Genomic DNA, 122,963 nt, shown 5'->3' on the forward strand with positions numbered 1-122,963 from the left:
CTCTGCGACCCCGGTTGAAATCAGCGCGAGTGCACTGCACAAGAACTCGACCCACCGCTAGTTCGAGAGACGCTTGTCGTTGGCGCCCCTCGCTGCTCCGTCTCGCACGGCGCATGCGCACGTTGCCCAGACAGCAACACATCCCCAGAGCTCACACGACAGCACAGTCAAGCCCGCACTGCGCTCGTCATTCTGCTGCACGACGCTTCACCTTGTCGCTGTCCTTCCAGTTACGCCTGCCGTTCGCGTCACCATCAATTGCAGCAGCCGCTTCGCATCCCGCAATGCGTCCGCGGCTGCACTCCCAGCCTCGTCCACCAGAGGTTCCCCACATCTCTGACGCTACCTCGCCGACGACCAGGACCGTGCCGTTTAGTCAACCCCTGCCACTTGACCACTGACTGCCCACGGATTCTTCCTGACTACGGGCAAATTGTACATACCTGTACATAGTGCATAGTGTATTTTCGCACATTGTCATTTACAATCGTCACTTTACCGCGCTTCACGATAGGGGGGGAGCCCTGTAGCGCCACCATCATCATCTTCGTCAGCGCCACGATCATCATGGGTAGATGGGCCAACGGGGCACGAAGGACACGCAGCACTCAGCACCCGGTCTCAGAAGGGTCCCCTCGTTCTATGCGCCTCGTTCCGACCATGGCACAGCCAACTCAACCAGAAAAAATTCCCCGCATTTCCCCGAGGGGAGGAATGTGAAAGTGCGAATGCAGGAGTTGAATTTGCGCGGTTCGGTAATGTTCGCGAAAGATAGATCACACACACACACACAACTACAAAGAAAGAAAGATGCATTTATTCACAGACACCTATTTGTGCTGTCGTTGTACTTGATTGCTAGGGCGGATCAGCTTTGAAATTTCGTGTCAGTACTCCTTTAAGCGGGTGCATTAGCCCTTCTCACGCCCGATTCCTGGCCAATCCCCCACGTGGGTATGTGTCATGTCAGCGGCCAGGCAGCGCGCGCCCATCTCCCCCCGTTGCCAAGGAAGACGAGGAGATTCCTGGCCAAGCTCCCACTTGGGTATGTGCCATCTCCCCCTTTGCCAAGGAAGACGAGGAGCGCGCGCACCCGCAGCTGTTGCTATGTGGACGGACGGCGGTCAACGGAATTCAGGGTCGCTTATAAAGTGCATTCGCACTTAATAAACGTGGGCTTGGCCACACCGCCTCATCGGCCGCCTACAAAACAATAATGTATTGCAGCATCATGTGAACGGGTAGACATTTGAAGCGAATGAAGAGTGCTTTAGTATGAGCACAGTACTGTTCGCCCGCAACTATGCGAATCGCTTTCTTTTGCAGGCCTACAATTGTATTTATGTTAGTGTGTGAGGCTGTACCCCAAACAAGATGACAATATGTAATATGAGATAGAAATAATGAATCGTATATCTGCTTTTTTCGAACTTCATTTTCTCTCTCTCTACAAGTGATCATTACTGCTGCTTCTGACTTCAGTTGGCTATCATTTTTCCTAGAGCCCAATCGCTGTCACCGGTCGCTAAAGGGCCATTAATTAGCAAGTTCCTATCTCCGGTGGTTCCCTATCCAATGTTGTCCGATACACGCCATTCAATGAGCCTTTATAGCCGTTCTTTCTTTCTAACAGCTCTGTTAGCAGATAAAAGATGAGCAGAAGGAGATTTATTTCCTTTTCCTTTTTTTTAAGAAGACAATATTTGTATTGTGGTGTCTGTAATGGGCAGCAACTGCCGGGCACGGCCCCACAAGCCTTTTATGGCTTTGGCTGGCCCGAATATGTATTCAGTTCTTTGAAATAAAGATTATTATGATTATTAATTGCTCTAAATGCCACCTGCCCCGCTTAGCAGTAGGAAATTAACGCCGACGTCGGACTGTTTTCTACTTCTAGCACTGCTAATGATTTCGTATAAAAGCTAAAGCGCCGTTGAAACTTAGGGTAGATGAAAAGCGTAGCAGACCAACCTATTTATTCACAATGCAAATTTTTTTTCCTCACTCCGTGAAAATAGGGCTGCGTGCGAGCGTGGGTGCGTGCGTAACATTTGATGGATCCAATAAAAGATGGCGGGCACGTAGGCTCTCCTGCCCGCCAAAGGGATTGGCCGCTTGCCAGTAAACTACCTGCCCGCCTGCCTGCCTGCCTGCCTGCCACGCAGAACATTCTGGTGAGTACGCAATATTTTGAGACGATGTGCGGGCCCGTCACTGTTCGGCGAAGGGAGTGGATCACAGGGCGGACCACAGCGGTGGCTCGGAAGAGCCATGCGTTAGAGCACAGCCCTTACGCGCGCGCTCCTGTGGTTTCGCGTAGGTTCTCAGAATCGGCCTCGTTGTAACCGAGAGAACGGACGCCACCGAAGATAGAGCGAGCAGGAAAGCGGAGGACGAAAGTATGGCGAAAGTGGGAGGGGAGGGCGAAATTTCCAGACCGCGCTAGACATGCTCCAGGGCAGCAACGCCTTACAAGATAACGACAGAGTATACCGCATGCCGTCGTGCATTTGTTCTGGTCACGATCACTTCCTAAGACACAGCAGCTATGCGCCGTCGCCGACAAGACTACACTTCGCGCTGTGCTCAAATTTCCCATCAGCGACTACCGTAATCGACTGCCATATTTTTGTTTCCTCAAGAAAGCAACTGTGGTGTATAAAATTGCAGTGATATGAGCCAAGAATTAAATAAAATGAAATCATCAAAATGAAGGAACCTAAATTAATTGATGATTGATTGTAGGGTTTTAACGCGCTGACGCAACGCAGGCGATGAGGCGCGCCGTAGTGGAGGGCTCCGGATTAATTTTGACCACCTGGGGATCTTTAACGTGCGCCGAAATCTCGTACACACGGGCGTTTTTGCTTTTCGCCTCCATCAGAAAAGCGGCCGCCGCGGCCGGGAATCGAACCCGCGACCTCGTGCTCAGCAGCGCAGCGCCTTAGCCACTGAGCCACCGCGGCGGGTGAACCTAAATTATTATAGCTAAACTTGCGGACATAAAGAGTAATGCTTTCACATTCATACAAATAGGCCGCCTTAAAGGAGCCATGAAGAGAAAACGAAAGTTTGTTTTATTCGAAAGATTAGGTGTTTCATAGTACCCCAAGCGCTTTCCCGGAAGCAAATGATGCTTTATTCACTGAGAAATAAGGCAATTTAAGCCAAAATTTTAAATCTCCCGCCAAAATTGCACATTCCGTGACGTGAACAATGGCGTCATACGAGCCGGTCCATGAAACACATACTTAGTATGTCGACTCCATATAGCACCCACACGCGGTAGTCGACCGAGACGGCGGCCATTTTAAAAATACTAGTAAAACCTAGTGCACCAGCAGCCCTAGTCATGGAATCGCCTGATCCGGAGAACAAAACTCTCGCCGAGGAGCTCGGGCTTGCATTTAACAACCTCACACCACTTGAACGCTCAATGCTTCTAAGTGCACAAGCGGCAAGAGTTGTGGGATACGCGGTGGACGGGAAAGCGACCATTCCGCGATAGCCACAACAGACGAACGCCCTGCCGTCGGCACCGCTGCCTCGTCAGCCCCGTCGCGACGGACGAGTACAGACTGGTACGTATGTGCGGTATTTTTATTACGGTTAATAATAGTTCAATTTCAGTGGCAGTATCGCTTATCCCAGTTGGCCGGTGTCGTGTATGGAAAGCCGTTCGCGCGAGCTCTCTGCTCCGACCAGAAAGATACAAGAGTCAATGCGCGCTGTGTACGGCATTTTCTCCCCCAAGGTCAGAGCGCTTTGACGGCGATTTGACGAAGTCGGCGACGAGCGCTAGCATGTCCCAGGAGTGAGCTAACGTAAGGGTCCCTGCCGTAATCACTTCGTCGGAAATTAAGCGAGCACACTCGTACTTCCTTTAGCTCCCTTTCTCCTCCGTTTGCAAAGTTCACAAAACGTAGCCACTTGCTTCGCCGCGGTTCGTCGTTTGGCAGCACATGAAAGGAGATCTCTCCACCGGCGGGGATGTCGCACTCCCTCGACGATTTTCCCGTACTACATGGGCATTTCAAAATGCAGCAACGAAATTTCATTGTAAAGTACTCGAACAAACTGAAGTTTTCAGTGGTTGTAAACTAGAAACGAGCTCGTAACGACAGCAGCAAGCCAACACCATTCGAAACCTATGCGACGACTGGCACTATTTCGTCGCTTCTTGCTGTTCCTTACTCTCCTCGTTTCTATTTTTACCTTTGCTGGTTGGCGATATGACGGCCAACCTCCTGTCAAGGGATTAAGATACCAAGCAAGGTCGCGGCTGCACGTGCTGGAACGGTTCGTTGGCCCCTAAGAACCTCGAACCCGAAAATTCGTCTGCGCGACGGCGAGATGTCGAGCTCGGCCGGCGGTAGTTTCGTACGCATTGGCGCACACGCTTGCGTGTTCATTCGGAATTCAACCGTTTACTCCACCGTTCTTTGTCATAAAAAGAATGCGCAGTATGTTTCACGGGCATATAGCTCCCTATGCAAACTGTAAGCCCTGCGTACAATGCGTTTGCTTTTGCCGGCCTCCGCCAATCGCAGAGCATACTCGAGTGACATCATAGGTTCTGTTGCGGAAAATGAGCTGGTGGGTCGCATGGTCATTTCCTTTTTTCCTAATTATGTAGCTTATTTGAGCGAAGTTTGCGTTATAAGTGGTGTCGTTATGGTTCTAACGAGGCAACCTTTCGAATGAACCAAACTTGTGTTTTCTCTTCATGGCTCCTTTAAGTGTCCCAACGAACCTTTTCTTTCGCTTCAGTTATTGTTGTAAACGTTGACCTACCTGTCACGATTTGTCTAGCATTCGTGAACGTGGGAGGGTCGTAGTACCCTCTACCCGAGTGACGACCCGCAGCGTGCTGGAGGTGACGGTGATTGACCGCGAGAGGCTGTGCTCGTCGGTGTTTATTCGCCAGCCGTGCACAATGTTTCCCACCGAGCCTGGAAGGGCCACCGAACTGGGGGAGGGGGCGCTACATACTCTTCACACTACCATAGAAAACGATTTTCAGTAGCTTGTACAGTTAAAGGAGCTATTGAACACTTTAGATAAACTCGCTGCGGTGGCTCGGTGGCTAAGGCGTTGAGCTGCTGAGCCTAAGGACGCATGTTCTATTCCCGGCCACGGCGGCCGCTTTCCTGGTGGACGCGAAAAGCGAAAACGTCCGTGGGTACGAGATTTCGGCGCACGTTAAAGATCCCCAGGTGGTCAAAATTAATCTGGAGCCCTCCACTATGGCGCGCCTCATTGCCTGCGTTGCGTCGGCGAGTTAAACCCAACAATAAATAAATAAATAAATGCATAAATAACAAAAAAACAATCAATGAATCAACACTTTCTATAAACGCTGTCACTCTTCTGGGCATCTGGGAGCACTGCGAAAACTATAGCTATTTCCAGCACGGATAAACAGTGCGTGATTGGCTCGTCGCTGCGGATGCAGCTTCCGTTTCTGCTTCGCTTTTGTGGCTTTCTTTTTAAAGTGGCTATCAAATGCGTTCTATTCTGCAACTTAAGGAAGGCCGGCAAACAGCCGTAATGACGTCCTTCAGCGGTCGAAGAACGCGAAGACCAGGAAGGTGAGAAAAATATTTAAAGAAAATTTCTAATTAAGTTATCTGATGAGGGGAGAGCAGCAAATTTTGGCTGAGGCACTTTGCGACCCCGTAATCTAAGTACAGGATGTGTTGTTTCACTACTTTCTGCAAGCACTCAAGATTTAGAAAAAAGTTGAAAAAAGTGTTCCAGGGTCGCTTTAGTTTGGCCAAAACAAAATATTTGCACAAAGAAACATTCATTATGACTGTTTTTATGCCGCCTCGATAAGGAAACAAAAAACGAGCACGAAAAAATTATCAGAAAAAAACACGCCTGCTTTTTTCCTAAGAACCCGTTTGTACCCGTTTGAACCGGTTCGAACCGGAACAGAATGGTGCTTTGTAACCAAACCCGAATCGAACCCGAAAGGCTTGAACCCGAACCCGAACCGAACCCGAAAAAAGTCCGGTTCGACACCCTGCTTATAACTATGCATTTCCGAATTTGGACCCACAACTAGCCTTTCGCTGTGGGTCCAAGCACTGTTTGCAAATATTGTGTACTTATCCTTGAAATAAACCAATGATTGACTGATTGTTTCATTGATTGATTGATTGATTGATTGATTGATTGATTGATTGATTGATTGATTGATTGATTGATTGATTGATTGATTGATTGATTGATTGATTGATTGATCAATTTGCAAGTTGAGCTGCTCAAACGTCAAGAGAAGTTCACAACTTCGATATGCGTAACAATAGTTAAGGTTAACGAAGTTCATCAGGCAAGCTGCCTTTAACGCAGCCTCTTCTTCACGAAATACCCCGTTTTTTTTTCAAGCAATGCCTTCTCTGTTCTTAGCCTCCGAGTATACGGTGATTGAGTGGAAAATCACATCACATCACATAAAACAACACAGATCATATTGCTGAATTCCACATTTCAAAGCTGAACGCCTCTCGCGGTCTTCGTGGAAAAAGCCGCTCTAAGGGTGTGGCCGTAGGGAGGCAACAATTGCTTGGTTTCGAAATGCGTTTTGCGGCTTTATTGAAAAGAGCTATAATCGATCCAGCTTGCGTTCTGTTTTCATGTGTATAGGCGGCTGAGCAAGGCTCTCTTTTGAACAAAAGTTGGAGGTAACACTTTTCGGGCCGCCAGATGTGTTTTTCAGGCGCTCCTCCCCCCGACGTGCATGGAAACATGCTTTCCGTGTTGCCAGGAAACCGCGCGGCGCGCAAATACACGAAGTCACAGTTCCAGTCCTTGCGCATCAACGATTGTGTGCACGCCTGTTCTGTGGATTTAGGAGCCCCATTGGGTTTATAAGTATATTGTGTTCGAGTTTGTTAAAATGAGATGAGTCGTCACGTTCACATATCCACACATGGCGTCGCTCTCCATGAACCAGGGAGCCTGCACTCTAAGGGTGAGTTTTTCTCATTCTGGTCACAAGAAACGATCTCCCCTGCCAATCTCTGACGAATGCAACAATTTTGGTAGAGGGAATGACCACGGCTCTGCGCGAATTCCCGTGGCTGACGCTTTCACTGCATGCCCAGAATTAAAAGTGGTTGAGTAAAATTGTTTTCCGCGTTTGCACTGAAAAGTTTTAAAAACTTCGCACCAATCCACCCTGTGAATGTGGTTGTAAAGCTAAGCTGTAACCGGCGCTCACAAGGATTACCCACGCGACGTAACTTAAATTCACTCACGTCGGTCTGCAATAAAATAGTGAAACCAGAGAGAAGTGAAATGCACTTTACTACACCCTCTATTACTTCAAATAGATATTCTTGGTAAGGTTAAATTAAGGCATCATGCATGAACGCTGGTTGATTGAGTTGTATTGGCGTAGCACATGAGTGGAAACTTTTTTCTTTAAAATTAAAGGAAGCTCAAACCCGGTGCTAGACGATCTCGCTTCTCTGTTTCTGCCGTCGCGGAAGGTGGCGACAAGATCGTCGGCAGAGACAGATGAGGAGGAGGAGAAAGAGGAGGAGGAGGAGAAGAAGGAGGAGAAGGAAATACTTCTATTCAGATTTCTCAACGGCCCAGAGTACGACCCAGGGGAGATGTTCCTTCTTCACTGTAGTCCATATTCAGTCCGCGCTGCCTGTGCTCTGTCCACCAGCTCAAGCTCGGTAGACAGAGAAGGGTTGGACAGTAGCATCTCCCATTGCTCTTGTTCGGCAGTTGACGGAAAGAGAGGTTGGTGCTCAGGGATAAAGTCACACATCCCGATTATGTGATGGAGTGTTCCTATATCTGAGCAAAATTTACATTCTGCTTCGTAGCGATTCGGGTGCATTAAGTGAAGACGCGTCGGTTGTGGGAACGAGCCGTATTGTATGAGCCGTAGGGTAGTTCGTTGTTTTTGTATGGAAAGGTCAGGTTAAGGCGAAGGTAGGGTCTGTCTCAAAAGGCGCTATTGCTGGGTTATTTCCCTGAACGAGACAAGCGGGTGACTGTATTCGTGCAGCTCCATAGCACGGGGGGGGGGTAAAAGTGTAGGCTTGGTGGGCGTATTCGTTGCCTTCCATGGAAGCGTGAGCGGGTGTCCAGATGAGCTGAATCCCCGCACGGAGCACCTTGAGTATTCATGGTGATGGTGAGCAGCGGCACCGCGAACCCCGAGCCCTCAAACATAAGCAAGAACCAACCGTGGCGATGTGTTGTATGGTGAAGGGTAGAAACCACGAACGGTGGCCGTCAGATCCCAGGTCAAGCTACGGCGGATGGGCTCCCTGTCTGTTTACCAGGCAGGGAGCTCCGGGACCTCATCAGCTATCAGGGTACGGCTGACGAAGAAAGTACCCCCGCCTCCCTGGTTTTATACTATGCTATATGGCATTTTCAACCCCCCCCCCCAAACGTGATCGGTCCCTGAGAAGGGGCCGCACCGAAGTGCGGCCCCCTTCTATTTGCTTTATTGCCATCCTTGACATTTCTTGATTCAGATCATTACTCTCGATTTCTTGTCATGGAGTCCCTCAATCCAACCCACCCTTTTGCATCTCAATCAGTCTTCTTGATCGCCAAGTATCTTGAAGCCATAATAGGAAAATCGTATAAGTGCAAAAAACAAAGGTCTGGTGAACTCCTAATCGAAATAAATGACAAGCAGCAGTCTGCAAAGCTTCTAGATCAGACTAGACTGGCTGATCTCGACATCAGGGTCACACCCCATCGGAGCCTCAACAGCTCGCAGGGTGTGATATCCGAGACAGATCTCCTGAACGAAACGAATGCGGATCTCCTTGCCGGCTTGAAGGATCAGGGCGTCACTGCCGTCAGACGCATCACTATCCGCAGAGACGACAAGAAGATTCCCACCAAGCACATTATCTTGACTTTTGACGGCGCAGTTCTCCCACAACACATAAATGCAGGTTTTATGCGTTGCTCCATCCGTCCGTACATCCCGAACCCGCGGCGCTCTTTTAAAGGGGTCCTGAAATACCTTCCGCCGATGCATGAATGTACATGTAACAAAATAAGACAATGTATTAGCAATCTCCTCCCGCAAGAATTTTGTTAAAGCGATGAGTATTAGCTGAGAAATCGTAAATCAAAAACCGCGCATTATCGTCGCGCCGCGTTTCCTCCTCTTTTCAACTGTTGACGGCGCGCGAGCACTCCCTCCCATGATGCTGCGCTAGTCAGCGGTGACGTACTTCCGCATTACGCTCCTCCGACTGCCGTCTGCTACGGGCAAGTTTTGTTGACACCATGAATTCCGCACTCCGCTCAAGGATGGATAAGCGAACGAAAAATCTGGCCGCATGTGTGCGGTGGCCTGGCCTTGCCCTTTCGCGGTGTGCGTTGCTGCAGTGCAGCACGTGACTTTTAATCGGCGGCGAACTTGCAGCCGCTGGAAAGGATTTTGCGCTCGGTCCCTTTCATGCAGCGCGCACTGTTTATCCAAAAAGCGCCGTATCAGATGTGGCCCCGCTGATGCCGGGTCTTATGTTGCGGTGGTGGTAATTCCTGCCGGCGCCATGTGAAAAAGACATTTTAAACCGATACAGAACCCGTGCACAAAACGCTTCAATCATGTGACCAGTTCAGCTTGGGGCGACGCGTGGTGGAGAGCGGCAACGTTGGCAAAACATGCTCCGGCGCGGCTCCGAGCTTTCTAGCGCTGGAGCGAGCGCCTTTCTTTGACAATCTCAAAGATTGGTTGCCTTGGCAACAAGGCACAAACCGCCCCAGAAGTCAGTTACGGTTGCGTGATCCCGGTTCAGCTCGGGGCCCCACCTCGCGACATGTGGGCACTGCAGGCGTACCACTCACTCTCATTAGGAAGTGTGAGATGCGTTTGGCATTACAGGATGCGATGGTGTGTGTGTTGTGGACACCTTTGTTTCGCGATGAAATGTGACGTTGTGCTTCTGCGGGTGGATAGTGCTTCCCATGGTCTGGATTATCTTTCTCGAGCGACGTACGACTCAACCTCGCATGGGGTATGTGCAGTGTGCGTGGCTAAAAGCCATCTCGGCTTGCGCGCAAGAGTTAATTCATAGAGGTTAAGTGACTTGCTGTTCGTCCCCGCAAACCGCGCGCGAGGTGAGGGCCGAATTTACGACGGGCAGGAGGAGGCAGCCCATCGTCTTTCAATCGCGGTTCAAACTTGCAACGCATGTTGTGGCGTTGTGTTCGTTCGAAACGCATCTCTGGATTGTTTTGAAGTGGAAAAAAATGTATCCGTCAAACCCGGGCATTCGGCTGAGGGCGTTCTCTGCGATTGCACGAAAGAAGTGCCACGGGGCTTCAACGCTTTCTTTATGGAACGTACTCCGGTAAGAGAATATCCATGTCGTGTTATGGCCGTGTTGCATTCAATACGAACGGTTAAGCGTTTGTTTACACTTGTTTCGTTTGTCGTAAAATGTCCAAGCACTCCGACACTCCCCTGGCAGATCAGCCGGCGAGTCGACGCTGAGCAGACGACTCATCTCTTTGCCGGAAGTGCGTGAAAACGCCGCCCAATAGCAGGATATCTAGCTCATGACGGACATCTGGGAGCCGATGATGTAGACATGTGAAGATGGCGGCGTCCAAAAACACGAAGGAAAGGGTGAGAAAAATTCCCCCGCATTTCCCCGAGGGGGAGAATGTGAAAGTGCGAATGCACGGTTGTCGGCACGCTTCCGGCGCTTGCGCTCGGCCCCCGCAGCCCACCGCCTCGCCGCCTTCTCTTCCATCTCGTCCATCGGGTTTGTAGTATGACGTGTACACCACGCAGTTATCAAGCCGCTATAACGCCGCTGAGTCGCCAACGCACGCCGCTGACGACGTAGTTCGAATGCGTTAAAGATATAAGGCGCGTCACTAACACTGATATCAGCGTCGCGTCCGTGGCTTGGTCGGTAGAGCGTCGCGCTGCGGCCGCAAAGTCCTCGGATCGAAACCTGGCGCCGGATGCTGTTTCTTTTTTAAATATAAAGGAGCACTGCGGACGCCGCCGCCGCCGCCGCCGGCGGTGGATGGTTTGGGGTCGCTTATAAAGTGCATTCGCACTTAAAAAGCGACAAACTTTGCAACAAAGGTGTGAGCTTTCCGGTGCGCGTAAAAGAGTAATACTTGACCCAGATGACCTTGACGACCCAATCTAACGATCGCGCTACTTCATTTAGTGTGCTCAAAATGCATTTCAGGGCCCCTTTATATGCCAGCGGTTCGGGCGTGGTACAAACTCTTGCCGTGGCCGAACGACGTGTGCGAAATGCGCGGCACATGATCATCCAAGCGACAATTGTCCATCCGATACCCTGACTTTTGTGAACTGCGGCGGGCCGCATGTAGCGTACTCCCGCAAGTGTGAAAAGTTCCAACTGTAGAAAAAGATGATCAACATCAAGGTAACTGAGAACATCATCTTCGCGGAGGCGCGAAAGAGGTTCGCCTCTTTCCCCCTGGGGAGGTACGCTGACGCGGCTCGCCGGGGGGCAGAGCGGCGTCTGGTGTCCACAGGGACCCAGTTCAGCGAGTCTGACCTGGTCCCGAACCCGCCCCCCGCTGGGTTGCCTCACGCAGCCCAACCCGGCAGCACGCCGCTTGCTGAGGCAGCAGCGGTTGTGGTGCAAACCACTTCTGTTGGGACCGGTGCCGCTCCCGCCTCCGCCTCCCGGTCCTGCAGTGCGTTGGAGGGTACCGAGGTGATGGACACCACGGGCCCCGCACCGGCTCCCACCGCCATCGCACCACCCGTGCCACCTCTGGCGCCCCCTACGGTGGCGACTCAAACAAAGGGCTCCCGAAAGACGGCCAAGTCCGGGGGGCCCGGTTCGACGAGCACCTCCCGGACATCTGAGGACGAGATGGACGTCGTGCCGTTCTTGCCTGCAACGCACCGCAATTAGCGGCCTCCGACGCCCAAGCCAGCAGCAGAAAGGCCCAAAAAGCCAAATCCTAGAGTAACAGCCCCGAAAGACACATGAACACACATATATATATACACAGACTTCAGTAGCTTCTAAATATCCATAATGGGAAGAGAAAATATTACTCAATGGAATGGTAGAGGCCTCATTAAAAATCTTGATGATGTCCATGAGATATTGCATTCGAACCAGCCAAGTGTGATGTGTCTTCAGGAGACGCATTTGAATCCCAATCGCACAAATTTCTTAAATAGGTACATGGTATTCAGAAAGGATAGGGTTGGCTGCACACACTCTTCCGGCGGTGTAGCCATAATAGCCCAGAAATCCCTAGCATGCCACCCCATCGCTCTCAACACCGTCCTTGAGGCTGTAGCAATACGTACAATAATTTTTAATAGGTTGATAACGGTATGCTCCATCTACATCTCTCCTGATCTTGCACTTCTGAGCTCTAACTTTAAGGCGCTCGTCGACCAGCTGCTTGAACCATACATCCTAACAGGCTACTTCAATGCACACAATTCTCTTTGGGGCTCGTCTCGCACGGATGCCCGAGGTCGCCTGATAGAGAAGTTCTTAACATCCTCTGGAGCATGCCTTTTCAACAAGAAACAGCCTATATACCATAACATAGGACACAATACATACTCCAATCTTGACTTGGCTATTGGTTCTGCAATTCTCATTCCATGTCTTGAGTGGGGCGTGGGCACTGACCCATATGGTTGTGACCACTTCCCCACTTTCCTAACATATATGGGCAAATGCCCATGCAGTCCATCTTCCCATAACAGGTTTAAAGAATCAAAAGCAAATTGGAGTATCTTCACAGAAACATCTAAACTACACCACACAACCATAGAACACCTACACGTAGAGGAAGCATCCCAACTCATCACGGCGCACATCCTCGACACTGCCGAAAAGTCCATTCCCCACGCCTCCAGCGCTCCGCGCAACCAAAGGAGGCCGTGGTGGAATGAGGACTGTAGGCGGGCGTGAGAGGCCCAGAACAAGGCGTGGGTGTCCTTCGCCGGTACCCCACGTCAGATAACGTCATTTCTTTTAAACGAGCAAAGGCTTTTGGGAAGCGAGTGCGTTGTGAGGCGAAAAGGGAGAGTTGGCGCACCTTCCTCACTTCCATCAACTCGTACACTGACACGCGAAAAGTATGGACACGAATACGTAAACTAAAAGGACAACAGACACACAGCCTGCCCCTGGTTAGTACAACAGGGGACACACTGGAAGATCAGGCTAACACACACGCACAACACTTCCAACATGTGTCCAGTTTGGCGAACTACACCAACACTTTCATAAAACACAAAACATCTTGTGAGAAGAAGTCCTTGCAAGACAGTAATAAGTCGACCTCATCTTATAACACCCCCTTCTCACTGCATGAGCTGAAAATCGCACGTAGTACTTGTAAACCTTCAGCTCCAGGCGCAGACAACATTACATACACTATGATTCAACACTTGCACACAGACACACTTGAAATCCTCCTTCACCTCTACAACAAAATATTTCTTTCGGGGCACCTCCCAGGGTGATGGAGGAAGGCCATCGTAGGGGCCTTTCTGAAAGAGGGGAAGGACCCTTCCTCTCCCGCAAGTTATCGTCCCATCGCCCTCACAAGCTGCCTGTGTAAGCTCTTCGAGATGATGATCAATAGGAGACTCATGTACTTCGTAGAGTACAATGGTCTTCTCGACAGCTGCCAGGCTGGTTTCAGGGCTGGGAGATCCACCAACGATCAATTGGTTGCGTTGGAATCGTATGTAAAAGATGCCTTTATCCATAATCAGTTTTGCATAACAGTCTTCTTTGATATGAAAAGGCCTATGACACTGCCTGGTGGTACGGCATCTTGTGTCACCTCAAGTCGTTGGGTGTTTCCGGCAACATGCTGAACACGCTTGGTAGCTACATGTCGGAAAGGACGTTTCGAGTGAGGGTTGGCAGTGCCTTTTCGAATGTATACGGGCAGGAAAATGGCGTCCCTCAAGGCGGTGTCTTGAGCTGTACACTCTTTATCGTTAAGATGAACTTTCTTCGGAAGGCATTGCCACCAACCATTTTCTGTTCTGTTTATGTAGATGAGATTCAAATATCTTTTAAGTCCTGTAACTTTTCAATTTGTGAATGCCAAGTCAAGCTTGGGGGGAACAAACTTGCTCGCTGGGCGGACGCAAACGGTTTTAAACTGAACCTTGTAAAAGTACTTGTGTTGTGTTCTCCCAGAAGCGCGGGATTAAGGCAGACCCTGAGATCACCCTTCATCACGCTTCTGTTCCTGTAAAAAAGGAGCACAGGTTTTTAGGTGTCATATTTGATAAAAAAACTGACGTTCATTCCACACATCAAACAACTTAAACATAAATGTCTGAAAACACTAAACATTCTCAAAGTCCTCTCCCACCAATCCTATGGTGCAGACAAAGAACTCCTTCTCCGTGTCTTTACCGCCTTAGTCGGGTCTCGGGTAGACTACGGTAGTATCAAAAACAGCACTAAAAATTCTTGACCCAGTGCTCCACTTAAGCCTGCGCCTTGCGTGTGGTGCGTTCCGCACTAGCCCGGCCGAGAGTCCGTACGCTGAAAGCAACAAATGGTGCCTGGAACATCAACGAATGTACATTGATTTATTATACGCTCTTAAGGTCTCATCATTGAATAACCATCCTTTTAAACCTGTCCTCAATGATACATCTACAACCCCGCTATTCCCAAATCGTCCATCTGTGTGTTTTCCCTACTCTATAAGGGTGAGAGAGGAAGCTTCAGGTATTTCCGTTGGTTTTTTAGATGTATGCACATCATCATCATTTTCTGACGTTATACCACCATGGCAACTGGACCCTGTTTGTTGTGATGTTTCTTTTATGAAAATAGATAAAAACAGGGTTCCGAGAGCTGCGATTCTGCAGCATTTCTTGCCGCTTCAGGATAAATATAAATGTGCCGAATTCTATAGCGATGCCTCAAAAACTTCAAATACGGTGTCATGCGCCGCTCATGGTCCCAACTTTAATTCTTGCAGCACCATGAATGTACACACCACTATCTTCTCAGCAGAAGCATAAGGCATTTTACTCATCGTTCAGTACATTCTTAAAAAACAAATTCCCAAGTCTGTCATCTTTACAGACTCTTTGAGCGTTGTGCGTGCATTGTCTTCACACAGACCCAGTAAAAACCACATTGGCAATCTTGTCTTTAATGCCATAATGTCTATATATGCTAAGAATTTTCAACTAATCCTGTGCTGGGTTCCAGGCCATGTTGGAATCGACGGAAATGAGACCGCGGATCAAATGGCCGCCGTGCTGCACTTTCGAACACAGTGGACATAACAACAATACCCTACACTGACCTCAAGCCACTCATAAGACAACACCTTCGCAAGACATGGCAAGCCGACTGGAGCACACAGACAGACAACAAGTTACACATAATAAAACCACATTTAGGACAATACACTAGTAACTCACACAACAGATTCATCGAAGTTGCTCTAGCTAGATTACGGATAGGCCACACACACGCCACACACTCCCATCTGCTCACTGGATCTCCAAGACCCCTGTGTAGCAGGTGTGGGGAGGGCCTATCCGTACTTCACGTCCTCATTACATGCAAAGCACTCCACACAACAAGACGTAAGCACTTCCCTCAAATCTAGAGACAACACATTCCACTACACCCAGCACTCTTTCTGGCGGATGATCCCGTGATTCCTGTACAACGCACTTTTAAGTTTCTTAGTGACATCAAGTTTTTACACCTCATTTCCTATCACACGTAGTCTTTTTTTAAAACCTTATTTCATGCCATGCACCATCACAACCGGGCTTTTACACCAGCCATCCTCATTGTCGTTTACTGATTTTACTTTTGTTTTGTTAAACGATTTTAGAGTTTACCTTTACATCCTTCATACCTAACCACTGTTTTGGCGCTCGTTGCCCTCGATGGCCTTGCGCTATTAAACGCCAACATCATCATCATCATCATCATCATCATCAGATGAGCTGAATGGAACCATTTGGGGAGTGGTTTTTTCGCACACCCAGCGCAGGTTGAACACCAAACCCGACTGGTAATTCCGGTAGGCTTGTTGGGAATCGGTGACTACCTTAAGAACCTCTGGTTGAGTGAGAGCCAAAGCGATGGCCGCCTCTTCTGCTGCCGTCATGTCTTTGGTGTTGAGTGGGGCACAAGCTAGGAGGATGGTTCTGGAGGTATCCACGATGATGGCGTATTGCTGCCCTCGATGTTTGGAGGGGTCTGTGTAGATAACTGCATGATCCCCACCGAGGGTGGTGTTGAGCGCTTGAGCCTGTGCTTATCGGCGACCCTCGTCGTGTGAGGGGTTCATATTTCTAAGCAAAGGGAGGATTTTATTTCTTGTCGCCAAAAGTCCAGGACATTATAAGCTGCCTAGCAAATCTCGTGAAGGGAAGCGGCGACCCGGCGAAGTTCTGCTTATTCGGAGCTTCTGGATAGAAAGATGGCCTTCTATCAGCACTTCCACCGTGTTGTAATGCCCCGTGCTAAGCAGCCTCTCTGTAGACGAACTCATGGGAAGAACAATGGCTTGCTCAACCGCCTTTATAATCATTATATAAAGCATCTTTATGTCCTCCTTGCCGAGAAGAAGACGACAGGGGGTTGACGTAAGTGATTCTCGAGAGGACAAAAGACAAAAGCTTGAACTGATCGAAAGGTATCGGATTCCTTTGAGGCCTCGCTACTTGGTAGCAGCTTGCCTGATGATGTGTATGATTTTATTGATGCTGTGTTTGAGGCGCTGCAAGCGTACGTCACTCTTGGTGTTGGCCTGAAGATGTAGTCCGAGGGTCTACATGCTGGGGTTTGGAGTGATAGCCTGGCCATCAAGCAGTATTTTAACGTGTTCCTTGAGGTCTCGTTTGGCGTGAGGGCGGACGACAAGGAACTGAGATGTTTTACGTGAACACTGGAGGCCACAGGCTTAGCACATCGGCGTACTGGAAGTGAGCTGCCATGGGTTGGTGTGAGCGTCCTTTATTCGCTATTGCGTGTCATTCAGCGAGAATGCAGACGTTAACCCCGTAGATGTGCTTGGTGAGTGCACAACTTGTCTTCCCAGTCTCGGCGTGGGCTCGTAGCTAAATCGGTAAGACAACGTTCTCTGGCTTTGTTACTCTATTAGATCCAGGTTCGATTCCTGGCGGAGCCAGTAAATTCTTTTATTTGTTCGCGGGAGACCTGTTTGTCTGCCTGGCCCCTTTCGGCAATAGCCACATCGCGTTTACTCCTTTACATCCTCCTTCGGTTTCAAATACTACGAAGCGCGCATCTTGTGCTTCAGTGATCTGTCTACTAACTCAGGTTGTTGTTTTCACATGTTGTGTGCTCAATCCGCATAAAACAGCACTGTGGTCGCTAAAATCCGCGACGTCGACAAGTTCCCGCTGGTTGTTAGGGTTAGTTCCAAAGTGTGGCTGCCACGAATGGGCGCAAGCACCACTCGACGCAAAGCGAAGAGCTCTATATTCATTTTCTGATTCAAACCACCTGTCGCTGTACTGAGGTTGCTCCAATCTAAGTGCGGCAAATTGAAGATTCCACCCATTATCGCAGCATCCGTCATCGCAGCATCGATCATGATCGCAAGATGCACCAACAACTTCACCGACGATTCTGGAGGACGACAAAAAGTGCATGCTTAAGCACCTTGTGCTTGAGAAGTTTGATCTGGCACCGAACAGCCTCACAGTCGTTCGTATCAATATTATCAATTTTGATTCTCCAGGACAAAACGCTACTAACAACTAAAATGAACACACTCCTCCATGGCTGTTTATATCTCTCCGATAGCATGTGAACTTGTCGGGAAACGCTTCAGCCACAACTCTGTTCCCATGATGACAGTTGGATTCACCATTTGTACAAACACCTGAAAGTCATCTACTTTCATTTTAATGCTCCTGCAATTGATTACAAAAAAGGATAGATTGACGCGATTAGTCCCACGCTGTCACTTTTGCTGTGCAACTTAGTTCACATCTTCGTAGTATACGTACTTGGTGTCGTTAAACCACACCACATCGGGTTTCAAAGAACATCGGTCGGCGTCCTGTTTCCGCGACTGTGGAAAGCCCCATCGAAATTTGTTTTTTCGTTTCACGCTTCTCGAGTAGGCTTCAGACAGGCTAATCTTCGCCCCTTTTAGCTTCTTTGGTTTTATTAAAACACACTGCTTTTCTCCAAATCGTGAGAATTTCGCTATCAAGCGGCTGTTCTTTCCAACTTAGAACTTTCCTAATCTGCGAGCTTGTTCACGTGTTGCAGAATCAACGCCAAGTTCAAACTTGCAGATATCAGACTGAAGTTTCTCAGACTGAACGCTTGATTTTTGAGCATGCGCATCATTCACACCATAAAATATGAAGTTACAGCGTCTTCTGCAGTTTTCTAGTTCATAAACCATTCACGAAGCGTCCATACAATGCATGCATAAGTTTCATTATCTTTTTACAGCAAAGCTGTATACCTCTACCCACCAACGGTTTTATCTCCGTGGGCAAAAACACCTCAGTGCCAAGGCATAAGACTCCAAGCGCATACGTCACGATAATCCGGCATTCATATCTAATAACAGCGCATCAGACGAGACAGACAGCCGAATAACCAGAGGCAGCGCACGTCCTGTGGCTATTCTCTCGTCTGCCTCGTCTGTTAAACTGTTATTAGACACGAAAACCTAGCAACTCGCCCAACTTGCACCTGTCCTACGTAATTAGGCATACAGTTTAAGGACACCACAAAACAAGCACCTAAACCGCATTATGGATGATAAGGCCCCAGTGAACAATAGAACCTCCCCCCCCCTACTGTTCCTAGTAAAGATGCATGAAAATTATCTTTGAAGTTTAGGTAGGACTAGTGTCGGTAAATAGAGCAGTTCTTGCCCAAGACGCCGAGTGCAATGCATGCGACAGGCTAGGCAGGACCCCCATTTTCTCCAAAGCACTTGAGTGTAGTGTCAGTAGATAAGGTATTAGAGTACCGCTAGTTTCGCTTGACAAGGTTGCAGAGTATCGGCACTCTTTTTTCCTATTCCGTGCCGTCGCGTGGTCAATGGTCAGTTCGCATCACGTGAAATTTGTTTGCACTGCGATGATTCATGGGCATGCAAGTTTGTTATTTATGCGTTTTCTGTCGGCCATCCCAGCTATGCGGCTGCGCGCTACTGGCGCCGTTCCAAAAGAGGATCAAAGATAACGCACTTCGCGGAATTTCAGCTGCAGAAGCGCGTCCGAAGATGCGGTGTTGCTCGGTCCACGGAAGTGTTGTTTATAAATGACTTTGTTCAAGTTATCAGTGAGGTCCCAGAAGCGGCAATCTGGCAGCACTGATAATTCAACAAAATGGCCGCTTCGCTCACTTTCCTTCATCAGTGACGGTACTCTGTCACTCTGTCACTGTCTCAGTGACGGTATCTAGTGACACTAAGTACCGCCATTGTTGAACACAAGTCAGCAAAAGCGGCCATTTAGGCGCTAATCAGTGTGGCGAGATTGCCGCATCTACGGCCTCGCCATTAACTTCGGCCGGGGCGTTTGTTAACAACCCTACCGGTGATGCAGCAAAACGGGATCTTTGGACACACGTCTGCTGCTGAAATCCTGTTACGCGCGTTATTTTTGATTCGCATTCGGTACGACGTCAGTCACACGCAGCCGCAGAGCCAACAGGACAAGCTGGGCCTACCAGAGTTGACCGACTAAATCGCGGCACCAATGAACTTTCGCAGTGTAAGCAAATGTGACGTAATGCGAACTGACCAATGATCATGACGGCGGCACGGAGCAATAAGAGAAAAGAGTTCCGATACTCTGTACCCTTATCTAGTGACACTTGCCTAGCCCTAACGACAAGCCCGCCGAGACAAAAAACATTTCACACGCTCCTGCATCACCATTTGTAGTGGCTCACAACAGCTTCGCTGGGCATTCACTTTCGTAGGGCGGTATGGCGACCAATGTTTTTAAAACTCAGAAACAGCCTCTTGTAGTTGCTCAAGAACTGCAATTTTTGCTTCAAGCGACGAGATGAGATAAATAAAATTACCAATGGCTTGTGAGCTGGTATGCTGACGGTGTGCTTGCTTAACGGCAGCAAGCTTTTACATCAATGCACTCTGTCCTGCAAAATCTGCTGAAGCATTTCATCTAATTCGGGCGTGGGTTCAATTCTACATCCGCGGCCAAAAAAAAAAGGGATAGGTAAAATGAAATCCTCCGCCGATGGAGACGGAAACAGCGACAATCCTGCAACCAGTGCTCGGGTTTCGAATGTCTTGTCAGACCGTCAAAGAAAGCTCGGGGTGGAACCAGCATAACGAAGACAGAAAAGGTGGTAGGGAAGTCAAAGCTACCATCCTGCAAAAGCGGTAACAATGGCGTGAGCGACATTGCTTCCACAACGCCGGTTCCACACCCCGCTGGGGAACTGGTTGCGCTCGGCTTTTAAAGCAAACGCTTTCTTATTCGGGCCGTGGCCTGTCAAAAAACTAACGCATTTCCCTATGGACCGGTTGGTCAACCAAAAGGTCCTCATAAGATCTCTGGACGCACTGCGCGTGCACGACAGGACCAAACACAGACGCTATTGTGCCCAGTGCTGCGGTACGTACGAACCCTTCGTGCCGGACCGTACGTGCAGTGGAACTTTGGTTTAGCCAGCGTGGTCTTGTTGGGGCGTGCCATGTCTTTATCGTCTGGTGTTTTTCTTTTTGTGTGATCCGTCCTATAGCGCTAGTATAATGCACTGAGCACCCCTTAACCAAGCGAGCCAACTTTTCGTCCTGACCCTGTCATTACTTTTCTGCCAACAACACCCCGGCGCAGCTTGGCGGAGCCCTGTGGCCCGGAGGGACGCTGCCGCGGGGGGGCGCCTGTCCGGCTGGTGGGCGCAGCTGCAGGACGCAGTGACCACGTACCGGCTGCTGTTCGATGAGTCCGGCCTGCCGGGCCTGCGCTTCGTTCTGGGCTTCCACGCGGCCGTGCGCAGGCTCGCCTGGCTCGCCGTATACGCCGTACTCTTCGTGCTCACCATGCGGGACACTCACAAGCTGCTCACCGAGTACTACGCCTACGACGACCGCGTCAACCAGGAGATACTCGAGGCAGGTTCTTCGCCCACGCCCCACTCTGTGTTGACCCTTCTTAACTATATGCCGCTCAACTAGCACGCCAACTTTCGAACGTCTGGGTTTTAGCTCTACTTTTAGATGCGAACCATCTCTTGTTCTCGGCTCCGTCGTCCGTCATCCGTCGTCCGTCCGTCCGCACCTCTCCCCCTACACTATAAAAAAATATTTAGCGGCACTCGGTTTCGACCCCACGACTCTCTGAGGTACGTGGCGCTCTTCCCACTGCGCTACAAAACAGAGACAGGAGCAAGTGCTACGAACGCACCTTATGTCCTTGACTCAATCAAACTACGCCGAGAAGCTACTGATACAACGAAGGCATGCGAAACTGAACGTCGACGGAAACGACGAGCTGAAAACTTCAGAGGAGGATGTTGAATTTCCCGTGGGAAAGCTGTGGTGGGAAGCGCCACGCGCCTTGCAGCTCAACCAGAGAAGAGGACGAAGAGGGCGGGCAGCGGGGTAGGAGCGTGAGCATGCAATAAAAAAGGCGAGAACCAGGAGGTGGTCGACCAGGTAACGCCAGTGTCGGTCTCTTCGCTGTCTCTACATTTCTCTACATTTATCTGTCTTTACATGGAGGTTCACACTACGTTCCCATTCGTGCTCCAATAAATGAAACAACATAACGGCAACACAATGAAACCAACACGGAACCCGTATGATGCTTCGCATCCTCCTCATGGTTTCGCACGGGAAAATGATGTGATTTTTTTTTATTCCGCCGGTAGGAATCCTTTGTCACAATATTTTAGGAGAGCATGTTAAGAACCCTCTTCCTAGTTTCTATTTCAAGTTATTTGCGAATGAGTCAGAAAATAGCTTGAAACAAATGAGCTTGGTTATTTGCCTGCTAGAACGCATACACACCTGTAGAAATGTATATGCACTTGCTAGAACGTACACCTGCAAAAATATAAAAATATAACTTCAAGGTCGCGATGCAGAGAATCATGATTCATGACGTGGTACGCCCAAGGAATGACATGGAAACGCGGTTAGATGCAAGAAGCTTCGTTATGTTTAGGCGCCGTATTACGACCACTTAAATGAGCCGCGGCCGTAACAGTAGGCTACACTCTAAGCTGGGTAACCGTTAATAGAGGCGCACATTTTCGAATTTTTGTAACCTATAATTTATAAGGTACAAAAGTAACATATATCTTAGTAACCTTTATATACGTATACACCTAAGGGTTAGTTAGTTGTAGGTAACTGTGCAGCGTTCAGCATGTGTACCTTTATATAAGTGACATCTACCGTTGTCCAAGGCCGCACACCTGGAAGGTGTCATGTTGCATGCCACGCGCGCTTTCGCCGGCGCCGCTGTGGCGCGGCCCCGAAGGCGCCTTTCCTGCGTGGAAAATAAACATTGCGTTAGTAGAAGACGATATGTGCGACCATCCTCTCCATTGCGCCGCCTAAACTCGGAAAGCCTCGGGTGTCTTTTGTTCGTCCCTTGAATAAACTGCTGTGACTAAATAGGTTACATTTATAATTCGTAAAATTGCGGTGGAAGAAAGCTTGAAAATGTTCTCTTAATATACATGCATTGCATTACCTGTTTGCTAATCGTTACCCAGGTTGTCACTCAAAAATCTTCGCGAGTATTGGCAACGCTTAAGTCTTATGAACAGGCATAACTAAATTTGGTGTTTGCATCAGCTTTGTGCCGTTGAAGAAACGAGCATAAAAAATGCATGATAGTTCTTTTAGTAAATTGTGGGCATAAATTTGAGCTTTACTTAAATAACGTTAAGCTTTAGTGAAACCAAGCTTTAGTGGACACATGCACTTGATAGCATACTTCAAAAAGACGCGAAAGTTGTGATAACATAGCCTTAAGCCAAAACTTCTTGTGTGACAACTTAGGTCATGATTACCAAAAAGAATTGCAGTACATGCACACATGTTAGCACATTAAACAGGAACACATTTCCAGAAGTTTGGCATTAGTAGTTTTGAACATTCACATTTATATTATGAAACACCTGTGGTTTATTTATTAAAAAGCAAAGCTGCGAACCACCCCAATGATATTATCGTCCCTTAAGGAGTAGTAGACGTTTCTATATTGCTTTAGATTCCCAGGTAAACTTCGGTTTATTCATATATCCTTATTAAACCTTTTTAATAAATATTGCATGAAGCGCTTCCAAAACAGGACAAATATACAGATTCTTTACCCCATTATTTACACGGATGTATGCAAAGAATTCCGAATTGTTTGGATACTGCCATTGAACAATTTTAGACGAATTCGAATTTGAGCTAAATTTATGACATGGTTCTCGGATGTGCACTTTCCCAGAACAGCATTATTGGCATGGTTCCGCACAGAAAAAACGCAGAATGTGGGAAGGAAAAAACATTTATTACAAAATTACTGTTTCATACAAAGCAGTGTTTATGGCTATATTCGTCACATTCTCCGTGTCACTCAGAGTCTGCAATAATACACTGGGAATTCATTCGTCTTTACGAATACATCTTTACATTTCCCCCTTAGGATCCTCTTTGCAATTCCACCTGAGTTGTGATTCCACCTCCAAGTTATCATTTTTATGCATCACCAACAAGCTTTTAGGCCGATTGCAAGTTGTCTTTTCGACAAACGTTCAGTGGGATCTAAAATTTCCTGCACTAAAAAAGGTACTTGAAAAAATTCAAAGAGATCAGCTTCGCAATTTACGTAGTACACAAGCAGGCACAAAACCAGGCCACGCTGAAGATTTACCGAGGTCATCTGAATAACTTGTTCCCTGCTGCCGTAGATGGAGGTGTATAAGTGAGGAGCTGTCACTTGGATTTCCCCACCTTGAAGAGCCATCTCCAGAAAATTTCCAAAAAAGAACAAACTCCAGTGCAACCGTAAGCCCCTCGCACGAAACCAACAAAGCACACGCATGTGAAGTACAAAAAATATATTGCGCAGAAATGGAGACGCAGACTAGAGAATGAAAGGAAAGGCCACACCAGAGATAGAGCAGTTTATGGCCTTTTAGATAATTTCACATCACTTCAGTAATCGTTACACAGAATATAAGTGTTTAATGGGGAAAAAATTACACCATCTTCCCGTGGGGAGCCATGAAAAGAATGCGAAGCCTCATAGGGCTTCCGTGTAGGTTCCATTGTGTTGCCGTTATGATGCTTCATTTATCGGAGCACGAATGGGAACGTAGTGTGAACCCCCATGTAGAGACAGAGAAATGTAGAGAAATAGAGAAATGTAGAGACAGCGAAGAGACCGACACCGGCGTTACCTATTCGAACACCTCCTGGTTCCCGCCTTTCTTTATTGCGTGCTCATGCTCCTACCCTGCTGCCCGCCCTCTTCGTCCTCTTCTCTGATTGAGCTGCAAGGCGCGTGGCTCTTACCGCCACAGCTTTCCCACGGGAAATGCAACATCCTCCTCTAAAGTTTTCAGTCCGTCGTTTCCGTTGACGTTCAGTTTCGCGTGCCTTCGTTGTATCAGTAGCTTCTTGACGTAGTTTGAATGAGTCAAGGACATAAGGCGCGTTCGTAGCACTTGGTCGTGTCTCGGTTTTGTAGCGCAGTGGGAAGAGCGCCATGTACCTCCCGTTTCGGCCAGACAATCGTGGGATCGAAACCGGGCGCAGCTCACTATTCCTTTTTTTATAGTGTAGGGGGAGAGGTGCGGACGGACGGACGATGGACGACGGAACCGAGAGCAAGAGATGCTTCGCATCTAAAATTCAATTATTGAAGCGCAGCTACCTGACAATTACTCGGGCCAAGAACTCGTAAAGTGCGCTCGATGCAGCCAGCGTAAACAAAACGCCCAACACATGAAGAAAGCGCGCAAACATCGCAGAAGACAGGTCATAAGCGCCGTTATCTGTTTAATGTGCGGGATTGCCCGATCGCCTGCTCTAATCCGACGCAACGAACGCAAGCCCGTGATTTCATTCAATTGTCGTCGCGGACAATAGAAAACACCCAGCTAACCAACCAGTGAGGTAACAAAAATCCCTTTCGAATGCAGCAATTTCAAATTGAAAAGATGGCGGCGAAAAGATGCATCCACTGCACACACGGAAACCGTTAAGGGAATATACTCACCGAGTTCGCTTTCACTGGCGCCGGGTCATTGGTCCAACATGCGAACTTAATGCTGGTCGTAGAAAAACGGGCGTGTCACTGCCAATTACAAGCGGGCTCGCCGCAGCCTCCGCGACTCACGCCGAAAAACAAGTCGTGTAACAGCAATCCTCGCTTCATGGTAGCGGTATCCCATTGGTAAAAAGGCTCGACTGGCGCGAAAACGCGGCCACCGGGCCTGCGGGCGCCGCCATTTCTTCATATCCAGTCATGCAACAGAGAAATCACAGGTCGCCTGGCGAGATGGCGCGACAAGCATCTCTTATAGGTTACAGGGCGTTTTATAGGTTACAAGGTAAAGGTTAGATGTCAGGTTTTGTTGAAGTAACTTATAAATCGGGGACGTAAGCCTTATACCGCTTTTAACTTCACGCCTATAACCCTTGAAATGGATTTGAATAAAGAAAATATGAAATTCTCCATTGTAACCTTTATGCTATACGTTACTTCCGTTTAGAAGTTACATTTTGGGTTACCAGGATTAGAGTGTAAATTGTTTGATGGCGAACACCCTAACCCTATCAGCCGTATGAGTACGATTAGGCTAATCATCAATCAGCTTTTACACCGAAGCTGTCCATGGCTAGGATCCAGCAGATAGTCTCAAGTAACAGAGCGATGTAGACAAGAATCGCCAGCGAGCGTAGCGTCATGTTGCGGAGCACACTCACATCCCCGGGATCGTCAAACTGCGCGCCACAACCCCGGCGCATGGAAAAAATCATACAAAATTAGAAAAATGTAGTGTAATTACAATTATACCGAAACAAAAATATGACAATTAGCCGCTAAAATGACTCTAACAGTACGCTGGGCTTTATAAAGTTTTCATAATACATGGTTCACAGCGAAGTTGTAAATATTGTGGAATTCTCGTCCGCTGTCAATACATACGGGATTCTACGGGAGGGCAACCGACAGCCCCATGTTTGTCCACTGGAACAAAGCTCATTCGCCATAGGCTCATTCAATTATTTAACCAGAAACTATGCTCAATCGCACAGTACAAACAAACGTGTTTTGCTTCGTCCACCCCTTGGACACAGTCAAAGCTCACGTTGAGGATCGGCACCGCCGCTTTGCTGGTCATCCTTCTTCACATAGTGGAAGGGCAATACATTTTTGGGGAACTGGTCCCCCAGGCGGTAATATTACTCACAATGTTTTCCTGAATACAGATAACTTTTCTCAAACAGGCCCGATCAGCTGTTGCGGAAGGAAGGTTTTTATGTTCGGATCACTGCCACAGTACTTAGATCGCTGCGAAAGGCGCTATTAGGTTTAGTGTCACCACCTTTGAGAGGAACTGGGTCAATGATATATATATATATATATATATATATATATAACTTTATTTGTCATCTTTGCTTAGCGTAACCACCCGAGAGGGAGGTTCCAGGTGTACGCTTCGTCAGACGGCGGCCAGGAGTCCATGTCCCCTGGCGGCGCCTTCTGCCAGCTAGATGACCGCAGCTTGTACTTCGGGAATTCAGCTGAGCAGTGCGGATTCCCACTGCTCGGAATTACTGATGCGGAATTCGGGGTTGGCGGACTGGGGTTTGAGATCGCAGGCCCAAACCATGTGGGGAAGTGAAGCAGCTGATAGTCCACACCATTTCCATGCGTCCTGGTGCCTTTCTGGGTACTATCGATGACATAGGGCGGGGTGGGGAAAAGTGAATGTCTGCAGCCTACGCCACCCTACTGATAGTCCTCTTGTGAGGGATCTGTGAGCTGCCGGAAGACTACTCAGCCTGTAGTGATGTGTCATTTCCTGATATGTCCAGAGCCTATCCCTTCCCCCCGTGTCAGACGGCACCTCTTCGGCCTCGGGGTCAACCTGGTGGCAGAATCCTCGGGCTGCACCGTGTGCCATCTCGTCCCCCTGAAGGGACAAGTGCGCTGGTGTCTCAACCAGACAGACTTGCCTTGCTGTTGTCTCAGAGCGGGTCCGTAGTATATGCGCCGCTTCCGTCGAAACCCTCTCGCTTACGTAACTGCGCACGGCGGTTTTAGAATGCGATATCATTATGCTGAACCGTTACCGTGATGGCGACTGCGATGGACACTTCTCCCGTATCTGGGCGGGACGTGTTGACTGAGCACGAGGATACCGCATTACCCTGGTGGTCAACCACCACTGCCGTTACCACGCTCCGGCCAGGGTAGCTCGCCGTGTCTACGTAGCAGACCTCGGGGTTACAGTGGTACTGCTGGTGTAGTGCCATCGCCCTTGCTTGTCTGCGCTCCTGGTGGTGTGATGGATGCATGTTGCGGGGGATTGGTGCCACACTGATGTGCTCCCGGATTTCCCGATGTAAGGTGGTCTTGTGTCCGTGTTGATGGGCGTAAGGAATGCGCAGGGATTCTAGGATGGTTCTGTCGGTGATGGTACCTGCTAAGCGATTATATTGGGCCGTACGTTGGGCTTCAACGAGCTCGTCTAAGGTGTTATGAATGCCCATTTCTAGCAACCGGTCTGTGGCGGCGCTGATGGGGACACCGACTGCTGCCTTGCTGGCTTTTCGAATAATTCGATTAATTTGTTTTCTATTTCTGCTCACCTGAGCTTGAGATATGGGGCTACGTACGTAATTTTATTGGTGTTAAAGTCTGCACAAGGCGGAGGAGGTCGGGCTCCTTGAGTCCATGCTGTTTGTATGCGATCCTTGTTATTAATCTACTAATATAAGAAGCTGTATTGTACAATGCTTGAATGGTTGGTGTGTTGGTGCCTTTCTCGTGGATCCGCAGACCCAGAGTGCGAATGCAGTCAGTTTTGGGGATGGCGTTTCCTTAAAGTAATACTTTAATGTCTGGAGCAGATGATGGTCGTCTGCCTGGCCTTGTGGGGTTGTACAGAAGGATCTGTGACTTCTGCGGGGAACAGGCCAAACCTCTATCATGTACGTATGTATGTACAACATCGGCGGCTGCTTGCAGACGTTCCTGTATCTCCGCATCACTACCACCTACTGTCCACACCGTAAGGTCATCGGCGTACAAGCTATGGCGAATGTTGGGGATCTGCGCGAGCAAAAGAGGCAGCCCAAGCATGGCCACATTGAAAAGTAAGGGGGAGAGCACGGAGCTTTGTGGTGTCCCCCTGCTGCCCAGGCTTATGGAGTCCGATTTGAGACCAGGGGTGTTGAGTTGAATGGTACGTTGCGAAAGGAAGTCCTCAATGTAGGTATACGTCTTGGCCTCAACGTTGAGGTCGTAGAGATTACAAAGTATGGCCGCATGGCTCACGCAATCAAAAGCCTTCGTAAGATCCAACCCCATGATGACCCGCGCGTCGCGGGGAGATGCCTCAGGGTTGTCAATTATCTCATGTTGCAGCTGAAGCATCACATCCTGAGTAGATAAGGCAGGCCTAAATCCTACCATGGTGTGAGGAAAGAACTGTTGTTCTTCCATGTGCTTGTGCAGTCGACTGAGAACTACATGCTCAAGTAGATTACCAAGGCGTGATGTTAGTAAGACGGGCCTGAGATTTTCCATTTTCAGCCCCTTCCCATCTGCGGGATGAAGGTGACCAAGGCATGTTTCCATGCAGAAGGGAGCTTACCTCTATCCCACACCCTGTTCATGTAGTCGGTCAGAGCGGCTATGGATGAGTCGTCGAGGTTTGCGGTGACCTTATTAGTGAAGCCATCGGACCAGGGTGCGTATCGTGTGTCTAGTTTAGTGATGGCCGCACACACCTCAGCTCTACAGTTTGGTTCCCAGAGTCGTGGAGGTTCTTCGGAACTTTAGGGCATGTACAGATGCTGTAGTTTTTCTAGCAGTGTTTGCGAATCAGCTTTTTGGGAATGCAGCAAGGTTAACATATTGTTGCCTTGAACGATGCGCTTTCCTTCGAGATTTAGCAGGCTGCGGATCGTGTGCCACGTGCGTCGTGTGCTCATTTGTCTCTCCATGAGGTCCCACATGGCATTCCAGTGCTGATTGCTTAAATAGGCGGCATGCTTTTCTGTATCCTTGTTTAGTCGAGCCAGCCTTCACCGCAGGGGGCGGTTGTGTCTGTTTCTGTGAAGGCAGTTCTGTATGCTTTCCTTCGCCTCCCACATATGAACCAGGCGCGAGTCTACTTGCTCGCGATTTGCTCCTCCAGAAACGGTTTTAGTGGCCATGTCGATGTGCTCATGTACGATTTTCACCCACTCCTCGACATCTTCGATATTAGGGCAGTCTTGCGTTTGTCGGATTTTCCGGAAGAGGTGCCAGTCAATTACTGTGTGCTTTCACCCCACTGATTTGGTCGGTCCGGCTACGAGGAGTGTTTCCACGATGGCTAGGTCGATAAGCGTGTTTTTCTATTGTGCTCTGTTCACGTTCTTTACTATACTCAGATCCGGTGTGGTATTGCGCTGGACGCGGTTGCCCTGTCTGGTTGGGTGCGCCGGATCCGTTAAGATGCTCAAATTCAGCTGTTGCAGGGTATCAAAGACCTGCTGACTCTTTCTTGTGGGTTGGGGGTATCTCCAAGCTGGGTGGGGCGCACCAAAGTCCCCAACGATAACCAAAGAATGGCCATGAGACACCTGGTGAGCCATCTGGAGCCAGAACCCGACATTACGGTATAGTCTTGGTGCGCTGTATACATTGAGGACATACAACTTTTGCTTCTTGGCGGTAGCGGGCAGGATTTCAACAAAAAAACATATTCCGGCCCCTGGCATTCAAGCTATATTTGCTTTTCTGGAATATTTCAATGCACGAGGCTAGTGACCCCTCTTGGCGAGGGTCCACCGGAATCTTTCGCAACGTAGTGGTCACCCGTGTATCCCGAGAGTTTGGCTGGGATCTCTGTCTCTTGTAACGCTGTGATAGCTGGTGTAGTCTGGTGGTTTTGCTGTATGTGGTTGATATGCTGTTGTAGGAGCCCTCGTTTGGACATGTATCCTCTATAGTTCCACTGCCAGGTGCAGTAAGAGCGGCTATCCTTGTGGTTGCCCGGTTCTTGAGCCATGGTGATCAGAGGCTGCTTGAACGGCCGTCAGAGACAGCGGAGATAGCACATTCAAGGAAGTTCACGGCAGAGGGCAGCTTGAGTCCGCTGAAACAATAATTGTTTCTTCGGGTACAAGTTCATACTCGAGCGACGTTGTGGCAGTCGAGAACCCAAACGGTTTTTACGGTGCAGCTGGGAGTAACGAAGAAGTTGCAACTGAGCGAGTCGATTGCGTCCTACCACCAGCCCAGGTACTCGATGTCGAGCAACGGCAAGCGAAGCTCGTAGAATTTCCGGTGTCGCGTGAGGCTGAGCCGTCATTTGAAACCGTAGAGCATGGATCTAATGTATCCTTGATAGGCGGAAAAGAGAACGAGAATACATTTCGGTGTTTGCTAACTGAGGGTTTTATTGAAAAGTCGAGGGATGGTGAGAGAGGAAAAACTTTTGGGCGTACTTGCGGCTCGTGTTTCAGAGCAGGTACGCGAAGGGGTAAAGTCTTAAGCTCGCACCGCGCCAAGGGAACGCCGCTTCCAAGAAGGGGTGCGCACCTCTCGTCTAAGCGCTAGAAAATCTCACTCGTTTCTTCGTGCGTTCCAGCTTTGTCGTAAGGAATGGCCGGTGTCCTTTCACGCGGTCGCAGCATCCTTAAGAGAACGGGTGCACCTAAGGGGAGATTCAAAAAGGGGATAGCTCAGGGCACGGAGAAAAAAGTATTTGAGGAGGGGAATCCACTGGGCTGGGACAGCGGGCGGTGCATTAAAGGGGTCCAGAAATGCATTCAGCCGATGCATGGATGTACATGTAACCAAATAAAGCAATTTATTAGCAATCTCCTCCTGCAAGAATTTTGTTAAAGCGATGAGTATTAGCTGAGAAATCGTAAATAAAAACCACAATTTATCGTCTCGCCGCATTTCCTCCTGCTTTCGACTTTATCTTCGCTGTTGACCGCACGTGAGCCTTCCCTCCCATGATGCCGCGCTCCTCAGCGGTGACGTACTTCCGCTATTGCGCTTCTAAGACTGCCGTCTGCTACGGCCAAGCTCGTTTGGCTTTTTCATCTTTGTTGACACAATGGATCCCGCACACCGCTCAAAGCTGGAAAAGCGAACGAAAGACCTGGCCGCATGTGTACGGCCTGGCTTTGCCCTTTCGCGCTGTATACATTGCTGCAGTTGCTATTGGCGGCACATGACTGTTTATCGGCGGCGAACTCGCTGCCGCACGGGGAGCATCGTGCGCTCGTTCCCTTTGATGCAATGCGCACTGTTTATCCAAAAACCGCCCTCTCAGATGTGGGGCCGGGTCTTATTTTGCGGCAGTGGTAATTCCTACCGGCGGCATGTGAAAAAGACATTTTAAACCGATACAGAACCCGTGCACAAAACGCGCCGAATCGGGTCGCTTTATCAGTGGAGATGAACGGGAGGGCGCAGAGCAAACCAGCTCCGCACTCCAGCAGCGTGCACCCGTGTTCTGACAAGCTGCACCCATATATCCCATATCTTGTAAACGGTTTTAGAGAGTTTTCGAATAACGTACGCAGCCGTACGCAAGCAGTTAGCGAGCACAATTTTTTGCATCGTTCTCATTGCACGTGCGCCGTACGTTAAGACGCTTCTGCGTTTAGTGGACGGAAGAATAGCGGACGCTATTTCAGCTAAATAGCGTGCGTCCGTGAGGCCGCTTGCGTTTCCAACATGGCGGCAAGTAGCGCGACAACCACCCACGGTTTCGCTCTTCTGTGGACAGTAATTTGCTTCCGATGAACCAAGTTCTTTGTCCTTGTGTTTTTAAATACATCGAGTGCTTACTACGTTGCCATCATGCAGCTCTGTACTGTAGTAATATCGCTGACTGTCCGAACGAAGCTTGCAGCTAAGCAAAGCCAGCGACCGAAGCTGTGTGTGTGTGTTGTGGACACATTCCTTTCGCGATGAAATGCGATGTTGTGCTTCTGCGGGTGGATAGTGCTTCCCATGGTCTGGATTATCTTTTTCGAGTGACGTACGACTGAACCTCGCATGGGGTATTTGCAGTGTGCGTGGCTAAAAGCTTTCTCGGCTTGCACGCCAGAGTTAAGCGACTTGCTGTTCATCCCCGCAAACCGCGCGTGAGGTGAGTGCCGAATATACGACGGGCAGGAGGACGCAACCGATCGTCAATCGCGGTTCAGACTTGCAACGCATGTTGTGCCGTTATGTTGGTTCGAAATGCATCTCTGGGTTTTGAAGTTGAATAAAAGGTATTCGTCAAACCAGGCCATTCGGCTCAGGGCGTTCTCTGCGATGGCACGAAAGAAGTGCCACTGAGCTTCAACGCTTCCTTTATGGAACGTACTCAGGTAACAGAATATCCATGTCGTGTTATGGCCATGTTGCATTCAATACAAACGGTTAAGCATTTGTTTAAACTTGTTTGAATAGTCGTAAAATGTCGAAGAACACCGGCATTCCGCTGGAAGATCAGTCGGCGAGCCGACGCTGAGCAGATGACACATCTCTTTGCCGGAAGTGCGTGAAAAATCCGCCCAATAGCAGGATGTCTATCTCATGACGCACACCTGGCAATCGATGACGTAGACATGTGAAGATGGCGGCGTCCAAAACACGCAGGGAAAGATGCGAAAAGGGCGACAAACTTTGCAACAAAAGTGTGAGCTTTCCGCTGCACGCAAAGAGTAATACTTGGAACAGCTGACGTTGACGACCCAATCAAATGATTGCGCTAGTTCATTTACTGTGCTCAAAATGTCTTTCAGGGCACCTTTAACGTGACTGTCTGACGAGGAAAAATGCAGCTTGCGGAGCAGCACAACACATGGTGCGTCGATCGCGTTGCGATAGTTTACATGTGCTCCTACGGACTCGACGCACAAAATTCGTAATATCATCGAATATATTGTAAAAATTTTCAGATTTTATTCTTTAAAATAAATAAACCAAAGTTCTGGTGATCTTAGCCGCAGTTATTAATAAATACTACCCTAGTTACATGCCGCACCGCGCTTGAAATGAAGTACTAGAAAGAATCCCCGAGCAGATGACACCTGCCGACGCCGCCTTCTCTACAGGACTGGTTCACTCTCCCCGCTCTCGCCTTTCGCAGGCTTCTCAGATTTGCGCGCGCTTTTCGTGTTACCCAAAGGCAAGTGTTTTCCATCCGTGCTTCCTGAGGATGGGGCGGCAATTAGTCGTGCCGAACTGGAACAGTGGCTACGCATCCTGCAAAGAAAAGGTAATTACCTTTAAAGTTCCCAGTGATCCCGTACGGTTGGAAGTGTGGGCTCGTGCTATTCCCACAAAAGATCGGCAGCTCACATCTCGTGGCTATGTTTGCGTAAAGCACTTCTCGAAGAGCGACATAAAGAGGCGGCGGTATTACGGCGAGCTTGGTGGCGAAGTCCTTCTAGACAAACCTAAACGGCCTGTCCGGTTACCAGACGCCGTGCCATGAATATTTCCTAGCTGTGCCAGCTAGGTACTTGTCTTCTGTTCACAAAAAGAGGAAGCCGGCATAACCGGCAGCCGGCTATGCACTGACTCATCTTGAATTGAACCGACGAGCCTTTTCGGAAACCGCGCCACGCGCGTTTTATCTTGGCGCCTCGCGAAAGAGGGCGCCTCGGTGCCATGCCCGGCGCCGTGACTTTATCGAGCTGCCGGAGCAAGCCCTCTTGCTCCTCCTCAATAATTCTTGCTCCGTAGCACGGAGAAAGAATGTGTCGCTCAGGGCAATGCCTGCAGCTCAATTTGCAGCTCTCAGCGCGAGAAGTGGCCTGCAGACGCCAGACATTTGTCGATTGCTTTGTTTCTGAAGCAGGTTCCGCACGTTACGATTACATTTCTTTTTGTGTGGGACATTTTCATTGACGCGAAATGTCAGGATTTCAGATTCGTGTGCTTCGTTACAATACTGTTGGTGTAGTTAGTAACTGGTGAGGTTAATGTATCACGTATTTTGTCGCAACTAAAAACCTGGTGACGCTTCAGTGTGCAATTGTTTTCGCACTTGCGGGCGATGCGTTTGTGTTTTTTTTATGTCGCTTCCTTGACCAAGACTTAGATATTCCTGGGGAACAACTCATCGTCCAGTTGCCGGCCCGGTTAAGCTCCAGCACAGTGTCGTTTGGCCCAAGCCTGGGGTCGAGCGTCTGTCGAGCACATCTTTCCAAGACCATCCCTCGGGACAATGGGGTTGCTGCCCGTTGTCTATCGGGATCACGGACACACCACGGGAGAGCTGTTACGATTCAGCGCGCCGCTACTCTGTTCGCGAGTGCTGCAAGTTTAGTGCAGTGCTATTCTCAAATCCCGCACGACGTAGATCCTAGCAGGCGGACAACGGACTACCCGTGAACAAATGAAAACCGCAGAACTAACTAATCCTCTTAGACACCAGGAAATGCAATATAAAACATAATTAGAATAGTTCATGAAAAGTGTTCACCCGGACTTGGCACAATGGGCGTTTGGTGTTGCGATGCGATTCAGAGCGGTGCGGTACGTGACGGGGCACCGACAGCTGCGTCCCGCGTGCCCGATCGTCGCCGAGGTCAACCCATCGTAGTTCTTGCAGGTACGGTGGTACTGGACACTTGGCCACGACCATGTGCCAAGCGACAGCAGGCGGCAGCAGGCAACTGGCAGCTACCGGTGGACGACGCTCTGCAAACAGCGGGTCGTGCGGGAGCACGGCCGGCCGTAGCTATGCTCGCCCGCCACGAGTTATGATTCTGGAGGACCGGACGTTGGCCGCAGGAAGGCAAGGCGTCAGGTAGACCTCTCCAGAGCTCGGGTACCGGAAACCCGATGAGCTCTCTGCCTCCCGCCTGGACACGGCTCTCCTGGAACATCCCTCTCCAACTCCACCAAACGTTCTCCTCCCTTCCTAGTCTGGCCTCCCCACACTTCACTTGTGTGCACTTCGTGTTGGCCCTCGCAATCCCCTCGTGTCACCGCTGCTTATTCTTTATCGGCAAGGGTGGATTAGGCCCTTCCTGCTTTTGTTCCCGCGCTTGCGTCAGTGTCGTCGCCAAAACGAGCGCGTCACCTCACTGCCGTCGTAGTTCACCTCTTACCACGTCGTAAACAAGTTAAGGTTTGCCTTCGGCTTCCTGTCGCCAACACAAAGGCAGCAACTTTTGCTGGCCGCTCGACCACCACACAAGACGGCCATAAATGTTCGCCCAATAAACGTTTCTTTCTCTCTCTCTCTCTCTCTTCCCGAATGCAACATCATGTACATTTCTGCTTACCATAGCGAATGGGACGCACTGCTTCCATTCGAGGCATTCGCCTACATTTGTTCCAATCACAGTACCAGCGGCTATTTCCCGTTTCATCTCTGTGTCTGGCACCCCACTTTGCCCGTGGTTATTCTTCTGGCTGATACACCTTCCACGCCGAAAGCGTACGCTCATACCGCCATCACGTGGGCTGCGCCAGCCCGCCTTGTTGCGCACGCGCGTGTGTGCAATTTTCACACTACCCAAGCAGCGCGTCACGATGATAAGCACCGCACGATGTCTTTTCCGCCAGGCTCTCTTTTACTCCCGTGAAGGCCTGTTTTCCGTGTCACCTTTTCCACAAAGTAATGCCCGGTTGCACCGGCGCTCACCAGCTGGTTCGCCCAGTGACGGATGTCACATACGAAGTTTCTTCTCGTCGGCAGCTCTCCCCGTCCCATATGTCTCCCCCGTCGAATGTGGTCCACGCATTTCATCTCAAGGCCTACCAGACGCCTATCGCTAGCAACCCTGGGCCAGCACCGGGACGGTGCTTTCGCAGCTCGGGATGATGTTATAGGACCCTAGAGTACAGATCGGCAAACGACGGGGAATTTCGTACAATTTTGGGGGCTGATAGATGGTGGGATTGGAGAGAAAAAGAGGGCGCTTTTCGGTCGGCTTGAAGACAGTCTGCTCGCTATCGCTGCGGTGCTCTCTGCGTTGGTTACACCCTGTCAATAGTGTAAATTCGTCCTTTGTTCATCCTGACAATATTTACTAAACGTCCATACCATTAGGAGATACGGAAAAATCTGACGCCGCCAGTTGTTTTATGCGTACTCTGTGGTCGAAAGAGATTTATGAGTAAAAATTTATTTTTGGTGTTTACCGGTTGGTGCACGAAAGATTCATGCTCCAGGTCCACTGTTTCTATCGACGTTACATCAGCCCATATTTTAAAGTAAAGATGATCAGTTCGAACAGATAAAGTGCTGTTGTGGTAATATGTATTTATTAATCCTAATTACACTCCGTGCCTTGACCTTTGCCTTCGCCGGAGGGGGAGATTGGGGAAGGGAGTAGGAGGAAGAGCGTCCCGACTAAACGTGGTCCTGTACGGCGGCTTCTCGGAAATATACGAGGAGAGAGTCGAGGGCCATCTTCCTCTCTTCTGTAGACCCTTCGGGATGGGTCCACTCCAGCAGCGTTTGTGGCCTGACTTGAGGAGGAATGAGCGCATGTGCGCGGTTTCTCTGGCCCTTCAAGGCAGGGCATCTCCATAGAAGATGGTCAAGGTCAGCGACTTGTGGGCTTTCAGGTCATTCGCAGAGTTTGCAGGTAAAAACTGCGCGCCACCTCAAAGGGTTTATCGGCAACGAAGTATTTAACAGGGCGTTGTTTTTAGATCTGGGTACTACCCAATTTTTTCAACTTGCTTTATAACAGGCTGGTATCAAGAGTTGCGTGCTGGGGATATTATTTAACCTTTACTCAGACTTTATAACAATAGTGCCATTTTATGCTATTTTATGTAACTGCAAGCCCATTCTATACATATATCGCAAGAAGCTTTTGTTCTATCTGTGGCTATGGTTGTCGGTTTATGTCGGCAACCTACTGGCTTTTCTTTTTACCTAAACATATTTGTACATTTCAATCCCCCGAAGAGGTGCCACATTTAGTGTGTCCCTTGTGTCGTTTTGGTATTGCAAATTTACCCTGCATTTTTCTCCACGCAGCAAAAGCAAGTGCAGTTTCCAGCCGTCACCGTCTGCAACATGAATCCCTGGAGAAAATCCCAGCTCTGCGCTGAAGACAGCTTTCAAGGAAAACAACAAAAAGCGCTGCTCGCCAAACTCTGCACAATGTCGAACAGGAACGTCACCGTAAGGATAAACGTGTGTACACTTACTTCAGTCACGCTTTCCTAAAAAGTTCGAATGCGAATTGATTGTATACATGCGAATTGATTCTATTCCTCGTTACCGTTTCATGCACCGCGCATACTTCCAAGTGGTCTGTGACTTACGTTCGCAAAGGTGAAATATTGATGCGCGGAAGAAAAATTGGCCGCGTATCTGCAACTTTCTTTTTCAAATGTCGACAAAAGACGATAGTCTATGCCGACATTTGCCGAGTAAATGCCTCCCTTTGCTTTCACGCTCACCTCTCGTGCTGGTCCTCTTCCGTCGCGCTTCTCCCAAGGTAAACACTCTAAAATGTTTGCTCAGAACTATTTAAATTTACCGCGTTCCACTGCTACAGGCCAGATTCCTCGATGCCAGCGCTGCAGTACGGTGAAGACGCGCATGAATCGAAGCGCCCCATTTCAACGTTGATAGAACCGCGTTGCCATAGTACACGTGCGTTCCAAGCAGAACGCAGAACGGGGAGCCTACCTAGTGGACGTTTTCGTAACTGTTGGCGCTTCATTTTTTAAAATGCCACTATAATGTACAGAATTCGTGTTTCTGCAGTGTATGTAGTATCTCTTCACGCGAAAATCAAGCATCTGTGAAGTTTTTTTTTATAAAGGAACACTGTAAATATCCCTTGCGTATTAATTTTTGTCCTTATATTTCGTAGCCTCGTTTTTGTTCAACAATGTTGACAAGTATGTACATACTAACCGGACTTAGACGTTTAGATTTGGCTGTGAGTACATACCACTAATGCGCAGATTCTCTTTCGCTATGGCCGGGTGGCTGAATCGCGTCACAGACAGACAAACAGACATAAAGACAGACCAATATTTCTTCGTTTAGGTAGCCCGGGAAAGACTATCGTATTTAACATATGCAGGCTCAGTGATAGGCTATGGCGTCAGCTTGTGCATGCACGGCAAGCGCCCTCACGCATCGACAATCAACACGCCTGACGAGCCGCACCAGGCTCCCACTCTAAATGGTTGCGCCACACGGAGTCGCCGCGGAGTGCAGTAGGACACCCAGTTGTTCCCTAAAACCGAGAAATAGCGAGGAAGCTATTAAAACACGAGTGTAGCGGACCGGTTCCGATAACATTTGTCATTTTAAAATTGCGGGACCAAGCATAGCTACTAGAATGGGATAACTGCTGTTTTATGCATAAAGGTAGAACTTACCAAAAATATATCATTAGTAGGTAATTCTAAAGGGGTTGAGACACCGCATTTTAACCCTGTAAAAAGCCTGCTGTTGACTTGCAGCGTATGTAAGGGCACTCAACACGAACTGCTGCCAACAAAACACAAATTAGCCTGAATAGGGGTTTTTTTCGCTCAAATACGTATTCCCAACCGCTCATGGTAGACGACTTACTCCCACGTTCGGCAGATGCTGGCGGAAAAAGTACCAGCTTACTCGGGTGGCCAAGAACCGTTGTAAAGGCGCATTTGCCACGATTGTACCTCCCCAAGACGCAGTATCTAGCATTGAATATCACCTTAGGAGCACCGACAAGTGCGCAAGTTGGTATGAAGACATAGTGACTAAAAGCGCACGAAAACGCAGGACAAAGAGAGGAATTACACAGGACGAGCGCTAAATAACCACTGAGTTTATTGAAACAAAAAGAGGAAAATCTCGACACAGCACACGCTTCCGACGTATAGGTAGTAGAGCACGTCGAACAAGGTAGAAGAAACCACGATTGTTGCCAACGTTTCAGCAAAGAGACTTGCCTTTGTCGGGTCAACCCCTCGCCTAGCTGGCACGCTTTATATAGGGGTAGGTCCTCAGGTGAGAGGAGAGAAGGAAGTTGAATTTAAAAATCGGATTCGTTTGGAAGTATGTAGGGGTAAATATTAAGGGGCAAAGAAGGTTGTATAGTTAGTTTCAGCCGCGAAGTCGGTAAGAGGGAAGTAGCTGGGGGTCGATATTCCCTGAAATTCCTGGAGAGAAAGGATGAGAATGTGTTTGTTGCCCCGCCGCATGGCCTACCGAAAGGTTCTCAAAAGCCGGAAGCAGAACAGGCGGTGAGAGGGGTCCTTATCAGAAGCTATCTGCGAGCCCGAGGTCAAAAGAAAAGGTAGAGAAGGGGGAGAATAACCAGGCCCAGGAAAAAAGAAAAAAAAGAGAGAAAGGTAGGAAAACCCAAACACACACACACACACACACACAAAAGAAAAAACAATAACCGCACAACTGAAATGGCACGTGTCGCCAACAGCAACATTCCTGGAACAGGTCTTTCCTGAAACTCAAAAACGAAAAGATAAAGTTAGAGGGAAGTACGCGGCACAGACAAAGAGGAGCAAAAAAGACAGAAAAAAATAAAAATAAAATGGAATTCCAGAGAAAAGGATGGAGGGATGCCGGCGCGTACTAATCTCAAAGCGAAGAAACGAAAACAAACGGAATTCGGTGACCACATAAAGAGCAGAGGGAGGGGTCATATTCTTTGGATAAGGTACTAGCACGACAGTGCCTAATGCTATCTTCCCTGTGAATATTGCAAGGATTTGAAATTGCCCCTAGACGCATTATTTCCAGTAGGTTTCACGGAGTTGAATTTGTGAAATAAATAGGATTCTTGGTATTCTCTGTCCCTAGGAGACTTAAAGTTTGACTGAAGTATATACAACTTATGGTCATCAAAATTGTGGCCTGGTTGGTTGAAATGCCGCGCTGCAGCTATCGAGGATTTGCTAAGAGTATCTGCCCGGTGACCGTTGAGACGTAGGCTCATAGGTTGACTCGTTTCGCCTATATACTGTTTATCGCACATTGAGCGTTCCAACATATACACAATGTCAGATGAAGTGCACGTAAAACTTGAATTAATCTTGTGAACATGATTACCAACAGTGCTTTTTACAATGCAGTATGTCCGCAGGTGCCTGCAAGTCTTGCACCTGGGCGGGAGCAGCTGGCTATGACTGGTTGCTTTGAAGGCCCTGTTTTAGCGTGCACTAAAATATCTTTTAGATTCCTATTTCTCCGGTAGGTAACCCTCGGTGCTCCCGGGAACGTCTTTTTAAGTCGGTCGTTACTGGCTAAAATGGCGTAGTATTTCCGCAGGATAATTATGCGTTCGGGAGGGCGTTTGAAAATTTACTTATTAGGGCCGGTGGCCTGGCGCTTTAGTTTCGTGGCTGTTTGTTGAGCACGTCAGCCTTTTTGAGATTAGATTCCCGTTGGTACGCCTGATCGAGCAAGTTTTGGGGTGGTTACTTTTCATAAGGGTGGACTTCAGTTCGTCTAGATGCTTTACGTAGTCCCTGTCATCACTGCATACTCTTCTAATTCTGGTGGCTTGTCCTACAAAGATCCCTTGTTTCCAGTGCCTTGATTGATGGCTTTTATAATCTAGATACTGCTGCCTGTCTCTTGGTTTTCTAAAAAGCGTGGTTTTAAGTTTACCGTTGTCTAGAATGACTGTAGTATCCAGCAAGTTCACTTGTTTTTCAGAATGCTGGCAGGAGAATTTATTAGTCGGATGCGAAGAATTGAGATGAGATATAAAAGTTTCTAGAGTCGCGCGACCATGTTCCCAAATCATGAAGATGTCGTCTATGTAGCCGAGGTAAACCTGAGGTTTATGCGGAAAAGGTAGAAAAGGGGGAGACTGACTAGGTCCAGGAAAAAAGAAAAAAAAGAAAAAAGGTAGGAAAAACCAAACACACACACACACACACACACACACACACACATAAAAAGAAAAAAACAATAACCGCACAACTGAAATGACACGTGTTGCCAACAGCAACATTCCTGGAACAGGTCTTTCCTGAAACTAAAAAACGAAAAGATAAAGTTAGAGGGAAGTACGGGGCACAAGACAAAGAGGAGCAGAAAAGACAGAAAAAATAAAAATAAAATGGAATTCCAGAGAAAAGGATGGAGGGATGCCGGCGCGTACTTATCTCGAAGCGAAGAAATGAAAACAAACGGAATTCGGTGACCACATAAAGAGCATAAAGGGTGGCTTCAAGTTGCCCCATGGGAAATATTGGCATAGGTCGGCGCGAATGGAGTACCCATGCTGGTTCCAAGAACTTGCAAGAAGTAAGACGAGTCATTAAAAGTAATTGAGAGTTAAAACTAGTTTTAACAAAGTTATGTACACTTCTGGCGCATGCTCGGGCGGGTTCTGGGATAAAGCTTTTGAAATAGCTTCAATTCCTTCGACGAAAGGGATGTTTATATACAATGCGGCAACGTCAAGAGTAACAAGGAGGGTTCCACTGGGTAGGCGCCCACCCTTATTTATCTCTTCTATTATGCGGAGGAAGTGGGGGGTGTCCTGAACGAATGAAGGAAGAAGAGCCGGAATGTCCGATAGGTAATGATACAGAAACAGAGATAATGCTTCGGTGGGGTATTGTTATTCGAAACTATGGGTCTGCAAGGAATGTCGGCAGTAAACAATAATTCTACGGGGACTTTGTGGGCTTTTCGAAGGAGGTAAAAACGTCCTGCCTGTTTATTATTCAGTTTCATGAAGTTTAAGTCAGTGGTCGTTATTAATTCTCCAGATCGCAGATCTTTGAGGCTCTGAAGGATTGTATGGCTGTACTCCTGGCTTGGACAGTTATCTAAGGGCTTGTAGTGGCAAGGGTTATTGAGCTCCCTATAAGCTTCATCTTTGTATTTTCCCATAGGTAAAACAACTGCGCTACCACCTTTGTCGGCTGACTTTATGACTATGTCGGTTCTGGCTGATAGGCTATTCAGGGTAACTTCTTCCGACGGAGTCAAGTTGTTGCGCTTGTTTAAATGCTTAGTTGTTGTCAATATTTCTCTTCATACTGATTTTAAGTACAGATCTAATTCTGGGGATTGTCCTACATCTGCAGTCCGTGTGCTAGGAGGGTGAAGGGTGCACTCGTTAATGTCAGGTTGGTCCTGTTTTTCTAAAAAAACTCGTTCACTCTCACTCTACCAGAAATTTCACTGAGATCTCTTTATAACTCGTATTCATTCACACGGTTATTTTGGGACAGAGAGTTTGACCTTGTTCTAGGATACCTTTTCCGTCGGCCGTTAGTGTTTTGGAAATGTCACTAACGTTGCTGGGGCAGGTACCGGGGGAGCTCGCTTCGTCTATAGAATTATTTGTTGGGGGAGGAGGTTGTACTAATGCAATCTCTGCATCGAGGGGGGACGTTTCATGACCTAATACTCCATAGTCCCGGTTATTGAGAGACTGATGTTCTACAGTGCAAGCTGTTTTTCGCGAGAAAAGCTGGTCACGTGGAAACTTAACCGCTTGCTTATTGCTAAGATCATTATATTGTGATTTATACAAATATTAAGATCTCGTTTCTCCTGCGCAGTCAGCGGGAGAGCTTCAATCTGGTCATTGAAGAGGATTAGTTGGCTGGTACAATGGTCTCTTAAGAATTTCTAGGAGGGAAAGCGGAGCATTATTCAGAATACCTTGAAACCTGCCAGCTAGTTCAGGAGGGAGCACACCAAGTAAACAACTAACTTTTAGGCGGAGGCGTTTGGGGATCTTTTTTCTGTGGAAATACGAGTACGTTTTGAGATGAAATCTGTAGTTGGTTTGTTTGCCGGCTAGTTTTCGAGCTTTACGAAAAGAGCGGGATTTATGGGTTGGAGCATCTGGTCTACTCGGTGGTAGGCAATTGTGTTTGTTTCGAGCCGACCTCCGGGGTGACACTTCTTTGCTTGGAGTCTGTTGTCTAGGAGGGCTGCAAGGGGTGAGATCCACATCGATGCCTGTTTGGGTGCTTGTTTGCATTCTAGTGCGTGTTGGGGTCTGCGTGAACACTTAGCATGATGTCTTTGGCGGGTCTTCTTGTTGTTCGCTTGCGTGCTGTACAGCTGGTGTTGCGGCCACGTCCACGGTTTATGTGCTGGCGCCACATGTGCTACTCTTAAATGGACATGACATTTCGCTACTGTTGGGAATGCTGGGTTGGTTCTGTTGTTCGGTGCTGGCCGCAGACGGGAGGCTGATGCGTGTAGTGGGGGGCGTAACCTTAATTGAGTTCCTCAGCCTGTACTTGATATTTTCGCGAATCAGTCGGACGCCTCGAAAGTTAGGGTGTAAAACGTCCTTGGCCAGGTGTCCTAGTGGGTCGTGGTGAATGTTAGCGCGGTGAATAACGTCAACGTTTTCTTTTTATTGTACAAGGTCCACAAAGAAGTCGTTAAGCTTAGCTGACCTTTGAGAGTGAGCTATAAGTCTGTGCGTCTGGCGCATGTCTGACGTGTGTTTGTTTCGTCTCGTGGATGTATCACGCCCTCTACTAACCCTATATATATGTATATATATATATATATGTATATATATATATATATGTATGTATATATATATATATATATATATATATATATATATATATATATATATATATATATATATATATATATATATATATATATATATATATATATATATATATAGTCCGAATGGCGCTGGCTACCACCCCCAAGCACAGGAAACAAACATACCTAACATAAATACCCCAGAAAGTGAATGGGAAAATCGCCCCGCCGGTAGCGTAGTGGTTATCGCACCAGACCGGTATTCTGGAGGTCGTGGGTTCGGATCCCACCTGGCGGGCATTTTTTCTTCACTTTCTTTCTTTCTTTCCAAATTCTTAATCTGTTTCAATGATCTACCACATCCTCCCCTTTGCTTTCCGAGGTTTTCTCGACTGCCAACCCTTATTTCTGTGTTATTTTCAACGAGCCCCTCATTTCCTATTCGGATTCGCTACATGCATAGCGAGGGCCTCTGTTCTGGCAGTCTTGTTGCCAAAGGGAGCTTAAGAGGGTTCAAAGCTGGTCGACCACTCTGGACATGTCGTAGACACTCGAGTCACGACCCGGGGGTTAAAAAGAAGGTCCCCTTCACCCCGATTAGTCTGAATGGCGCTGGCTACCACCCCCAAGCACAGGAAACAAACATACCTAACATAAATACCCCAGAAAGTGAATGGGAAAATCGCCCCGCCGGTAGCGTAGTGGTTATCGCACCAGACCGGTATTCTGGAGGTCGTGGGTTCGGATCCCACCTGGCGGGCATTTTTTCTTCACTTTCTTTCTTTCTTTCCAAATTCTTAATCTGTTTCAATGATCTACCACATCCTCCCCTTTGCTTTCCGAGGTTTTCTCGACTGCCAACCCTTATTTCTATATATATATATATATATATATATATATATATATATATATATATATATATATATATATATATATATATATATATATATATATATATATATATATATATATATATATATATATATATATATATATATATATATATAAATCTAGAGAAAGATAAAGTCACAAAGCGCGCAGAAATAGTGTAAGTAAAGAGTCGGATACACCGCAAGAACAATAACAATGTTTACTTACGTAGCGGCAACGGGACTTGCCTTCATCAGAGTAAAGTTACATGATTTTGCTGTCGCAAACATTTTGAACACGTTTCTTATATAGGTTTGCATAAAACTGTGAGAAGGAGCGGAAAATGTTTCGGAAATGGAGAGTGTGCATACAGTCAGGCTACGCCTGTGTTACAACATCAACAAACAAACAAACAAACAAAAAAGGGGGGGGGGAGCGAGAGAGAGAAAAAGGGGTCGTGTTAACAATGCAGCGTTCAAGGTTGCACCATGACGGGTCAACGTATGTCGCGCGGGCTGCAAGTTCAGACAATGGGGGAAACTGGACAACCGCGGTTTGAAAAGAAAGGGAAGAGTATACAGTAAGGTATTCAGTGGCTGGGGAGACTGGTTCGGGGGGAAGCGAAGATGGGTGTGCCCCCCGCTGATGAAGAGAATAGATAGGGGGTACAAAAGAGCATTTCACAGAAGCTAGCAATTGAACAGGAAATAGGTAGGGTCACAAAAGGTTAAACATGAATAGATCACAAAGAATTAAACATTCTTAAGTGGTGGTGGGAACGAGGTCTCCTTCCCCAGGACAAATGGCATTGTTGAGCCGCATTAGGCTAATAAAGCTGCTGTATTAGGAGAGTTTCTGCGAATTCTGATGGCAAACTCGAGGGTAGGTATAATGAACATAGTACAAAAATGAACAAAGTTATAACTATGTTCATTATTCCTACCCTCGAGTTTGCCATCAGAATTCGCAGAAACTCTCCTAATACAGCAGCTTTATTAGCCTGATGCGGCTCAACAATGCCATTTGTCCTGGGGAAGGAGACCTCGTTCCCACCACCACTTAAGAATGTTTAATTCTTTGTGATCTATTCATGTTTAACCTTTTGTGACCCTACCTATTTCCTGTTCAATTGCTAGCTTCTGTGAAATGCTCTTTTGTACCCCCTATCTATTCTCTTCATCAGCGGGGGGCACACCCATCTTCGCTTCCCCCCGAACCAGTCTCCCCAGCCACTGAATACCTTACTGTATACTCTACCCTTTCTTTTCAAACCGCGGTTGTCCAGTTTCCCCCATTGTCTGAACTTGCAGCCCGCGCGGCATACGTTGACCCGTCATGGGGCAACCTTGAACGCTGCATTGTTAACACGACCCCTTTTTCTCTCTCTCGCTCCCCCCCCCCCTTTTTTTTTTGTTTGTTGATGTTTTAACACAGGCGTAGCCTGACTGTATGCACACTCTCCATTTCCGAAACATTTTCCGCTCCTTCTCACAGTTTTATGCAAACCTATATAAGAAATGTGTTCGATATGTGTGCGACAGCAAAATCATGTAACTTTACTCTGATGAAGGCAAGTCCCGTTGCCGCTACGTAAGTAAACATTGTTTGTTATTGTTCTTGCTGTGTATCCGACTCTTTACTTATACTATATATATATATATATATATATATATATATATATCGAATAAGAAAATGGGAAATGAGGGGCTCCGTGAAATAAGACAGAAAATAAGGGTTGGCAGTCAAGAAAACCTCGGAAAGCAAAGGGGAGGTTGCGGTGGGTCATAGAAAGACTTGAAGAATTTTTTTTAGTCGATAAGAAAGTGGTGAAAAAATGCCCGCGGGGTGGGATACGAACCCATGATCTCCAGAATACCGGTCTGGTGCGATAACCACTACGCTACCGGCGGGGCTGTTTCCCCAGCACTTTCTCGGGTATTTATGTTAAGGTATCTTTGTTTCCTGCGCTTGGGAGTGGTAGCTAGCGCCACTCGGACTACTCGGGGTGAAGGGGACCTTCTTTTTAACCCCCGGGCCGTGACTCGAGTGTCTACGACATGTTGAGAGTGGTCGACCAGCGTTGAACCCTCTTAAGCTCCCTTTGGCACCAAGACTGCCAGAACACAGGCCCTCGCTAAGCATGTAGCGAATCAGAAAATGGAAAATGAGGGGCTCCGTGAAATAAGAGAGAAAATAAGGGTTGGCAGTCAAGAAAACCTCGGAAAGCAAAGAGGAGGTAGGGATGGGTCATAGAAAGAGATGAAGAATTTTTTTTTAGTCGAAAAGAAAGGGGTGAAAAAATTCCCGCCGGGTGGGATCCCACCCGGCGGGCATTTTTTCACCACTTTCTTTTCGACTAAAAAAAATTCTTCATCTCTTTCTATGACCCATCCCAACCTCCCCTTTGCTTTCCGAGGTTTTCTTGACCGCCAACCCTTATATAGATATATATATATATATATATATATATATATATATATATATATATATATATATATATATATATATATATATATATACATATATATATATATATAAGAGAAGAAAAACTTCGAACAAGGTAAAAGCACGATTGTGGCCTACCTTTCAGCAAAGAGAACTTGCTTTCCTCAGGGCAATCTCTCGCCTGGCAGGCACGGTTTATATACGGGTAGGACCCCAGGTGAAAGGAGAGGGAAAGATGGAAGGGAAATTGAGCAAGCTGATTGGTTTGGGAGTGTGTCGGGGGAGAGATTGAGGGGCCAAGAAGGTTGTCTAGTTTAAGCCGCGAAGTAGGTCACACGGAAGTCAGCTGGTGGTTGATATTCGTGGAATTTTTGAGAGAAAGGATGAGAGGGTGTTTATTGACCCGCCGCGGGGTATAGGGAAAAGATCTCAGAACCGCGGGAGGCAGACCAGGCGGTGAGGGTGGGGTCCTTATCAGAAACTATCGGCAAGCCTCAGGTCAAAAGAAAAGATAGAGAAGGGGGGAAACTAACTAGGTCAAGGAAAAAAGAAAAAAATGGAGAAAAAAAAAACAGGGAGGGAAACCACATAAACCCACACACACAAAAGAAAAAGCAATGACCCGGCAACTGAAATGGCACGTGTCACCCACGGCAACATTCCTGGAACAGGCCTGTCCTGAAACTCAAAAACGAAAAGATAAAGTTAGAGTGACGTACGGGGCACAAGACCACGCGGAGTAAAAAAAAGAGAAATTAAATAAATAAAATTGAATTCATTCCAAAAGCAATGGTTGGAGGGATGAGGGCGAGTATTAAGCTAGACGCTAAAGAATGAAAAAAAAAAGAAATTAGGTGACCAGGTACAGAGCAGAGTGAACGATCATAATCTTTGGATGAGGTATATGCACGAAAATGCCTAATGCTGTATTCCCGGTGAATATCGCAAGGATTCCAAGTTGCCCTTAGACGCATTAATTCCAGCAGGTTCCATGGAGTTGAATTTGTGAATTAAGTAGGATTTTCGGTATTTCCGGTCCCTAGGAGACTTAAAATTTGACTGAAGTATATATAACTTAAGGTCATCAAAATTGTGGCCTGGTTGGTTGAAATGCTGCGCTACAGCTATGGAGGATTTGCTAAGAGTATCTGCCCGGTGACCATTAAGCCATAGGCTCATAGGTTGGCTCGTTTCGCCTATATACTGTTTGTGGCACATTGAGCATTCCGCCATATACACAATGTTGGATGAAGTGCACGTAAAACTTGAATTAATCTTGTGGACATAATTACTGGCTGTGCTTTTTACAACGCAGTCTGTTTGCAGGTGCGTACAAGTCTTGCATCTGGGGCGGGAGCAGCTGGCTATGACTGGTTGCTTTGAAGGCCCTGTTTTAGCATGCACTAAAATATCTTTTAGATTCCTGTTTTTCCGGTAGGTAACCCTTGGTGCTTCCGGGAAAATCTTTTTAAGTCGGTCGTTACTGGCTAAAATGGGGAGTACTTCCGCAGTATATTGTTTACGTTTGGGAGGGCGTTTGAAAATTTAGTTATTAGGGCAGGTGGCCTGGCGCTTTCGTTTTGCCGGTGTTTGTTTGGAATGTCATCCCTTCTGAGATTAGACACACGTTGGTACGCGTGATCGAGCGAGCTTTTGGGGTGGTTCCTGTTCATAAGGGTGGCCTTGAGTTCGTCTAGGTGCTCTACGTAGTCACTGTCATCACTGCATACTCTTCTAAGCCTGGTGGCTTGTCCTACAAAGATCCCTTGTTTGCAGGGTCTGGGGTGATGGCTTTTATAATCTAGGTACTGCTGCCTGTCTGTGGGCTTCCTAAAAAGCGTGGTTTTAAGTTTACCGTTGTCTAGAATGACGGTAGTATCTAGGAAGTTCACTTCTTTTTCAGAATACTGGCAGGAGAATTTAATAGTCGGATGCGAAGAATTGAGATGGGATATAAACGTTTCTAGAGTCGCGCGACCGTGTTCCCAAATCATGAAGATGTCGTCTATGTAGCGGAGGTAAACCTGAGGTTTATGCGGAAAAGAGCTTAATAGGGTAGCTTCAAGTTGCCCCATGAAAATGTTGGCATAGGTCGGTGCGAATGGAGTACCCATGCTAGTTCAATTCAATTTTATTTATTTAATTTCTCTTTTTTTTTTACTCCGCGTGGTCTTGTGCCCTGTACGTCACTCTAACTTTATCTTTTCGTTTTGGAGTTTCAGGACAGGCCTGTTCCAGGAATGTTGCCGTGGGTGACACGTGCCATTTCAGTTGCCGGGTCATTGCTTTCTCTTTTGTGTGTGGGTTTATGTGGTTTCCCTCCCTGTTTTTTTTCTCCATTTTTTTCTTTTTTCCTTGACCTAGTTAGTTTCCCCCCGTCTCGATCTTTTCTTTTGACCTGAGGCTTGCAGATAGTTTCTGATAAGGACCCCACCCTCACCGCCTGGTCTGCTTCCCGCGGTTCTGAGATCCTTTCCCTATACCCCACGGCGGGTCAATAAACACCCTCTCATCTTTTCTCTCCAAAAATTTTACGAATATCAATCACCAGCTGACTTCTGTGTGACCTACTTCGCGGCCTAAACAAGACAACCTTCTTGGCCCCTCAATCTCTCCCCCGACACACCCCCAAACAAATCAGCTTGCTCAATTTCCCTTCCATTTTTCCCTCTCCTTTCACCTGGGGTCCTACCCCTATATAAACCGTGCCTGCCAGGCGAGAGATTGCCCTGAGGAAAGCAAGTTCTCTTTGCTGAAACGTAGGCCACAATCGTGCTTTTATCTTTTTCGAAGTTTTTCTTCTCTTGTGTTCTCTACCATCTTCAAAGATCTACTACTCCCTGGATTTCGTGTACGAAGATGACAGAGCAAGGTAAGCCCCCTCTCCTCTCCCTGGCACACATAGCTCTCATCGGTGATAGCCACTTTAAGTACATTCACGACCACTTCCCTTCCGGACAACATTCACCATACATCAGCTTTCAAAGCGGCGCCACAACCCATGACATCAGAAAACTGATTGACGCCGCCCCACGCAACATCACTCACTTTGTTCTGCACTTTGGCACTAACGACTTAAAGAACAACACCGCTCAAAGCACCATGGAGGCCATGAAAACTCTTGTTCACGATGTTCATACCAACAGGCCCAAAGCAAAGATAACCCTGACAACAGTACTTCCCAGGATCGACAACAAACACAAGCCAGACATACCCCAGACACACAGACTTCTAGCTCACTCACAAAGGTCAGCTAAGCTTAACGACTTCCTCATGTACCTTGGACACAACACAGGAAACGTTGACATCCTCCACCACGCAAAAATTCACCACGACCCCCTAGGACACCTGGCCAAGGACGGACTACACCCTAAATTTCGAGGCATCCGACTGATTTCCGAAAACATCAAGCACAGGCTGAGGAAAACATCAAGCAGAGGCTGAGGAGAACAACAGAACCAACCTCACACCCCCAACGGTAGCGAAATGCTATGTCCACCTAAGAACAGCACATGTGACGCCAGCACACAAACCGTGGACGTGGCCGCAACACCAGCTGTACAGCACGTGAGCGAACAACAACCCGACCCACCAAAGACAACACCCTCATGGTTCACGCAGACCCCAACACGCAGTATAACGCAAACAGGCACCCAAACAGGCATCGATGTGGACCTCACCCCTAGCAGCCCCCCTAACTGACTCCAAGCAAAAAAGTGTCACCCCGGAGGTCTGCTCGGAACAAACACAAATGACTACCACCGAGTAGGCCGTATGCTACAACCCCTAAATCCCGCTCTTTCCTCAAAGCTCGAAAACTAGCCGGCAAACAAACCAACTACAGAGTTCATCTAAAAACGTACTCCTCGTATCTTCAAAGCAAAAAGATCCCCAAAGGCCTCCGCCTAAACGTTTTATGTGCCCTTGGTGAGCTCCCTCCTGAATTAGCTGCCAGGTGGCAAGATATTCTGAATAATGCTTCTCTTTCCCTCCTAGAAATTCTTAGAGAGCACTGTACTAGCCAACTCAGCCTCTTCAACGACAAGATTGAAGCTCTTGCACTAACCGAGCAGGAGAAACTCGATCTCAATATTTTCATAAATCGTAAGGAAAATGACCTTAGCAATAAGCAAGCGGTTAAGTTTCAGCGTGACCAACTTCCCTCGCAAAATGCAGCATGTACTGTAGGAGATCAGCCTCTCAATAGCCGCGACTATGAAGTACTAGGTCATGTAATGTTCCCCCTCGATACAGAGATTGCTTTAATTGAACCTCCTCCCCCAGCGAATAATCCTATAGAAAAAACGAGCTCTCTCGCTACCTGCCCCAGCAACGTTATTGACATTTCCAAAACACTAACGGCCGACGAAAAAGGTATCCTAGAACGAGGTCTACCTTTCAGTCCCACAAATAACAGTTTGAATGAATACGAGTTACAGAAAGATCTCACTGAATTTTCTCGGAGAATGAGACTAAGCGAGTTTTTTCGGAGAAGCAGGACCAACCTTACATTAACGAACGCACCCTCCACCTTCCTAGCACTTGGACTCCAGATGTAGATCAATCTCCAGAATTGGATCTGTACTTAAAATCAGTATCAAGAGAAATATTGGCAACAACTAAGCGATCAAACAAGCGCAAGAACCTAACTCCGTCGGAAGAAGTTACCCTGAATTGCCTATCAGCCAGAACCGACATAGTCATAAAGCCAGCCGACAAAGGTGGCAGTGTAGTTGTTTTACCTATGGGAAAATACAAAGATGAAGCTTATAGGCAGCTCAATAACCCTTGCCACTACAAGCCCTTAGATAACGATCCGAGCCAGGAATACAGCCTAAAAATCCTTCAGAGCCTCACAGGTCTACGATCCAGAGAATTAATAACGACTACTGATTTAAATTTCATGAAACCGAATAATAAGCATGCAGGACGTTTTTACCTCCTCCCAAAAGTCCATAAAGTCCCCGTAGAAGTATTGTTCACTGCCGACATTCCTTGCAGACCCATAGTTTCGAATAACAATACCCCAAACCGAAGCACTATCTCTATTTCTGAATCATCACATATCCGACATTCCGGCTCTTCTTCCTTCATTCGTTCAGGACACCCCCCACTTCCTCCGCATAATAGAAGAGATAAATAAGGGCGGGCGCCTACCCAGTGGAACCCTCCTTGTTACTCTTGTCGTTGCTGCATTGTATACAAACATTCCGTTCGCCGAAGGTATTGAAGCGATTTCAAAATCTCTATCAGTGAACCCGCACCAATAGGCACCAGAAGTGTACATAACTTTGTCAAAACTAGTTCTAACTCTCAATTATTTTGTATTTGACTCTTCTTACTTTTTACTAGTTTTTGGAACAAGGCATGGGTACTCCATTCGCACCGACGTATGCCAACATTTTCATGGGGCAACTTGAAACTACCCTATTAAGCTCTTTTCCGCATAAACCTCAGGTTTACCTCCGCTACATAGACGACATCTTCATGATTTGGGAACACGGTCACGCGACTCTAGAAACGTTTATATCCCATCTCAATTCTTCGCATCCGACTATTAAATTCTCCTGCCAGTATCCTGAAAAAGAAGTGAACTTCCTAGATACTACCGTCATTCTAGACAACGGTAAACTTAAAACCACGCTTTTTAGGAAGCCAACAGACAGGCAGCAGTACCTAGATTATAAAAGCCATCACCCCAGACACTACAAACAAGGGATCTTTGTAGGACAAACCACCAGGCTTAGAAGAGTATGCAGTGATGACAGTGACTACGTAGAGCACCTAGACGAACTCAAGGCCACCCTTATGAACAGGAACCACCCCAAAAGCTCGCTCGATCACGCGTAGCAACGTGTGTCTAATCTCAAAAGGGATGACGTTCTCAACAAACAGCGGCAAAACGAAAGCGCCAGGCCACCTGCCCTAATAACTAAATTTTCAAACGCCCTCCCAAACGTAAACAATATACTGCGGAAGTACTAGAGCACTGCACGGGCCCGGGCCGGCCCGAAAGCCCGGGCCCGACCCGGCCCGCGGGCCGGGCCGGGTCGGGCCGCCCGAAGTCGGTTATTGGCGGGCCCGGGCCGGGCCCGGGCTCAGTGCCGCGGGCCCGGGCTGGGCTCGGGCTCAGTGCCGCAGGCCCGGGCCGGGCTCGGGCTCAACGCCACGGGCCCGGGCCGGGCTCGGGCTTGAATTCATAGGCCAGGCCCTTAATAGTTCCGACGTGAAGTGTAGAAAAGAGCATAAAATTGAATATTCTGAGTTTACTTTTACGCGCTTCTTGCTGTTAGTTGTACACATTGTTTTAAAAACGTGTTTTGCTAGGGCTGATAGTCACTATACTGTAACTTTAATGACATTTCATGTACTGCATCAAGATTTTATATTTAGGTGTATAACATATCAAAGATACGGTTACAAGGAATGCCCTAGAGGGGAAGGAATTAATTAAGCCACCCTGGAGCTGTGCACCTATGTCTATGTACGTGGGTTTTAGATGTCGAACCAATCTAAATGCGGCTGCTGTGGCTGGAAATCAAACTCGCGTGCTAGAGAAGCGCCACCGCTTAACACCTACTCCAGGGAAAATATTTCAACGCACGCACATACTCGTGGATTCAAATGGCGAGCAAGAAATTTCATTAATACCAACTTGTGACCGAAACAACCACATGAAGCTGCCAAGAGTCTGGTCATCAAAGGTGATGGTGCCTCTCGTGTAAGAATACGAGCTATTATTACGCCCCGGTGGCGTGAACTGCAGACGGTGTGAGCTAAACCACGTGTACTTTTAAACCCCTTTTTTGCGTTACAATTCAGGGCGTACTTGTACAGACTAGATGCTCCGTCTGATTTCCGGCTACGAAGACACTCGACCAAATATAATAAACTAATTTTCTTCAACGTCTAAGACCAGGCCTGATCACACACATGCGGGCCCTCCGTAGGCTCAAAAAAAAAAAAAAGACCGTGCCCGGGCTGGGTGTGGGCTTTAGACGACGGGCCCGGGCCGGGCCTGGGCTTGAGACGACGGGCCCGGGCCGGGCCCGGGCTAGGCTCACTTATAAATTCCCGGGCCCGGGCCGGGCTCGGGCTTGATTTTACGGGCCCGGGTCGGGCTCGGACTTCACAAAGCGGGCTCGGGCCGGGCTCGGGCCTTAAAATCAGGCCCGTGCAGTGCTCTAGGAAGTACTACCCCATTTTAGCCAGTAACGACCGACTTAAAAAGACTTTCCCGGAAGCACCAAAAGTTACCTACCGGAGAAACAGGAATCTAAAAGATATTTTAGTGCATGCTAAAACAGGGCCTTCAAAGCAACCAGTCATAGTTAGCTGCTCCCGCCCCAGATGCAAGACTTGTAGGCACCTGCAAACAGACTGCGTTGTAAAAAGCACAGCCAGTAATTATGTCCACAAGAATAATTCAAGTTTTACGTGCACTTCATCCAACATTGTGTATATGTTGGTATGCTCAATGTGCCACAAACAGTATATAGGCGAAACGAGCCAACCTATGAGCCTACGGCTTAATGGTTACCGGGCAGATACTCTTAGCAAATCCTCCATAGCTGTAGCGCAGCATTTCAAGCAACCAGGCCACAATTTTGATGACCTTAAGTTATATATACTTCAGTCAAATTTTAAGTCTCCTAGGGACAGGAAATACCGAGAATCCTACTTAATTCACAAATTCAACTCCATGGAACCTGCTGGAATTAATGCGTCTAAGGGCAACTTGGAATCCTTGTGATATTCACCGGGAATACAGCATTAGGCATTTTCGTGCATATACCTCATCCAAAGATTATGACCGTTCACTCTGCTCTGTACCTGGTCACCTAATTTCTTTTTGTTTCATTCCTTAGCGTCTAGCTTAATACTCGCCCTCACCCCTCCAACCATTGCTTTTGGAATTCAATTTTATTTATTTAATTTCTCTTTTTTTTACTCCGCGTGGTTTTGTGCCCCGTACGTCACTCTAACTTTATCTTTTCGTTTTTGAGTTTCAGGACAGGCCTGTTCCAGGAATGTTGCCGTGGGTGACACGTGCCATTTCAGTTGCCGGGTCATTGCTTTTTCTTTTGTGTGTGGGTTTATGTGGTTTCCCTCCCTGTTTTTTTCTCCATTTTTTTCTTTTTTCCTTGACCTAGTTAGTTTCCCCCCGTCTCTATCTTTTTTTTTGACCTGAGGCTTGCAGATAGTTTCTGATAAGGACCCCACCCTCACCGCCTGGTCTGCCTCCGGCGGTTCTGAGATCTTTTCCCTATACCCCGCGGCGGGTCAATAAACACCCTCTCATCCTTTGTCTCCGAAAATTCCACGAATATCAACCACCAGCTGACTTCCGGGTGACCTACTTCGCGGCTTAAACTAGATAACCTTCTTGGCCCCTCAATCTCTCCCCCGACACACTCCCAAACCAATCAGCTTGCTTAATTTCCCTTCCATCTTTCCCTCTCCTTTCACCTGGGTCCTACCCCTATATAAACCGTGCCTGCCAGGCGAGAGATTGCCCTGAGGAAAGCAAGTTCTCTTTGCTGAAACGTAGGCCACAATCGTGCTTTTACCTTGTTCGAAGTTTTTCTTGTGTTCTCTACCATATATATATATATATATATATATATATATATATATATATATATATATATATATATATATATATATATATATATATATATATATATATATATATATATATATATATATAGCGAATCACAATAGGAAATGAGGGGCTCGTTGAAAATAAGACAGAAATAAGAATAAGAAATAAGACAGAAATAAGAAATAAGAGGACATAGGAAAGCAAAGGGGAGGATGTAGCAGCTCAAGATAAAGAATTTGGAAAATCAGAAAGTGGAGAAACAATGCCCGCCAGGTGGGATCCGTACCCACGACCTCCAGAATATCGGTCTGGTGCGATAACCACTACGCTACCGGCGGGGCTACTTTAGCCTCCACTTTCTGGGGTATTTATGTTCAGGTGTTTTTGTTTCCTGCGCTTGGGGGTGCTAGCCAGCGCCACTCGGACTACTCGGGGTGAAGGGGACCTTCTTTTTAACCCCCGGGCCGTGACTCGAGCGTCTACGACATGTCGAGAGTGGTCGACCAGCGTTGAACCCTCTCAAGCTACCATTGGCACCAAGACTGCCAGAACAGAGGCCCACGCTAAGCATATAGCGAATCAGAAAATGGGAAATGAGGGGCTATACTTATTTCACCTATCCCTCATTTCCCATTTTCTGATTCGCCATATGCTTAGCAAGACCCTCTGTTCTGGCAGTTTTTGTGCCAGAAAATGGGAAATGAGGGGCTATACTTATTTCACCTAGCCCCTCAATTCCCATTTTCTGATTCGCCATATGCTTAGCAAGACCCTCTGTTCTGGCAGTCTTTGTGCCAGAAAATGGGAAATGAGGGGCTATACTTATTTCACCTAGCCCCTCAATTCCCATTTTCTGATTCGCCATATGCTTAGCAAGACCCTCTGTTCTGGCAGTCTTTGTGCCAGAAAATGGGAAATGAGGGGCTATACTTATTTCACCTAGCCCCTCAATTCCCATTTTCTGATTCGCCATATGCTTAGCAAGACCCTCTGTTCTGGCAGTCTTGGTGCCAAAGGTAGCTTAAGAGGGTTCAACGCTGGTCGACCACTCTCGACATGTCGTAGACACTCGAGTCACGCCCCGGGGGTTAAAAAGAAGGTCCCCTTCACCCCGAGTTGTCCAAGTGGTGCTGGCTACCACCCCCAAGTGCAGGGAACCAAAAATACCTTAACATAAATACCCGACAAAGTGGTGGGGAAGCAGCCCCGCCGGTAGCGTAGTAGTTATCGTACCAGCCGGTATTCTGGAGGTCGTGGGTTCGGATCCCACCCCGCGGGCATTTTTCCACCACTTTCTTTCTGACTCATAAAATTCTTCATCTGTTTCTATGACCCACCACAACCTCCCCTTTGCTTTCCGAGGTATTCTTGACTGCCAACCCTTATTTGCTATATATATATATATATATATATATATATATATATATATATATATATATATATATATATATATATATATATATATATATATATATATATATATATATATATATATATATATTGAGAGAGGAAAGCAGGCAAGGAGGCCTAATGCCGGGCGGTGTTTATTCCAGCGGTCGTTACTCAGCATCCAGCCAAACCAACGAACTCCGATGATGATTACGATCGCGTGAGCCCAGCGATACGATGATGACACCAAACGATGCGTGGGCGAGACGATACTGATGATAGTGTGTTTGGACACAATAGTGAGAATGACCACGCAAGCAATCAATGTGAAGACAGCGCTCACACTAGTTTCCCCGGCGGCTGAAGCTGCCATCCTGGCCGTCAAAGGGAGGATGATCTGCGCCGAAAGGGCTTTAGGGGCGAAACATGAACAGTTTCGATGCCACGCACCGTCGGTCAGCGACTCCACAAGTGGGAGCAACGACGTAGTTGACTGGAGATGTTCTCTGTAGTACGGTGTACGGACCAATGAAGCGCGGCATAAACTTTTCACAGAGTCATGGCGCACGGAGCGGCGTCGAAAGCAGTACCTCATCCCCAGGGTTGAATATAACTTCCCGGCGGTCTGCGTCATAGCGCGACTTGCGGTCATTTTGGCAGGACTCGGTGTTCAATCGTGCGAGGTTTCGGCACTGCGCTAGTCGAGAAACAAATTGGTCGGTGATGTTGGTTGTGGTATCCACGGGACAGGAAAAGAAAGATGCGCCTAGAATGGACGGTGGGTGGCGGCCACAGACGAGAAATAACGGTGAAGATCCGGTGGTGCTTTGAAAGGCGGTATTATAGGCGTATGTTACAAAGGAAAGTATGAAGTTCCAGTTCCTGTGGTCGGGGTTGATATAGAGAGACATCATACCCGAAAGTGTACGGTGGAACCGTTCTGTTAGCCCATTTGTCTGTGGATGATAGCTCGACGTGGTTTTGTGGGCAGTACCAGCAGCTTGGAGAACTTCCTCAAGGACTGCTGACTGAAAGATTCGGCCACGATCACTTAAAAGAGTACGAGGTGGTCCATGCCGTAAGAAGAGGGCTTGCAGAAAGAAATTTGCGACCTCACAAGCGCAACCGGTACGTAGAGGGGCAGTTTCTGCATACCGCGTCAAGTGATCGACAGCGGTCACAATCCATCGATGACCAGTCGAAGTGAAAAGCAATCCTCCATACAAATCGATGCCCACAACTTCGAATGGGGCAGAAGGACATGGCAGCGGTTGTAGCATACCGGCAGGGGCTGAGGTCGAGCGTTTACGACGCTGGCACGAAGGGCAGGACGCAACATATTTAGCGACACTTGAGGAAAGGCCTGGCCAAAAGAATCTGCTTTTGATGCGGTCGTAGGTCTTGTAGAAAGCAAGATGGCCAGCTGTGGCGTCATCAATTTCCAAGATGTTGGCTTGAAGACAGCGAGGGACGACTGGAACCCATCTGTATCCGGTAGGGTGGTAATTGTGGCGGTAAAGGGCTCCACCAATGGAAAGCCGAAATTCACTTAGTTGGCGGCGCGTTCGGCTGTTAGGTGGGGATGCTGAACCGTCGAGAAGATCCAGTAATCGTCTGCAGTACGGGTCGGCTCGTTGGAGAGAAACAAGGTTTTGTAGGATATCTTGACCACTGGTTTGCAAAGGGGCCATGGGCAACGCGAGCGGAGTTGTTGAAGGCGATGAGTTACTTTGAGACGATGGCTGTGGGCAGTGGGTGGTCGGCTGTGGGCAACGGGAAAGAGCGTCGGTATCACTGTGCTTGCTCCCCGACTTGTAAGTCACAGTGAAGTCATATTCCTGTAGACGGAGTACCCAGCGGCCAAGGCGCCCCGAGAGGTTCTTGAGGGTGGATAACCAACACAGGGCGTGGTGGTCTGTTACCACTGAGAAATGCCGGCCATACAAGTAAGGACGAAATTTTTGCATTGCCCGAACAACGGTGAGGCACTCTTTTTCAGTTATGGTGTAGCTCTTCTCAGCGGGAGTCAAAGTGCAGCTTGCATAGGCAACTACTCGCTCCGACGAGGAATCCGTACGCTGAAGAAGGACAGCACCAAGACCGTGACCACTTGCATCGGTGTGAAGAATAGTGGGTGCCGACTCATCGAAGTGGCAGAGGACTGCTCCAGAAGTTAAAGCTTGTTTCAGGGTTTGGAACGCTTTTTCAGTCTTGGGTCCAGACGAATGGGGTTCGGGGTGTGAGTAATTTGTGAAGGGGTGAGGCTATTGCTGCAAATTTTCGGATGAAGTGACGGAAATAGGAAGCCAATCCCAGAAAACTTCGTAGCTCTTTCTGGCGAAGAGGCCGGGATAAATTGAGGACCGCATTGATGTTGTCTAGATCCGGGCGTATACCTTCCTTGCTTACAACGTGGCCCAAGACTTTGATTGAGGTACTGGCAAAGCGACATTTCTTGGTGTTCAGCTGTAAACCAGCATTGCCAAGACAGGTGAGGACTTCATCCACACGTTGAAGGTGCTCAGCGAAAGTGGACGAAAAAATGACGATATCATCTAGGTAGCATAGGCAAGTCTTCCACTACAAGCCGCGAAGTACAGTATCGATCATACGCTGAAGGTGGCCGGAGCGTTGCAAAGTCCAAAGGGCATCAAGTTAAATTCGTAGAGGCCGTCTGGTGTGGCGAAGGCTGTTTTTTCTTTATCGGCTTCGGCCATGGGAATCTGCCAATATCCTGACCGAAGATCGAGACTCGAGAAGTATTCTGCACCGTGTAACGTGTCCAGAGCGCCGTCAATTCGGGGCATAGGATAGACGTCTTTCCGGGTTATTTTGTTACGCGCTCGGTAGTCCACGCAAAAGCGCACTGAGCCATCTTTCTTCCGGACCAGGACAACCGGTGAAGACCAGGAACTGCCCGAAGGGCGAACAATGTCCCGCTGAAGCATGTCGTCCACATTTTCTTGAATGATTTTGTCGTCTGCGGATGAAACGCGATAGGGACGACGGCGGACGATACAAGAACCATCGGTTTCTATGCGATGAGTCGCTGCTGATGTTCGTCCAAGAGTGAGGGAATGGCTGTCAAACAACGCCTTGTGCTTGGTAAGGAGGGCGAGTAGTGATTTTTGATTTTCCTAGCTTAATTTAGTGCTGATGGTGGATGTAAGGCTCGAAGACGTAATCGCTTGCCCGCAGGCATGCCGGAGTGATGCTATAGGGCAAAGCGCAAGACGGCCAACTTCCTCGTTTAGAATAGAAGCAACCTTAGTGCCTTTAGGAAGCAGAATCGGCTCAAAGGCAATGGTTAGTGCGGCGATGAAAGCTGATCCCTGTGAAAAGCGAACGACACAAGGTGGTATTATAACTCATTTGCAAGCGAAGTTCCCAGCTGGTATAGCAAACGAATCTCCATCGGCAATACTGTCACACGTTACGGAAAACACCGTATCTTGGCCGGGACACAAGACACAATCTTCGGCAGAGACCAACCGTGGTACGGAACGATCAGATACACAATCCATTCCTGTCTCAGTGAGGTGAATCGCAGGCTCGCGGCAGGAAATTACTGCAGACGACGCTGTTAAAAAGTCCCAGCCCAAAATAATTTCATGAGAGCACAGAGTCAGCACCGCAAACTGAATGTAATGTACGAGCCCGTCTATGGTAACCCGCACTGTACAATATCCAGAAGGGCGAATCGCATCACCGTTTGCCCCACACAAGGATGGCCCGGCGTAAGGAGTTCTCACCTTCCTCAGACGTGAACATAACTGTGCACTAATAACTGACACACTAGCCCCCGTATCAACAAGTGCCTCAATACACAAACCTTCCACTTCCACCAATAATAGGTTCCATGGACGTTCAGGAGGAGTTGTGGCGTCTTCGAGCAATGCATTTTCCCCAAAAAAAACTGCAGGTGCTAGTTTTCCGAAGGGTCGTTATTGGGAAGTGAGGCAGGACGAAGAGGGGACAGCGAGCGACGGTAGGGCGAAGGCGATCTGCGTCGGGTTGGCGTATTACGCTGAGAAAACTCAGAAGAATCGCGAGGCGGGGAAGAACGGCGATTAGGAGGGACGTATGTGCTTCTACAAGTACCATAAGCAAAGCGGGCGTTATCCCGCTCGTACCCTCGGCGTTCATCCTGCTGGCGTCTTCGGCAAAAGCGGGAAATGTGGCCCCGAATTCCACAGTAGTAGCAAACCGGGCGCTTCCGAGGGAAAAGCTGGCGGTCGGGGCGCACGTGCGCGTAATACGCCTGGGCACCCCGAGAGGGGGCAATGGCCGTCAAATGTCCGGGAGCCGTCGAAAGCGGAGGCGATTCCACGAACAAGGGGTGTTTTGAAGCGGCCTCTGCGTATGTCGTCATGTAAGGGGCAGGAGGAGTCGAATTTGCCGGTGGGTACGCTGTCATGGATGCCAGGTCCTCCTTGATTAAATCCCGCAGCGGAGATGGGCTATGGTGGCAGTGATCACGCTGGAGACACGGTGAGGTACGGGTGCCTAGCTCCTCACGAATGATTGCGCGTATCAGAGTGCGCAGATCTGTGTTCCCATCCAGAGGAGCTGGCTCAGGCTGAAGGCGAAGTGACTGCAACTGATCGAGGCGTTGGCAGGTCTCCCGCACATCGCTGACTGTCAGGGGATTCTGGATAGCGAGGGCGTTAAAGGCAAATGAAGCAATGCCATTCAAGATGTGCCGCACCTTATCGGCCTCTGGCATGCTTTCGTCCACCCGGCGGCAGAGGGAGAGGACGTCCTCGATGTAAGCCGCATATGTTTCGTCGGGACGTTGGACGCGAGAACCCAGATCTTTCTTGGCGCCATCGGCGCGAGCTGACGGGGTGCCGAATGCTTTGCGTAGATGCTGAGTAAAATCGGTCCAGTTCTCGAAGGTTGCCTCGTTGTTGAAGTACCATGTCTTTGCGACCAGGTCTAGGTGGAATGGAACATCGCGCAGTTTAAAAGCACCATCCCACCGGTTAAATTGGCTGACGCGATTATACTGGTCGAGCCAATCTTCGACATCTTCACCCCGAAGACCAGCGAAGGAGGGAGGGTCGCGCTGGTGGCCTGTGATCACCCATGCCGAGGGCGGTGGAGCGCTGTGTTCCGACGCGCTTTCTCGTTGCATCGTTGGCTCGTGGAGCGGGAGACGTCGACCCGAACGGAGCTCCAGGGGTGTAGCTGGGAGCGGCAGAGGACGGGGCCGACAAGCAACTCCACCACTTGAGAGAGGAAAGCAGGCAAGCAGGCCTAATGCAGGTCGGTGTTTATTCCGGCGGTCGTTACTCAGCAGCCAGCCAAACCAACGAACTCCGATGATGATTAGGATCGCGTGAGCCCAGCGATACGATACTGATGATAGTGTGTTTGGACACAATAGGGAGAATGACCACTCAAGCAATCAATGTGAAGACAGCGCTCACAATATAGCAAATAATGGTTGGTAGTTAAAATATATATGTATATATATATATATATATATATATATATATATATATATATATATATATATATATATATATATATATATATATATATATATATATAAATATATATATATACATATATATAGAAATGCCGGCAGTCTACAACGCCAAAGAAGGCATAGTGGAATGGTTAGAATATTTTTTACCGTTAGTGACGTTATATTATTATTTATTATTATTAATTACGTGAGAAAGAAAGAAAGAAAAACACGCGCCCAGAGTGGGGACCGAACCCACGCCTTTCGATTAGATCTCGACTGCCTTACCAATTCGGCTATCTGGGCGACTGTGTTCCGCTTCACTTTCTGGGGTATTTATATATACTACAACTGTATCTGACGCTTGAGGGTGGTAGCCAGCGCCACTCAGAGTACATGGGGAGAACGGGACCTTCTTTCAACCCCCGGGGCGTGACGCGAACGTCTACAGCCTGTCATAAGCGGGTAACTGGCGGGAAACCCTCTTATGCTACCTTGGAATCAAGGCTGCCAGAACCGAGGCCCTCGCTAAGCTTTCGCATGATAATAGGGTTTGTAAATAAGGGGCTCGTTAGAAAATACAGGAAGAAATGCCGGCAGTCTACAACGCCAAAGAAGGCATAGGGGAATGGTTAGAATATTTTTTACCGTTAGTGACGTTACATTATTATTTATTATTATTAATTACGTGAGAAAGAAAGAAAGAAAAACACGCGCCCAGAGTGGGGACCGAACCCACGCCTTTCGATTAGATCTCGAATGCCTTACCAATTCGGCTATCTGGGCGACTGTGTTCCGCTTCACTATGGCTGTAGTTTTGACGTAGTGTTCGGCGGCAAGAACTTGAGCTCTATGTTCTTGAGCGGCACGTCCGTGTGGTGTGCCGAGCAATTTTCGACGAGGAGGCACGCCTTGCGCTCCTGTTCCGCAAGCTGCGTGTCCCAATCCTTGAGCCATTTATCGAAGACGTCGCGCGTCATCCACGACTTCCTGTTCCAGGCGTACGTAACAGGAATGACGCAGCGGTTGCGGATGCAGTGCGGCGTCTTAGTTAAACTTGCCGATGACAAGGGGCCGCAGTTTCGTGCTGCCGTCCATGTTGGCGCCCAAGAGGACTGTTATGCGGGCTTTGTTCTGTTTGCCGCCATGGCACTTCTCCCCTCGGGTGTCGAGCGTTTGTCGTGGGAGCATCTGCCAGAACAAAACTCTCTCGTCTGCGTTGAATATTTCCTTTGGGTCGTATTTTGCGAGAACGCCCGGCCATTCTTCGTCCAGCCACTTCTTAATGCTATCGTCGTTGGCGTCCTCGCTTTCGCCAGAAACCGTCTTGCCGACGATCTGGTAGCGAGCTTTAAACCGTTGCAGCCATCCACTGCTTGCGGCGAAGCCTTCGGCTTGGTGGATGAACGCGAAATCCTTCGCTTTCTGTTGGAGCATAGGCCCCGACACCGGAATGTTTCTGGCTCTGGCGTCCAGGAACCACCTGTGGAGCGATCTTTCGACGTCTTGGAAAGCTGGTTTCCGAACACGGCGTGCATCGCAGTGCTGGGTTTGTCCCGCTTTCGCCTTGATGTCACCTTTCGTCTTGAGCAGCGTGCTCAACGTACTCCGCGGTATATTGTACGCTGCGGCAACGCTGGACTTCTGCTCTCCTTTTTCGACGCGGCGGATGATTTCCAGCTTGGTCGCAAACGTCAGTGACGTTCGTTTCTTCACGTTTGCCGCCATCACCACGCCGTACGCGGCTGACACAGCGCCTTGCAAACACAGTCACGTAACTGCGCGAACAGTGTCCGCTAGTTTAAACCACGCACGACGCTGAAGAGGTCGTTAAGGCGTTGAGGCTTGAGCTTATCGACTGAAACAAGACAAGACGATGACTGAAGCTGATGGACAACGACTGAACCAACTGGTGAACCGGCTGAGCCTGAATGGCGCTACCGGCGCCTCAAGCATGCGTTTGAGTCGCAAACGCCTGCTGCGCCACCGCTATTCTCCCCTGCGTTGCGGGAAAGCCTGCCGCCTGTCTCCGGAGCGCGCGCTTTAGGCCGGCGCTGAGTTCGATATATCCATTTCTTAACCGACCGAGTTCGATACAGAAAATTAAAAATGCATGTAATTCTTTTAAAAAACTGACAATGGTTCGATATAAGCAATAATTCGATATACCCGTGTTCGATATAACGAGGTTCGACTGTAGTTTGAAGCTGTGCTGGCAGCGCGCTGTGTGGTGGTCATTTGTGGGCATACCTTACACCGTGGTTTGTTACAGGGCATGCAACCAGTAGTCTGTGGTCGGCTGATGCTGGATTTAGTGAGAACGTCACCCAAATTTTTGCTGCGTCTACAAACAACACGTGGCGGCTCGGGGAATATTCTCTTTAGGCGTTCACTTTGAGCGAGGATATTGTGATGTTTCCTTCGTATGGATGCAACTTTCGGAGAAGAGGCCGAATGGGTCAAAACGAGGTTTGTTTGTTGATTGGGTTTTGGAGCTTTTTTTCTGAGAATGTCGGTGCGGTTCAACTGGTTAGCTCATGTAATCGCGTCATCGATCATCTGCTCTGGGTATTTTTGATTCAAGAACGCGGTTTTAAGTTCTCTGCAGTTAGAATCGAAATCCGCCTGGCTTGTGCAGATTCGCCTAAAACGGTGAGATTGGCTATAAGGTATTGCAGTCTGCAGGCACTGCAAGACTGTAGTTACGTTAATTGTATTTACGTTAACCGGAACTTTTTATTGTAGTATTTTATATTGTAGTTACGTTAACCGGAACTTTTTAACATATATTTGAAAAGACAAGAGCATAGCGGATTTAGGGTTGGTTGCAAAGATTTCCAGAAAGAACGAGCAGCGAAGTGGGATGTTTGGTTTCCGTAATTGGTGTTAACAATAAGCAACAGAACATTTTGGCTAAAGGCAAACCTGGAGGTGTTGAAATTAAGTAGAAACCGTAAATCTACAAAACCAATCGGTAATTGAACATTCAGTAACTTGAAAAACAGCAGTTATAAATTATACTGAAACAGTTTCGCTCTAGATAAGACATTCTGTTGATGCGGCAGAACCGGTGCACTCCAATGAAAAGTTCGAGAAGAGATAATATGTATAGCTTGATTTTGGTAGATGGCAGGTGATATTGGCAGGTGTTGCCCAATGCGGCAATTTCATAACTAATGTTACTGGGCATGAAAGCAAAATAAACGTACAGGAGTGCATTGAATGAAAAAAAAGGTCGTCCTCTTTTAACCCCATGCGGGAATTTCATACGTAATGTTACTGGGCATGAAAGCAAAATAAACGTAAAGGAGTGCGTTAAATGAAAAAAAAAGGTCGTGCTCTTTTAATCAAGCGAATACTGAATGCACATTTTTGGTTTAAGTAGGAAGCGAATTTAATGTTAGTATCGCGTATTGTTTCTCATGTTTTCTGCAATGAAAGGATCCTTCGCCTTTTCCCCTGCTACTTCTTGCTTGTTAAGCCACTTGTCCCTGACAACCGGGCGGTTGTAGTGAGCAATGATTACAGGTATTGTTGTGGCTTTGCCGCAAGCCGACACACAGCGGAAATACCGCTGAACATGAATTTTGGACAATCGAGCAGAAGAGGCAAGTTTCATTTCATTGTTCGAGTTGGATTTCTATTGCCAGTGACCGGGACGGCTTGAATTGAGAAACGACAGCCTCTGAACACTTCTTTGTATTAAAGAAGCCGCGAGAACACCCCATAATACTTTTCTGCACCCCGGAGCCGCAACTGCACAGGTAAAAAGAAAAAGATCGCGCTCGGTTCGCAGAAACTATGGACTTGCCCTCTGAAGGTGTTAGAAAGGAAATGTACGGTAATCAAATCCTGGTTGCAGCGTAGTTCGGAATATTGACACTGTTGAGAAATACGGGTTGAAATTTACGATAATTTTTTTACATGAGTGCCGTGACTTGCGTTGAAAAGTTGAATCCGCCATTTCTTGGTTCTTTTGTTCTTTGTGCTACCACATCGCTGAAGCTCACTGCCGAGGACATCGCTCTCTCCGACCGGCTCAAGGAGTGGATCTCCAAAGAGCAGAGGAGAAACTTGAGTCGCGCCGAGAAGATCGGCCACCAACTTGAGGACATGATCCAGGAGTGCCGCGTCCACGAAGGGGACTGCCTCAAGAGCCAGTAAGTAGATCTACATCAGCAGCATCATCACAGTCTGAGGCACAGATGATAAGATTATGAGGCACAGGCACCGTTCTCATTCATTTCCGAGCTCACCATTCTTGTGTTATTCGAACCAATTCTGTGGTAACCAAATTTTCTAACCCCGTCTCAAAAAGCCTTCCTCGCCTTCAGTCGCTTACGACGCCGTCCTTCGACAGCCATTCTGTCACAAGGCGCCCTAGCAGTCAGCAACCACCATTGCGTGTCTGAAACCACGGCCACTTAAACCAGAACAGCACTACTCTTTTGCGGAGCATCCACCCTAGCTGGGCTACATATACCACCGATATCGCGATCGGCTTCAGCCTGATCGAGTATCGAAGTCACACCACCGTCACATAGAGTTACGGAGCCGGCCAGAGCCAGCACCTCGATTGGGGGAAGGACACTACAACGACAGTGCGAAGTTTCCTCCGAAGCTTGAGTGAATCCGGTGAAGTGACTAATGTCATGTGACTTTAGTCATGTCATGTGACTAATGTGACTTTAGTCATGTGACTAAAGGAGGTTTCTCTTAAGCTGATAAGAATTTTACTTGCAATACTTACATGGCTTAACGAGTACCTCTCCCAACATGACATAAGGAACGCCAGAGAGAAAAATAACAGTAACTAGAGATCTTGTCAAGAACACGAGGCAAGCCCTGTGTCCGAACCTTTGGAATAGCTCATGCAGTCGTTATTTGAAAGGACATTAAAGCGTAAAAGCAAGTTTGCCTGAATAAAAGCGTTTGTGATAAACACCCCCCCCCCAGGTTTTTTTTTTTTTTTCAGATATTCAGCGGCGACAGGGATTTGCCACAGTGCCAATAACTAGACAAGGGGGCTTGAAGAAGGAACAAACATATATTATTAAGAAAACACAATAAGGTAACAGAGGTAACAGAGCCTTCGTTATGGTCCAGCTACATGGTTGTAGTAGTCAATAATGGCAAAGTGCGTATATGTTTAGATCCGTCAGATTTGAAGAAAGCCATTCTCAGTAGAGATGGGCAAAACGGCTCACTTCAGTGGCGGCTCAGAACGCCTCAGTTCACTGAAGTGAACCGGTTCATTTGAACGGTTCAGCGGTTCATTTAGGTTTGTAACCGGTGTTAAGCATGCATAATCTAAATTATTACTCAATTGTTATTGAGTCATTTATTTTGTAACAACATCCGCTGTATTTGTGCTGAAAAGAACTGGCCTCACCATCATTACAAAAGTTTTTATGTGTCAGTGGTATTTCAGAATCACTCTCGGTCGATATATAAAGAAGAAAATGCAACTTTTTGCCAACTTTATAACCTCACAAATATGATCTCTACTAGTGAGCTGTGACGCCAGAAAAAATGATTCTGGAAAACATGATACAAGAAACTAATTTTAATATTGTGGTGGTGAACAACCCTTTGTTCAGTTTATTCGAAGCGAGACGGGTCCGCTTTTTGGCAGCGATAATAGATGACGCGAAAGTTGCACACAAGACCCAGCTGGGTCGGCCCATACGCCACTAATAACTCTTCCGGAACGTGCCGACACGACTCCTTCAGAGCCATGCTCAGCACGATTCTCTAATCGAGCGAGCAGCCGCTGAACGTCGGTTCTTAAGAGAGCCGCTCTGCCAAAGAACCACCGGGAGCCGAGACTCGCCGCGGAACTGAGCGGTTGAGAAGATGCGGCTCGTTCCTGACTCGGACAACAGCTGCACGCACAAATGTAACTGTAGTGATTCTAGTGAATTATATGGTCACAGGAGTTTATTTTCCTATTACTTTGAAAATACAGACGCCGTTTGTTCACTGCTGCCATTGCGGCCTCCCGATCTGTCATTCACCGCCGCCGCCACCGCGGTTCCCAAATGGCGCCTCAGAAGATCCGCTTCGCGACGAGTGGCTCTCGAAAAGAGCGGGAGCCGTTCTTCGGTTCTTCGGTTCAGTAACTGAGCGGAAAGAGCCGGAAGGGCCGATGAACGGGTCAAAACTGCATCCGGTTCTCCTGGCTCGAATTGTCTGCTCCCACGACGGCGCGCTGGAGGAATTTGAGAAATTAGCCCCAGATGGCCTGGCAGTGCAGTTGCTTTCCCGGGCCGATAATAGATGGCGCAGAGAGACGGCTCATTTTAGAGTTCCTGTATATACTCCCTACGGGAGCAAGAGTTGCGCATAGGTCCGCCATCTTGACCACCGAGCATCCAAAGCAGCGTGGGAAAGCCAACCGTCGGGCTTGAAGGAGTCGTGCGCACCGCGCGAGGGGAGCGTGAGCGCGCCCCGACGTAGCTGCTTTTTTTTTTTTTTTTGTAACGCGCGCTTTGCTTTATTATTAGGGGTGTTTTCCTATAACGCATATCCGAATATCGTGAAGATATGGGTGTGCAAAATGTTCCGAAATATCCCTCCAGGTCTTAACAAACATATATGTGTTACTATAAATTTAACGAAGACGTGACTCGTTTTGCTCAATAAACCTCCATACTGGTTAGATGCCTGGTATAAAATCAGCACGCGCGTATATACACACTGGGTTATTTGGAACTCAACCTACAGTTTTTGCAGTCTATAGTGCATGTCGGTAAACTTTCATGCCTTGACAACGTAAAGTGATGTGACAAAACGCGTTCGAGCGTTCGACCTACAGTTTTTGCAGTCTGTAGTGCATGTCGGCAAACTTTCATGCCTTGACAACGTAAAGTGATGTGACAAAACGCGTTCGAGCGTTCTACAAGGTTGCAAAAACTGTTTTACCTGACATATCATTACCGGGAATCGTGATGCCTTCTGCAAAAGCCGACAGCCCTGAAGGCCTAGAATTTGTTTTGGTCTTCCATTTTCGCTGTTGTCGGTTATTAGCAGCTGACTGTTCCTTTTGTTCGAATGGTTACAGGAGAAGCTGACGCCTAGCTCTTCGCGCTGACTCACATGACCGCTACTGAAGTTGTGCAAAAAAGATACTCTTCATGTACTAGCGTGTTGCGGCTTGTCGCCCTCGCGCTACGAACTACGAATGCGACATGGCAGCGGCGCAAAATATACGAAAGACGCCGACAGCAGAGGGCAGCAGCGGCGTTGCAGCCGCATCGCAGGCTTCTCTCCGGTGCGTGGATGCTTTTGGGCACGTGACGGCGATCAGCGAATAGGGTCGTGAGCGGCGAATGGAAATCAAAGGCGCAACTCTTGCTCCCGTAGGGAGCATATACAGGAACTCTAGCTCATTTGACCCGGGTCTTCGGTTCTTCGGCTCAGTAACTGAGCCATCAACTGAGCCACCGGCCTGCCGAACGCGCCTCTCCGCCGGTGACGGCGCTAGTTTACCCTTTCCGCCGCAGCGTTAGTCGTGGCGCTAATCATCGGGGAAAGAAGAGCGGCGGCTGCTGGCCACGGTCGCGGTGTCCATGCGGTGCGAGTTGTTTGTGAGCACACTGACGGCCGAAGTGAGCATCTTCATAATTTATAATAATATGCGGTGATACGTGAGGCAGAAACTCACAATACAGGCGTCGCAGACTAACCAGTATTTCCGAGGTAGGCACAGCGGTGCATTTGTTTTCCTTTTAGCGCGCCGCATGCGACGTTATCATGTGGCGCTTTGGTAACGTCATGCGCAATAGGCAGATTTATTCTAAGGAATTTCCCAAAACTTTCAGGAATAATATTTAGCGTGGCAAGCTACTGTGAGCAATCGCATTTCTGTTTATTACGTACCAGCCTATAACTTCCGCGTGCGCGAAAATCACATAAATGCGTCATGATGTGTCGTACACGTCCATTTTTCAATGCGCGTTTGATAAATGTGACTGCATATTCTCAAACATTGCTTTACCTGCGTTTTCAAAGAAAACTGGAATACTCGTAATACTTTTAGGGTCCATTGGTTCATTTGCTTGGGAAATATTGTTCGACTGCACTTTAAGCTACAGAGTACACAAAATAATGGAGGACATGCGAATGAAGTGGACAGAGCGAACGCAACTATGAACTGATTTACAGAACACTATTTACATGGGAACCAAAACACACGGAAATGTGTACAGGATGCAATTGGAATGGTGGAAAATTGGTGCAGTCGTTCCTTGAGTTGCACTAGTTAAACAACGCAATGTACAGTTCGAAGGCAGATAAAAATGTAATAAATCTCTGGGACATAAGAAGGTAAATATAATACATTTAAACGAAAATGTATTGTTTTTCCTCTTCGCCTACAGATCCCCGGAAATCAGCTTTACAAGCGGAGAACTTTTCGCGAGAGAGGCTTTCGCGAAAGCTTCAGTAAATTCTCCAAAGAGCTATTAACGTTGCCAGCCCAGTTAGCAAGAAGCGGCCTCAATAGCTTTTTCAAAAACACTTCGCACAGCTCATGACAGTGGTACGGGTCCCTGTTGCTGGCGCACCACATCAGTGGACAGTCTGCGAGGTGTGGGAAGACAGTGTCTAAAAGAAGCTTACAAATTTGTCCGCTGTGTCGGACATGCGAAGATTGCAGGGCCTTTTCCACAAATGTGCATAATAATTTGCACAGCCAGACCGCTTGCGGTCGGGGGTAGCTCAAACCTCCCTGGTCGAGGCTGTATAGGAACTAATTCGCCCCGCCAGTGGCCTCGTTCCCCTTCAGCTGCACCTTGCATTCAGGGCACGTCACCTGCAATGTTTGACAGAAAGGTACAGTACACCACCTAACAGTCCCATTTTCAAGCAGCGTCAGGAGGTAAATTAAATGAAAGTAATGTGCTCAAGTACAAATGATTACCCTTTTCTCGCTTCCCGGCCACGGCGGCCGCTTTTCTGATGGAGGCGAAAAGCAAAAATGCCCGTGTGTACGAGATTTCGGCGCACGTTAAAGATCCCCTGGTGGTCAAAATTAATCCGGCGCCCTCCACTACGGCGCGCCTCATCGCCTGCGTTGCGTCGGCGCGTTAAACCATACAATCAATCAATCAATTACCCTTTTCTCGCAAACGAAGACCAGGTAACCAGCCAAATAGGTTAAGGGCGCGAATTCCAGTTCCGTGGGGACCTCATCAAGCTTCATTATGTGCTGAAGCTTCCAGAGGACAGCAAGGGCGCAGTCAGGGCACCTGGGAACCTCCGAAGCTGCCCTTTCGCTGACGCAGCTGACAGGCTTGAGTGCAGCCTGGCACTCTGAACTGGTGGGTGCATTTCCACTCGTGCTGGCCTGCAAAATACCAACCCGCACCGCAAATCGCGCTTCTTCAGTGGAACAGTTTTGGGAACACATGGCGGCTAGCTGAAACTAGATGTTACTACGAACCTTGAGAAGCTTCTCAGCTGTGAAAACGGCTGCTCTGGAGTCAACACGGTTATTTCCGCCGTTAAACTGTCGGAAGCAGCTGAAAACCGACTCCACTGGATCGCTTTTTAGGGCTCTTGTCAGCACGTACCTGAAGCTAAAAAAGTAGGCGAGAATCAGTATGGATACACCACAAGAAGTTGCTTATGTGGGTGCGTAACTATGACTGAGGAGATGAAATCTCTAAAAAATTTATACTTGCCCGATTTCACTCAGAAGATATTCCACGACAGCGACGGTGGACTTCGTTGTCATGACAGTTGCTTCATGGGTCTCTTTTGTGAGGAATTTCGTCCCAGCCTCCATGCTCTCATGTTTGATGTCTTCAATGTAGGCGACGAAATCAACCTCGAGCCACGCTAGCCTCTCATCATCACTTGAAACAAACGGCGCTTATCTGGATTTCCACCCAGCAATATCGTGAAGGTCATACCATCGGGCAACATACTTCATGAAAGTAATGGTTGACCCACAGTCTCCGAATTTCTTAGCGCTCTTGTGGCACTGTGGGTTGCTGTGAAGGTACTCAAGGGTGGTAATTACTACCGGAGAAAAAATAGCCGTAGCACGAGACACCTTCATTTTTTCCAAATTTGTCGGCTCAACGTGAGCTCTGCTCAAAATGCGCACCGGCTTCACCAGCAAATTCTCTTGGATGTTGTGGAGCTCTTTCAAGAAAAAACCACCTCTAATTGGCCCTACTCCGTCAGACATTTCCCTTTCCAACAGGTTGGTTCTAAGGTTCTTGATGAGGTGGCTTGGATCGAACGACAGGAATAAGGGTGCTCCTTCACGCATGGGGTGCGGCACAACATGCTGCAGCGTGCCGTCCTCCGACATGTCCCGGAACATTGCGGTGTTGGTCTGATGATTTCCGCAACGATGCGCACAATCCGAAAACCCGATTCTTCAACTGCCCTCATGACATGAAGGGTCATATTCAGAAGATTGTCGTGTTTTAGGTTCTTTGTGAAAACGTAACCTGCCGGGATAACGTACGCCTTTGACAGACCGCGAAGTACAAAACAAAGAAGCCTATTAGCCACTTCGCTAGCACGTGCTGGCCCTTCACACTGAGCATCGATAAGGCCAAAAATCCTGTCAACTTGTCGATCGTAAATGAGCTTCTGCTGTATTGACATTTCATCTACGATGAGGCTGCAGTAGGCCTCGTTATCTGAACGGAAACCTTACCTTTCCGTCTGCAGCCGTTCCCTGATGAGGCGTGTCACTCCAGTTTCGCCTGTGGACGATCCAACGAACCTTTGAAGCGTGCTTCTGCAAGGCAACTTCAGAAGGTTTCTGGAGCGCACGTGGTCGTACCCTTTCCGAGAGCACGCTTTCCATAGCACGCACTCTCTTACTGTTGTCTCTTCCCATGTTGGTCTGGCTTTGTCGAAATTCTCCACTTGCTCCAGAAGAAACCTAGCGGTTTTGTCACCCTCTTTTGCGGCGTCACGAATCTTCACAACTGCCTGCACAGCGCGATCCTCCTCGAACTTCTTCACTTGTTCGCGGAGTTCGTCGCAGCGTTCTTGCAGTTTTTGAAGTTTTTCGTTTAGTCTGTTTGCTTGCATTTGAAGGCGGTGGGCATTTTTCTTGGTATCAGTGATAAAGTGATAAAGTCGAATGAAGTCTGGCATTCTTGAGTCCCAAAATTAGGTTTGCCGCATGACTGCTTGTCCGTGAGAGAGTAGAGGATTGGGTCTGCATCTGTTGGTGAGTGCGGTGGCATCGGTTGATGTCTTTCTTCATTCCCAGTTAGGGTCGTTTCATTTTCTGCAGCCGTTGTGCTCACTTGCTCTTCATTGCTTGCTTGAGATGACGGCGCACACGCATCGAGCGGCGGCCGAACAAGCGCCCTCCTTCTTTTTGGGCTTCCCGGCTGCATGTACGTTGGGTACGACGGGAATCTTGTCGGCACAGCTGTTGGTAGCAAGAACTTGCGCTTCAATCCCTCCTTGTAGTCATCCTCTTTGAAGTGCAGCGAGCAAACGACTTATCGGGAGCTTCGTTTCCATTGGCTGCCCTTGTCGATACCTTGACGGGAGATGTTGTGCAGCCAGGCGTCACGGAGTTGCTCTTTGGCCGGAAACTCGTGGTAGCAGACGTCCAAGGTTTTCGAGGAATTCCACTTGCAGCGCGGCACGCAGTACTTAGGCATTTCATAGCCTGAAGCACACTAGTACGTTATATTAAGCGCGCAATGCGCGGAAGTATGCGAAACGAAAAGCTCAAAGCGCTCACGCGAGCTTCAACACTCCCGCCACTGCTGCTTTTCGCGCCCAAACCGTAGTCTGCGCTGATACGTGGCGCCCCACTGCGAGTACAAGCGGCAACCGTAAGCGTCGCTTTCATGACCTCGCCCGTCGCCCACGCGCGATGGTGCAAGCCGCATTAATCCTTCCGACCACGGCTGCTCGATGGATCCCATCGAGGGGCCGTGTTCCAACCGTGTTGCTTGCCCGGGTTATTCCGGTTCCACTCTCCTGAAGTTAACATGTACGGATTACTAACACTGGAAGCTGAGCTAATTCGTTGCTGTTCTCCTGAAGTTAACATGTACGGATTACTAAAACTGTAAGCTGAGCTAATTCTTTGCTGTTCAAAATGAAACACGACAAGCAGTGCAAATGCTAGACGACATAGAATCACGCAGAAATACACAAGTTCTCACTCGCACGCAGTTTTTATTACATCTTTGAATACACACCCAAGCGGCCTTTCAGACTTCACACAACAAATTTCACACATACGGGACACTCGATCGCACATGCGAAATCAAACCACGATTCAAACGAAATACGGAAAGAAGAAAGCAAACCACGAACACATTACCGATAGCACGCAGGTGTTTCTCTAGCAAAACAATCAGGTTCGCAGCGCATCTCAGCATTTTACCAACGTCCCTGTTTAACGAGTAAATAACTGGTTTACTAAGTGATGTGGCCAACTATTTCTCCGCATTTGGGGACACGTAGTTCGGGGCAAAATTACCGTGCCTGAATTCAAACATGAGACAGCCCTGGTGCTGCTGAGCCTGTGCTTGGCCGTGTTAAAACACGGCCGTTTTAACATTGTCCTTCAATTAGCATATGGTGAATGGCGGCTTAACAGAATTTTATTTTCCAGCAGAAACGGGCTGCAGTGTTCAAACCGAATTGGCATTGTAACATCTACAGTCATATTCCCGAACATCGCGGGAACTGGGTCGCGGGAGCTGTCGCATCGCTTTCGTCCTTTTAAACCGCGAGCAAGAATTACTTACCGCCGTCAAACAGATGAAATTCTTAGATGTTGAAGGCATGTCTTTGCCGTAAATTGTGGTGTTATTATTTTCCAGATACACATGTTACAACGCGAGGGAACGACGTTTGAAGGAACGATGACCGTCGGTATTCCGTAGGCGCCCCGAAGCGACCGCCGCGGGAGCTGTCACCGATGCGTGGCGCCCCCGCCGAAAGTAGCGGCGGCAACTGACAACTCCGCTCTCACGCCGCCGCCCATTGCCGGCGCGTGAATGAGCAGGCCGGACCTAGTTTCCATCGAGCGGCCGTGACTGAGCGAACTGAGCGGAAGACCCGGAAGAGCCGATGAACGGGTCAAAACTGCATCCGGTTCTCCTGGCTCGAATTGTCTGCTCCCACGACAGGGGGCGCTGGAGAAATTTGGAAAATTACCCCAGCTGGCCCGGCAGTGGAGTTGCTCTCTCGCGCCGGCAATAGCTGGCGCGGAGAGCGTTGACCCGGCTTTTAGGCTCCGTTGGCTCTTTCTCCATGGTTTGCAGTGCTGTGGCTCGCCCCGTTCGACACAGATCACTGAGGGGGCGAGAAGGGTCTCCCTCTCTCCAAAAGAACCGCCGCTCACTTTTACTGAGCCACGTCTCACTCGTTCTTCAAAAAGAGCGGCTCAAACGAACCGGATCACTCCTGAGCGACGCATCTCTAATTCTCAGAGAGCCCTACCACATGCCTACTTCAGAGGACCTACTGCCACGTTTGCATAGTGCCAAGTACTCTTCCACGCTGGATGCTTCATCATGATTCTGGCAGGTTTGTCTTGGCGAAGAAAGCTCTTCTTCATGCACCATGAGCACTCCCTATGGACGATACAAGTTTTTACGCATGCTGTTCGGCATTGCATGGGCCCCAGATGTTTTTCAGCGCGCTATGCACGATTAGTCTCTGCTTTGACCGGTGTAGCTGTCGTCATAGACGATTTATTAGTCTGGGAAAGCTCCCGGGAACAACATCACAAAAATCTCGCTGCCTTGCTCGCATGGTGCCGGGAACACAACCTGAAGCTGAATAAGAAAAAGTGCCGTTTTTTTTTTTTTTTAGCAGTCCAAAGTGCGCTACATGGGTTGTGTAATCTCCTCGCGAGGCCTTCACCTGGATCCCGACAGGGTTGACATCATGACAGTACCGCCACTTTAGAACCGTAAGGAGCTCCAAGTATTACTCGGTATGATCAACTTTGTTTCACGGTTCATCCCAAACATGTCCGTGACAACAGCCCCGCTACGGGAGCTATTAAAGAAGGACACGGCGTAGTTGTGGATAGACGCACAGGAAAGACCTTCCAAGCATTGCGCGCTGGTGTTGGCACAGCGCCTGTCCTGGCCTTCTTTGATCAAACAAAACCTGTGAAGCTCTCGATACAAGCCAGCCAGTCTAGTGTAGGGGCTATTATTTGGCGAGGAGAACACCCAATTGCCTACTCGTCACGTTCTCTGACCGAAGCCAACAACGGTACTCGCGAATCAAGAAAGAAACCTTAGCCATAGTTCATGGCTGCGTCCAATTCCGGGACTGCCTTCTTGGGCAGCAGGAAGTGGCACAGGCCGCTGGAAGCAATGTTCCAGAAACCGCATTGCGAATGCCCTCTCCGACTGCAACGTATGCGGCTGGTGCTTCAGAAGTTTCCAAAGTGACTTATACACACGACCAACTTTACTTCGGACCTGCCTAGCCATCGGCGCTCTATGGGAGCGCTTGCGCCGAGTCTCGTTTCACGCCAGGCCGCTAGGGGAGCTTTTACGCACTGTTGCTGCGAGCGGCGGCTACGCTGGCAGTGCGTGCTCGAGCGCTAGTAGCAGCCGTGTGGCGCGGGAATTCGTGTTTAATCACACTTCAATTATTTGATTTCGGTAATTCCGAAGGAATAAGCAGCAGTTTTACGGTGACCATCCCTGAATGAATGTTTTTTTTTTTTTCTGATTCAGCGTTGTGTGATGCGTTACGGTGCACGCGACGCATTTAGTTTCGTGGTCTGATATGAAGTGATGCCTAAAAGAAATAACATTATCTCACGTACTGACAACGGAACTGGCTAGCTAACCAAAGTGCACAGGTCCATACTCGCAGGGGGAGGTTATTTTCGAATTTGGTGTACACTGGGACGTTTATAGCATACACCAAACTTATGTCATAAAAGCTTCCCAGGAACTCCTTTTGTTACAGTAAATACAACAAAATTGAAGCTTTCTGTTGAAATTCCTCATGGAGTGTAGCGGTTTTTTCTTGCTATGTGGATGCGGAGGAATTTTCTATGCTCGGAAAACAAAATGCAAAAATTCAAACACTGAAGATGCTAATTACGGTCTTACACGCACTAATTAGCGACGATGATTTGGCCCCCTTTTTACGAATAAATTGGAAATTCTTTGTTGCGAGTGCATGTGAAGTGCTACAATGATCTGCTACACTACTAACTCAACAGCGATGTCATTTTAAGCCTATTTACTGGCTAATTTTATTTACATAAACAATGCCACGGTTTAGGCACACAATGCCACACTGTAGTCAAGTTTTCAGAACATTAATGAACTGTAGTATTGCACAATCCTTTCCACTTTGGCATTTTTTTTTTCAAAAGTTCATTTTCGTTCACAACCATACACTTCACTTGAACAATGGAGCACAGTAGTCACACTTTCAGCACTCTTCTGGAGTCTGGTTTTTCCGCAATCCTTTTCCCTTTCCCACTCTTGGCCGTTTTCTACGCAACAAAATTTGTGAAAAAAGGTCGGCTGAACTTCTCCATCCCGAGCTCTCAACTACTGCCCTCGTATGACTATCCGTTCAGCCGTCGTGGCTGAAAAACTTGTTTTCCAGTGCAGCTGGTAGCAGCGTCCTCACAAACAGTGCCATCGGTGTTTTTGTGGGATATCGCAAGTTTTGCGAATGCTTGGGCCGCTCTTTCCAGTGCAGAGACAAATTCTAGGAACCGAAGCCTGGGGTATGATAGCCCAGCCCGTCCAAATTGAAGATCACTCCAGTGGCAGGTCCAGATTAGCGAGGCGTGTTAAGCCGCTCCACGCAGAGTGAGCACTTAATGTGTTCCTCGACGGTTCTCTTACGACAGCCCGCAATGAGGCCCAGTGTGCTGGCCTTGATGCTTGGAACTGGATAATCTAAAAAACACACCAATAAATTCGGTGGGAACATGAGAGGTACGCTCAGATGTAAAGACAGCGCACCGCTGCTCGTTGCTATTTAACACCAATCGACCATATTAAAATACAATAACTATGCGCAACGAAGCATGCTAGCTTCAATTTGTCGTGATCGGTTGAGCTATAAAGCGCATAATCACAAATATCAAACACAATTGTGAAGGGAAAAAAATAAAAATAAAAGGAAGGGTGTTCTCATCTTTTCTTGAGATTGTCTTTATCCATTTGTCTCAAACTTTGGTGACGTGGAACTCGTAAAATGAAACATTTCTCACCTTACCTTCTTCAGATCTACAATAAGGTACAAACAGTATACCATCGTGCTTCTTCAAAAGAAAAACTCGCTTCACAGGACTGAATAAGCTGTATTTTTTATGTCTGAAGCATCGTGCTACATACGGCAGATGCAACTTACGCTCCACGCCTCGTCTGCAATAGCGCGTTCTGCATGGCTGCGCCCACGCGTGCGACGGCCTCGGCGGCGAGGAACGACAGGGCGTAAGTAGCGCCACTCCACTAGCAGCGGCGAAAATTATCCCTGCAACGGCGGTGCTGAGCAGGTCCGCTGGGCAGGTCCGAAGTATAGTTGGTCGTGCTTATACACCAGGCAAGGAGCCTTGTCGCGACTTCCCTGCAAGAAAGAAGTCTGAAGAAGCGGAGAAATTCCATGTCAGTGTTGTGTCCTCATTGCCTGCTTCAGACAGGCAGCTACAAAGCATCGAGGAAGCGACTATTAACGACGCCACCTTCACCGACATCTGTCGTTCGTGAGCACAGAGTGGCTCGAGAGCAAGGACCACCTACGAGACGCCCTTCGACCGTACTGGAACTACCGCGACGAGCTACCCATTGAAGATGGTCGTCTCTTAGTAGCAACAAGCTTGTCATACCCCCAGCCAAGCGCCGGGAGGTCCTTCTCCAATCCCATGCCGCTCACGGAGGCGAAGAAAAATGAAGGCCAGGACCAGACAGGTGATGTGCTGGCCAAACATGAACTCCGACATTGCTGCTCCAGCAAAGTCGTGCAGCAGTTGCGATAAGTATAAATAAAAATTACACCATCTTTCCGTGGGGAGCCCTGATGAAAATGCGAAGCATCATGGGGGTTCCGTGTGGTTCCATTGTGTTGCCGTTATGTTGAGTGATGTGTGTTTAGTAGCGCCAGAGGGAATTCCGCGTCCGGTCCACACCGGTGTCAAAGGCACGCAAGTACTGTTGTGTGGCAGTGTGTAGGCGGTGGTTCTCGAGCCGTGGAAACTCGTCAATCATGTTCTTGTCGATGTTGTCTCGCCTCTGTGGTAGAATCGGTAGTCTCCGTCAGCATTGGTGAGGTAAAGGTTTTTGACGTTGGTGCGTCGGCTGAGAGCAAAGTACACGCCCTCCTCTTCGCAGCTTTGTCTTCTTCTCCTTCTTCTTCAGCGGTTCCCCTACCGGAAGATGACGACGGTAATTGAACGCGAAGCTATCTCGTGATGGATTTTTTTAGTTGGCCAATCCCTAGGGGAATCCTGCCACAATCATCACCAGAGGCGCTGCGGACGGGGCACGGACAGGTGACATCCGCCCGAACAAGAAATGATCCGCATCTAAAATCGAAATGTACGGCTACCCATGCTCAGTCACGAGATACCGAGCCTGCCGTGGCAAGATGTCGGGGTTGATCTTTTCCACCACGAAGGCCATGACTACCTCATTCTAGTAGATTTTTACTCGTTCTTGTTAGAGATTCAGAAGCTGCCCCGTACAACAGCTGATGCAGTGATAAATGCCTGCCCACAAGTGTTCGCAACGCATTGAATTCTAGCCAAGCTTTGCAGCGATAACGGCACCCCTTTCAACAGTTAAAGCTTCCGAACGTTCATGGCGCACTTCCGGATCAACCATGTCACCTCCAGCCCCTACTACCCTCGTGGTAACGGCATGGAGGACTGAGCTGTCCAGGAAGCAAAAACGTTGTTAAAGAAATGCCCATTTTTCACGCTTGCATTTTTCGGCGCCTTAATGAACTGGTGAAACACCCCAAGAGACAACCGCCTCAAGTCTCCCGCATAGTGGTTGATGCGACGCTACACCAGGAAACAACTCCCCGTGACCAACTATCACCTGGAGCCAAGGACTGTTCTCTCAGAGGAGGTTTGACAACTACTCCAGGAAATAAGGCACAAGTAGCGCGTATACTAAAACAGAGGTACCAGATATACTGCAACAGAGGCACCAGATCCAGAGTGTGTCTACCACACTCGTAGCAAAGCATGGGCCCCGGCCGTGGTCGTCGGCCCTGCGGGTACAGCACGGTCTTACGTGGTATCTACAGAACGCGGACAGTAGCTACGTCGCTCGAGGAAACACCTGCCCAGCTGCTTGTCTGAACACACTCCCCCTGTGAGTTTCTTAGCCTTATACGACCTTCCGATAAGGCTTTCGAGAAACTTGGAAATCAGAAAGACAGACTGGGAGGTGATGCGTTTTGACTTATCCAGTTATCCACGGATTTCATTACCAAAAAGCGCGAGAAATTATCGGGATTTGGAAGCGAGATCGAAGGCAAAGGAGGAAAAGAAAGTTCGGTGCGGCCCCTTTTCAGGGACCGATCACGATCGGAGGAGGGGTTTAAAATACTATATGCTAGAGTATAAAAGCATGGAAGAGGGGTACTTCCTTCTCAAGCCTTACCCTGATAGCTTGAAAGGTCCAGAGCTCCCTGCCTGTTAAACAGACAGGGAGCCCATCCGCCGGAACTTGAACATGACCGGTCACTTCTACCTTCAAAAGTAAAACTGAAACTCTACTTTGCATTATTTGAATCCCACCTCAATTACTGCAGCCTAGTCTGGGCAACCACGACAAAAACCAATATAACAAAAATTCAAATATTGCAAAAAAAATCATGCGACTCATTTCAGGTGTGCATTATTTATCACCAACAGCCGGTATATTTAACTCCTATAATATTATACCTTTTCAGCATATGTATAATTTCCGCATCGTACGCTCCTTTTATTTTTCATCCGTCCCATTACAAAACTTTTTACCGTCTACAGCACTGCTAACACATACAACAAACGTAGTAAACACGCGCAACACTGACATCTGGAACATACCCCGCTTTCGTACAAACCACAAGCTACAATCTCTTCGGCATAACCTTCCTGATATTCTTAACAGATTTAAAGCAGTACAACATTTTTAATTTAAGGAAACCCATCGATATTTTGTAGACTTGATACTACTTGATGAGAGTTGAATTATTTATGGTGTTTTTCCTGTTTCAGTTGTTTTACCAGTGTCTGCGCTTATATTTTTAGTAGTTTGTTATGTTGGAGGTAAAACCCGCTCTCTCTCTTTGTATTTTCTCCGCTTATACGTTTACTTATTCAAACAATTATCCGTCACTGTTGCATTGTACTAAGTTACGTACATCTGCTTGACCCCTTATTTCTTTTGCTTTTATTTTGCTCACAAACAGTGCTCTTTGCTAATGTTCCATTCAGTATCCTTCTTGTTATATGCTATGTTTTGTGATATCTACTGCAATTTTTATTGTTGTTTATATTATACACATCTTCAAAAAAAACATTGCACTTGTTCCTAATATTTTTTTCCTATATGCAATGTCTTGTATGTCGCGCCATGAATCGCCTGGGCCCTAGTCAAGTTGTTTATACAACTTTTAGCCCAGGAATCCATGTATATTCATCTAGATCCATTTTGGTGAATAAACGAACTGAACTGAACTGAACTCCGACGGCCACCATTCGTGGTTTATCACCCTCCCCCTACAAACACATCGCCACGGTTGATTACAGCGTATGTTTGGGGGCGCGGGGTCCGCGGTGTCGCCAATTCCGTCACCAAGAATGCCACATCCACGGGTTGCATAGGGAGTACCTCTTTGCTGTAAATACAAAGTTACTAGCTATTTTCATTTCTACAGGTACATTTTTCCAAACTTTGGCACCGTAAGGTTGCAGTAGCCGTTGGACATGGGTATTTCGTCTCACAGGTAAGATAAGATTTACGTTATTAGCATTCCTAGTGTTCGTTCTTGGTAACACAAATTGATTAAAAAAGAATGGATGGCAATTAGGAATATGTTGACTACTATACAGACCTTCATTTCACTGACAAGCAGAAGTGGGAGTGTTTGAAGCTAAGAGAATAACAGACGGCTGCGAACAGTTAGAAAATGTCAGTATGCGTAATGCTCGTACTTGAAGTGGAATGATAGGATCTAAATATTGATATGTAAATGCCCAGGATTGAAAGTGATAATGAAAGAGTGAGTAGTAAACCCTCAGAACTGGGTATTGTAGTACACTCTACTCCTTAAGAGGGCCAAAAAGGATTAAGCATGTTTCGAGGATACCGTTGCTATGTGCCCTTTCCCATTTATATGTAATTTTTTTCAGCATATGCTGAAAGTTAGAATCTAGAATAGTAAATTAGAATATAGTAAATACGGCAACTCAATGCGGGAGCTGTCACAAACGAGTGATATACTACTTCAGCGTCCCTGCGCTCCGACGCTCTAAACACCCTCTTGCGCGGTGGAGAAACCATGGCGGGCAGATTTAGCCAGTGCTGGCCAAGCCGGCACGAAAGTACTTTCCAATTCCTGCTACGCAGGTAAGTAGCGAGGGGCCGTTCTCGACAGCAGAAAATGTCAGCAGCCGGTGGGAGGTGCTTATCCCGAAGCATGTGGAACAACCGGAGTTATCTTCGTAATGTTCTTTTCCCAGGGGCTTCTCCTCCAAGCCGCAGTAGCGCTGAGGATCTGACCCGGGGTATCCTCAACCGACAAACTCAGCTTCCGATACAAAACTGTACATTTATTTACAGCCCGGCGGGCGGCTAAAAAACAGTACTCAGGCGGAGCTCGAAGACGACGGGCCGAGCTCTCCTGCGCCCGGACCGCGTGTCTCTTGTCTCATCTTCCCTTCCTCCTGCCGCTGAGAACCGGGGAAGAAGGAAAAGCGAGTCTTTCGTTGGGGTCCAACCCCATGTGGTGGCCATTAGCGCATCCGGTGTGGGCAGGCGCGACCTCACTCGGAATGCGCAGCGTTTCAAGGCGCCGCGCGGCACGTGCGTTTCATTTGTGCGCTGCTCGTCCCACGGCCCGCGCCAGTTGGTGCGTCGAAGCGCCCGACAACTGGTATTTCTTCTCCAAAGCTTGTGAATAGAGTAAAGGAAAGCTGTGCATGAAATTTCTGAATGAATAGTCAACTCATAGTGGTTTCCCGAAATACTGGACCTCCGTGAGTTCCAATTCCTATTCGGGTAATACTTTGTTCATTTTTTTCACACGAGCGTGTATCCCCGGGCACACGAACATCTCACCGGCGTCATATCCGTCACGGAAATGACATCGCCACAAAAAGTTCCACTGACGTGGCTGCGCGCGGATTCGAGCCAGGAACTCTCCCGTCGCAGCAGGGGGTACACAGCGCTACGCCCACTGCGCTATGAATTCAAACGCAAGTGGTCTTACGAACGCCCCTTATATCTTTCCCACTACCTTTTTCGATCAGATGCAGCTGCCTTATAGGAGAGGCGAAGCAAAGCAGTTCATCATGTCGCTATGAAAACGCCGACACTTGGCGCCTCGATGCCAGCGTCTTCGTCTACGCGGGACGTGGGTGAATTGAGGCACCCTCCGCCACCTGTTGCTTTCGGCTTCGGTTTCGGTTAGGTTTCTCTCGCACGGTTTAGAAAGGGCTGTGGTTTCGGGTGTAGGAAAAAAATGATCCCGGAAAAAATGGTCCCGGAAAAAATGGTCCCGGAAAAAATGGTCCCGGAAGAAATGGTCCGGAAAAAGTGGTTCCAAATCCAAGGTAGGAAAAAATGGTCCCGGCAAAATTGGTCCCGCAGTCAAGGTAGGAAAAAGCCGTCTGCATAACAGGTGTTACCTGAACGAGGTATTAATGGTAAGCATACAAACGTTCAGTTTATAAAAATACCTGGCAAAAATCGAACATGACATCAATCTAAAATGCAATCGCTGCTCTAGATTGTTGTCCATAACCCATGTTGAGCGAGAACAAAATATAAAGCCGTTTCAAACAAACAAGCACCCGGTAATTCGGTCGCCAAAATGTTTGCGCACGGAAATGTCCGTGCACCGACACGTCCGTACGCCGTACGGGTACCCGTCCGTACACCGAAATATGCGTACACCGAAATGTCCGTACACCGCAAGGTCCGCACCGAAACGTCTGGCACCAAAGTGTCCTGCACCGAAGACCAGGTGCAATTGTCACCGATACTGATGAAACCCCGCACCGTAGAGCCTCTATGACCTTCCAGACACTGAGATGGCTGTGTCCGACTAAGCTACTAACCGACGGTTCCAGGCTTTGCTGTTGTTTCTGCAGTTTTAATTCAATTACTTACAATAATATTTTTAATCGATGTTCAGCCCTACCATCCATCCATCCATCCATCCATCCATCCATCCATCCTTCTCTACATACATCGCCCACACATCTATCCATCAAATCGTCCGTCCGTCCGTCCGTCTGTCTGTCTACCCAATTTGCTTTGTTAGATTTTAGCCTCCAGAGGCGTTAATTTCTGCCCCTTATAGGAATATTAAATATTCCAACTCTTTCTCAACCCTTTAGGTAAAACGCATAAGGACAAAATGAAAACCACAAGAAAGTTCAGATCTGACTAACTTGAAGGGAAACACGTCGACTGGAGCATGGGACCATTTTTTCCTAGATGGTCACTGGGACCATTTTTTCCGGGACCATTTTTTTCTGGAACATTTTCTCCGGGACCATTTTTTCCGGGACCATTTTTTCCGTTTCCGGTGGTTTCAGTCCAATTTACGCAATGTTCCGGCGCGTGCCATCCAGTATCTAACATTCATGCGTCTAACTGTGCCATACCGACGGGATGAAAAAGAAATCAATGATCAAGTTCATATGAATGCACAACAAACATTTAGATGCTCCTATGAAAGGGATACTGAAGTCAATTTGTCAAACTCCCGTTTTTGCTTGCACTGCGTAGACTGGCTCAAATTAACACACTTTTCATCGTTTATCTGTTTGATAAGTCGGTAATTATTTTATAAAGCCCCAAATAACAAAAAAATATCATGCGCGGTCTCCGGCGGCCGTACCAACTAAATGCCCTGACGTTGGGAGGAGGCGAACCGTGATTAGACGATGTCCAAGGATTAGCATTGAGATAAATTTCTGGTTCGGTTATGTAAAACAACATGCTTGACATACGACGCTATCGTTGGATGGGCATTCTCGATATCTCAATAATCGTCATACCGCGCCTCTGCGATGTTGTCGGCTATAGAATGTCTACGATAAGCCTCCCAGGACAGCTTGGGATTGTAGCAATCACTAGCCGAGGTCTGCCTAGTGAATGAACGCTCTCCGCGTCACCGGCGTCACCGCAGACACTCAAATGCCATGCGATTTTCCCCAATATTTGGAGCTTGCCTCACTCATGCCTGTGTTGTAAAAAGCGTGTTCACACCAAGTCAAGAGTCTGCTGATTCTGGCCTGTGCCCACTGCCCGCAAGCAGTTGGTGCTTATGGCAACAGCACGCCAACGAGAACTCGCTAGCGCGTCAGTGCGCGCTACTGCGAACTCGTTCGAGGAGCAGGGAACGTTACGGCCCAAAACTGGTGAACTCAGTATAACAACATCGGCCGAAAACGAAAAAATCATCTTAAAAAAACTATCCTCGGGGATTCGAACTTGCAACTTGCAATATAACATGCCTGATGCTCCAGACTACTCGGCCACGGGCCAGCTCTGCTGGCGTTGAAAATATGAGGTATATAATGAATAAACAATTTACACTTTTATTTAGTTTTAGCATTTCATGCAGCTTAGGTGACTATTTGTTGTATAGCGCTCGTGCGGTAAGCGTCCCCCGAATTTCCTCAATATCAAAAGTCTAGCAAGTGGATTTCTTAGATGGAAAGCGTTCGCAGATGTGTGATCGTGCTGCTGACCACTGTGCTTGTTCACCCAGCGCAAAAAAGTGCGTCCTGCTCCCTAGTTTTACGCTGTACGGTAAACGTTTCGGTTGATTTTATTTCCTTGGTACCTATATTAACTTCGCTGACTCTTCTCCCGCCTCCAATTGTCGTGAGATTTTCCTGCCAGCGTACCAGTCAGCGAAGCGTCACATGTGCGCTTGTGCGGCGCTTATGTGGATATGTGGAGCAACCTGGACTTCGACCTTGATACAGTGTACAAACTATCAAACTAAAGAAATGCGCATTCTTCCCTTCACAAACGTGTCGTGGCTTAGTTTCAACTGAGCGAACGAATTGCTACGACCAGTCGGCGGCCGGCGGACTACACGCTGGCCCACTGACTCTGTCGGAAGGTCGGCGAACCGTGCAGTAGCGCAGTCAAGCCAAGTCACTTCCCCCTAACGTCGCACGAAAACGCCACCTAAAATAGGCGAGGAGGCAGAAAGGAGGACAGCATTTTTTAAATTATTTATTCTACTAAATAAATTCGGGGAAACGCGCTCTGAGTGGTCGAAACATGGCCTATAGACTCCGGACTACAATTTGCGCTAGTAATCACGCAATATTTACAAATCACTTCAGTGTACCTGTGAAGGCACATTTCACTTCCGTAAAGAGGCATCAACCCCATTTTTTATGATTTGTGATGTGTAGTTTCGAACTATTCGATTCTAAATTATTCGACCAGATCACTGTTCGCTTCTAATTCACTTCAAACATCAAGAGTGGAAGCTTGGGCATGATGTTGATTCATATTCGACCCAGATGTACAGCGCAAAAGACAAGCACCAGAAAGAACACAGGACGGCCGCTGACGCACAGAAGCTTTAATGACGATACCGCCTGGAATATATACGGTAGGAACAAATAAAGAAAACGATCTGGCGTGACATCTCACTTTTTCACATTATGAAACCCTATCGTGACGCGGCCAGGTATTGGAATCCATTTTTGGTGAAGGCTAGTGAAACAATGCTAGTACAACTCTCACCCAGCCGTAATATTTGTTCAGCTTCAATGATTTAACGAGTTAGCTGATCATGGTTTTTGCAGATTATCGCACATTTATCAAACTCGGGGACGCAGCCACTGTCTCGACAATGAATTGCCAAGTGGTGTTGATTTGCTGTAGTGACATTGTAGTAATGCTCCCTTAATGGTTCTTTCAAGCATCTTCCCGCATGCCTTATGTACTTTTTCCCGCAATCGAGAGGAATCAAATTGTAGGCGTCGATGTCGCCGTGCTGCAGGGCCTTCATTTATTTACAGATGAGATTCGAGGGCAGCAGGGGCCGGCAAAACCGAGGAGTGCCTGGAGGTTGCGGCCTAGCCGTGTGGAAGCCTTGGTGTGCTCCCTCACGTGGCTCGTCCTGCGTGCCGAGGCCACGCGCGCACTGATGACCATGTAGGCAGCGGCCAATGATGATGATGGTGGGCGTTTCCGGTTGACAACAAAGTGGCCGCTACAAAATAAATGACCACGGCAGCACATGCCACAAAGTGCTTCCCGTGCTTAGTGGTGCAAATATTGCATCCCCCGCTGCGGAAGTTCACACATTTGCATAATCGTCCGAATTTTTCTGGGGCAGAAAACGCCGCTCTGACATTTACTTTATTCCTACCTGCTTTAACATGTGCGAAACCTTGTGTAGATGGGACAGCATCGTGAGGGTTTTTTCTCGCTGCTAGCGATGCCAGGCCATGGAGCCATGAGGCATTGCCCACCGATCACGTGACAATAAACGTAAAGACATAGGTCCGGAGCGACGTTTTGTGTCGACGTCCAGTCGCTAGAATGGCGAACACACCCTGATGATGAACAGGCACAGGAATGAAGAGGATGAAGCACAGGCATACAAGCTAGTGCTGATTATTATGCAGAGATGACGACGAAGAGCTAGTACACCGTCTATATTCCACACGCTAATCGCCACTTGCAGGATAGTAAGCAACGCTCACACTTATTTCCCCCGCCGCGTGGAAGTGGCCGCCTGGACTCAATTCAGTCTAGGTTACTACGCCTGAAGGGGTTTATTCTCGACACGGGGACAATTTCGATGCAACGCCGACGGCGGTTCATTTGAGGATTCATGGGAGGCATGCGGTAGTTTACAGGGGATGTTTGTTAGAGTATTACGTATGGAGCAATAAAACGACAAAGAAATTTTTCACCCGGACCAGGCGTACGAATAGGAGTCCAAATGAGCTCCTTGTCTCCAGGACGTAAATGAACAGAGTGATTGGTCGAGTCGTACCGGGTTTTCCGGTCTTGTTGGTGAGCTTCTATGCGGGAACGCGCAATCTGTAGGCAGTTTTTGAGGCATGAAATTTACTGTCCCTGGGGTAGTGCACTAGAGGACACAGGTTGCGAGAAGAAAGTTGAATCAGAGGTGTAGAATAAATTGCGGCAAAGAGGGGGAAGAATGGCGGATATTCGGTTGGGTGCTGTACTGCAGCGTTATAGGTGAAGATAGCAAAGGGAAGTATAAGGTCCCAGTTCCTACGGTCAGGACTAATGTACATAAAAATAATGTCCGAGAGGGTTCGGTGGAACCGTTAAGTTAAGCCGTTTGCCTCAGGGCAGTCACCAGACGGTGTTTTGTGCACAGTGTCTGAAGCACACAGCGCAGCTCATTTAGGATGCTAGATGTTAGGATGTCCGAACATGGTGCCCGAAGAGTACACGTGGTGCCCGATGTTGAAAAATGATGTTCTTGATGTTTTCAATCATTTTCTTGGGCCTGAGGTTCGCGTTTTCTAGTCAACACGTCCGCTGGACGTTTGAGCCTAGAGCAAAGAACCCGTTGCTGCCGCACAAGTTGGCACACTAAAAACTCAAAACTCGTTCAAAGGACTGCCAATAACCTGTGTTGAGATAATTTCGTGAAACTTTTATGCTATCATTCTATGGTTTCCAGCCTTACTCAGCGAGTGGACTGCCTGTCGGCAGCGGAGTATCCTTCCCATCCCATCACGTCCGTCGCAGAGCGCTTGAAAAAGCATATGACAAAGTGAAAATTGAGGGGCACCTCATCGAAAAGAATAAAAAAGGAATAGTCGCCATCCCACCCTGCGAGACTGGATGTCCACCAAAGCAGTTGCAAACAACTACACATGCTGATGGGGGAGGGTATGAAATGTTTCTTGTAGCCTCGGCGGGCTTGTATATCTCGCACTCAATTTCTCTGGCGGCACATCCTGGGTCCTCCCTAGCCTGACGCATGCGCTAGGCGTCTTGGGCAATAACTGCTCTATATTGGGACACCAGTCCAGGCTTGCCTCCAAACATAATCAAAAAACATTATTTACTAGGAAGACGTGCTAGGGGCGTCCCATTGTACACAGCCGCTTTATTCATAATGCGGTTTCGATGCTTTGTTATGGTTTTTAAACAAATACTTATCTCTATGCCGTATGCCTGATAAGTCTGAAGCCTGCGCTCGGCGCCTTTTAAGCGAGAACTGCTGGGCACAAATTTGGTTTTCTGTATACGACACGAAATTTTCCAACCAACTAGAGGCTATAACAGCTTCCTTGTAAAAGGTATTCTTCATGCCATGCATTCGTAACGTGTCTCACTCCCTCAAAAATATGGGGCGCGTGGAAATGGGGCCGTGAAAATGTCATATTCTCTGCGCCCAACAAATTCGAAGCGCTGTGAAAGCGGGTCAATTGAAGCACGAGGTATCCTTACACCTGGTCGTTAGAGGGACACTGAAGTGAATTTGCCAAGCTCCCGTTATTGCTTTCACTGCGTTGACTGTCTCAAATGAACACACTCTTCGTCGTTTATCGGGGCGATAAGGCTGATTTTCATTTATAAAGCCTTAATGAAGAAAAACTACCACGCGCGGTTTGCGACGGCCGCACCAACTAACCGCAGTGCCGGCAGGTAAAGGTGCTACGTGATTGGACGATGTCCAAGATTAACATTCAAACAATTTTCAATTTCGGTTCTGTGAAGCAACATGCTTGGTGTCCGACGTTCTTTGGATGGGCATTCACGATATCTTACTAATCACCATACCGCGCTCCTTCCAACTTTTCGGCTGTAAAATGCGTCAGATAAGCCTACCAGGACGGCTTGGAATCGTAGCAATCACTAGCCGAGGTCTACCCACTGGATAAACACTCTCCGCTTCACCGCAGACGCTCATATGCCATGCGCCTTTCCCCAATAATTGGAGCTTGCCTCACTCATGCCTGTATCGTAAAAAGCGTGTTCGTACCAGGCCAAGGGTCTGCTGATACTGGCCTGCGTGCACTGCCCGCAATCAGTCCAGGCTTATGGAAACAGCACGCCAACGAGAATCGCTAGCGTGTCACTGTCAGTCTGCGCGCGTTCTGTGAACTCGCTCATTGAACAATGAACGTTGCAGGACAAATAGGGTGAATTCAGCATAGAAAACATCGGCCGAAAACGAAGAAACCAAATTACAAAAGAAAGGATGTGCTCTCGGGGATTCAATCCGGCGATTTGCAAAATAACATCCTGCGGTGTTTGAAATATAAAGTATATAATCTATAACCACTTTACATTCTTATTTAGTTTTAGCATTTCAAGCAATGTATAGGATGTTTTAAAATCTATCAAATGTAGAAATCCCACTTTTGTCAGCCGTTTGATTTCTTTGATTTGTTTTGTTGTTGTTGTTGTTTTGAACAGTGAATTATTTCTAAACCTGACCCCCGCGAGTGCTTGGTTCAGTGGTGTCATCCACTGCACATGTCAATTGCCCTCTTGCTCTCTCTCTTTCTCTCCATTTTTTATAAATTGAACCTTTTTACACAGATATCTGTCTGACTGCCGTTAGTAGTTTGTCTTCATACGTGTTGAGTTACCTTGTTTGAATTGCATCCCCCCCCCAATGTAATGCCTATCCGGGCCTTTAGGTTTTTGAAAATAAATAAATAAATAAATAAATAAATAAATAAATAAATAAATAAATAAATTAGTATTTTTGTATAGCGCTCGTGCAGTAAGCGTCCCCCAAATTTCCACAATATCTTCGGTCTAGCAATTGCATTTCTTAGGCGGGAATGTGTTCGAAGATGTGTGGACGTGCTGCAGACCGCTGTGCTTGTTCACCCAGCGCAAAAATGTGCTTCCTGCTTCCCAGTTTTAAGCTGTACGGTAAAAGTTGCGGTTGATTTTATTTTCCTTGATACCTATATTAACTTCGCTGACTCTTTGCCCGCCTTCAATTGTCCTGAGATTTTCCTGCTACCGTACCAGTCAGCGAAGCATCACATGTGCGCTTGTGCAGCGCTTCTGTGGAGCGACCTCGACTTGGAGCTTGATACAGTATACGAACTAACAAACTCAAGAAAGGCACATTCTTCTATTAACATACGTGCCGTGGCGTAGTTTCAACTGAGCGAACGAACTGCTACGACCCGTCGGCGGCCGGCGGACTACAAGCTGGGCCGACTGACTTTGTCAGAAGGTCGGCGAGCCGTGTAGTAGCGCAGTCAAGCCAAGCCATTATTTCTGACGTCATACAAAACGCCACCGAAAATAGGCGAGGATGAAGAAAGGAGGACAGCATTTCCTAATTCATTTTTCTGGTGAATAGAGTCACGTCAATTTCCGCCTTGATTACAGTCGCGTAAACGCAGCGAGAGCGTTCGAAACATGGCCTACAGACTCTAGACTACAATTTGCGGTTCTAATCCCGCAATGCATACAAATCACTTTGGTGTCCCTTAAAGCACATGATTCGGTTCATTGACTTTAATCAGGGCATAGTTTATTCGATTCCCCTCGACTGTGATAGAGAATACGTCGGTCAGGCAGGCGCACGAGCCAGAAGCTTTACGAGCATGACAACAACACGAACCGAACTGTAAGTGGTCACCTTGGCACCCATGGCCGTGACTGGGGCTGTACTCCCGAATTCGCAAGCAACCGAAACTTGTCAAGGCACCACAAGAAAAAGGTACGAGAGAGAGAGATGACTGCTATAAAAATAATTCGTTCTAAATTGCCTCCGTCGGTGGTGCAAGATACGGAAGAGTAGAGGTATCGCCTAACGCCAGGATTGGTCTTCCTTTTTTTATAAAAAAAAGTTTTTTCACTGATGGGCTTAAACAATACAACTCAATCAAACACTTATCATAAATTATTCATTGATGTACCCAAACAACGAATATCTCTGTGAAGTAATAAACAGTGTGGTTAAGGGCATTTCACATATCTCTGGTTTCACTTTCTGCAGGGCCGTGTGTGAATTCAAGTGGCGTTGCATGTGTAATCGTTGTGGGTGTCGTTTACAGCTTCGCTTTCCAATCATATTCACAGGGTAGATTGGCACACAATTTTGTGGTTCTTGTCTTTTTATTAAACTTGACGCATATACGAGCTTATTGTGTTTTCCCCAGTAAGATGTTGAAAGCCAGCGTTCGTTGATCTTTTGCGTTCTTTCTTCGTCCTTGCCGTTCTGCGCGGCAAACGTTTGATCATGCACCACCAACAAGCCCAACTGGTTCTCAGTTCTAAGTTCGCTTAAGACTATAATATCCCAATAATTAAGTGCCCGGTAGCGCCTCTGATAGTACGGCAAAGCTTGCCTCCCAAGGCAGGGAACGTGCGTTAAAGATAGCCAGGTTGAAGTTCCAAAAACGGCCTGTCCGGACCCAGGGAATTTTGGGACCCTCTGCTGTATCGCTGGCCTGAGAGCCGCCGTGGACAACTGCCCTACAGCTGGTGGACAGTGAGGGCCGGCAGTTGCACTGGTCAGTCACGGCAGGTGGGGGCCCACTACTATGTCATGATGGCCACATCCTTCTCTGGTGAGGGAAAGCAGTTTGTGTCCCTAAGAGCCCTCCTAACATTGTTGTACGTATCTAGTTCAGCCTCTTAGGTATCCCGGATGATGGCTACTTCCGGAGCAGGAAGCATCCCAAGTCTGCATGGCCTGTGCTCGAGGAGCCAGATGATAAAAGTTGAAGCGTTTAGAGACACATAGTATATACTTTACGTGTGTTTAGGACTAACCAGGGGGTCGTTGCACTTTTCATCCTCGTCGGCGTGCACCCACCTCGCGTGCGAGGCGGGTGCACATAACTGCACATAGCTCCATAATTGAAATACCTGTCAACCCGGTGACAGCGAAGACAGAACCTGCTACATGCTGGCTGGCTGTTTGTTGACACCCCGCGTGCGCCTCTTTGAAATGACGAAACAGCCGCAGTCGCTGCATTTCCAATGCCAGTGGACAAAAAGCTACAGGTAGCTTCTTGGGTCAATGCGCATACTAGACACGTTTTGCGAGTAGTTTTTTATATATAGCGCAGCCATTACTCGCTTGACCAGAGACGGCGGGCAATTCAGTTGGGGCCCTTAAATTAAAGGGGCCATGGAGACAAAACACAAGTTTGGTTCATTCGAAGGATAGCCTCATACTAACACCACTTTTAACGAAAAATAAGCTATATAATTAGAAAAATAGGCAATGTCCATGCGACCCATAGCTAATTTCCCGCAACAGAACCTATCATGTCATATGTGCCAGCTCTGCGATTGGCAAAGGGCGGAAAAAGCGAACGCTAATTAGGCAAGGTAAGCTGGCCGAACGAGCTATTTGCGCTTAAATGTAGGGCATGTTCTTTTTATAGCATTACGAATGGTGGGGTAAACAGTGGAAGTTCCGAAAGTACATGTAAACATAGAAGTACCGATGCGTACTGCTGTTGGTACTGCATGCACTATACTTGTTTTCACTGAGCAGCACTGCGGTGCTTTGGGGTTGTCTTAGACGACACTGGCCGATTGGTGTAAGCTACGGTGTCTCACGTGACCATATTTGTCCAGAGAACCCCATGTTTCACAGAACGATTTTTTTCTAGCTTAAGAAAAACAAGCCAAGTACAAATACGGTCAATAACAAAGCAAAGACAGAAAACGCCCCGCCGCGGTATGGTGGCGTCATCTAGGTTGGCTAACGGTAAACAAGGCTCCGCTGGAGCTTGAGGACCTCTGCTTCTGATGTCATTGCATCCCTCATAAAAAGACAGGAATTGGGGGGTAAGCAAAAATTTAACTAAGCAAACATTTCCCAGTGAATGAATCACCGTTTGCTTGCGAACAAGCCCTTGGGACACTATAAAACGCAAAATCTTTCGAAAAAAACAAACTTTTATTTTGTCTGCATGGCCCCGTTAAGAACAGATTGCATAGCCCGCCCCTGATTTGCCACTTCGACGGGAGCGCGGACACTGAGCTCCACATGGATGCTAGCACTGTCGGTCTGGATGCGGTGCTTGTGCAGTGGGAAGGCGGTATGGAGCGTGTTATTGCATATGCGAGTCGCACCATTTCATCCGCCGAAATGAATTACACAACCACGGAGAAAGGATGCCTAAGAATCGTGTTGGCGGCCACAAGATTTCGGCAAAATTTGTACAGGCGACATGTACGAGTAGGGATCGATGATCATGCCCTTTATTGGCTGGCCAATACCAACGACCCTGCCCTGGTTGTCGCCCGTTCGAGCCTCCGACCGCAGGAATTTGATATCCCCATAACGTACAAGTCGGGTCGCAAACACACCGACGCTAACTTCCTGTCATGCGTCCCGGTTAATCGTAATTCTACGGACGAAGATGACGCAGGCTTCTTAAATGCCGTGACCTCCCCTGCTCTCGCCTAACAGCGACAACACGACTTGGAGCTTCGCCCTCTTGTGGATTACCGGGAAGGACGCGTTCCCATACTACCGAAGCCTTTCGAAGGCGGCAGTACATCATGTCTTAGGAAGGACGTCCTATATAAAACATTTTTGCCCTACAAACACACTCTATTTGATTGTTGCACCGAACACCCTAAGCTGATTGTTGCACTGAACACCATTCCCTAAGAAATCCTACAGGTTTATCAAGGTATACACTTGTCTGAAAACCTCGTCTTTGTCAGCACGCTGGCGCGCACACGGCAACGGAATTACTGGTCAAACCTTGATGAAAGTGCGAAGAGGTATGCTTGCAGTTGCCGAGACTGTCAAAGACGCAAGACACCCCCACAAAACCACCCGGTTTTGTGCAACCTGTTCTTCCACTGAAGGCAGCATTCCAGCAGGTCGGCATGGGTCTATTGGGAACCTTCGCTCCATCATCCTTGGGCAACAGATATAGTACGGTGGCCGCAGAGTGTTAAACTCAGTTTTGGAAACAAGGGCTCTTTCTCTCGGCACGTCCGCCCAAGTTACGAGGTTTTTTTATTGAAAACATTGTGCTCCCACATGGCGCCCCAATCATAGTGGGTACTGGCCGAGAAACATCATTCACGGCCCAACCAATCCAAAAGGCCTTGCAGGTCAGTTTCACCAGTCACAGGAGAACCTGCCTTTAACCCACACGCACAGGGACTGACCGAAAGGATGAATAAGACCATAGTCGATATGCTTTCAGTGTACATTAACGTGGACCATGGGAACTGGGTCTGCATACAACTGCATGTGAAGTTTTCTTGAGACACCGCGGCGGCGAAATTCCACGCTCCTCACCATCCGGCCTGGACAAGGCCGAGAAATAATAAAAATGTTGGACTCCATGCTCCCGCCTGACGAGTGTCCCGTCACTACCATGGACGCTAAGAAGTCGCCCGGCGAGCAGAGGCCACGCGCCAGATTTCACGCCAGCGAAGCCAGCAAGCAAACGACGCACAGCCATACAGCCTCCGGCACTTACATGTTACATATGCCCCGGGATAACACGTATGGGTGTGGAGTACCGTTGATCGACAAGGCCCCTCCGAAAAAGCTAATTCGCCACTACTTCTGCCCCTACAAGGTTTTCCGTGGCACCAGTGATGTGAACTATGATGTTGAGTTCTCCCTGAGGGAGCCGTGCACTCCCTCCTCTCACCAACATAGTCCCAAGTTGTACATATAACAAGGATGAAACGTTAGTACTCGCGTTAATATTCGCCGCAGAACAAAGGGGTGCCATGCACTCTACGTGCACTGGTTATTTTCGCGGGGTTTCCTGACACATCAGGCTGATGCTTTCTCCGATACTATAATTTATAATTTGGAAGTTTAATGGTAAATACCCTGCAAGGGAATGATTCACAGACGGTCAAGGTGGGCGTTGCGCCATTTTGTAATCCGCCGGTTTCTCCTCGCTCTATACAGCGTTGCACTTTGAATCGCAGTTTCCTCTCATTGTATACTGAGAACCTGATCATTCGCGATCTACCACGCATTTAGAGATAGGTGCATACTTTCTATTCTGTGAAATCGATGTCATGTTAAAATATTGCCGGCCACCTCACCCGACTCTGATCTGCTTTTTGTTTGTTTACTGTTTGTGCGTGTGTGCGTGCGTAGGTGCTAACGTGCGTCCGTGCGAGAGGACATGTGTGCGCGCGCACATGCCCTCTCTGTCTTTACCCCAGTGCTTCGTCCGTATCCTTTTGGTGTGTCTGCCACAAAGCTGCGTTGGCTTCCCTTTCATCATCGTACCGAAGAGCCTTTCTTTAACGCAAGTAAAGCGTGACGCCTTGAAATATGGCGTTCTTGGCTAATACACAACTCACTGTCGCGGCAACAGCGTGTAATCGCACCTCATTTAGCTCCTATATCGACTATTTTTATTCCCCCCACAGTGGTACCCTTGCTTACCCTTAAGTACCCTTACTAGGGGAGCAGCAGGGGAGCGCAGTTTACAGTCCTCCTGTAATTCGCGCGACTTATTCTACGCTTTTCCATAAACGTAGTCGGGGAGACGAATTCATTTTCTCTGCATTGCCTGTCTTCAGCGCCACTTGACTGCTTTACAGGATCTTGGAGATCCGAATGGTGCCTCGGTACGGCAACTGCTACTGCCTCGGCTGCAACAGTAGTCGTTTCAGCTGGCAAGCGATGCAGATGTCGGACCCGGAAAATGGCAAGTATGAACTTTTTCACGAAGATGAGTACTGAAGATGGCGGACTCTAGACAGTGGCGGTAAAATGTGTCTGCGGCATAGATACGTGCCCACGTACGATGAGCGTCTATAGCTGCGCCACCAAGCAATACGGGACTTTTCTTCCAAGGTTTGCGGATGTCTCTAAACATGGAGCCAGAAGAGTTTTTGCCTTTGACTGTGGACGCCGGCTTTTACGTCATGGTACACCAGTCGGGTGCGCAAGAAGAAGTTTTCGACAATGCTGTCTATGCACCGCCGGGGGCCACCACCTATATCGGCGTCTCCAAGGTAACAGAGGGGATCCTCATCTACGTCGCAAACTCACAAAAACGAAGGACCAGGAGAGGGGCTGGACGGCCGCGCTTGTCCGTGTAGCCTCTCTCTTCATCCTTCGTCTGGTTGTTGGCGCTGTAAGGAATAATCCAATGAAGTACCAACTCGCCCAAACTCTCACGCTAATCACTCCAGGTCATGCAATCAGTCAATAAATCAATCATTGCAGTCATAAAAGTGATCATAAAATTAATCTCTGCTGTGGTGGCACGTCACACAGTCTGCGACATAGCCCATGTGATAAAGATGAGCTTCTACTTTTCCAGGCGATTTCAAAAAACCTCAAGGAGCCGTACAAGAATCCGTGTCAGGATGAGTGGCCACCGGAGTTGGAAAAATACGTCGTCAAAGGAATAGTGTACACTAAGAGGGTACGTATACCGACGCGTATTTCGAAGCAGTAACCTCTCTCAAAAAGTGGGACGTTGGAAAAAGAAAACATGTGCTACGCGAAAGACGAGGGCGAACAAATGGCTTAAGCTGATTTCGATGGTGAGATGTGAATTGCACACCAACGAAGAGTTTAGCGTCAACGTCAGTTTATCGCTGGAACTGAAGTGGGAGGTGCTTATGTGTTGAGGGTGATATCACGTGGACCATGTAACTGCAGACTTGTGTTTCGTCTGTTTTACATATTCAGGCTTGCGACGAGTACTGCTACCAAGTGCACATTTTCGAGAAATGTGGCTGCCGATCGTTTAACCACATCCGTATATTTGCTCCTCAACTGATGGAATCACCCGTCTGCGTGGATGTCCTCCGAGGTATGTCGATGACGAAACTACGCTGCTGCCTGACGAACCGTGCCTTCGTCAAACTTCAAATGCTCGCACGTCGTCTAGCACCCAGGAAAGACACAAGGCACGATCTTCGGGGTGCACGAGTTAGCAAACTCGCGAAATTCGATCCTTCGATTATGAGGGATCTAACTTAAAAGAAACGGGCCTCTGAAAGAGGAAACAGACTGGATTGGCCATGGATTGGCTTCGAGAATTAAATAGATGAGGTGGGCTTAGCAGTTTTACTGCCTCAGTTCTTTACGTCTGAAAGTTTACGTCTCAACAAATGCAATCACAGTGACTTCTGATATCTCCGCCGAATGCGCTCCACTCGTTGTGGGCGTTGATTTCCAGAAGCAGCAGTAACACACAATAACCCTGCACCCCTCCCTCAACTGCATCGCCCGCGAAGTCAGCAGTGGTGCCAAAGAGCTCGAATGAATTGTTTCGAAAACAAGCAAGCTGCGGTCTTGCGAGCCACTCGAAGCAAATCCAAAATATATCCTGCATCTTTGATATTCACCAAACCTATTTTTATCAAAGAGAAACTGAATCAAAATTTCTCTACAGCGGGAAGTGTGTCTTGCATAAATTATGTTTCGGGTGTGGGCTGTACACGCATGTGTTTTGGTGAGGCGAGGCTGTGCAGAGATTTCGGGTTGCACATTTTGCACATGGGGAACACGCGTAAGTTATCTAAAAAAATTAAGGCCGTTCCACTCAATGTCAAAGCTTTCGGACGTGCAGAGCAGTGATTCGTCATAATGGGCTGTACCGCCGCTATCCCCTTACTGCTACCACCCCATGCAATTCAAATTTCCCGCCTTCGCAGTGCTCGCGCGCACCCTGCCTGAAACTGCGCCAGCGGGAGTTCTGCTCCCTTTGTGCTTTTCTTCCCGCACGTGCCGGCATTGCACTGTCACATTTTGCGTTTACTATCGTAAAACGGCGTCCTTAACTAAAGGAACGCGGGCGCTGCCGGTTGAGTACGTACATTTTTCCTCAAATGTACCTATAGTTTTCTTTGCGCTAAACAACGGGAAGATGTATGACAAGCGCCAGCGTCTCACGAGTTTCGAACGCTTATGACTATATAAACAGCTCCGCTTTCGAAGCCTGTGGGTACGCCGTGACCCCGGGACGCCGCCTTGGTTCTCTATATAGTTGGGTCGAGCGAGCGAGCGAGCTAGGACGACAAGGCGAGCGCCTTAAGTGCTCTGCGCCTAAAACGGTTGCAGCGCAGTCTCACCGTATGCACAAAAAAAAAAAATTCTGACCACGGGAAGAGTTTTTTTTTCTCCCTGAGTTCTTTTTTTGTTTGTTTGTTTCATGCAGTGGTAGTCTTTTATTTGCTTTCTGTGGTGCTTAACTTGCAGAGTTAAGGGATCGTTTTTGTCGTTTGTTTTCTTAATATCTATTTCCAGCCTCCCAAATACTTCTATGCATTTGCCTTCCCATGTCGCAATGAGGCGGCCTCGGAAGTAAAGCTCGAATGATTCTTGCATGCCGTGGACACCTAAATTCGTTGTTAGGTTCTCTCCATTGGAAAATTAACCCATTTGGCTCTAATAGTTGTGAAAATTCCTCTTGGTATTTTTTCCCTGTAGGTATTGCGCACTGCGTGCCAACACAAACTTTCTTCTTTTCAACAGGGTGCACATGTTAAGGTTCCCCGCCGCTGATAAACCCGTACCCTTCGGGGTTTTGGGGTGGCCCACTGGTTAGGTTGCCGGCTTCACGACCTAGAGGCCCCGGGCTCGATTACCGGTACCTCCCTGACCACATTTCTTCCTCGAGGCGCCCACTTTCAGCACCTACTCATGGGCTTCTCGCTTCCTTACCACTTTCTCTCACACTTCGAGGTCGTTTGGTTCGACGGACGGATAACGTTCGGCCTAAACAGTTCGGCTGTTAATATGGGTGAAGCGCTGTCTGCATCGGTAGGGGCACTCGTGGGGCATATGTACATGTGCGCGCTTTTTTGCGTGCGCGTTGCCTCTAGAGTTTTCTTGCCTGTACGTATTTCTGTGCGGTGTTTATTTTCCTCAATGCTTTGGCTAGCCAGCTTCTTCAAACTAACCTTATGCTCACGTGTGCGGATGTGCGTGCACGTCCATGCGTCTGTACGTGCATGCGTGCGTTCGTGCAACTTGAAAAATCTGTAATTGATGGACCCCATCACCAGGTTTTCACATTACATTGAGGTCCCAGTCTCTCTCTCTTCGTACCTCTAAAAGAACAAAGTATTTTCACTGCGGCTGTTTATCCCGATTCATTTTTTGGGCTATCGAAATTAGGGAATTAAGGTTTCTATCTATGTTATTAGTAGCAATTGAATCACAGCGGCGGAGGAGGTGTCCCAATAAAGATCATATATCTTCCTAACGGGTAAAGTTGGCTTGCGCATTCACCACCTCTACACGTAAAAAGGTACGATGGTCGTCTTCTTCCAAGTATTTAAAATTTTTCATGCCATATCCCGGTCGTTCTCTGTTAGCGAACGCAAAGCTGCATAATGTGTTCTCTAATTAGTCAAAGTTTTGGGACGAGGATGATAGTACTCGATTGCGCTTACATCCTACGTAATTTTACGTCGTTATATAACGGAGGTCTATTTGGTTGGTGTGATAAGTGGCTATAGCTTTAATTGTGTCTGTCTCCCATGTAAGGCAGACGTCAAACACCCCCCGTGTCTCGTAATTTCTACTCTGGAGTGTGCCTGAAGTGAATGCGGTACGTATTTGGAAAAAAGTTTGATACCAGCCGGTATATCCAGAAAATATCCATACGAAATGTCTGGGAGTAATTATCTACAGGTAGACGACGGCGGTAAAAAATATAGCGGTAAGCAGACGAGCACATACACAGGTCACGAATTTTTTTTCTTTATTCAGTCAAGCTCTGTTACATAGGAATATCCAGCCCGCACAACCCAGGCACGCTTGTGTGTGGGGCTGGGCAGTTTCGGAAAACTGCATTGAGCCGGAAGAGAACAAAATGTAGCGAATAAAAGCATATATAAAGAAAATAAATGCAAGAAGAAAAGAAAAAACAAGCCAGAAGACGAAAACACGCAAGGAGAGAAGAAGGACCCTGCGTTGCATGAAGGCGAACACTCCAAAAGCCCAAAGTTTAAAAGGCTTGTTTGTGTTGGTTCATAAACGACAATCTCAATAAAAAACACAGTATAAATTCCCACACAAAATACAGCCATTATCAATTCGACAAGCATATCACAAATCCACGTCTTCAAATAATTTTTGACTTGGCCGGGGCAGTTATTGTACGGGGGGGGGGCGATGGAGAGGAGTCTATATTATTAAAGAGTAATGTAGAACAACCGGGTCAAACGTTGAGTTTGACGGAGCCACCGCGTGTTTGTACTCTCAACATTAAAAGGGTTATAGAAGAAATTGGAACAGCACAACTTTTAGAACAGTTCTTGAAATTCAAACAGCATAGTTGCTAGTTCCACCGTCCAGCATTACCAGAAAAAACTATCGAGGAAAAATACCGCGCCCCCGTCAGCGCACGGGAACGCAATTTACTTAACAAAAACGTGCATTCCCACCTGTCCGATGGGGTCACTTATTCCCCATCGCAGTATTGCACAACCGCGCTTAGCCTCGCTCGCCCTTATGCTTTTACGCATCATCAGTAATAGTGCTAAAATATATACTGCACTGGACAAGCAGTTGTTTTCGTTTCCCGGAAGCCTGTAACATCTCTAAAGGCAGCGCGAGCGTGTTACTTGACTCGGTTTTCAGTGAACTTCTGGTGTGATAGGTGGCTTGCTTCACACAACAAAATAATTCGTACAAGAATCATGCGAATCTACGTTTTTTTCTCCAACCCAGGAGACTGCGAAAGATCTGTGGAAGCCAAAATTGAGCGGAAAATAATCACCTGCAAATGTTTGACAGCTTGTGAGTAAGTAAGACAGCTTAGCTTTATTCGATGTATTGGCGTCCTTACGGCTGGCTCCAAAGCCAGGATGATTGCCTAAGGCACGTTTGCTCTTCGCATGCGTCCCTTATTTTTTAAACAAGATGCGTAAACTACACAAAGTGGAGATACTGGCATTTGTGACATGAGAGGACGAATTACAAAGCCTGCAAATCACTCTTTGGTTCAGCCTACAAACGCTCACTTTTAAGCGAAAGATGCCTGACCCGAATATCTGTGGGAAAACATTCACTGGCTGTCGCGCGGGAGAAATCTACTGGTATTACCTGGGGGAAAGTGGACGTCATCCGTACAAATACAAGCGATCATTTATTTCGTCTCCTCTGGCGCTAAGCTACGCATTCAATTCTAAACGCTTGCTTTAGAAACCATTGACCAACGGCAAGTTAGCTGTGTTAACAGCCACTTAGCATAGAAATAGCGTTTGTGAAAGCATGAAATAAGCTTGCAATGCCTGCGAAGCCGGAACGACCGCTCTTAATGTTAGGGCGCATGCGCTCAGGCCCGGAATTAGTTCTTGCTCGCTACAACGGCCGATCGCCGGGAGGTAACTCAAGGAGGGTGAAATATAACAACATAAGAAAATCCACCCTTCTGTCTTAATTCTACGCTAGTTCCAGTTTTCATTCTATGATTACCGAAATGTTTTTATGGAATCCTTTGAACCAAATGTAAGTTCCCTAGACCACGTGATCTCCTTATTTTTCATAATCTGTCCCTGGAAGCTATTTTGTTCTCATTGACGAGAGTCGTACCTGCAGGGAAGCAAGCCGACAGTGGCGTGCATTTCTCCGCAGGGTGCAGTACTACCAGACGACGTCCAGCGCGCTGACATGGACCAGTCGAATAGTGAGTCTTCATTGGCGCCCTCCAGCGTGCCGGAACAATAACAGAGAAGGAGAGCGCGGTCCCGAAGGGGAACGGGCGAGATGGCTTGATGATCCGTAGTGGCTTGGTGGCGGAAGTTGTTGTTGTTGTTGTTGTTGTTCCTGATGTAGTGGCACATGTCCACGTGGGGGATTGGCCAAGAACGGGGTGGCTTTTTGGGGCTAAAGCGCCCACCTCATGGCCCTATATAATCAGCCTGTAGGAATTGGGGAAACGGTTACCGAATTATATATTAGATCTAAAAAAGAATCAGTGAATGATGTCATTTTTTGGAAAAAAGGCTAATAAATTTTGACTAGTATGCATGCAGTCTGTTGCATTGGCGGCAGATTGACAACGTTAAGGAGACAGAAACTGGTCGCTACAGCCAAAAAGTCGTACTCAGCCTTTATACAGCACACTCTTTTCAAGGTTTAGTCGTCACATTGGCTGAGGAAGCTCGTCTCACAAAATTTACAAAAAGACTTGTTTCTTTTTTTTACAAAGTAGGGAACAGGTTGCACATCCCATATGAAGCCGAATCAAATAACTGTGTTACGATGAGGTTAGAGTAGCGAAGTAAGCACTTGTTTGCTTCCCCCTCAGATGAATCCTGAGAACACCACTGCACCCCCCATGGAAGGAAAAAGGTAAGAGGGGCGCCGGACGCTTGGCGACCATGCGTATGGTGCGATGCGGATGCAAATACACATAAGCAAAGGTACGCCAAGGTTCTCTTTGTGGCAACCATGCAACCATGGCGGGGGACAATCCCAAAGGATGGACATGTGCCGGATGAAGATAAAGATGAGGCGTGACATGACCCAGGGCACAACATGGTGGACTCGGCTGGACTAGGTGTGCGCAGCTGGATCGGCTGAGGAGTGGACCTTGGTGGAGCGGTACTCCCAGTAAAGGTCCGGTTTGACGGGGCACAGTGTCTTTCTGAGGAGAGGCTGCCGGGTGCAAAAACCCCGGTACCACATCTTTCATGCCGACCGTGCGTGGAAACAGGCTCATTCTACAGGGAGTAACCTGGCCGCATCTGGGACCATGACTTCCTGATGATCTAAGGAGCAAGATGAAACATCGTCAAGGAATCACTATATAAACAACATTGGTATCCTCGTGCTCGGCATTTATTTGCCCCAGTGGAGCGGCAGTTTTTATAATAAAGTACCTCCCTTGAGTGCGAGTCAACATTCCCGACTCTAAACTCAATTAGTACCTGTGCTGCTGGAGACCTAAAAGCCTTAAGAGCGATGCAAATAGTGTTTGTTTTTGTGCAACAACTACCTTGTTATATAAAATTGTGGCATTTCTTTTTAGAAGCAAATTCTATCCCTTTTTATTGCAGACGTTGTTAAAGTAAACGTTTTTAATCTATCGTAGTAATATTTATTTTCCCCTCTTTGAAGAAAAATGGTTGCTATCACAAAATAATTAATTTGCAAAGGTGAAGTTGCAATCGGGTTTTATTTATGTGAATAATACTGTGCAAGTAAGACTGCTGCAGGGGAGCCTTACAGTATCTTCGAGCAGCCCATAGGCTGCGCCGTCACGACACATTTACAAAACGGAGCATGTGCGAATTTTTTCTTGGCACACAAACTGGTTGTCACGGCCAGGCAGCCTAATTTGTGTGCTGGCATGTAAGCATTGGTCGATCATTTTGTATTTTCTTGCAATAAGGCATGGATATTTATGTTGCAGGATCCACGTCAGGCTTGTCGTTTTCATGCGGAGCACCAAAGTCCTGTACAAAAGCAAAGAGCCCAAATTGACGGTAAGGAGAGCCGGGTGTTCTTTTATATGCAAAGGATGGGTTGATATCTTATGCGCTATTTCTCACGCGTTGCAGAATTGTTATAAAGCGAAGTTTTACAGCTGAAATCCCTGTTTCTTCTCAGGCTACGCGGCCATAATGAAATCGTCTAGTGGTAATAAAATTTGACGGCTAAGCAAAATTGTCTTGGAAACAACAATTTTGGTTCATACTAAGGTTCTTTTTATTCGATTTCCATCTACAGACAAACTTCATGATAATGATTTTTAACCCATGGGGCCTATCAGGGCAATGTGTTCGGAGCAAACGGGAACAGCCTGCACCATGTCCTGGTGACGGACATGTACGGGGAGTGCAACAAACCACTTTGCGTGACATTTTTAAATCGCCAAAAAAACTTTGACTCAGTAGGAACCCCTGCCGGACCTTCAAACATTCGAAATACCCGAGTAGTGCTGACGTTACGTAGTTGCTTTGAAGGACGTGTTCAAGGAATGTACGAGCTACATAATGCTTTATAACAAAAATGGGAAGTTTCATATGCACGACGCCTACTGGGAATATTTGGGAATTTCGATAAGGACCAGTCGGGAGTACGAGTAATGAAAACTATTTCCGCCTTCGGAGACTTGCGGTTGCGCCGTCAGGCCATGTTCTCTGATTGAAGAGAAGACATACGAATGATGCTCTCAAAACTCTGCTTGGAAAACTCAGTCATATAGTTGAACATAAATACTAATAAGTCACAAAATTTTCAGCATTCAGACAAAAAGCACGTTGTTAAGCGTAAGCAATAACGTACTAGATGAACTGGATGAATATAACTGTCTTGGGCAAGTAGTCAGTTGCAATTCAAATCAAAGGAAGCAAATCCAACGCAGAATTTTATTGGTGTGGAACGCATTTGACAAGCTCTCTGAAGTAGAGCACCAAAGGCCACGTCTGTCCCTAAAAACAGCAGTACAAATAATGTGTGGGGCAGAAGCGCAGGCAGTTACCGAACATTTGAAAGGGTTCAGCGAGCCATATAAAGAAGGTTGGCAAAAATAGTGCTTGGAGAGAGGAAGCGAGCGTTCTGGATCTCGGAGCAAACCGGCGTGGAAGACATTGAGAGAAAGAAGCGGAGATTGGCAGCGCATGCAACGAGGAGGGCTGGCAGTAACGGAGTTGCTACCGAGAGGCGGGACTATACTCGGGGTCAACTTTCTGTGGCAATGGAGAGAAAGCTACACGTAGGCGAGGGGAAAGCTAACTGCTTTGTGTTACTCCGCGAAAGTAGTTCCCGATAAACTAGTTTAGGTTTCAGTTTGGGCATGAGAGATAGCCTTTGCAACAGTTCCTTTCTTCGTATGAGCACCGTGGTTGAGTACTCTGACCCACGATCAGCGAGGATAGCGGCATATTAGCGTCTCCTTGCCTATGCTTTACTTGTTTCACGACACAACGTAACGCTCCGACTTTATTAAACGGGCTCATGCACAGGGACTCTTCCCGTACCACCGAGGTATAACAGGTAAATTAAATACATTGAAGTTGGATATTTGGATTTCATATCGAAAAACAAATGTGAAAAAGTAATTACACAAGATAATTACATAGAAAATGACTCACTGCATACCACAGATAAATCAAAAGATCTAAAAGTTATTATCGCGTTATTTGCCGCTGACTTTGTTTCTGCGTATGGGTGGAATTGTTACAAAATATTTGAGGGGTTAGTATTGTTGAGTATTACCGTTATTAGTACTGTCAGTTCTTCTAAAATTTTTAGGGTTTCTGTATGTTTTATTAGCTCCGGTTTCCTTCTTGCGAGATAATTTATACGGCCATTGAAACGTTGTTCTCTTTGTTCTTTTGTTATGGGGCAGTCCCGGAAATAGTGGTCGAAATGGTCTGCTGGTACATTTAAATTTCTTATTATTTGATTTGTAATGGCAAACCTATGAAAATAACATGCAAATCTACCGTATCCAGTGATAAACTGTGACGTGTAATAGTTGGTGGGAAAGTGAGCTGGAGTTTTGTGAACAATTTTTATCCATTGGAATATGTAGCTTTCATTACCTTGTTGCCACTTAATATTCCAATGTTTGCTCAGGTTATTATTGAGCTGTTTTTTCTGATAAATTGTACTAAAATAGGCCAGTCTATTTTTCGCCATATTTTGCTGCTTTGTTACACATTTCATCCGCTACTTCCGCTAATGTAAGTTAACGTTATTTTGACCTGGTTTTCTATTTTGTTTAGCCCTTCCTTAATTTTGAATATTTGGGTTCCGATTATTAGGATTGCTAATTGCTTTTAGGGTTGATAGGTTATCAGTATGCAACTGTATGTTACCTTCTTTGAAGCTGGTTTGGAGGTATTCAATTGCTTTCAAAATGGCGATTCCTTCTGCCTCACAGTTATTGCTGTACTTCGGTTTGTACTGTTTGGTTTGTATTATTTTGCCGGCTTTACCGAGAATTTGAACGCTGCTCCTATGTCAGTTTTATGTTGCAAACCGTCTGTAAATACTGTTAAATCTGTCTGCGAAATTGGTTGAGTAAGAAGATAGGTAAAAGATTTCTTATCTGCTGGGTGCAGTGGTCTCCTGCAAAAGCTCGTTTTTTCCAGGGGAACATTTTTCGGCAAACAGTGCGTTAAATGTTTCTATTTCTTTTTCTATCATTAGGTGAATTGGTGGGACATTGCTATGATGTTTAAAGCCGGGCTTGATGCTGTTTTGAATGCTTTGGTAATTTGAATGAGGCTTTTCTTTGAATACTTCTTAGTTTTTTTCTACATTACGACCTGTTTCTTATATAAAATTGAAGCGGCGTAAACTATGATCCTTTCTATAGCTCTGATATAAATTTTTCTAGATCTTGGCTGGTAAGCCCCCATTTCTATGCTGTAAATTTTCCTAGGCTGTTTATTATTTGGTTTACTTTTTCCTTTACATAGTGAATCTGAGGGATAAAACTGAGTTCGTTGCCTATATCGACGCCTAATATTTTAATTTTCTTTACAGAATTTAAGATTTTTGTTTCCTAGTTTATTACTGAGAGGTCTTTTAATGCTCTTGTCATCTATTACAGCGAATTTTTATTTTTCTCTGTTAAATGGAAGTTCTTTGTCTATTCCCCAGTTTTCTACTATTTTGAGCGCTTCGGTTGCAATTTGCTCAATATTATCTCTTGAATTGTCTCTTATTACTAAGGTTATGTCGACGCAAAAGCCTGGATGTATACATCGCTAGGAAATTTGCTGTTTAGGAGATCCAAAATTGTTGTGTTCCAGAATAATGGACAAAAAGGTGGCCCCTGCGGAGAACCTGATTTAAGGTCAAATTGAAGTCTTGATTTCTCCATGTTACAGATAATTTTTCTATTTTTAAAAAAAAATATGAGTACAAATAAATGATCAGATTTTTCGGACGGCCTGAATTTTTTAGAAAGATTACAATGATGGATGATTTGAGGCAGCTAAATGCGCTCTTTATGTGTAAAGAGATGACAATACATACCGCGTTATCTAATTTGCTTCATAGATTTTTTTAACTCGGTTAAAGCGATGGTTTTCTTTGTTAAGAAGTAATATCTCCTGTCTTTAATTATTTTTCCAAGTATTTTTCTTAATATAGGGCTGACTGCTGTGGGTCTATATTTGTTGGCTAATTTATTGCCTCCTGATTTTGGTATTAGGATTACATTTGATTCCCTTCGCCGTGATGGAATGTATCCTGTTCTGATACATGCACCGTAAATATCGAGAAAGAATAATTTTTGTTTATTATATAGACATTGTACAAACGTGGCTCGTAGGCCACCTGGTCCAGGGGCCAAATTTATGCGTAATTCAGAAATAACTGCGTTAATTTCATTTTCCGTAATAATAGCGTCGTCATTATCGTTTTCAAGGGGAAATTTTTTTCCTCTTCACAAACCTTTTCGACCTCGTATGACTCTCTTAATATATGTTGAACTGATTTGGGGGCTTTCTTTGCTTTCTTTTTCTAAACTTGAAATGATGATTGGTTCCTTTACTGCTCCTGTGGCTAATTTATACGGTAATGTGAAGTGATTTTTATGAAATTGTGAGCAATATTGTTCTCAACTTTTCCTTCTTCCTGGGAATAAGTTATCATTGTAAGTTTCGTGTTCATTATAGTACTCTCGCTTAAATTGTTCCCTGATTTCTCCTCGCGATTCTTGATACCTCCTTCTTAGAGCGCTTTCTCGCTTTCTCTCGATTTCTAGTTCAACTGTCTGCCGCGGTTTTGGTTGCTTGAGGGGTGGTTTACTTTTTTGCTATGTTTGTTTACTAATTTTCCTATTTTATCATACAAGGTGTTTACAGCATTTTCGATTTCTCCTGTTGTTTTAATGCCGTTTCTCGCAGTTTCGAACCAAGTGTCCCTTTTTAAATTTTCTAGGACATGTTTCTCGCCGTTCAGGGTGATATGGCGCTTGGGTTTGTTAATGATATCGTATAAAAGTAAACTAATAAATTTGTGGTCGCTGCAATTGCAATCTTCCAGTGCTTCCCAGTGAATACTTTCTGGCAACAACACTTGCCCGAAAATGGTTACATCGATCCAATTCCTACCTATGCTGTTTTCGAATGTCGGAGGTGAGTTAGGATTATTTTGACAGAAAGGTCGTACCTAAGGGAAAGTTCAAGTAAATCGTCACCCCTTAGATCGGTTATATCTCCTCCCCATACACTGTGTTTGGCATTGAAGCCACCGATTAGTATTACGTGGTCTGTCAAAAAATCTTGAAAGAAGAGTTCAAATCGGTTTAACGTGTTTTCAAAATCGTCTCCGGGAGGCGCGTAGCAATTAATTATAATGAATTCTTTTTCCCAGTTCACCTATGCCGCAATAATTTTTTGTTCTGTTATGAGCGCGAATATTTTTACATCTGGAGAATGATATACTAGAGCCACTTTCGGGTTATCTCTGTGTTACATGACTTCATGGGGGATGGGAAAATCTGACACCTTTTACATAATAAGGTTCCTGTATTGCTGAGATAAGATTATGATTTTCGTTCGGGTAGAAACGTAACGCCTTGTTTCCTTCGACACACCTTGCCAAGTTAACTTGGATGATGTGTAGTGAAGACCGTGACTGCGAGATTTTTCGCTGGTCCGAGTGCTGCTTCGCCGTAGTGTTATGTATTCGTGTGTTGTGAGTGTTGAAGTGATGAGAGTGTGATTGCGTTAACTTCCCCGTAGCAGCTCACAATTTTTGAGAGTCCACTTCAGTCCACTTCACGCAATACTGAACTTCGCAAAGTGTTTCATTACTTCCCGCTTGCGTTGTCGACGCAGGGCTCCACCGGTCGGTTCAGTTCAATCGGAAGAGTATCACCCCGAGTTCTCGTCGCTGCCTGTGGATCACGTCTGGCATCTGTTTTCCATCATTGAGTATGTTATGTCGACATTCTCAACCGTTCCTTGGCTAGATGCAACAACGAGTCTCTACACTAGCGCAGTTCTGGTAGTAGTGGTTTCCCCCACATTCGGCGCATCGTGGTCTCCTGCTGATGTCAAAGTGTTTTTCGGGATGGCCGTAGCTTGCACAACGCTTGCATCTTGGGAGGAAAGCATTGTTGAAGTACCTGCAGCGTGTCCATCCAATGTAGTCTTTCCTTCAGGACGATGCTCTGATAAGCTGGCAGTTTTGTTGACAGCAGGGCTATTGTGCCATTCTTTCTCTTCCAGTGGTTGAGAACTTGGATGGCGTCGGGGTCGCAGGGTAGTCGATTCTGATTTACTAAGATTGTCGAAATGTCTTCGACTGAAACATCATCATGGATAGCTATTACCTTAACATCAGGAAACAGCGCAACACGGACGAGGACGTAAGAAGTAGGCAAGACGAGCGCTGTCTATTTCTTACGTCCTCGTCCGTGTTGCGCTGTTTCCAGATGTCACCTTACCAACTCGACCAGCTTTCCACCCTTTTACAGTCTATTACCTTAACCTGGGGAAGTTTTGTCTTGGGTTCCCTTTTTTGTATTTTGTGGGTTGCTGGATTTTTCGCGATTTCTTCAGACAGTTTCTTTAGTCCTTCCTTTGTCGTTGAGGTCACTACGATGCCTTCTCTTCCTTGTCGAAGGGAGACTTCTGTTCGGCCAATTTTTCTGGCGCAATTTTTTTTTGTGTATTTGGCTATCTTTGCTCCTTTTAGAGTGGGTGACGTCACCACTAGAGCAGCGCGAGGTGGGGCCTGGTTGGTTCTTGTTTGTACTGTCGTTGGTTGTTTCTTTCAGTCCACTCCCTTGAACAGCTCTTACATAACTGAAATCTTCCCGGTTGCGTTTGCTGATGGCCGTTTCCATGCCGAAGATCTCTCCTTTCAATCGCTGCACTTCATGAGATGCTTTTAATTTGAGCTCCTTCATATGGATGAACTCTTTGTACAGTATGACCTTTGATATTTTTAGTAAACGTCGCGATTTCCATAAGCACACTCATGAAATGTTCATTACAGCCGTTTTTTTTTTTTTTTTGTTAGCAGGTCGTTGCTTTCAGCCAAGTTCGGAATGTCCGATGTAGTGTGTTCTATGGTGGGTAGAGCGGGAAAATCTTCAGCTATATCTTCTCCCTCGGGTGATTTTGGTTCATGGAGGCTTCGTTGAAGGTTTTCAGTGCATACTTCAGTCGCAACTCTTTTGAGTGAATTACTCAAGTCCGGAAGTTCGGGAGAAGCATTTGAGTCCATGTCGCCTAGCTGTGAGCCATCATTTTGCCTCTTTGCCTCTTATCGCATTCTTCTCGGACCGACTTATTAAATCATACCGTGGACGACACCGTCCAACTCTGTATCGTCCCGAAATGGCGTGAATTTTATCAGCGCTACTGTTTTGAGGGGATGCACTGATATGTAAACTTTTATGGAGCTGAAAACTGCGCAGAACCACAGACCCGTGTAGCGTACTTACATAGCGCGGGCGCGGCCTACCGAAAGAGCAGCACGGGCACAATGCGGCGCGAAGTCAAATCCCATTTGGATCGCGCTGAGTGCGCTGAAGGGTTAAACCATCTTGGTGCTTCACGGTTGTCTTTCCAGGACTCGAGGCGGTCTTCAGTCACCAAGCGATGCCGTTGTACGCTTTGGTAACTTCAGGGTATCAAACCTTCGCCGTGAGCCGTGCGACAGTGCTTACGGCGGCAAGCCGGCTTACCGAACGCAGTGACGAAACGAGGGGGGGATCCCGGTTTTGTCATTCGCACTTGGGCGTACTCGTTGCAGACAACTTGCTTCGTTTGTTTTGACAGGTTTTGGTGCTCAAGCTTCTCGAAAATACTGTGAGCTAATGAATTTGCAACCTACCGTATGGAAAGGAAGCTGCCTGCTACGAGGACGCTGTTCTTTTTTTTTCTGAAGAGAACCCATGCGATGCTAACGGCGATCTCCGCAACCCAAAATACCCGCAAATCTAAAAGATATTGCTCTCTATTTCTTGCTAATAATTTAGATTCTTGCTAATAATTCTTGCTTATAATTAATAAAGATTCTTGCTAATAATTTAGTGGAATTATCAGTCCAAGGCAAAAACACAAGGCCTACGCACATTTGAATTGCTTAGGTTACACCCAGCAAATAATGTTTGTTGAACTACTTCCAATTGCGCAGCGAAACATCGTGGTCCTGCTCAGTAGCCTTGACTGCATTGCCACAGAAATTCGCCACGAGCATAAAAATAAGAAAACACGAATGGCTCGATGGAGGTGGGGTAAGGGAAGGTGGTGCAAATAATAGATTCCCACACTCCAGCACGAGGTGAAAGGGTGAAGTCGGTGTATGGTGTCGACGAAGCGACTGACTTTCGTTCTACACGGGCCTCCTTCTCAAACACAGCGCGTCTGGGCTTAGAATGGAGCCAAGAACGCGTCCACCTCATTCCTGGCCGGTTGGATCATTTTTGCCGATGCCGTAGCCGCAACACAACACATGGCACAGCAACATGCTGCCTAGCCGTCGCCGTGAGGTTGCGTGAGGTGGCCTAATTCACGTACACATGAATTAGACCTAAGTTTTGAGTCTGTTTCTCAAAAAGTTGTTGATATTTTTATATGACTTAGCCATGTGTTTGGTTTTCTTGGTGAGATCTCTTGCCTAACAGCGAAAGTTCGGTCCCAACGACTAAAAAACCATGAGATGCCTTTTGCCACTGCAGGCGTTTACCGCGCTCTTCGTATGTGCACCCCTGGAGGCCCGCCTCTTCCAACATATGTTCGCTGCCCTGGCAGGTGTCGAGCCTGTTCCGGAACATCGGCGGGCTGATGGGCGTCTACCTGGGATACTCGTCCCTGCAGATCTTCCACGTGCTCGACGTGCTGGTGGACGGAGCCTACTCCGCGCTATCAGGTGTCTGGGGCCGCTACGTCCGAACTCGCCAGCGTCGCCGAGGCCCCGATCGGCACCGTCCACCGCCACGGCCAGCGGTGCCGGAAGACGCGCACTATCCTGTCACTGCGGAACCGCTGTACAGGCTGTGACGGGAAACCTCCTGTCCATACGGCCTATCACATTCACCTGTAGCGTAGAAAAGGGCTTCACAACACTGACAAGCGCGTCTTAGCACTGTCCACTGCGCATTTCCGTTGCCACACCGTCGTAGTATAACATTGGGCAAATCAGTTTTTATGCGTGTCTATGGTTTCTTAAAGCTAATCAAAATGTGGAACAAACAGTTATGATTGTTGCCTAGGACACCCGAACCATCGTCTACGATTATCCATGACGACACCTATCAGAACATTTCAGAATTTGTTGGTGCGGTTGCTTCAGGTCGCCTACCTGCATTGCCCACCGGCGACGATATTTTTTCTCGAGGGCCTCGTCTTCTGCAAGTTACTGTCGCTTTAGAGACCGCATCTCATCTGACATTACGAGGGGTTCAAGGTGTTGGTTTTTCTAACCACGCATTCAGTGACGTCTAGACGTGCACGACTGAAATGCCCCTCTCCAAAATTGTTTTTCAGTGATTATCTGGCTGCGAATGCGAAGGAGTTTACACTATGCATGCGCGCGCAAGATTGCCTGTTTTGTTCCATGCGGGGCCTAATACCACAGACGGCGTACCGCGATGTAGGTAGCTAAAGAATGCCCAAGACTCATGTACACAACTTTTGAGCTGTAAGAACCTGTTGCGCTTGTTGGCTCATGTCAAGAGTTTACAGCGCACACACACGAAGGAAAAAGAAGAACCTTACACCAGAAGCACTCTTACACCACAAGGCGTTCTTGGCGCGACAATCCGCTGGCTATGTTCACCGTTTGCCATTTACAAGTTTCATCTTCAAGAGGAAGGCACATTTGTCAGAAGAGTGTGTGTCATGCCCTAACCGCTGTCACTTGTAACAGCGCCGTGGTTTGAGATGCACGGGGGCAGAGAACAAGAAATAAATCCTGCGTTTATGAATTCCGGAAAAGTGCAACGAAGAGAGGTCAGGATTAAGTTTTTTCTGGTCATTTCCTTGTCATCTCTTCGAATTGTGATGCGACTGACGGCTGTAACGCCTTGATCCTTCAGGCCTTCTAGAAGATCGGCGTTTGTTTCGCTTCGCAGTTCTGGTGGCCTATGACCCTGATTTCTGCAGATCGACCATGCCGGACTATCTGATAAGGTCTGCGGTTTGGTCATCACTATTTACCCCGACATGAGTTTATCTGGTCCTGAGCTTTTAAAGACGACAATCTTTAAAGAGCTTGCTGCCTAGAATCGTAAAATATGTACTCGCAGATTTTGGACTAATCTATCAGACAAGATTTCACAGCGTATTTTAAATGGCTGTCACAGTGGTAGGCTTATATTTCCCAATTGGACTCACCGTGTCACAAATGATATGGCAAAGGAAAGGTGCATTTGGATCAAAAACCGGAGCAATGCGGCGGCCGCAATAAAATATTTCTGTATTCTTTCAGCCAAAACTAACCAGAAAGCGAGCCTAGCGTTTGCCACTAGTCGAAATTGGGCGCTTCAGTTAGGGTTGCCCTGGAGCCACGCATGTGCCCTCACTCGGTGCAAATAGCGGACATTGAAGCGCGCTTAAAGTCGGCAGCCGTCGACAGAGGGCGCCTTTCGAGGTCTGAGCCCCGGACGCGAGTTCAGCGCAAGCCGGATCGATGCCAGCCGCGGTGCCGCGTGCGCCCCTACAGAAGCGGCTGTCCCAAAGCAGAATCCGCTGACGGACGCCCCGCCAAGGACGCGCCTTCTGTCGACGTGCCGCCACTGTTCACTCTCAGTGGCCACAGCCGCCCCTCTTCCAGGACGCTGTCTTCGCAGCCACTCGGCTTCACAGCAAAGTGTATTGCGGCTGCGCCCAAGGTAAGGTGAGATTGGCGGTAGGTTTTCGTAACAGGTGGTCGATCATGGTCATGGTTGGTGAGAGTTTCCACCCAGAAATACGACCGAGCAACTCTATGGGCCGACGAGAAGTACGCGTGGTTCGAGTGTGGCACTGGCGTTGAATTCTTTGTTTTTCGCTGCAAGTAATAGCTTTTTTTCTGTTTGCCATGGTAATATTCAAACATCTTTCTCGCGATAAGCTCGATGAGAAAGCCAAACTTATAAAACGAAGCTTTCTGTGCCCATTTATGGTGACGTTGACCAAAAACGTACTCTGGGAAAGCCAACTTTCTCTGACTATGATGGTGATCATCGCGGGTGAAGGGAAAAATGGTTAAACCACGGAGCTTTCTCTGGTCGAAAGCCAATGTCTGCAAAGTCCAAAGACCAAGTCAAAAGTGCAAATCTGTACGTCGAAAGCGCGCTGCACGAAAGCCAACTAACATGAAGGGTTTCCACAAAGGCACATCAAGCGCCTCAAAAAAAAACGCCTCCGTGGTCGGAATGAAATCTGGGTCACTCGCGTTAAGACGCTGGCGTCTATCCGGTTGCGCCATTCCGAGAATGTCAAAGGAGTTTCTATTTCGATCTTGTACTTCGACTCAGGTTGCATTGGGAACAGCTTCGCGTTTTAACCATCTTTCTCTTCAGAAAATGGCTTTGATTTTTTCTTTCAGCGCTAGTGTTAAGCACGTACATGGGTACAATGCACGCCCTGCTTTCATATTGAGAAGCCAAATCATGGCTTCGTGATCAAGTTTCATTAGGCAATCCACAATATAACGCCCCGGTTTCGATACAGTTTAAACGTAATGCAAAACATGCAGAGACCAATGTTTTCAAACACGTCCTCGAGAGAGGAAGTTTTTAAAGTAAATTTCAAGACCGGATCAACTACCTGACACTGAAGGTAGTTGTAAGCGTTAAAGGGGTCCTGAAATACCTTCCACCGATGCATGGATGTACATGTAACCAAATAAAGCAATGTATTAGCAATCTCCTTCCGCAAGAATTTTGTTAAAGCGATAGGTATTAGCTGAGAAATCGTAAATCAAAAACCGCGCATTATCGTCGCGCCGCGTTTCCTCCTCCTTTCAAATTATTCTTCGCTTTTGACGGCGCGCGAGCCTTCCCTCCCATGATGCTGCGCTCCTCAGCGGTGACGTACTTCCGCTATTGCGCTGCTCAGACTGCCGTCTGCTACGGGCAAGCTTTGTTGACACCATGAATCCCGCACTGCGCTCAAGGCTGGAAAAGCAAACGAAAAATCTGGCCGCATGTGTGCGGCGGCCTGGCCTTGCCCTTTCGCGGTGTACGTCGCTGCAGTTTCTATCGGCGGTACGTGACTTTTTAACGGCGGTGAACTCGCAGCCGCACGGGGAGGATCGTGTGCTCGTTCCCTTTGAGATGCACCGCGCACTGTTTATCCAAAAAGTGCCGTATCAGATGTGGCCCCGCTGGTGCCGGGTCTTATTTTGCGGCGGTGGTAATTCCTGCCGGCGGCATGTGAAAATACATTTTAAACCGTTACAGAACCCATGCACAAATCGCTTCAATCATGTGACCAGTTCAGCTTAGGGCGACGCGTGGTGGAGAGCGGAAACGTTGGCAAAACATGCTCCGCCGCGCTCTGAGATTGCTTGCGCTGGAGCGAGCGCCATTTCTTTGACAATCTCAAACATCGGTTGCCTCGGCAACAAGGCACAAACCGCTCTAGAAGTCAGTTACGGTTGCGTGATCCCGGTTCAGCTTGGGGCCCCACCTCGCGACATGTGGGCACTGCAGGCGTACCACTCACTGCCATTGGGAAGTGCGAGATCCGTTTGGCATTACAGGAGGTGATGGTGTGTGTGTTGTGGACGTCTTTGTTTCGCGATGAAATGCGACGTTGTGCTTCTGCGGGTGGATAGTGCTTCCCATGGTCTGGATTATCTTTCTCGAGTGACGTGCGACTCAACCTCGCATGGGGTATGTGCAGTGTGCGTGGCTATAAGCCATCTCGGCTTCTGCGCCAGAGTTAAGTGACTTGCTGTTCGTCCCCGCAATCCGCGCGCGAGGTGAGTGCCGAATTTACGACGGGCAGGATGAGGCAACCCATCGTCTGTCAATCGCGGTTCAGACTTGCAACGCATGTTGGGACGTTGTGTTCTTTCGAAACGCATCACTGGAATGTTTTGAAGTTGAATAAAATGTATGCGTCAAACCCGGGCATTCGGCTCAGGGCGTTCTCTGCGATTGCACGAAAGAAGTGCCACGGGGCTTAAACGCTTTCTTTAGGGCACGTACTCAGGTAAGAGAATATCCATGTCGTGTTATGGTCGTGTTGCATTCAATACAAACGGTTAAGCGTTTGTTTACACTTGTTTTGTTTGTCGTAAAATGTCCAAGCACTCCGGCACTCCGCTGGCACATCAGCCAGCGAGCCGACGCTAAGCAGACGACTCATCTCTTTTCCGGAAGTGCGTGAAAAAGATGCCCAATAGCAGGAAGTCTAGCTCATGACGAACATCTGGGAATCGATGACGTAGACATGTGAAGATGGCGGCGTACAAAAACACGAAGGAAAGGGTGAGAGAAAAGCGACAAACTTTGCAACAAAAGTGTGAGCTTTCCGCTGCGCGTAAAAGAGTAATACTTGGCACAGATGGCGTTTACTACCCAATCTAACGATGCGCTAGTTTATTTAGTGTGCTCAAAACGCCTTTCAGGGGCCCTTTAAGTATTTACCTTACCAGATTGAGCCTGGAGATTTCCCTGCCGTTAACATGCATTTTAAGCCAGAAATGTACGTTCAAAGCTGAGGGTTCCTCGCGCGATCCTCCCGGCGATTTGCTGATGTTAGTCTGTGCTGGCAAGTACTCCGGCCAGGCTTTATTTATTTATTTATTTATTTATTTATTTATTTATTTATTTATTTATTTATTTATTTATTAGTAAATCACAGCCCCCCCCCCCCAAGGGATATTCCATGAGGGTAGGGCAAACACATTAGCAGCTAGGGAACAAAAAGAAAGACGACGATTCATCAAGGTCACCATTTTCAACTAGTCTTGAAGTTGACATTACTGGTAATAGTGGCAACGTTGGGGGGAAGACTGTCCCATTCATCTGCAGTGAAAAAAGAATGAACGGGGAAGAGTTGAACATTGTCAGGGCAAGTGGCAGATATGCGGCATCGGGGTGAGAATGGCGAGAAATGCGATGCGTTGGAACTACGATCTGGTTATTGCGGGGGAAGGAGTGAAGGAATGGGTGGTAAAGGCAAGTACGAGATGTGTGGTGACGGGATTCCAATGATGGCGGCCGGAGCTGACGTTTCAATGCTGAGACGCTGGAACGGAATGAGCATACTGACACAATGAAACGGATTCAATGGAGTTTGTAAGTTTAGCTTGATGTGGGCCAAAGACAAGACCGGTGGACTCTGATTTAGGCAAGACAAATGTTTTGTACGCTAATCATTCAATTGCAGTCGGAGCGGATTACAGATGGCTGTGCAAGATGCTGAGGGCACGGTTACAACTTCTAATGTAGTTAATGTGTTGGATCCAAGTCAGATTATGGGAGGTCATCATACCTAAGTACTTGAATGAGTCAGTGGCAGCTAGTGCGCCGGTATTACAGACATACGTGTGTTCTATATAATAGAGGAGCCGACTGAAGAAAATAATGAAAACGTTTCCTTGGCCACTTCGGGCACCATTCCTCGGTATTAAACAAGTATTGTTTAAGGATAGTGGTATCGTCAGAGGTTAGTACTGGACTGTAAATTACGCAATAATTTCCGAAAAATATGGACATTAGATGAGACAGTAAGGGGAATATCATTGACGCAAATTAGAAATAGTAATGGCCCGACGACCGTCCCCAGAGCAACACTAAAACGTGCACAGGATAAACAGGAAGAGTGCGAATTTACATGAACAAAGTGCTTGCGGTGGGTTAAAAAAAATTGTATCCCATTAGGAACATGAGGGCGTAGGTTTAAACGGGAAAGTATGAGTAAACGCCAGGCGTGAGGTACCTTATCAAAAGTCTACCCGAGGTCCAAAAATAACGCATCAGCGGGAATGTTTTTGTTCAAATAAGGATCCAGATCGTGAAGAAAAGGGGGAAGCTGGCTTTCACAAGATAATTTTTTTACGATAACCGTGCTGATTTTGGTAAAATAAGTTCACAGATGATAAAAAAGACGTTATATGGGAGTGCCATATTTAATGCATATAATGCAATGCAATATATGTAATGTAATACAATATATATAATATATAATATAATGTATAGTATAAAGTAATATAATATATAATATAATATATAATATTTATAATGCAATATATAACGCTGGTAAGGAAAATGGGGGGATATTTTCTAGGTGACGACCGTTAGTCTTTCTTAATCACCGGAGTAATCTTCCGGAGGGTAAGGAAGGGCGTCAGACAAGGAGACACAATCTCTCCGATGTTATTCACAGCATGTTTACGAGAGGTATTCAGAACATTGGATTGGGAACAGGTGGGGGGGGGGGGAGAATCAACTTTATGGAGAGCTTGCAAACGGTAGGGCTACCCTAACATGGTGCCGAGTTACCGCGACGCGGCCTGGACGTCGTCACGTCAGCGCCTTTAAGACTGCATCCGGGTACTATCCGTGGGTTACGGAAGGTTTGCGCCCTCCCACTCTGAGCTCTGAGTTCCCCGGTCGCGGTCTATCGAGGGCCGCCGCGACCTGCTAGACTGCCTGAAGTTGGGTGTCGTAGTCTCCACTCCGCGCTGCAGCTTCAAACTGCGGCGGGATCGTTGTCATCGCACTGACCTCACACGGACTGAGTCCACTGTTCCACAGGATGCGGGCCGCAGTAGCCCGCTCCTTCGCGCATAACCTGCACACGTCACTCTCATACACCTCTGGGCATATATGTTTAGCAAGCACTGGAGTAAGTAATGTAGAGCACTTGTCTGTAGAGCACTGCCTCCGACCAGGTGAGACCCGGGTGTGGGGGCGGCATAGTTCTCCTGCGTAAACGATACCATTTCACAACGTCGTTGTAGGTGGTCATGGGATCCTTGCTAATATCGAAGGGCTGCCACTCCGAGGGTCCGGCACTCATAGCCGCCGCGCGGTTCGCCAGTCCTCGCGCAACAGCGTTGGCCGTCTCGTTGTGGTTTGCGTTCCCTTTACACGAAACACTGGGACCCATATGGTCCGGGAACCACTTGATAGACACTGCACCATCACGCACACACGCCCCGCGAAGGACACGCGCCGCAACGCTGCACCCATTGTTCCGAACATAGTTCATCACTGCTGTCCGAGAGTCACTTAACACCGTAGTGCACTTGGGTTCCGCGATGGCCAGGGCGATCGCCACCTCTTCTGCCTGATGTGCTCTGCTGGCCCGGAAGCTCGCGGCAGACTCGGTATTGCCTGTCGCAGCCATAACTACTGTAGCCACGAAGGTACTGGGTTCGTCCTGATGTTCAGCCGCGTCTACGCACACGGCACCGGTGTCGTTGGCATGAAGATGGACCAGAGCTTTCGCTCTAGCCAACCTCCGCTCGTGGTTGTTCTCGGGGTTCATATCCCGGGCGAGGGGACAGACAACCAGACGGTTGCAAATACCATCCTGTATCTGATCCTTGAGCTCCCGCTTGTCTTCTGTGGATAGTAGACCCAGGTGTTGGAGAATATGACGACCCGTCCGTGTACCGGATAGGCGTTCTATCTGGGCGATTCGTTGGGCTTCAGCTATCTCGCCCAAGGTGTTGTGGACACCCAAGGCCAGGAGTTTTTCAGTACTTGTGCTCTGGAGAAGTCCCAAAGCTGTCTTGTGGGTCTTGCGGATGATGGCGTCCACCATCACCCGTTCGCACTGCCTCCGGTTATGGAAGGCAGCCACGTATGCGATATGGCTGATGGCAAATGAATGTACGAGTGGGGGTGAGGCTTCGCTCTTTCCTTCCTGCTTGACGTGTGGAGATACGACGGATAGGATGCACCGCCGCAGCAGCCTTCGTCGCTAACTTGTTGATCGTTGCGCCGTTGACGCGGTTACGCTCCAACAGAAGACCCAAGACACGTATCTTGTCGACCTCGAAAATCACTTGGCCCCCCGCCATGCACACTGTGATGGTAGTCTTTGACTGTGTTTTCCGCCGACCCTTAGGTGGAATGACGAGAAGTTCTGATTTAGAAGGGGAACAGATGAGGCCCGTCCCGTCGAGTTGGTCTTCGATAACATTCACTGCTTCCTGGAGTGTATCTTCGATGTGGCCGTCGCTGCCACCCGCAACCCACAGGGTAACGTTGTCGGTGTAGATGGTATGCCGGACGCCCTCCACGTGTTCGAGGCGGTTGTCGAATCCAATCATGATCAGGTTGAAAAGCAATGGGGATATCACGGAGCCTTGTGGAGTGCCTACACTGCCGAGCTGCTTCACTGTAGTTGTAGATCACCGGCGCATATCTGCGTGTAGCGACCCGTGAGAAAGTCACGGATGTAGTCGTATGTTTGTTTCTCCATGTTCAACTTGGACACTTGTGCCAGAATTGCAGAATGTCGCACTTTGTCAAAGGCGCTCTGGAGATCGAGGCCCAGTACCGCCTTGTTGTCTCGGGTATTAGTGACGTCGTCGATGATTTCGTGTTTGAGAAGGAGCATTGCATCTTGTGTACTCAACTTCTCCCGGAACCCGATGATAGATTTGGGGTAGAGTTCGGCATCTTCTAGATAACGTTGCCAGCGATTCATTAAAACATGTTTCAGGGCTTTTCCCACGGACGAATTGAGCCATCGGTCGGAGGTGCACTATGCTGGGTGGCTTGCCTGGCTTCGGAATTAAGATAGTCTTCATCATCATCATCATCACCACCAGCCTATCTACGCCCACTGTAGGGCAAAGGCCTCTCCCATTATTTTCCAATTACCTCGGTCCTGTGCCAACTGTGCCCAATTTATCCCCGCAAACTTCTTGATCTCATCTGCCCATCTAACTTTCTGCCGCCCCCTGCAACGCTTGTCTTCTCTAGGGATCCAATCTGTTACCCTTAATGACCAGCGGTTATCTTGCCTTCGCATTACATGCCCTGCCCACGTCCATTTCTTCTTAATTTCTACTAATATGTCTTTAAAACCAGTTTGCTCCCTGACCCACTCCGCTCTCTTCTTGTCCCTTAATGTTACACCTATCATTTTCCGCTCCATTGCCCGCTGAGTCGTTCTCATTTAAGTTGAACCCTCTTAGTGAGCCTCCAATTTTCTGCCCCGTAGGTGAGTACCGGTAAGATGCAGCTGTCATACACTTTCTTCTTCAGCGACAATGGTAGGTTGCTATTCATTATCTGAGAATGTCTGCATATGCACCCCACCCCATTCTGATCCTTCTAATTATCTCTGCCTCATGGTTGGGATCTGGGGTCACAACTTGGCCTAAGTAGATATATTCGCTTACCACTTCCACTGCCTCGCCACCTATCTCAAACTGCTGTGCTGTCCCGAGGTTATTGATCATTACTTTAGTTTTCTGCATATTAATTTTCAGGCCCACGGTTCCACTCTGTTCG

General features: G+C 47.6%; 1 protein-coding gene and 1 non-coding gene across 2 annotated transcripts; one reads left to right on the top strand and one right to left on the bottom strand.

The window, feature by feature from the left end:
- The first annotated feature begins 20,908 nt into the window (after positions 1 to 20,908).
- On the top strand, positions 20,909 to 114,400 carry LOC144180658 (acid-sensing ion channel 4-B-like). Its single transcript, XM_077708964.1, has 12 exons — positions 20,909 to 21,123; positions 37,206 to 37,352; positions 66,470 to 66,624; positions 97,195 to 97,301; positions 97,451 to 97,611; positions 97,923 to 98,027; positions 98,297 to 98,420; positions 102,293 to 102,365; positions 103,199 to 103,250; positions 103,875 to 103,918; positions 104,982 to 105,054; positions 113,302 to 114,400. Exons 1-12 carry the CDS (start codon positions 21,052 to 21,054, stop codon positions 113,548 to 113,550), a joined length of 1,362 nt encoding a protein of 453 aa, XP_077565090.1. The 5' UTR covers positions 20,909 to 21,051; the 3' UTR covers positions 113,551 to 114,400.
- On the bottom strand, positions 55,868 to 55,940 carry Trnai-gau (transfer RNA isoleucine (anticodon GAU)). Its single transcript has one exon. It is a non-coding gene; the product is annotated as a tRNA-Ile (tRNA).
- Positions 114,401 to 122,963: the final 8,563 nt, after the last annotated feature.

The sequence above is a fragment of the Haemaphysalis longicornis genome, unplaced genomic scaffold (assembly GCF_048455015.1).
Source record: "Haemaphysalis longicornis isolate Haplotype H1 unplaced genomic scaffold, Haemaphysalis longicornis Haplotype H1 scaffold_4, whole genome shotgun sequence".
Taxonomy (NCBI): Eukaryota; Metazoa; Arthropoda; class Arachnida; order Ixodida; family Ixodidae; genus Haemaphysalis; species Haemaphysalis longicornis.

What these genes read in the sequence shown, in the direction of transcription:
- LOC144180658 (XM_077708964.1), top strand. Translation starts at nt 21,052, where the DNA reads ATGCGGGACACTCACAAGCTGCTCACCGAGTACTACGCCTACGACGAC. An exon ending in TCAACCAGGAGATACTCGAG is followed by an intron (nt 21,124 to 37,205) that starts GCAGGTTCTTCG and finishes TTCTCCACGCAG; the next exon opens with CAAAAGCAAGTGCAGTTTCC. An exon ending in GGGGACTGCCTCAAGAGCCA is followed by an intron (nt 66,625 to 97,194) that starts GTAAGTAGATCT and finishes ACTGCTTTACAG; the next exon opens with GATCTTGGAGATCCGAATGG.